Below are 144,179 nucleotides of genomic sequence, written 5' to 3' on the forward strand. Positions count from 1 at the left end.
GTACAGTAATTTTGTGAATGAGGCAAAGTTCCATGCTGTGGAAATTTCCATCTGTGGCATCATGTTGGCACTCAAAGTTTTTGGATTTTCTATCATTTCAGAGCAATTTCTATCATTTGGAACCTGCACACCACTGTGATACAGAGTTCAGCTCTCAACTCCCTCTTCCAGGTTAAAAAAAAAAGAGAGAGAGAGGAGAAGGATTAATTTTTGTGGTCAAGTGCCTCTTTATTTTTTTTTTTTTTTTTTTTTTTTTTTTTTTTGGTTTTTCGAGACAGGGTTTCTCTGTGTAGCTTTGTGCCTTTCCTGGAACTCACTTGGTAGTCCAGGCTGGCCTCGAACTCAGAGAGATCCGCCTGGCTCTGCCTCCCGAGTGCTGGGATTAAAGGCGTGCGCCACCACCGCCCAGCAAGTGCCTCTTTATAGTTGTTTGAGACAATATCTCAAGTAGTACAGGTCTTCCTCAAATTCCCATGTAACCAAATATGACCAAGCATGAGCTTAAATTGCTGATTTTCCAGCCTCTACCTCCCAATTGCTGGAAACACAACGTTCCCCTTCATAGTAGTCTTCTAATGGCCAGAGGAATTGGACTCTCTGGTCCTCCTGTTATTAACTTTCTCTTATGTTTTTGGCAACAGTCGATGTTGCCAAACTTTCCTTTTGGCTTCTTGAACGTGAGTGTTGAGTGTCTCATCCCCTAATCCTAATGATTCCCTCAGTGTCTCTCCACTCTATACATATTCTCAGGTTTCATTCTTTTATCTCCGTATTCCTAAATTGATGATAAATTACAAATCTTACCTCAGGCCAGTCTAGATATCTTCTTGTGTATTTATCAACAAACTGTGGAGATCTAAGTTACCCAAAGAAAGCAGTTTTTCCTTGCCTTGCCCTATCACAGCAAAGTTCTTGTCTTCCTTTTCTGTTCTTAGATTATAAACAGAAACCACAATCGATTCACTGGGTTGTTCATTTCCCACAGGCAGCTGATTTTTCTGATTGTTTTATTTATTTATTTATTTTTGCTTGTTTTTTTTTTTTTTTTTTTTTTTTTTTTTTTTGAAACATGGTCTCACTATGTAGCTCTGGCTGTCCTAGAACTCATTATGTACACCAGGCTGTCCTGGAACTCACAAAGACCTTCCTGCCTCTGGCTCCTAAGTGCTGGAATTAAAGACATGCACCACCACACCATGCCAAGAGCTAGCTAATTTTATCACAGCAACAGAAAACAAACTAGAACACCCTATGTGAGTTTCACCCCCTTAACTGGTTTTGAAGTCTGTTCCTCTTTTTTTTTTTTTTTTTTTTTTTTTTTTTTTTTTGGTTTTTTGAGACAGGGTTTCTCTATGTAGCTTTGCTCCTTTCCTGGAACTCACTTGGTAGCCCAGACTGGCCTCGAACTCACAGACATCCACCTGCCTCTGACTCCTGAGTGCTGGGATTAAAGGCGTGTGCCACCACCGCCCGGCTTCAAGTTTGTTCCTAAGGTCATCTTTGAAACGGATATGAAAGCAAGCCAAGGTCTATTGAACGGATCCACAAGAGAATGAATTGGGTAGACGGATAAACTGAAATAAATTACGACACAAAGCACTCCATGCTAGCAATGACGGCAACAGGTTTTCTATCTTCGGCTTTTCAAGGTGGTTTTCATAGTTTGACAATAGACATCACTTGTATGTATCTTCTTAGGCATGTTTTCCTAATTCCCTTTTCCCTGCTTTCCCATGAATCTTTTTTCTTTTTCCAGTGTATTCTCTCTTTTGCGCCCCGGGTCCGCGCTCCCAGCACTCTGGTCAGCTCCCTTATCGCTTGCGAGCACGCGCACGCACCCTGCGCCACCCCCGCAGAGCCCGAGTCACGAGGCTGGGGGGCGGGGCGCCGCCGGGAGGGCGGGGCCTCTGCCGCAGCTTCGCCGCGCGCGTGGGCGGAGCCGGCCGCAAGGGGCCTGCCTGCTATATCTGCGCCTGCGCCGCGCCGCTGCGGGGCCAGTCGGGACGGAGGAGACAAGATGGCGTTGCGAGCGATGCGGGGAATCGTGAACGGGGCCGCGCCCGAGCTGCCCGTGCCCACCAGTGGGCCGATGGCCGGAGCTCGGGAGCAGGCGCTGGCAGTGAGCCGGAACTACCTCTCCCAGCCTCGTCTCAGTGAGTACGGGAAAGGGAGCGTGTCTGCCTAGCGTGTTGTTGCTCACCTGTTCAGCCAGCGGGGAGGGAATGGGATTGATTCTCCCCCCGCCCCGTCGCGCAGTTCGCAAGCCGCCCCTCGAGCTTTGCGTGAGCATTTCCGTGACTTAGGTGGGCCGAGGGCGAGAGCACCGACTGGAACCTTCCCGTGGGCTAGTGGGCTCCTGGCGATCGCCCCACCCTCTCCTGGTTCCCTGGACTGGAGTATTCTTAGGCACTTGTCTGCCTCTGAAGGCCACTTCTTGTCACTCATCTGCCCCTGGCCTCATTTAAATGTCCTTGGGTCGAGAGAACGCCCACTCCGGTCCCCTCTGCCCCGAGGACCTCTGGACAGGTGGACTTAGCAGGAGGTGTAGTGTCATCGCTGACGTGGGCAGGCCCGCGGCTAGAGGGAGATGTGGCTTATTCTGCAGGGACCGCTTCACAGGAGGACACCTAGATACCTGTTAACCTTAGAGCTGAAAAGTACCCAAGTCGTGCAGTCCCACCCTCTCATTTTACAAGCGAGACGCCTAAGGTTCTGGAAAGGAGAGGCCATGCCAGGCTTCAGACATCTAATTTTTGGCAAAGGAGGAACCAAAAATCGAGGTTTCTTAATCCTTGCTTGATCTTATGTCGTTTCTTCGTTTACTGACCAGTTGACCAAATTCAGTTGACTGAAAGGTTCCTTGGCAAAGCCGAAAACCTTTCCCCTATATCTAGTTGTATGCATAAACTTAAGTGTAGATTATAAAAGACCTTAATAAACCATGTTTAAGTAGACAGATCAATCATTCCCAAAGAAATGGCTCTTGTTGGCTGAAGATTTCAGTTGTATAGCATTAAACCTCTGCACAGCTCCCTTAAAACCAGACAGAGAGCTTTGGAAAGAGACTTCTTAAAAAAGTGTTGTTTTCCAGGTAATAAGATTGTATTTGCACTGGTTAATTGCCAGCCTGGCTCTGTGGGTGGCTCATTGGTTAAAAAGAATTTCAGATGAAGGGTTAGCAAGGCCCCCTCCAGCCTGACTAATCCTGTCCTGAGCTGTCAGTAGGTCATGTGATAACACTGCAGTGTGGGGAAGGAAGAAAACACGCTGGAGACAGGATTGCTGAGATGTGCCTTTTAGGCTTTTTTTTTTTTTTTTTTTTTTTTTTAGAATAATGGTTAGAATTAGAGAATGCCTGCTAGGGGCTCATAGGAACATAAAGAAACATTGAAAACCCTGACAGATTTATACCTGAGAATTAGTATGCATGCTTTGATCTGGGCAGAACCCATAGACTTTGGTGTGGCTTTTAGAAAAAATGTTATAAGAGTACAGTAGCCGGGCGGTGGTGGCGCACGCCTTTAACCCCAGCACTTGGGAGGCAGAGGCAGGCGGATCTTTTTGAGTTCGAGGCCAACCTGGTCTACAAAGCGAGTTCCAGGAAAGGCGCAAAGCTACACAGAGAAACCCTGTCTCCAAAAACCAAAAAAAAAAAAAAGAGTACAGTGGTCTGTGTGCATGTAATAAATTATTCATTGTCAATTCAGAGAGCATAGAAAACTCCATGGCTACTTGGTAAGCCCTTCAGGGATATGAATAGTGTTTCTCCACCATCTACATGTGCTTGTCCAGAGGAGGATCCTGCTGACGAAGATGTTGTTGAAAGTGCTTAAGTTGTCCTCTCTGTACCCCCAAGCTCACAGTGTCTGACCTAGGAAGTGCTCTGTAAATTCTGTAACGTGCAGTTCTGTAACTTCTCCTAGGCATTTAGTGGGGAGATTTTTCATACGGATGGAGTTTGCCAGGAGTTGGAATACTGTACTTAAGCAAACAACTAACTGAATTTAAGTATCATCTTTTACTGTTCTTTGCCACATTTTTAGCCAGTTTTAAATGCTTCCATGTAAATTAATATTTCCATTTTTATTATTAAAGTTCCATAATACCATCTAAAGTGGTAAATAATTATTTACACTCTTTGAACGAAGGAATGGAGTAATACTGGCAGTTGCCCTGTGAAAATAGGATCCTGTTTTAAAATACTTTCAGGTTTATTGGACTGTTAAAAAGAAATGGAAAGTACAATATTCAGGCTTTAAATTAGTTAGTTATCTTGAACACATTATTTGACTTTCTGATATCACATGGTAAGAAAACTTTGCCTTTTAAATTTTCAGCAAGATCAAAAATATACACAGAGCTTTTAAAGCAAAATTTTCTGAGCTTGATTGGCTCCACTTTTCTTGACTCATGTGTCAGCTAACCTTAAGTTTCTTGTATCATAAAGCAGAGCCCCAGCAAAAAAACGCAAGTAAGGGACTCTGCTTGCTTTTCCAGACCTTCTCTTTCAGGTACCCATTGCTCAGGTTAGTTGTCTGCTTTTGCCCAATAGAAGGGATTGCTTCCGGAGTTTTTGTTTTGCTATTAAGGTGGTGCCTAAAGAGCCGGGACTTATTGTGCAATGGTTTTTACTTTAAATGTGTCACAATCCTTAAGGGTGTTCGAAGTGTTGAACAACCTCTTTCCCTGCAAGAGGAAGAGCCAGTCATCTGGCAGAATGCGTGTTCTTTAAGATCTTTGTAGTTCATGGAGTTTTGGTTTATTTTTATTGGTTGGTTGTTGAGCAAGTTGTTTTGTTTGTTTGAGAAAAGCGACTCTCTTTGTAGCCCTGGCTATCCTGGAGCTCACTGTGTAGACAATGCTGGCCTTGAACTCAGAGATCTGCCTGCCTCTTCCTTCTGAGTGCTGCTGGGATTAAAGTCATTCACCACTATGCCTAGCTTGTTTTACCCGTCCCTGGCAAGACTGGAAATCACTGTGCAGTATAGTAGCTGTCCTGCCCCAGCTTCCCAAGAAATCATGGTTTTTAAATGCTACTCCATAAAAGTTTTTGTGTAGTATAACCATGTGTCTGCTGTTGCTGTAAGGGGAATCATTTGTCAGTGGCTTTGCTGTGTGATGTTCTTGGGTGCCATAATCTGAACTCATACCGTTTCCAACTGCTAGTGGTTATCCTGATGAAGGATGGAATGTGTGGAGGACTAAAAGGTGGTACCTGCTGTTTTCCCTGCTCGGTTTTCTTTTTGAATGCTTCCATTGTCAACATGGAAAGGGCTGACCTTGTTATTTAAACTGTCTGCTTGCACCAATTTCTAGTACAATTGCTAGCAACTGTGTGATCTCCACATTTTAAGTTATATATACTGTTACCAGTTAGAAGAGTTTCAGGACCATAGAGTAGCAACTATGTAATTAAAGGAAAGCAGCACAAAACTTTTAGTAAGACAAACCACAGGTCCTCCATTTGGTAATGTTCTTCAGGGCTTTCGTGCCTGAAAGTTTGTAGTAAGATTATACTGGCTTTGCTTACCTTAAACAATAGTTTATAAAGATAAAATCAGATCATCTGAAAATGCTCAGTAAAAATGTGCCTCACTCTCCATGGTTTGGTAGTATTTTCACTTAGTTCAGGTTATGGGATCCATTAGCTTAGCCTTTCCCTATGTGTCTGTTTAAATTACACTAATGTGTCTCAGTCTCACCTGTACCACACGAGGTCTCCTGTGTTTTTCAGATTGCCCATGAAGGAAAACTGTACCTTCTCTGTCAGATATTCCATTCTTGGCTTGTAGAGCTTGTATCTGCTTGATTTATCAGTAACTGCAATGGGTTCAATAGCCACCCGAGACTGAGTTGAGGGCTACTATTCTCGAAGATCTGAGTGCTGGAGGAGGGTAGCTTTGCAGCTGTGACAAATGTAGACACCAGGGAAAGTGCCTGCACCACCCACTTGTAAACATCTTGCACTTTTCATAGCTGAAATTGTGGGTACTGTTGCTGCGTAGCTCATTGTTTGAGGCAGGGGCTTACTGGAAAATGCTGCCATGCCCAGCCTCAGTGTGTAGTTCTTCGAAATAGAAGGTGCTGCTCTACAAGAGCTTCGGTCTTAGGATTTAACTCAAGTGGCTAGAGACAGGCTTCATTCAGGTTCAGGTGCATGGGGTAGCTCCTTCTCTCTGAAAATGATGTTTTTCTCTTGTAAAGCCAGGAATAATGGAACTGTTGCTCTTAATTAGTAAATTTGTAGTGTTTGCTTATTGGCTTTTCAAAGGCCATATATTCATTGTTGCGAATTTAGAATTCTTTTTTTTTTTTTTTTTTTGAGACAGGGTTTCTCTGTGTAGCTTTGCACCTTTCCTGGATCTCGCTCTGTGGACCAGGTTGGCCTTGAACTCAAAAAGATCTGCCTGCCTCTGCCTCCCAAGTGCTGGGGTTAAAGGTGTGTGCCACCACCGCCCGGCCTAGAATTCTTTTTAAAATTTTTTTTCCTTTTTTTTTTTTCCCCTGTTTGCTGTTATGGGGATTGAACTCAGAACCTGTAAGCCTTGTCTTCTATAGTGGATGTCAACTCTGCTGTTGACAGGAAAAGCCATGACTAATTGACTAATGCTCCTTTCTCTTGGTCATGTGTTTTGCTTATGACTGGCAAAACTTCATAGTGTGTAATGAGTTTGAATTTTAACTATGAGATTCTGAGCCATAGTTGCCAGTACTAGAAATTCAAAGAAAGTACAGTCTTTTTTTTTTTTTTTAAGTAGAGAATTTTAAGAATTTGAGGGATTTTAATGAAGTGTTTTGAGCATTATCAATCCGCTTATCCCCTTCCCTGTGCCTTAAGGCTTAGGGAAGGTTTTAGAAAAGTATATTTTTTTAAAAATGGGTTTCAAGAAGTAATGTAGCTCACTTTCTGTTTCCACACAGCAGTTCTAGAAAGTCTTTGAGAAACAGTATTTGGAGTTTTTAAAATGAAAACAAGGAAGAAATTTTTGAAAGGTTGGAATTACATGTTTTTTAAAACAGTATTAGATAATCTTAAAGCAGTAAGAGTGTTTTCCTAAAACTGGCCCAAAATGCAGCAAATCTAACATTCTTATCCAGGATAGTAAAAGACAGTCTCCATTTGGGGGCCCCTATTGAGACTATTACAGTTCAGAAACATTCAAGCAAATATTTGCCATCTGTGTTTAAATGTCTCAGTATGGAGTAGGCTTGCCTGTTCTGACCCAGAGTCCATCAAGAAACTTGCTTCCTGGCCTTGGGCGTGAGGGAGTGGAAGCCCCTTGAGCAGACAGACTGGTTAGGAAATGGCTTCCTCATTCTTAGGAAGATGGTACTTGTTCCAGGAATCTTTGTCCAAGCTGATTAGAAGATCTCAAATCAGACAAGTAAAACATTCCTGATTAGTTAATAGTTTCACATGAATGATGTGTTTTCCTAAGAAATGTAGTTTTTAACTGTTCTGATTATGAAATTTAGCAAATTTTGAAGTTGTCTGTTAAAATTTCTATTTCCTAAGTATTTTGTGTCTCATCATCATGAACCTTGCCAGCAATAATAGATAACTCCTTTCTAAGATGAGTGAGGGGCTGGAGACATAGCTCAGAAGTTAGGAGCAGTTACTGCTTTTGCAGAGGACTTGGGTTCCATTCCCAGCACTCACATCAAGCACTTCTCAACCCCCTCGCACTCCACTTCCAGGAGATCAGTACACTCTGGTTTTAGCAGACACCTGCAAGCCTGTGGTATACGTAAAATTTAGACAGCCATGCATAATGCATGAAAAATATAAATAAACATTTAAAATATATGTTGGAACGAGTGAAAGTAGACTAGGTGTTTCTTTCTAGGCATACTTTGCGATGAATAGTACTGGTCTCTTTAACATGGAAGTAATATCTGACTCTTTTGCTCCTGTTTTTGCCTGGAACTTACCCTGTCCTAGCCTTCCTGGTTTATAGACAGGGAGCACTGTGCCCTGCTGACTTTTAAATATTTTTTATTGTATATCTGTCTAAATTTGTTTATGTTCATTTAGCTATTGTGCATGTATGTTTGTAAGTGTTTGGACGAGTGCGTGTGTGGAATAAGAGGACAACTTTGGGAGTCAGTTCTCTCCCCTCAGTGTGAGTCCTGGAGATTGAACTCACCTTGTCAGTCTTGAAGGCGTGGGCCATCTCGACAGTCTCCTCTGTCTCCCTTCCACCCCTGCTTGCATTGCTGTCTGCCTATGTATTTTGGGGGTGTGGGTGGGGGCTGGAGAGATAGCTCAGTGGTTAAGAGCACTGGTTGCTCTTCCAGAAGATTCACAGCACTTTATGGCAGCTCTCACTGACCTTAACTCCAGTTCCAAGAGATTCTAATGTCTTCTGACCTCCACAGGCACAGGACATACATGCATGTAGGCAAAACATCCATACACATGAAATAAAAATAAAGGTTAAAAGAAAAAATTTAAAGAATACGTTTCTTGGCTGGTTGGTCACTCATGCCTATAATCCCCAGCACCTGAGAAGCTGGGGCAGGACAGTTGCTTCAAGTTCAAGACTAGCCTGGGCTACAAAGTAAGACCATGTCTCAAAACCAAGTAAAGAGTACTTATCTTACTGGGTGAGGTAGTACACACCTTTAATCCCAACATTCAAGGAAGAGAGAGACAGATCTCTGTGAGTTCAAGACCAGCCAGAGCTACATTGTGAGACCCTGTTTAAAGAGCAACATTCCCCCTGCCCTGCATGAAAACTGAACGTTTAAAGGGAAGCAGCCTCCGTGCTTGCTTGATGTCTGGGTTCTGAGAACAGTGGCTTACTTGGAGTAAGATTCAATGTCTTTGAAGATGGATAGTGAAAAGTTGCACAGGAGCAGCCATATTTTAACATTCATTGAAAATTTGTGTAGCTTTTTGAGTATCCATGTTCTAGTGGGTAGATGAAGGGAAGGGTTGTTTTTGTTAAACCAGAGGGCCATGTTAGCTTGTGCTGTTTCACTAAACAAACTCTTTCTTTCCAGCCTACAAGACTGTCTCAGGAGTGAATGGTCCGCTAGTAATCTTAGATCATGTGAAGGTAAGGCCTTGTTCATCATGGTCTGACTGTTGTTGTACTTCAGATTTCACCACTGCTCTGTAAGTTTGTGTTACGAATTATAAACCATTCTTCGGTGTGACTGTATTTTCTGTAGGAAAAAAAGACCAAAAGTCAGAAGGCCGGGTTCCAGTATTAGGCTTAGTGTGGATTCCATTTCATGACCTCAAGTCCCTTGTCTTCAAAGTTGTGGGGGAGATCTTACTTTATATAGGTTTATAGGGGGAAAACAGAAATAATGAGTGTGTTTTATAACCTGAAGGATATTATACAGAGATGTGGCGTCTTATGTCCTTTGTCAAAGCCTGACATGTTATAGTCTATTTTAAAGTAGTATTTTCCCTCTGTACTAAAGGTTAAACTCTTGAGTAACTAAGTATACTTTATCTTTGAGAGCCTGACATGGACATGCAAGGAATGAGTATGTAAGAACAGATTATCTCAATAGTGCCCTAAAACCCTAAACAGAATAGTTTGTCCTCCGCTGGTCATAAGGACCTTTAGTTAACATGTTCTTCTATGTCTATTATGAACTTCCTGTTAATTTTAGGAAAGGAGTTGTGGAATCTCGTTTCTAATTGGTTACTCTGGACTAAGCTTTCTACCTGATTTTTACAATCAGAGTCATCAGAAAAAAAATACAAATAATATTACAAAAAAATGTTTTTAGGGGCTGGAGAGATGGCTCAGAGGTTAAGAGCCCTGGCTGCTCTTCCAGAGGTCCTGAGTTCAATTCCCAGCAACCACATGGTGGCTCACAAGCATCTGTAATGTGATCTGGCACCCTCTTCTGGCATGCAGACAGAACACTGTATATAATAAATAAATCTGTAAAAAAAAAAAAATGCTTTCTTTAAAAAAATGTTTTTAAAAGACAAGGAAAGTATCAGAGAAAGTAATTTAAATAGTGTGCTTTCTAGAGTTTCTGTTGGGGGCTGTTGGGGCAGGACTGGGAGAAGCACACAGTTAATCAGTTTGTTGACAGATGCTAATGATGATCACATAAGTTTTTAGCATGTCACCCTCTAGAAGCAGAAAAAAGATTGAGAAACATTTTTTTAAAGGGCAAAGTGTATATTCCTTTTAACTTTATCACTACAATAATATTTTCATTTATGAGAAAGGATTCTTGCAGAGTAATCTTGACAGTAAACCTAGCATACTTCCCTCTGGCCCAGAAGGAGGCCTTGAGTATCCTCTGTTACTCTCTGTCTACTCCTTTGATTCAGGGTCTTTTTTGGGGGGAGGGAGCTGAGAATCGAACCCAGGGCTTTGTGCTTGCTAGGCAAGCGCTCTACCACTGAGCTAAATCCCCAACCTGATTCAGGGTCTTTCCCAGAACTATTACTTGTGTTTTCTCAGTTGGACTGGAAGCCCTCAAGCCCCACACATCCTCCTGGCTCCAATCCCCTTTATCTACCACAAAGACAGCAGGCAATCAGCATCTTTAGGAGACCCTAGTAAATAGGTTCTCAACCTGTGGGTTGTGACCCTTTGGGGGGGTGTTGAATGACCCTTTCACAGGGGGTCACATATCAGATATTTATGTTGCAGTTCATAACAGTAGTGAAATTACAGTTATGAAGTAACAACGAAATAATTCTATGTTTGGGGGTCACCACACCTTGAGGAACTGTATTAAAGGGTCGCAGTATTAGGAAGGTTAAGAGCCACTACCCTAGTAACCTTCTTTTTTAAATTAGTGAAAGCTACTCTGTTTGCTCTTGGCTTCTGTCCTCAGTTCTTCAACACCAGGTGGACAAGTTCTCCCTCCCCAACAACTGAGGTCAGTTTTTCAGTAGACCTGAAATTCGGCTCATTTCTTACTCCACTGACTTTGTCGCATACATGCACTGTACCCCCTTCAGTCAAGCATTATGGATCTCTAGGTAGACACAGCTACTGTCTGACTTGGCTGTAAATCAGAGGGTCTCTGTTCATTTTCCATAATTTGCTGGAGTAGCTTATCTAAAGCAGACACACAGTTAATTTACCATTGCTGACTTATTGAAAAAGATAAACTAAAAAGTATAAATGAATAGCCAGATGAGTAAATATCTAGAATTCTAAGAAGTCCTGAGTACAGGGAGCGTCTGTACCGAGGAGCTGAGGGTAGTACATGTCTGCATGTGGCTACATTCCAAACAATAAAACTCCCAGCTCTCAGTCAGGACTTCTGTGGAACTATTGTTTGTTGATCGATTCTTGGCCAGTGTTGACTAAGTCAGTCTCCAGTCTCTCCTCTCCTTGAGGTCAGAGGATGGGATGTTTGAAACATCTAGCTCTCTAATTGGGTGCTTAGTTCACCCGGACAGTGGACACCCTCCATGATCTCTAGAGGTTTCCCAAAAGTCACCACATTAAGGTACAAGTGCGATTGAAAGGACTTGGTATGAATAACAAAAGACTTCCTTTCATCTTGATTGTTCCTGATACCTGGGAAATTACAAGGGTTTTAGGAGCTCTGGCCAAGAATTGAACTAAAAATGACCAGGAGAAAGATGAGATTGTTGTCACTGTGGCTGTCAATCCTTGTGTTTGACGTTAGCAAGCAGTGGGCAAAGAGCGGAGTGAAAAGGAAGGCAGAAATAGCAACCGTCGCTGTTCCCCGATGGGACTGCCCAAAGCTTAACGCATCAGTACTGTTTATTAGAGACAGCTTACAGAAACCATTGTAGTCTCTGTGCTACATGTAACTGGTGTATAGAGAAAAGCAGGAAGCTCACGGAGAGGCCTCCAAGGCACTGAATACGCAGAAATTCTGTTTGTTTTGTGTGATTCCACTTTACTTTGACTGGGTGAGTAGACTCAAATTTGTAAAAGAATTGTTCCTTACCAGCTAGGACACTCAGAGATGGGATGAGGATGCATGGGGAATTAGTGAAGGGATAAACCCATCCACATAACAAGGATATGGGAGCCAAACACCTCTGCACATGGATGATCTGATCTTTGGTTGTCTTGTCTTTCTTTTATGAGACAGACTCATACACCTCCCCCAAACCACGGAGTTTCTCTATGAGCCCTGGCTGTCCTATAACTCATTCTAAGACCAGGCTGTCCTTGAACTCAGAGATCTACCTGCCTGTGCCTCCTGACTGCTGGGATTAAAGGCATGGGCTACCACTGCCCAAGACATATGTAGCCCACTCTGACATGGAACTTGCAGTCCCCCTGTCTCAGCTTTCTGAGTGCTGGGATTTTATCTGTTCACACATGGTGAACTGGGCATTGTGAAGCCCTGGGAAACATTTTATGCTAGTCAAATGTTGTTAGAGTGAAACATTGCATGCTAGTCAAATGTTGTTAGAGTATTCATTTCCCAAATAAAAATGAAAAAATAATAGATAGATAGATAGATAGATAGGGAATTCAATCCAAATGGACTTAAGTGAAACATCAACCTATTAGAAGCCCATCAGAAGACAATATTGAAAACCCGTTTATGACTTCCAGGTCAAAGGTTTTCTTAATAAAAGATAAAACCATAACAATAATACTTTCATTCCATAACCTTACATACTTCGGTGAGATAGAAAATGTCATAAGCAAAATTAAAAGATAAGCAGCGTTGTTTATAAGAGGATTAACATCCACCTTCTATAAAACCACAAGTGAGTAAGAAAGATAAAGATCGACAGAAATAGAGGTGGAAGGACATTGGTTTTGTTTGCTCTGTTTAGGATTTGGGTTTTTGTACTAATAGGGGACTGTGATTTAATCTGGTACCTTTGCAAAATAATTGGGCAGAAAATGATACAATTTGCCACTGATATGTACACACGTTCACCGTTAGTATGTAGCTTGCTAACTTTTGTGAAGAGTTACATGCAAAAATGAGCATTTATTATATCATTATTGTAGTACAATATAGGACAGCTCTGTGTTTCATCAGGTGAACAGCTGAATTAAGTATGACATGGTCATTAGATGACTTTTTGATACAGGATCTCACTGTGTGCGTACCTTGGTTGGCCTACAACTATGTGACCAGGCCTGCCTCTGCCTCCAAGTGCTGGGATTAAAGGCGTGTGCTACCACGCCTAGCTTGGTCGTTAGGTTTCTAACTGTGTCAGTTGTGTAAACATTAATTTTCAAATGTTTGTTTTGTTTATTAACATTTTAACATCTCCAAAATCCAAAGGCCTTACAATCCCTAATGTACAGTAATTTGATTGAAGGGATTTTCCCCCCTCAAAGCACACTGAATGATACATCTCCCAATAAATTATGTTGGTAGAGTATGACTAATACCATGACAATGTATTATGTTAAACATGTCAATACGGTAAAGCAAGTTGCCCAATGATGCATCAAATACTTTACCAGTTAAGTATATAAAACAGCATCTTAGCTGGGTGTGGTAGCTCAGGAGCTTGTAATTCCAGCCCAAAGGAGGTATAGACAGGAGGCTTGGGAGCTTGAGGTCATCCTCAGTTTTATATATATATAGTGAATTCAGGGCCAGTTTGGGTTATATCCTATCTCAAAAATGAACAGTATAAGGCTGGATGGGAGTGTGGGGTAGGAGGGAATCTTTTAGGGATACACATTCTTATATAGAAGGATATATATTTGTTTAGAGATTGTGGGAGACTTTGCACATTATCTTAGTCTGATAGTAACATTACATACTAACATTTTATCTTTTTCCTGTCATGTGAGGCCTAAGTGGGTACATATAGCCCAAAAAATGAACATTACTTTGAGTGGCAGAGACAATGTTATTGGTAATCTTTCTGGAGTCTTAAAACCTTAAGAGAAAAAATAGTAAATGTAATTGCTGTGTTTTGCAGATAATACGCTCCTCTCTGTGCCTTGTACTAGTTTGCCACTCTGTGTGCCGGTGAACATAAGTTACAGGGACCCAGATTCCACTCCCTGTGTCTTTGTTGGAAGGCGGGGAAAGTGCACAGACAACAAGGCGAGGTAGAGATGCATAGAGTGTCTTGGGTCGCTTTTAGAATGCTGATTCTTAATGCTTCACTGTTCTCCTGCTTAGTTTCCCAGATATGCTGAGATTGTCCACTTGACATTACCGGATGGCACAAAAAGAAGTGGGCAAGTCCTAGAAGTTAGTGGCTCCAAAGCAGTGGTTCAGGTGAGCATCCCTCAGCACCATTGAGCCATTTCCTGATCAAAGCCACATTCACTGATGATTAGATGCTATCAAAATGATACCCAACTCATTTCTATTGAATTTTTTCCTTACAGTTTCCAGGTTTTAATGCTGTTTTATTACAGGGAAAGAGAGGTTTCTTAACATGTTCCCTAAAAAACAGTCTAGAGCAGGGGTAGGTAAAATTTCTAAAAGTAGCCAGATGTTAAGTTTTCTTTTGATTTTATAAGGTGACCAAAAGTCCTTAAATTTTCTTTCTTTTTCATTGTTCTTTCTTTCAATCATCATTTTTACACATACCTGACACCCTCAGCTTGTTTGTGATATTTGACCCTGCAAGCAAGAGCCTTGGTCTAGTAAGTGTCCCTGACCTAAATTTCTATGAACCTTCTGATTGGTATTTTTTTTTATAGGTATTTGAAGGGACATCAGGTATAGATGCCAAGAAAACATCCTGTGAGTTTACTGGGGATATTCTCCGAACACCAGTGTCAGAGGATATGCTCGGTAAGTGGACATCACTCTTCATTCTGCACACAGATCTGTTTCCTTTTCAACTTATTTATATAATATCTAGAAACATAAGATGCAGATTTGGAAGTCTGGGTCTACTCTGTTTTCTTTGTTGCTGTTGTATAGGTCGGGTATTCAACGGATCAGGAAAACCCATTGACCGAGGTCCTGTGGTGCTGGCTGAAGACTTCCTTGACATCATGGGTAGGGGCAGTAGATGGATTTCATTCAGTGTTGGGGAAAATAACTTCTGACTATTGGGAGCCTTGCCAGAGAGAAAATAATTGTTATGGTATCATTTAAAGTAAATCCTTTTTAAGTACAAAGGAATTCAGTGTATAGTTTTGATCTTTTAATTTTATTTCTACTTATGTCCATGAATAATATGCAGACATTCTAACATCATCCATCCCTTTTTGGAATACATCAGGTCAGCCAATCAACCCTCAGTGTCGGATCTACCCAGAGGAGATGATTCAGACGGGCATTTCTGCCATTGATGGCATGAACAGTATTGCTAGGGGACAGAAAATTCCCATCTTCTCTGCTGCTGGCTTGCCACACAACGAGGTGAGAGCTAGGGTACTTGCTGTGGCATGTCATGGGGGGAACCCCTAGAATCGGCTTACCTGGCATGTAGTTGGTATGGTCTGGTCACCCAATTCAGGCTGGTGTGTGCCCTTTCACTTCTACTTCTGGATCTTCATAAAAATTAACAATGAACTTTGTTGACTAAGTTTAGTAATTAAAGTATTCAAGAGTTAAGGATAAGTTACTTTGCTGCCAGAATATGATTTTAGTTTACACCTTGTTTCTTTTCATCCCCAACAGATTGCAGCTCAGATCTGTCGCCAGGCTGGTTTGGTAAAGAAGTCTAAAGATGTAGTGGACTATAGTGAAGAAAATTTTGCCATTGTGTTTGCTGCTATGGGGGTAAGTATGGCATTTTGTTTGGAAATAATATAAAATTAACTGTTATTAGAAAGAGGTCATAAACTACACATACACCTTGACTTTGTTCCTAGGTAGAGACAGTGCGTTTGGCAGTTTAACAAAACTAAGGAATCAAATTTAGTATGTGGCTGAAACTTAATAATACCCTGTGTGTCTAAAGGGCTTTACTCCAATTTACATTTTAAGAAGAAAATAAAAAAGGATGCTTGAATTTTTAAAAGATGGAACAATTTAGATTCATAGGTTAGCCTTCATCAGAAATAGATGTTGAGAATTTTCTTTCTCCCAGCACTGATGAAGTCATTAATATTTAGGTAAACATGGAAACAGCCCGGTTCTTCAAGTCTGACTTTGAAGAAAATGGCTCAATGGACAATGTCTGCCTCTTTTTGAACTTGGCTAATGACCCAACGTAAGTAAATCTGGTCACTTCTTTCCATTTGAGAAGACTGGGGATCAAAGGAGTTAAAGAGGTAAATGTCACAGTGAAAGCCTCGTCACTGATGGAACCCTGTATTTAGATTCCAGTCTGCGCCTTGTTTCGCTTTGCAAATGACGGAGTTAACATAGACACTGCCGCTCATAAAAGTGACCAGTGAAATTGACTGGATTGTTGTGCACGTTAAATGAGTTATTAGGACATAATAGATAATCAGTAAACAACTTTTTTACCTGGGAAATATGTCGCCTATTTCCTTCCCCCCTTTTCTCACCACCCTTCTCAACTCTGAGAAACAATAGCTCTAAGAAACAGCAAGCATTTGTAACATAAGTTAACCTTGTGTACTTACTCTTCCCTAAGTACACAGAGTAATTGCCTACAGAGGCATCTTCAAAGTAGTAGTTTTTCTCTCCTGCATTTATTAAGACTGTCAAAGGAGAAATTGCTGATGCGTCCAGAATTGTTTGGGTTCTGGCTTTTGAGTGACCTGGGACTTGTTCCCTTTCAGCATCGAAAGAATCATCACTCCCCGCCTGGCTCTGACCACTGCTGAATTTCTGGCTTACCAGTGTGAGAAGCATGTCCTGGTCATCCTAACAGATATGAGTTCTTACGCTGAAGCACTTCGAGAGGTAACTTTTCCTTCCTTCCTTAATTTTTTTTTTTCTCAGTCAAACAAAATAGCTCAGTTTGTAGGGTTATCGTGACCCTTTGTAAGTTTTTGTTTTTTCTTTAATCATGTTTTTGAGCTTGCTGCTGATTGGTTTGTAGATTGTCTTCATCAAAAAAGGCAATACAGCTCTTTTTTCTTTCTGTCAACTTGGAATTATTAGAGGATGTGATTAAAATCAATAGCCTGCTTACCACATTGTCACTGTCCCAACAGTCTAAGAAGTAAGAAAGCACCACAAGCTGGTAATGATGTTATACTCCCAGAAATTCCTGTCTACACTCTATGCTAAACCTTTCTGATTCCTAATTTTTAAAAATTTTGTGTCTTGAGTATATGTATTTGCTTGCGGAGGCCAAAAAAGGGCATCGGATCCCCTGGAAGTGGAGTTGTAGGTGGTTGTGAGCTTCCCCGTGTGGGTGCTGGGAACTGAACCCAGGACCTCAGCAAATGCTCTTAACCTGCTGAGCCATCTCTCCAGCCCCTCAGGTCTCTGTTTTTAATGATTATAATATTTTAATAAGTCGTCTGGCAACACTGTCTTTGGAACTTTTTTCTTCAGAAAACCAAATGTTTGTTTAATAACAGTTTAATATCTATCCACGCAGAAATTTTAGAGTATTTTAAGACAAGTTCCTGATATTTTAATAAGTTACTGTTTTGACTACATGAAAAGACTTCTGAGGAAACCTGCTCTCTAACATAGATTTTAAAATTCTCAAGATTATCACCACACCGTCACAGTGTTCACGTTGACTCTGTGAAGGGCTAGAGTCTTCCTTCATTGAAACAGATCAATACTTTGGTTAAGGACAACAAAAATGAGCTATAAGAAAAGGTTTTTTTTTTTTTTTTTTGGTTTTTCGAGACAGGGTTTCTCTGTGTAGCTTTGCGCCTTTCCTGGAACTCACTTGGTAGCCCAGGCTGGCCTCGAACTCACAGAGATCCGCCTGGCTCTGCCTCCCGAGTGCTGGGATTAAAGGCGTGCGCCACCACCGCCCGGCTATTTTTTTTTTTAAGATAAGCAGTTTACAAACCTAGATTTCCTTTACATTCGATTCAGTAACATCAAAATGTTCTGCCAGATTGCCATGGCAGCGTCATTGTGCCTAGATGACTGCTGGTCTGTAGATCACACTTGGAGTGACATTGCAAGAACCCTACATTAGTAATGCTCTCAGGTTCTTGTGATGGTGGAGTAATGCAGCTACCTGTATTCCCATTTGTGTGTCCCTTTAATTATTCTTACTTTGTGTAGCGGAGACGACTCCTGGCTCTTTGATCAAGGTCATATATAGCTCAGTGTGGCTTGCAAACTTAATATGTAGCTGAGATACTCACCTTGAATTTCGGATATTCCTGCCTCTCCAAAGTGTTGGGATTCTAAACATATGCCACTAAGCTGGGCTCTGGCTTTTTAATTTTGGGAAACTTATCTGAGACTCAATTCTGACTGTAAAGTTTGGGATACACTTTCTTGTTTGGCTGTTGTGAAGATTTGATTAATTAATGTGAATCGTGCAACAAGTGATTAGTTTTTGGTATGTATTCCTCGTTTTGACCTTTTCCAGTCTGTTTTACATAAAAATGGATTGTTACACAACATGACATAGTTAATGGATTAAAAATTTTGCTTAGATTCACTCTATTTGACTTACAGGATTATAGCTATGTTTTTTTTTTCTCTAGTACATTGTTGCAATAAACTTTTAGCAGAAAATCTAATTGTTTTGTTCTCTTATCCCATGTTTTTGTTTCTGAGACAGGCTCTCAGTGTGGTCCAGGCTGGCTTTGAACTAACAGACTTCCTGCCTTTGCCTCCCCAGTGCTGGGATTACGTGTGCACACCACCACACTCAGCTAAATTTCTTTCATAGAATTGATTTATGTACATAATATTTATTATTGTCACTCAGTATTTTTAAACATATAAGTGAAGTCTTATGAAAAGAACAGAATTTTTTCAGACTCCAAAGATTACAATCTATTCAGAATTGAGAAAAGTGTAGTCATTAGCAAACTGAAAATAGAGGAATTGATTATGTGGATAGCATCACCCTTCCAGACCAACTGAATTTCTGATTCATTTTAATTTTCCACATTTTTTATTTATAACCACTTAAATTAATATTTTGTTGGGAATATTCAAGGATACATTCTTTTTTTTTTAACTTTAACTTTTATTCTTCTCTCATACTTGACATCCTGAGTACAGTTTCCCCTCCCTCTACTCTTCCCAGTCCCTCCTCTCACCCAGATCAACTCTCATTTCCCTTTAAAAAAAAAAAAAAAAAGCAGGCTTCCCAGGGATATCCACCGACCATGGCCTAACAAGATGCAGTAAGACTGGGCACAAACACTCATATCAAGGCTGAATGAGACAACCCAGTAGGAGGAAAAGGGTCTCTAGAGCAGATGAAAGAGTCAGAGACACCCCCACTCCTCCTACTGTTGGGAGTCCCATAAGAACACCAACCTACACGACCATAAGGTATATGCAGAGGATCTAGCTCAGACCCATCCAAGTCCTTGTTTGTTGTCAAGCAGACATTCTAACCAGACTTTTTTTTTTTTACTCTGATGTGGCATGGTATTCTTCTCCTTCCTCGATTTGCTATCAGGTTTCAGCAGCTAGGGAAGAGGTTCCTGGTCGGCGAGGTTTCCCAGGCTACATGTACACCGATTTAGCCACGATCTATGAACGTGCTGGTCGAGTGGAAGGTAGAAATGGCTCTATTACCCAAATCCCTATTCTCACCATGCCCAATGATGGTAAGTTTGCATATTTGATTGTGCCAGACTTGGTCACTATAAGGGCTTTTGATTTATGAGAGAGCGAGTTAACAGTTATTTGTTTGTTTGTATGTGGGGGAGGGGAGGTGCTTTCCACAGTGTGCCAGTGGAGGTCAGAGGATAACTTGGCCAGAGTTAGTTTTCTCCTGCTATATAGGTCCTAAGGAACTCAGGTAATCAGACTTGATAGCAAGTGCCTTTACCCGTGAACCAGCTCAGTAGCCCCAGGGCTTTGATCCCATAGAAGTCACCCCTCTGTCTTTTTGAATTAAAATTCTTCTGAGAGCTTGACCTCTAAGGTTTACCTTAACTATATACTTATATCTAAACGACATTTTCATTTGAAGACTATTCCCAGTGATCCTTATTACTTTCTGTAGAAAAGCAATTTTCTTTGTAATTTGAATTTCACATTTTCATTTATGATGTTTTATTTTGATGGCTGCTGTTTTCAGAGCACTGTTTTAGTTATGAGGAATTTGTTTCTATTTAGTGTAAGCAGCTTGGATTTTCTCGTGAGCCAGTCATTTAAATAGTTAAACGTGCAATGAAGAGCGTAGATGTAAAGGCTACAGACTTTTGGGATGTTTGACTCCAGCTTGGGTAAGCAGTAGCTTGCTTTACTGTGGAAGCATACGGTACAGAAAGGCTGAGTGTGCTTGGAGTGGGGCTCTTCAGATTTCCTCTTCTGTCATGCTCCTTTGTCCATATTTCATTTTAAAAAGCACTTGTATAAGATCATTTGGAAAATACCTCACCATGGTGAGCACTGTTGTGATGGTTTGATCCTCATCACAATGTTGAGCACAGAGAAGTGGAGTGATTTGTTAGATTAAGGAAGTGGTAGTTCTACAGCCCATAGTCTGGATTCATAATCCACAGCAGCAATTCTGCTGTACTGCTTCCGACATGAACACACCTGTCCCAAAGGAGTGGACACAAGGGGCCGTCTTCCCTCAATGGGTTAAAGGCTTAGCACTTGTCATGGTCTTTGGGTGCTGCCTGAGCACCACTGCCATTGTGTGTCTTATATTTGCATAGAGTTTTGTGCTTAAGATGGGACTTCTATGTTTTAAGATGAAAGCACATAACTAGGAGCAAGTGAGCAAGTGTTTACTTCATAGTGTACAGCACGTGTTGGAACTATTGCAACTGACCAAATGAAATTGGCATTTAGGGGCTGGAGAGATGGCTCAGCGGTTAAGAGCATTAGCTGTTCTTCTAGAGGTCCTGAGTTCAATTCCCAGCACCCACATGGTGGCTCACAGCCATCCGTAATGAGATCTGGCATCCTCTTCTGGCCTTCAGGCATACATGCAGACAGAACATTGTGTACATTATCAATAAATAAATCTTTAAAAAAGAGAAGAAATTGCCGTTTAATATGGTAACTGCTAGATACGTTGTCCTGTATTTAAATTTGATTAAAATGAAATTTGAAATTAAGCCCTTTAGTTTCATTATCCACATTCAGGTACTCAGCAGCCATGTTTGGCAAATGCCTTTCCATCCTGCTTCCATATCTGTTGCTGTGATAAAGCACCATGATAAGCCGGACAATGATGACACATGCCTTTAATTCCAGCACTCAGGAGGCAGAGACAGGTAGATGTCTGTGAGTTCAAGGCCAACCCAGTCTACAAAGCAAGTTCCAGGACAGCCAAAGCTGTTGCACAGAGAAACCCTGTCTCAAAAAAAACCAAAAAAACAAAAAAACACTCTGATAAAAAGCACCTTAAAGGAGAAGGGCTATGTTTCAGCTTATAATTCCATTATTGTAGGAAAGTCAAGGCAGGAACTTCAAACAGCTAGTCACTCCACATCCATGGTTAAGAGCAGAGAGACATGAATGCTCAGTATCTCCACTGTTTCCATACAGTTAGGACACCCTGCCTAAAGAATGGTTCCATCCATGGTGGGGTATCTGTTTACATCAATTAATTTAATTAAGATAATTCCCTACAGTTATGCTCACAAACCAACCCAACCAAGACTCTCTTCCTAGGTGGCATTCAGTTGACAATTAAAGCTAACCATCACATTACTATATTAGACAGCACAAATACATCATCACAGAAATTCTTTGTAGCTCTTACAGAGGTGTGTAGGTAATACAGATTGGCTTCTTCTGAGATTGACCGTATGAAAAAGCCATGTGTTTAATTTAATACCTTACATCTTTCTCTGGCAGATATCACTCATCCCATCCCTGACTTGACTGGGTATATTACTGAGGGGCAGATCTATGTGGACAGACAGCTGCACAACAGACAGGTACCGACTTTGAACGGTGTGCTGTGGGGCTTAAAGCTACTCATCACTCTCCACTGACTTGATTTGCTCCTTGGGACTATTTTGCTTAGAAAGTATCAGCTTGTTGTTGTTAATGTGGCTGTAAAAGTGTCATTTCTGTAAGCTAGAATCTTGCAGCAGGCAAAATGCAGATTTAAGAATTATCATTTTTATTTATTGTGCATTTAAATGGTATCAGTTATCTCAAGAAGACTTTTTTCAGGGAATTCTGTGCTAAAAGTGGTATATGGTATAATCTGTCAATCTTATTAATAGAAAAGCATAATTTTTGCTGTCTAATCTTTATTTTGCTTATAAAATTTTTGAGTCCATGCAGAAGATTGTCTAGGCAGTTGAAACTGTAGATTTTCAAAACAATGTTGTGCTCTCTTTCTATTTCTCTTTCTTGGATCTGGTTCTTAAAAGAAATACTGTGTCCCAGATGTTTCTCAGCACCATTTCTTCCCTTGAAGATATCAGACCTCATCTAGGAAGCAGTGCTACAGATTTATGTGATGGGGGAACTGGTGACTTTCAGTGCCTCTGTGCACTAATGCTTGAAGTTTATTTTTTTTTTTTTTTTTTTTTTTCTCGAGACAGGGTTTCTCTGTGTAGCTTTGCGCCTTTCCTGGAACTCACTTGGTAGCCCAGGCTGGCCTCGAACTCACAGCGATCCGCCTGGCTCTGCCTCCCGAGTGCTGGGATTAAAGGCGTGCGCCACCACCGCCCGGCGTTGCTTGAAGTTTATTAACAGTGACTTTTTCTTCCTTTTCTCCCCCAGATTTACCCACCTATTAATGTGCTGCCCTCGCTGTCTCGGTTGATGAAGTCAGCTATTGGAGAAGGAATGACCAGAAAGGACCATGCTGACGTCTCTAACCAGCTGGTATGTGCTCCTCTGAGGACGAGGCTTGAGAGACTGCCGCTCTCCATGTATTCTTCTGCTGTCCTACCCATAACTTTTGCAGTGTTTGTTTTTTTTTTCCCATCCAAGTAGAATTTCAGTGTTGGCTTGATATGGAATAATACCTCACTGAAACAAAGCAGCCTTTTTTCATAAGAATAAATGATGCTAATCAAGATTAAAATACCAAGCTTGGGGGCTGGAGAGATGACCTTTTTTCATAAGAATAAATGATGCTAATCAAGATTAAAATACCAAGCTTGGCGGCTGGAGAGTTGACTCGGTGGTTAAGAGCATTTATTGTTCTTGCAAGAGAACCCACATGATGCTCACAACCATCTGTAACTCCAGGTCTAGGGGACGTGACATCTTCTGACCTCTGAGGATACCAGGCATGTATGTGGTTCTCATAAATGCATGCAAAACACTAATGCATATAAAATAAAATACTTGAAAAATAAAACTAACAACCTACCAGGTTTGGTCAGCTTGTGGTGTCATACCTGTAATCTCGGTATTCAGGAGGCTAAGGCAAAAGAATTACAAATTGGCAGTCAGTGTGGGCTTCATAGTGACACTACCTCAGAAAACAGTGATAGCAACAAGAAAATTATCAAGCTTGTGACTCATTTCTCATACTATACATGGTTTTTTAATTTACTTTATTGGATATTCTGTCCCTATTTGTTTATCTGCTTATTTATTTTTATGTGTGTTGGTATTTTACCTGCATGCATATCTATGCACTACATGCATGCAGTGCCCACGACCAGAAAAAGGTTTGGGATCGCCTGGACCTGGAGTTATAGAGACTGGTTAGCTGCTCTGTGGGTACTGGGAATCAAACCTGGATCCTGTAGAACAACCAGTGTTCTTAACTACTGGGCCATCTTTCCAGCCCACAGTTTTTTAAATTAAAAAGAGAAAAGCAAAAACAAAACAAAAAAAGCACTCAATGGGTAAAGGCACTTACCACCAAGTCGTACAGTTCAATCATTTCTGCATAAATACCATACATTTGTTACTTAACATATTAAACAACCAACAGACTACTGAAGCTCATAGTTGTATATATTCTATGAACTCCTTAATGTCTATAGATTGTACATCAAACATAAAAGAAGAATATCTGGCCCTGCAGTAGAAATGGCAGACCTGTGATACCACAGGCATTTGAATGAGACCTGCAGAAATTTCTCTTTGGTTCTTCTGTATTTTGTTCTCTCCCCACCGTAAATTCATTGGCACCTGAGGAAGTATATTTTTGCAGTGTGGGTAATGTCTGCATTGCATGTCTGAAGGCCTCTTTCTGGGGGAGCCTGTATAACAAGTACTTAACCACTTTCCTGGGAGCTGTCTGAGTTGTAGTCTTACGGGAAAAGAGCTGAAGCAGGACACCTGTGCATCCTGTGCTGTTGACACTGCCTCTCTCCTCTTCAGTATGCATGTTATGCTATCGGTAAGGATGTGCAAGCCATGAAAGCTGTGGTGGGAGAAGAAGCCCTGACCTCGGATGACCTTCTTTACTTGGAATTTCTGCAGAAATTTGAGAAAAACTTCATTACTCAGGGTAAGATGATTCCCTTTAAACACAACATCTCAGAATTGTTAAGCCCTCCTTGCAAATCTTGAGTACTTACATTATTCTCTGCATTTTCTCCCCTATTGAGACACTCCTCCAAGTCTTAACCTCTGACTTCCTCTGCCTTCTGAATATCCTCAGGGAAATCTCTAATTATATTTCACAAAGCCCAGCCATCGTTTTGCTGGGTGTTTGTTTGTTTTTCTTCCTAAGCATTGACTGTCACTATACTGTGGACTCTAATTTGCTGTAGATGATCCTCACCTTCTCTCAAGCTCCCACATCTCTACATGCTGTAAGCATGTCTTTTCATGTGTTGCTGTCTATCCCTAAGGACCCAGTAACCAGAATGAGACTTTTCCCCAGCTGACCACCTGCCTGCCAATACTCTGGGCTGTGTGCTATCAGTGTCTGCTGGGACATTTTTCCAGCTAACCTTTCTCAGTTGCTGGACAGCATTTTGGGTTTTTTTTTTTTGTTTCATTTTGTTTTTATTTTTGAGAATCTCATGCATGTGTGCAGTGAACTAAGATCATGCATATCTACCACCTCTATTCTCCCCCAACTCCCCCATACAACCTGTCCCACTTGTGTGTGTGGGTGGGTGGGTGTGTGTGTGTGATAACTCACTAGTCCAGTTGACTGGGCACCATTCTTAACCTTTCTTATTATTCTCTAGTGATCAGCTACTACTCATTCGTACTATTCTTCTTACTCTGTTATTTTTGTATTCTCACTACAATATTTTGTTCAGTGTTTTTCAAACTTTGATTTGCTTTTGAATCAGCCAAGCTTCTTAAAAGTGCTGATTCTGACCCAGTAGATATGGGTGGGGCTGGAGATTGTGGGTGTTCCTGGGTGACAGGGAAGCTACAGGTCTGTAACCAGATCTGAGGTTGAAGGCCCTCATCCGAAGCCTTGTGCCATCATCCTTGGCCATTGGTGCCAACTTTCCACCGCTCTGACAGCTCAGGGGAACTGTTACTAATTGTGTTGGTTGTCTCGCTTCTAAAAAGCCGCCAGTGGGTTTCCTTACTTGGCACATGTGGGTTAAGGCTAGAAATACTCCATCCTTTACTTCAGTGGTAGTTAAAATAAGTGTGCTACTTGAGATAACACCTCAAGTGATACACTTAGGATTTGTGCACTCTTTTACCTATATCGTACATTCATTATTTGTACTGAAATCACCTCACACAAGGGCACCATTGTTGGAGGGTTATGGGTGGAACCAGTGCATGCTAGGCAAGTGCTTCACCGCTGAGCTACACTGTTGGTCTTGTTGGAATTTAGTTTTTTGTCTCCCTCCCTTCCTTCCTTCCTTCCTTCCTTCCTTCCTTCCTTCCTTCCTCCCTCCCTCCCTCCCTCCCTCCCTCCCTCCCTCCCTCCCTTCCTTCCTTCCTTTCTCTTCCCTGCCTTCGCCCCAGGCACCTCTCTCTCTCTTTTTATGCAGAACCTAAAAAATATGGTGAAGTTCTCTAGAGAAAGAAACCCAGCCACTCTTAATCTTGTGGTTGAAGATTTTGGGGGGGGGGGGGGTAAGAGGATTTAATTCTACTATATTAAATAAATAAGTTGGTTGTAGTTTGAGCACTTAGTAGCCTCAAGGCTGGCTTGGGCCACTCAATGAGAGCCTGTTTCGCACTAAAGCTTTGAAAACCTGTAATATATTCGGCTCTGTGGCTTGAGGCTTTCTCAGCATGGCTGTAGATTCCTGCAAGCCAAGCTTTTTCTCCTGTGTCCTCGTCATCTTTTTGCTGACCTTTGAACAAAATGCTGGGTCTAATTGCATTGTTTAAGGATCTTACTTGTCTGTCTGTACACCTCAACCCCTTACACCAACATGCACACTGCCCGTGGGCCACTCGTCACCTCTGATCTTGGTGCCCTCATTTCTACATCTAGTCTCGAGTCCGAACCCATGTTTTCTTGTATTTTATGCCTGACCTGATTGCTGCTTTGTAGACAGAATACTGAGTAACACCGGTCAATTGGAAGTACTTTGCTATTAATTCAGTATCAATATTTTAGGTCCCTATGAAAACCGCACTGTCTATGAGACTTTGGACATTGGCTGGCAGTTGCTTCGAATCTTCCCCAAAGAAATGCTGAAGAGAATCCCTCAGAGCACCCTGAGCGAATTTTACCCTCGAGACTCTGCAAAACACTAGCTGCTGCTGCTTGTGTGGCGTGACCCTCTTGTGAAGTACTGGTTCTGTTTCCTGATTCCTTTTGCACTCCTCCATGCCCACCTGTGTGCGGGGGTTTACCTGTTACCCTGTAATTAAAAACAACAGCTAGGTAACTGTTGTGCCAGTGTTGCCACGTTTAAACTGCTAACAGATTGAGAGATCCCCGCTCAGAAAACCTCGCCTTCAGTGCTTTCTTTGAAGTAGCTGAAGGCTGGAGTGAAGTGTGTTTTCTGATTGTATGTATTTGTACATAGTGGAGAGCTAGTTGCTAATAATGTCTTGTTTGGGTCTCCCAAACCCTACCTCTCAACTCCCTTAAGAGTATCACTGTTTTGAAGTTAAAATGCTTCCGTCTCAAATTTCGGGGCAAGGTGGAGATGGGAAGAATTCTTCTTTCAGAAAAACCATGAGGCTCTTGGCTGTGTCTTCCCTCTGGAGTGCTGGTGTGCCTGTGGGTCTGTCCTCTGCTCTATGCAGATGGGCTTTACTGTCTGCTTGTGCTTTCTTAGGAAACGAGTTTCCTTCTGCCAGTGCTGTGAGTTGGGGATTCCCGTGTGGCTTCTTTCTCTTTAAGGCTCTCCAGAATCAGGCAGCATTGCACAGTTGGCATTCTCCTGGCAGTGGTGACGTGTCTTGTGCTGCTGATTCCCACTGGGCTACAGTCATAGAGAACTGAGACTTGGAAAAAGCTGGGGTACAGTTAAGAAAAACCTACATCTCATCCTGATGTGTTTATGGTGGTTTAGGTTTCCCGTTGCCTCCTAGATCCTGAGGCGGGGTGTGAAGATGGTGATGACTTGCCCTTGGGTTTGTTGGTTTTAAACTGTTCAATCCCCGAGCTTTCTGACCCAGCTCTGCCTTTTCCAGGTGACCTTGTGGCACATATGGTAGTGTTTCTTTCATCCCTGCTCCTGCCTGGCGAGCCCTTAGCTATATTCTGTTCGCCTCTGCCATGTCTGCTGTTGGGTCTCTGTGCTGTGTGTTCTCAGGTGCGGCGGTGACTTCCCCACTCTGTGCATTCCATCTTCCAGTTATTTTTCTCTGAGGGCATGGGGGGTGGCCAGCATGATTATATTTAATGTAGAAAATGTGACATCTCGTTATAAATGAAAATAAATGTTAAATTAAATGGAAGTTTCCTGAAATGACTCTGTCTTCTCATCAGAAGAGGAACTTCAGCAAGCAGGTGGGTTACTTGAGTCCTCGTGGTTGTGACCTTCATAACGAGTGTGGCCTGTGTTGGTGTGTAAGAAATGTGAGTCCTTCATATTCCTAAGGGCTTGAATTCAGAAGACATCTGTGTGTACAGCTGTAGAATCTTGTCCATGGCAGCACTCAGGCTGCCTTTATTAGCAAACCTTTATCAAGACAGACTGACTCGGGGCTGGAGAGATTGTTCAGCAGTCAAGAGCACTTGGCTGCTCTTCCAGAGGTCCTGAGTTCAATTCCCAGCAACCACATGGTGGCTCACAACCATCTGTAATGGATCTGATACCCTCTTCTGGTGTGTATGAAGACAGAACACTCATTTACATAAACTACATGAATAGATAAATCTTTTTTAAAAAAAACAGAATGACTGTTTGCAGCAGTTAGGGCTGACTGGTTAAGCACTCTTGCTGATTTGTTACTTTTTTCTTTTTTTTTTTTTTTTTTTTTTTTTTTTTTTTTTTAGTGAAAACATTTTCTAAGGGAGCCTTCTGTTAAAAGACAGATTTAAATGACAGGTATCTTCAAACAGCTGATTGCTGTTCAGTGGAGATTTCGTGTGAGTGAAAGGCCATTTGTATATTAATGCCATCAATACCTCACCAAGGTGCTGCTTCCCTGTGCAGGTGGGTAATAGGAAGTGTCAGGTCCACAGAGCAGTCTGCCTTTGAAGGCTTTGGTAGCCGGGTTGAGGGCGGGTGGACTCAGTTCAGTGAAACAGTGTTTTCGGTAAGAAGACACCAAGAACAGTCTGTAGATAGGTCTGGTAGATCAAGCCTGAAGTCCTGACAGGCAGGAGAATCAGGTATCCAAGGTCATCCTCAAATACATGAGTTCAAGATTAATGTACTGGGCTATATTGTCTCAAAGAAACAGGAAAAGAACAACTATGGCACCTCTTGAGAGAAAGTGTGTGTGTGTGTGTGTGTGTGTGTGTGTGTGTGTGTGTGTGTGTGTGTGTGTGTGTGTATGTGTGTGTGTGTGTGTGTAAGTAAGGAAACAGTTTTGTTTGCTGGCATTTTAAAACAAAACAAGTGCCATTCCATAACCAAAGTGATTTTATACTAAACCATTTTTCCAGTTGAGGGTTGAACACTGCCTCATGCTCAGGGGCCAGTGATGCCCCTCTTTCATGGCAGCAAGTACCTTCGTGACTCATGTTTGGGAACAATGAGAAATCTCTTCCAGTCAGTCACTCACCACAGCTCTGGATCCTCACCAGCACTTGTTTGCACACTCAGGGGCTACTAGGAATTGGTGAGTCCTCCCGATCAGTCAGCCATACTTCCTGTCTCGGGAAAGCAAACATCTGACCAGCTACCCCTAAGGCTGGAGGCCCAGATGAGAACAAGACTGGGCCTGGCTGGTCTCTAGGAGTCTGAGAGTTGCCAGTCTGGGTTGGAGCATGCATGACTCTGGGCTCAGTGAGTCACAATAAGTTACGTACATGTCACACCACTTTTCTCCAAAAGGATTTCATCTCTACATGACCAGAGCATTTTATAAATTGAGTAAATCTGTTGGGTTTCAAGTAGCGATGGCTTTGTTCCATATCAACAATTTTTTTTTCTTTGACACTCACTGTCACACAGGGTATGGCAGAGCAAGTGCTGGAGGCTAGTCCTTTAAACTTAATTCGGTGTCCTTCCCATAGTTCTGTGTCTCCCTCCAGCATGCCCTCCTTAAGTACCTGTGAGTTCCCAGCTCTCTAGAGCCTACGATATTTATTGCTGCCTGAAGTCCCAGAACTTCGTGTGAGTATGCGGCAAAGTCTCTGGTAGTCTAGAGTCCCCAGCATAGATGTCCACATCAGAGTTCTGCTTGTGAAGTGAAGTGAAGGGATTGGAGGTGTATAGACAGGAACCTCAAAATGCATATCTTTGCCTGCAGCTATATTCTCTTCCACAAAGCCGCACAGGCCAAACTGAGCTCTAGAGAGGCTGGGCACAGCTCTTGACTCTCCGTGGCTGGGCAGTCAGTGGCTCACGAACCAGATGGTGCCTCCTGTGGAACCCCATGTTGGCCCAACACTTTAAAGAATATGCTCTAATTAATTTTAAAAAAAAATTTTTTAACTTTTATAAGCCAAGCAGGATGGGAAGATGAGTCTGTGGGTATGTCTTAGGTGTAGGTTGTGCATAGGCCTGAATACCTGAGTTCAAGCCCCAGGACCACAGAGTGGCAGAAGAGACCAACTCTAAGAGTTTTCCTCTGACCACATGTGTTCTGTGGCACACTCCTGCCTGCAAACAGTCCTCATTTCCTAGGTAGAGGAGACTTTTACCTCTTCCATCAATGAGCAGTTTGAACCCAGATCTTTCCTTGCATAGGGATCTTGGTCCATTGTTCTATTTGTACATCTATTTATGCTTTCTTTGGAAGGTAAGTGGGATGCAGAGGCTCAGCCCCTCAGAATCGAATCCTTGCCCGTGTGGGCGGCCAGAAGGCGTACCAGTGCTGAACATGGCCTTGGGACCAAGCCAGTGAGGCCCGGACTCTGATCCAAGTTGAAATGACTGGAAACCTCACTCTGCTGTGAACTATGACATTCTGTTCCCTGCTTCTGTTGGGCTTTTCCCAGGACCTACTCCTCAGCACCACTCAGGCATAGCCCTAGCACTAGGCTAATTTCATTAATGGTTTACTCGTCAGAACTTGACAAGTGCAGGTAAGCACAAAGAATTCTACCTGTAACTCAGGAAACTGCATTTTATCTTATATGCCATTCAGTTTAGCAGCCGTGACTCTGCCCTCCATCATGTTGAACAGCATTCATTTTTGCAATTCCCTCCTCCCATAGACCATGTCTGTCAGATGATAGGAGTCATATACAAGAAGAGAGAAATTTCCCAATGTGGCACATGCCTTTAATCTCAGCACTTGAGAGGCAGGTGCAGGCAGATTTGTGGTTTCTAGGTCAGCCTGATCTACATAGCTACTTCTAGGAGAGCCAAAACGCGTACATACATTTAAGAGATCAGTATCCTGTGTAGTTCAGACAGTGGCATAATTAGGTAGCAGCTCATCTAACCAAAATGGATGTTATATAACAGTTCCTGTAACTAAGCATACAGGTCAATGCTAGAGATAATGCCCAGTTAGAATACATGATACCCTGGGTTCAAACCCAAAGCACCAGCAACAGAAAGGTTTTTTTGTTTTTTGTTTTTCAAGACAGGGTTTTTCTGTGTAGTTTTGGTGCCTGTCCTGGATCTTGCTCTACAGACCAAGCTGGCCTCGAACTCACAGAGATCCGCCTGCCTCTGCCTCCCGAGTGCTGGAATTAAAGGTGTGTGCCACCTTCGCCTGGCCAGAAAGTTTCTTTTGGTTTTAATTCCATAAATAATTGCAAGCTGAGCATAGTTCTGAACACCTGTTTTCCTAGCACACAGGAGGCTTTAGCAGGAATATCATAAATTTTAGGTCAGCCTGGGGTACATAGCAGAGCCCTGCAGAAGAGAAAAGGGAGTAGAAATATTTCCCTAGCAATATTACTGTGGTGCTGGCCATCGATCCAGTTTTAACTGCCACTGAGCCACTCCTCCAGGACCCTAGAATAACTTTAGAAACGGGTCCACTGCTCTGTCTCTCCTTTTGTTTGATTCCAGCCTCAGGAAGTTAAGCAAACATTTCTTCATTGTGTTCTCTGCACTTCCAGCCCTTGTCCCGCCGTAGGCACTTGACTGAAGTGACAGAATCCCATGGGAGGATGGGAAGATGAGAGAGGCAAGTCTAGTCAAGGGACTAGGTGTGAGGTGCAGTCCCCACTGCGAAGTTGAAGAGGTAGCTGACATACATAGGAAGACTTGCCCGCAGTGTCCCTTCAGGTCCCTTCATGAAAGTAAGGGGTTCAGGCTGGCCAGAATCCGGTCTCAACTGGCCAATGTCTGAGTTCAGTTAGAAGCAGCTCGTTCTTCAGCTCTGACTGCTGAAGGAGGTTGGACCCAGGATAGCATCTAGAGGACATGCTTGCAGGTGGGTTTTTAACTCCAATCCTGTAGCCCTGGGTCCTCACACCCTGTTTGGCTTCACTACAAACATTCATAATAGGTATGATGCCTGGGAAGCCCTTCCCAACATACTCACCCCTATCTGGGGTTGTCCCCATAGATTATTTAACTCTTTTTTGTTGTCTTGCTTTGGTAGCAATGACAAGATTCAATTGCTTTATTGAGGTATAATTGGCATGTAAGTTGTAATCATCTAGAATGTACAATATGGTACCTATGATGAAAGTATCATGAGCAAAGCTGAAAACAGTCATCGAACAGTTTCCAGTTTCCTTTTTTTAAACATAATTTCTTTATTGATTCTTGGGGAATTTCACATCATGCACCCCAATTACGCTCATCTCCCAGTGACCCCATATCTGCCCTTCACCCTTGCAGTATCCCCCCCCAAAAAAGAAATTAAAAACAATATTAACGCCAAACAAACAAAAAAACACCTCTTTACTCCTCTGTCTTTCCTGTCTCCCCAACACCCCTTCATTCATTTTGGCAGCTGCAGTGTGTCACCCAGTATACTCTTGTCCAATCAGCTTTACTTGCAAGTCTGGTTGAAGGCCTCTAGTTTCTTTGATCCGTCATCACTGGGTATCTCATGGCTGCCCCAAGTCATAGAGTTCCTACAGGTATGGTTCCACGGGACCAGTCCCTTCACCTGCTCAAGCAGGTCGTAGATGGGTGTAGATGTTAGGGCAGGTCAACCCAAGGCACTGGATGTGGGCCTGGGTAGTAGCTGAGTTGGTCAGTCCAGGCCATGGGGGCTGCCCCCTTCCGGTGAGGAGCAGAGCCAGCTCTCCTACACCCATGCCATCAGGGCCAGTTCTCCCATGCCCATGGTGAGGGGGTGGGGCCATCTCTCTCGAGTGTCTGCAATGGGCACCTCTCTTGCTGCAGTGTCCAGAGGGGCAGGGCCAACAAAGGGCAGGGCCGGCTAAGCATGCCCCCTCTGATTTCACCACAAATGGCTCCTATGGCCAGTGTTGTAACACGGGCCACAGACATAACACGGACTGCAGCTGCAGCAGGACCATGGGTCCAGACTTGGCCCTCTGCAGTAGCTTGGGCCTGGATGACACCATGGCTCCTGGTGGCAGCGCAGGCCACTCAGATCATCATGGTTCTGGTGGGGGATCAGCACTTGGGACACCAACAAGGCCCCAGGTTGCAGCCCAGATCCCAGGCTTCCATGTGGCCTTTGGTGGCAACACTGGCCTCCAACTTCAACGCAGAGCCCCTCCAGCTGCGGTAGGACCACAGACCCAGACATGGTCACCACTGCCCCAGGTGGCAGCACAGGCCACTTAGATTGGCATGGCCCCAGCAGCACCGTGGCCTGTGGACACCACCATGGCCCCAAGTGGCAGCCCAGACCTCAGACATCTACATGGTCTTCAATGGTAAGCAGAAGCCACGGACATTAGTACAGACCCTAGCTGCAGTAGAGCCACAGGATCATTTAACTCATAAGTGCTCAACACCTTGTGAAAATATACCATAGTTACCCATGCATTTTGCTAAGGGTTCTAAACTGTGAAATGCATGTTTTAAGCCATGAAGGGATTTAATAAAGGTGCAAGTTTGTGTACTCACAGGAGGACATGGAGTACAGAAGGTGCCCTAAACCACTGAAGGAGATGCAGGGGATGAACTCCACGTGCTGTACAATCTGCCGATTTAAACACCATGCAGTGGTCTTTGGCAGAGTCTTAGACTGATTTCTATATTCTCCATACAATGCTGTATCCACTAGAACTTGTAGCTAGAGTTTTCCTGCCTGGCCCACAGTCAGGACAAATCTCTCTCACCTGCCAGTCCCACAGCCATCAGACCCAACCAAGTAAACACAGAGACTTCATTGCTTACAAACTGTATGGCCGTGGCAGGCTTCTTGCTAACTGTTCTTACAGCTTAAATTAATCCATTTCTATAAATCTATACCTTGCCACGTGGCTCGTGGCTTACCGGCATCTTCACATGCTGTTTGTCATCATGGCGCTTGGCAGTGTCTCTGACTCAGCCTTCCACTTCCCAGCTTTATTCTCCTCCTTGTCCCGCCTATACTTCCTGCCTGGCCACTGGCCAATCAGTGATTTATTTATTGACCAATCAGAGCAACACATTTGCCATACAGAACATCCCACAGCACTCCCCCCCCCCTTTTTTTCCCTATTTCCCCACAACATTGCCTGTCCCAAGCAACTGCCACTGATATTCCTGTGTGGATTGCCTATTCTATCTATTCTGGAGTCATGGTATGTTGTTCTTTGTGTCTGCCTTATTTCACTAAGTTTCTTAATGTTAAACATGTTACACTTTGTTTATTTTTATTTCTGAATAATACCCATTACATAGATAGATTACATTGCATATATATCCAGTCATTGACTGGTGGGCATTTGGGTTGTTTACACCTTGGGGTCACCATGAATAAAGTTTGCATTGGTGTGCTTTTGTGTTGGTTTTTGTACATATATTTGCTTTGTGCATATATTATATCTCATGTAAAGAACAGAATCTATCTTCTCCCTTAAGGGTTAATCCAGAGTGGCAGGCCAGGGACCTGACTAGGAACCACCCTAGGAAAACAGGTTCCCCTGATATACTACTTTTCCTTGCCAGAATTCCCATCCCAGTACAGCCTCTAAGAGCCCCAAGAGTTCATTAGGGTCTGCCCACTTGCCTAAAGAAGAGCTATCCTTTTCTTACTTCTGCTTTTCCCTTCTAGATGCTGGCCAGAGCCTATGCATGCTTACACTCTAACCAATGCCCTGGGCTTCCTTACTCTTTCCAAAGCTCTCCTCCTGCCCTGCTCCCAGTGGCTGGCCTCCTCCAAGTTCTTTCTCCATTCTCCATGTCCAGGCAGCCACCTGCCTGCCCTGGGGTTTGCCTCAGACTTTTGAGTCCGTTCTTTTTCTTCAAGCTTTCACTTGTGTCTATTCTTAAATTCTTTTATTAATGACTCAGAGCCCCAAGAGCTGACACATTTCCCAGGTGTCATGTGGTGGTTCTGCTGGGACTCCCCAGTATTGCTGAGTCACAATGGAACTTTGTGTTTAATATTTTGAAGAACTACCAGACCACTTCCTAAAGGTCAGCTGGTGGTGTGGGGGGCTGGTTGGCTGTTGTTTTAATGCCAAAGAATCTGGTTTGTTTGGGAAACAACTTCTAGAACTCTTTCTGGGTTCTTAAAGATATAGTTAATGGCATTTAAAACAACAAAACAAAACAGACATTTATGACACTCCCCAAGTGCAGTTAAAAACTGAAGATACTAAATTTGCGTTCTGGCCTTTTACTTAATTGCACAGGAAACTGCAGTTCATAAGCATCCTAATAGTTTAATGACTACATTATACTATTATTATACTATACTGTAAATATACCATATTTTCTCTCATGTTAAACATTTAGCATTTTTTCAAATTTTCATTTATTCTATAATAAACTTGTTTATTGATAAATATTTTTATTCTGGAATATTTACTTAAGAGTTTTGAAAGTATAGTACAAAGAATATGAACACTAGGAAAACTTACTTATGTCTGTGAATTTCTTTTTTAAAATATATGACAGTTTGAAACTGGAAAGACGGCTCAGTGGATAAGAACACTGACTGCTCTTCCAGAGGACCCATGTTCAATTTCTAGCACCCACATGGTGACTTTCAACATCTATAATTTGAGTTCCAAAAGATCAGATGCCCGCTTCTGACCTCCTTGGGCACTGAGCATACACGTGGTCACAGACATGCATGCAGGGGTGGGGGGGGAAATAACAAAAACAAAAACACCCATTTTAAAAGTTCTTTGAAAATGCATGACAATTTATAGTTTTATCCCCAGGGTTCATTTCCTCTCAAAAGCACTGGTTTTTCTTCTTTAAAACTTGAAGTTGAGGAGCTGAAGAGATGGCTCAGAGGTTAAGAGCACGGGCTGCTCTTCCAGAGGTCCTGAGTTCAATTCCCAGCAACCACATGGTGGCTCACAACCATCTGTAATGAGATCTGGTGCCCTCTTCTGGCCTGCAGGCACACACGCAGGCAGAATACTGTATACATAATAAATAAATCTTAAAAAAAAAAAATTTGAAAGTTAAGAAAAAAAATTTTTTTTAAGCTAGATGTGGTAATCACAGCACTTGAGAGGTAGTGACAGGCTGATATCTTGAGTTGGAGACTAGCCTGGTCTACATAGCAAGTTGTAGGACCATCAAGGGCTACACAGAGAAACCCTGTTTTGAAAAACCAAAAAAAGAAAAAAGAAAAGAAAACTTCAATTTCAAGGGAAAATGTATTAAAAGTGTAGCAGCATGTATAGAAAATGCTTATGTTGCTAAGACTGTGAGTGTGACAGTGTGATGACAGTTATGATGTAGATTTTCACAATGTGAATCCTTGTGTCAGACATCGCACACTGGACATCTTTGGCATTTCAAAAGTCCCCACTGTGTACCTGCACCCCCATCCCCACCTACATGTGAAAAACCATTCTGCTTCCTCTGCTGAAAATCCAGTCCCTGACATCAAAAGCCATACAGGCCAGGCGGTGGTGGCGCACACCTTTAATCCCAGCACTCGGGAGGCAGAGCCAGGCGGATCTCTGTGAGTTCGAGGCCAGCCTGGGCTACCAAGTGAGTTCCAGGAGAGGCGCAAAGCTACACAGAGAAACCCTGTCTCAAAAAAACAAAAAACAAAAAAAAAAAAAAAAAAAAAAAAAAAGCCATACAGAAAAATTACCAAAACCCAGAAAAACCAACTTTCTAACTCAGTGTGCAAAGATGCTTCCTATTGGGCCTGGGGAGATGCTCAGTGGGGAAAGGACTTGCCTGGCAACCTGAGTTCCATCCACGGGACTCACATGAAGGAGAGAGCCAACTCCCCAACATCTCTGACCACCACGTGTGCTGTGGTACCCACACTCACAGAAATAACTTTTTAAAGTCTTAAATCGCAGTGAACCGTGGCACTGCTGGCTCCCTGAGTTTTCAATTACTTGTGCTTCTGGAAGCCTGAGGCACGTGCTTTGCAAAGGCAGGTGTGCTTATTCCGGTGTCCCCAGTTAGGTTGGAGAAAGCAGGAACCCCCATGATTTTTTAAATCCCAGGATTTAAGGTCAGGTCTGAGGTCAGTACACCATCCTTGGGTCCAGTATCTCTTCTCTGGAAACCAATGAGGCATCTCTTAGCATCTTGCTCCTATCCCTAGTGCATTATCAGACCTGACTGGAGAGGATGCCATGCCGAAATGCTCTACAGCAACAACATTAACCCAAGGTAAGATCATCACTGAATTCAAGGCTCCTACTCCTGACTTTGTGTAGGTGGTGAGTGCCCTCTCCACACTCCCCATCTCAGCCTAGATAGAAGGACATTCTTCTCAACTCTGGAAAAGCAATCTCAGAACAGACCTGAGATATTCCCTCAGCTCTCCTTCCTGGACCTAATTCTCTGCTCTTCCCTTTATGTGGATCCTAAAGTACACAGAATAAGTGACTTTACCACTAATTTAAGTGAATTGGGCTCTTTGGGTAGGCACTTTGTTCTCTGATGTGAACAAGGTTTTTGCCTTATTCATTGGATAATTCATTTATTCATTGCCTTTGGAAGATTCTGGGAGCAGATTGCTGTTCTCAACACTATCCCCAAATTTCACCTCAACCCAGGACGTATTTCTGCTTTTCAAGGCCACCCTGAGGTAGGGCAGAGTGAGCGTCACTGTCCTCTGCCTGAGACTCAGGGAGGTTGAATAACTGACCCAGGTTTAGTGGCAAATTAACTCCAATGTCCTCCTGCCCTTTCGTGTCCCTGCTGTGTGTACAAGCTCTCAGATTGTGACAGCCTAGTGCAGAAAGTCATAGGCTTTGAGAACAGAAGATTCCAGGTGGGGTCTGGTTTCAGTCTTAATGGGAATTTAGACACATTATTGCCTTTGATTCTGCTTAAGTAAGTCAGCACAGTGCCCACTCTATAGGTATAACTACAGAATCCCAGCCAGCAGGGCGTCTGCTCCACTTTCTTACCTGCCACGACAAATGCTTAATCTCAGCCTCCATTACTGTGTAGTCATAGACCTTCGATTTCACTCAGACTTTTATAATTTCATTTGCCTTTTTCTTCATAGTGATGAAATGGATTCTTAGCTATTGAGAAGTCAATCCCCCACTTTGGGATCTTGCTTCCTTCCCCTGGAGCAGAGTCTAAGCAAGCATTAGGCCCACATTGTCAGGTCTAAGGCAGATGAAATCTATTTAGAAGGTATAATCTAAACACCAAGTCAAACAAGACTTCGTTTCTCAGAAGAACCTGTGCTCCTGGGCGCTCCACGGCCTGCTTCATTGTGTCTCGTGGCCGATGAAAGTTTCTGTTTTGTTAATGTTGGGGTGGAAGCCAGATGATAATAACTTGATTATTGTCCCCACCGACCATGGTTTTTTAGGATGTGAAGGTTATGACCAGGACATTAAGGCTTGTCAAAGACATGTCAGTAACTATGGATGTACCTCAGGGGGTAGCTCATCTCAGGCCTTCCAGAATTGTATTCTTCAACAAAACTGGGGGAGAAGGGCTCAAGGCCGAATTTCATGAAAGCAGGATACAGCGGCAAAGCATCACGCGTTTGTGCGGCCTTCTTCTCAACCACCACTGCTCCCATCCAGATCAGAAGAGAGCGGCAGAGCTGTGGGGGTCCTCATGGCCCCAGGGAGGTCCAGTGCGCCCACGGAAGAGCCCTTCCTTTCTCCTGCAGGATGTTCACTGCGGTTCAGATCTTGAGGGCATAGGGTGGTGACTAGGGAGCTCCTGCAGCCCCGGGAGAAAACAGGGTCCTGTGGTTCCTGGGAGACCCGGAGCAGCACAAGGAGCAGCTCCAAGCCTCAGAAAGCCTTCCTTTGCAGGCTCCATCGCACTGTCTCCTCTGAGAAAGGGTCCCCTTTCCAAGGAAAAGCCATAGCACAGAAGCCCTGGCATCACATCCAGCGATCAGCTGGGCTTGTTCAAGAGAGGAGCCATTCTCCTAAGCTCTGCTGGCGTGTTCAGACCCCAAGGTCCAGTCACTACTACTTAAAAGTTTGCACAGGTAATGTCTAGACAGTTCATCACCACATTGGTCCTGAACTTGGAAATACTCTCAACAATGGGAGAGGGAGTCGGGATTGATTTCTAATTCCTAGATAGGTGACAGACATGTCATAGCATCCCAGCAAGTACGACTTGGTTCATGGAGTTTAGAAAGGGCTGGTTTTGCCTGTCCCGAGACATGCTTCTCTACCGCTTTCCTGGTCTTGTCATTACTTGGTGCCTGCTCTGCTCTGTTGTTGGCCTGGCCCTGAACAGGGAGAGGAGGCCCTGTAGGAGTTATACCACTGTTATGGTCACAGCCTGAAGCCCTTGAAAGTTTGAAGTATGTCTTAATCAGTGAAATGTTTAGGGGACACTTAGTCTAGCTGTATGTACTGATGAATGGGGGTATGCGTGTCATCATTTTTAAATATTTTGAAATATTCATAAATTCTTATAATATGTTGTTATCAAACTGGACCCCAATTCCCTTCTCTCCAGTACTTCCTCTGCCTTTCACACTTTTCCCTCCCAATTTAAAGTGAGTTCACTTAGTGCATAGATGTGGGACCATGGGTAGTCTTTCAAGCCAACAATCCCTGAAGAAAACTGACTCTCCCTTCCCCCAGAAGTCATTAATTGCCAATAGTTTCTCAGGGGTGTCAGTATTTTTAATTCCGTTATAAGAGTAAAATTTTTTTCCCAACTGTAACACTTGCTGCATTTCCACTTTTCACCACAAGGTGTCAATAGACCATGCAGAAGAGCAGTTGAATTCTCTTGGCAGCAGAGAGTACCTCTGCTATTCCTCCAGGAGTCCCTGAGTGAAATTCTCCTACAATTTCCTTTCTCTACCACCCCCGCTCTTTCCACCTGTCTGTCTTTGTAGTCTCAACTGTTTCACACCAAAAATCTCACCAAGGCTTCCTCCCCTAGGGTAGGAGAGCAGTGGCTGGAATCTGTACTTACTATGAGCCTGACCGTGATCTAAAGGTTGACTGAAGCCACTGGGTTTAATTATCAAGGCAACTGTGGGTGCAGCCATGAGTTATCATGACGAGGAAGCTGCATAAGGAGAGTTAGATTGCAATAGTAGTCCCACTATCGGGGTTTTTCCTGCATGCCCCAGAGGTGAAGCCTTAGCTACCTTCCCTTCCATGTCTTTAAAGAATCCCATAAAAATGCCTTTTATCCTCTCCAGCCCATGACTCGAACCAATGGCTGGCCTTGCATCTTTCCGCAAGTGCAGACAAGCAAATGGGAAGCATGGCTATTCCTGAAAGAGTACATTCCAATCGACCAAAGGATGCCTGAACCTAGGATGTCAGCCCTTGGGGGAAGCCTGTCCTTTTAATGGCTCTCATTGGCCTATCCCAGGGGCTGGCTTTCCTACTCTTGGACTTTGACTATAAGCACTTTGGTACTGTGCCCATCAAGTGAACAACTCAGCAGGCACTGAGGAGACTTCCTGTGAGTAGTGTACAGTGTGGATACACTGGACAAGGGAGGTGCTAGCTCTGAGTGGGAGAGAGATGGTGTCAGATTTCATTATGCTACCCAGAGAGGTGCACAATTTAAAGCTCAAAGTGTGTGTGTGTGTGTGTGTGTGTGTGTGTGTGTGTGTGTGTGTGTGCATGTGTGTTCATGTATGTGATACTGGACATTGAACTGAAGGCCTTGCGAATGCTGGAGAATAGAGCTCTACCACTGAACTACATCCCGGCTCTTTCCTCTTTGTATCATTTTATTCTGAGACAGGGTCTTGTTAAATCGTCCAGGCTGCCATGAACTTGCTGCTCAGGCAGCCCTTGAACTTGATCCTCCTGCCTCCGCCTTCCAAGTAGGTGGCGCAGGTCTATGATGGCAGACCCAGTTCTGTTTAACACTTTTGAACCATGGGTGATCTTAGTGGAGTGACATCACAAATAACTACTGTACAGCTGGATGCTTTTTTTCTCAGTGACAGCCTAACTGGTTGCCAGGGGGGTAGTGCTGCCTTCCCAGAGGTCTGTGCATGCCAGTGGGGCATGTTCACTATTACTGTCTATTTTTTACTTTTATAAACTTTGTTATTTAAAAAAATTGTAATTAAATAAAAATATCATACACCAAAATTAACTAGACCAAAGTCTGTACAACTCAGTGAACACTTAGTATAGGCATTTGGAACAGAAGCTGTTGAACTGCACACTAAATCTTACACTTTCAATATTGAATATATTTTATGTACTTTTCTATAACCAAACCAAAAAATAAAAAATAAGCCCATAGCAGAATTAGAACTAGAAAGTTCTTTCACAACCGTGCCCATCAGCTACATTCAATCATTCTTCCTCCCTTGCATTTAGGAATGTATATTAGGAATAGATATGTCTTATTCTCATTCTCTTTTCTTCATGTTATTCTGTACCTACATGCATATTTGTTCGCATCTGTAAATATATTATGGATTCCACATATGAAAATGTATGACCTCACTTAATATTATACAATCTAAGTCCATTTGTTTTTACTTGGAGCTGAGTAGTGTTCCATTTCACATGTATCTCAAATTTTCAATATCCAATTATTTTTGAAATAACTATTCAGTATACCTAGGCATTGGGGAAATGCCTAATTAAAATTACTCTGAGATCCCACCTTACCCCAGTCACAGTGGATATCATCACCAAATATGACAACAAATGGTGGTGGGGGGGGGGGTGTTGTGAAGAGGAAAGGAACTGTCACTCATTGTTGGTGGGAGTGCAAATAAATATAACCACTGTGGAAAACCGTTGGGAGATTTCTCAAAAAATTAAAAATACAACTACCATATGGTACAATTTCACTTCCAGGTATATACCCAGAGAACTGCATACCCTACCACGGTGATATTTGTGCTCCCATGTTTATTGCTTCTCTACACCATGGCAAGAAAATGGATCCATATATATATATATATATGTGGATACATATATGGATATATATATATATATATATATATATATATATATATATACACTAAGTGTTTTCTTAGGGCAAACCATTCAGCAGACAAATACTCCCATTTTATAGATGGGAAAATGGATAACTGGATCCAACCCTCAGAGCACCATATGCCCACTTGCAGTCTTCTCTGCTCTGTCGGATTCCCAAGCCCTGGTATTTGGAGCAGACCCCTCCAGTCTGGGAAGCTGGCTTGGGCGTCTCGTTTAAAAAGATGATAATAATAATAGTAATAATAATAATAAATAATGATGATGATAATAATACCTCTGCGGTTTGAGGTGGGACTGAAGAGGTGGGCAAGAACAGCCAGCTGGGACCGCGATGACGTAGTGAGCCAAGCCGACACTTCCTCATCACCAAGTCACTCTCAGATCGAATCCCATCTGCCCCCCACCCCCAACCCTTTCTGCGACCTGCCCAGATGCCCTAGGGCTCTTGTCAGAAGGCTACAATTAAACAAAGGGCCACGCCCCCTCCCGAAGCGCAGGCAACGCAGCGAGGACCGCCCTGTCGACAGCAGGTTTCTGAGCAGATGCAGAAATGGGCCCGCAGCTGCCGCTGAGCACACCAGCGCGCTGTTTTCTAATTCTCTCTCCCTGCTAAGTGCTGATTACCCGGCTCTGCCTGCTCGCCCCCCCCCCCCAACCCCTCCCCCGCCCCGATCCTTCCAACCACCTGACTTTAGCCAGTGGGGCACTCAGAGAACAGAGCAGCTGGCAGGGCGCACTTCCGGCAAAGGCCTAGCGGGGCAGCAGATGCGAAGCACTGATTATTCCGGGGGGCGGGCTGCGCCAGAGACCTGCATTTGCACTTCAAAGGGGTCTGGCCCCAGTGCCCCGCTCTGGGGACCCAGCCTTGTTCTGGGGAAAATCAAGTTGCTTTGAGTGAGTTACCCACCCCCTTCCTAACAGGGGGCGGGTTTAAACAACCCCTAGAAGTTAATGCCCACTCGCTAGACATCCCCAGGGACCCTCCCGTGTGTCTAGCAGCTCTCCGCTTCAGAGTATGTTTCCATCTGGACACTCACAGGGCCACAGCAGACCTAGCTCTGTTTACACTGGCTGTCTTTTTTTTCTTTGTAAAAGCAGTCTCACTATGCAGCCCAGGCTTTCCTTGCACTCTTAGAGATCCTTCTGCGCCCACCTGTCAAGCGCTAGAATTAAAAGGCCAGTACCACCAGGCTGCCTCTATCTCGATCCTTTCAATATCCCTTGTTAGGGTTTGGATTCTCTGTGTGTCCCTACAAGATCCTAGTCCCTAAGCACCTCAGAGTGTGGCCTTATTTGCCAATATGGTCATTGTAGATGTGATTGGTTAAGATAAGTAGACCATAGCCATGTGAAGCCAGGAGTTTGGAGAGTTGTAGTCACAAGGCGAAGACACCTGGGGTTCTGAAAGTGAGGAAGGATGCCCTCACCCCCATGCCCCAGCAGCTTTGTGAGGGTGTCTTGGATTCCTGGCCCCTACAATCTTGAGAGAACAAACTTCAGGTAGGGCAGCCAAGTTTGTAGTATATCTGGTGGCCTGGGGAAAAAATAGATCCCTGGAAAGTAAAGAAGTTCTTGGCTTATTTCATTGAAGAGGAAACTGAGGCTGGAACTGCCTGGTCTCCTTGTCATCAGAGAGAGAGAGAGAGAGAGAGAGGTAAGGACTGTGTTCACATACCACCTATCTAGGCAGTTTCTAGTCCTCGCTATAAAATGACTCAACCAGGGAGCTGTCTTTTGTTAGTTGGAATGACCAGCCCTGACTGTCCCTCCTCTACCCATTCTGCATCCTCTCCATCCGTGACACACACACACACACACACACACACACACACACACACACACACACACACTGAAGCTTACAGCAATTAAGGTTGACCGGGGCCCTGAAGTCATGTAATGAAATGGAAGGCGCTGGGCTCTAGCCAGCTCCCCTCCTCCCCTCTGCTCCTGTCGGAGGGCGCAGTAAGCCAGGGTTATAATTATATGTGTTTGTGTCTTAGCCAGACAGCTAATTCTGAGGATAGGATCCTGGAGCTCATCCTCCTGCCTCACCTCAGCAAATACCAATTTAATTTGGGAGCCTTTTGCATTGTAGAGTGTTTGGAAATTCAAAAGAAATCAGCACAAAAGGAATTAGATTCTTACAGCCCGCAGACAGGAAAGCTGTGTTCTTCCTTGTGTCTGAGTCGACAGGAGGCACCTATCCCACAGGAACAGGGCCTGCTGCCGCTTTCGTCTCCACCTCAGCAACACACCACCCCCCCCCCCCCCCCCCCCCCCCCCCCCCCCCCGCCTTTAGAAGCTTCTGTGACATAGTTTCCCCATATCCCTGTGCCTCAGCTGGGAGGATCTGATCATGTATGTTCTGTGACACAGCAAGAGTAGCCAGGCTCAAAACCCAAGGGTAAGTGTCCCCAGCTCCACTCCAGGCCCTCAGCTCTTCCTACTTCCGAAGACGCCCCCTTTTCACAAATGCTGGGATTCTCCTTGCAGGGACCGAACCCAAATTTTGGATAAGTCCTGACCTGACCCTCTCTCTGTCAGCTAGCTGGCAACATGGCTGGTGATGTTACCAGAGTGTTTAGGGTCCTGAGCCCCGGCAGCCCCGCTAAATAAGGCTGGGTCTCTCATCCCAACACACCAAGTTAAAGACAAGTAACAATACTGAAGAGTAGAAAAAGGAAGTTTATTCAATGTTGTCACACTGGGAAGAGCAAAGGGGTCAATGACCTCCAAATCTGCCTTTTAGTTTCTTACTGTGAGGTTTAGATTTAAATAAAATGTAAGAGGTATGCATAATTAAGGAAGCTTGGTCAGGGCGACCAAGTCCTCCGTCAGCAGCCTGAGGAGTTCCTTTTTAGAGACTCCCCCACTTAGACAAGGCTGGATCTTGGCTTTGCTGGAGAAAAAAATGTCACGATGAACCAGTGTGAAGCTGATTTCAAGTTTCTCGAGTACATTTTTAACAGAGATTGGAAGCATGGGGGTTTATAGACAGAGAGGTGCTGGGGGAAAGAGTAAGATCAACAGAGGCGTGGGTGTGGGTTTCTCAAGGAAGAGGCCCACTGCAAGGGTCCCAGTGATGGCAGTACATAGGAGTTTGGAAGCTTTTGGAATGTCATGTTCAATGGGTCCCGAAGTGACCCCGCCTCCCCTTAGCTCTGTTTTTCGTGATTGAGATCACATATAGGGCGGCTCTCAGGATGTCTGGAATTGGACTATAATCTGACATAATAAAACTGAGAGCCGCTGGGGCTGCACAAGGGAGTTTGAACACGTCCTTTTCAGTAAAGGGGTTTCTGGTGCAGTCTAGAAATCTGCCGCTCTACAGAAGGGAAGAGAGCAGGGCCTTCGGCAAAGGTTGACTATGTTTGAATTCTTGTTTCTCAACTGGCAGGAGGCGTCAACTAGACTCTGGGTTCCTTTCCTGTCCCACGTCCCCGTAATTTTCCCTGTCTTCCTGTTCGGCTCGCCATCTGTATTAGTTTGCTCTCTATTGCTGTGATAAACACCACAAGTAAAACCAACTTGGGGAAGAGTTTATTTAAGCTTTGAATGAAAAAAAAAGAAAGAAAGAAAGAGGAAAAGAAAGGAACAGGAAAGGACATGACTGCTCCCAGGTATGGTGGAGGAGAAGGTTTATTATAAATATGTGGGAGATGATAGTAACCGGCGCTGGTTACCGCGTGGAAAGGTCACGGTCACGACAGAACTCAGTGGTAATTTTAGGGCTTTATTAGAAGGGAAAGGCGGGGTGTGGTGTGGGCGTGGGGGGTGGGCAGCCAGGCCTGGTGGGGGAAGGAAGGGGGAGCAGAGCAGAGAGAGAACACAGAGAGAGCGTGTGGGGGTCCGTGTCCAGCTTTTTAAGGCACAGATTGCGTAACCACGTAGTAGCCAGCGCCCGCTGATGACATAAGGCATAAGACACAAGACCTCCAGCTGTGCATGTACAGGATCCTAACAGGAGAGCCTAGCCAGAGGCAGGGACAAGGACATCTGGGACAAGTCCAGACTGCGCTGGGGGGAGGGGAAGGGAGAGGGAAGAGAGGGAAACTGGGTGCAGCAGCCGGGAGGCCCAAAATATAAAGAGAGTGGGCAGCCAAAATGGTTGGGTTATATATGGAAGAGCAGTCCAGCCCACCGGGCTGAAGAAGTTTAGGGTAAGGGGTGGGGTATGCCAGCTGTACCCCGTAACAGGTAGAGACTGAGGGGTGCAGGGAGAACCTGCTGGCCAGGCCTGCTTTGATATGTTAAATAAGCACCTCAGCCATTTGTCCCAGGGTTGAAACCTACGAAGCTTGTCCTTCCAGCTCATAATTCACCCCTCAGGGAAACTAGGGCAGGAACTCAAGGCAGGCACAGAAGCAGGAACCACGGGGAAAGCTGCTTACCAGCTCACTGGCTCATATTTGACTAGCTTTCTTACACAGCCAGGCCTACCTAGTAAATCAGTGTGGATGTGTATATGTGTATAGGTGTGGATGTGTGTAGGTGTAGACGAATTTCTAAATGGTCTTATTAAATAAAAAACACAGAGTCAAATATAGGGGTGAAAGCCTTAGAGAGATCAGGGAAATAGGAATAGCCACCAGCCAACCTTACCTCACCAGCTCTGCAGCTTCCAAAAACGTACCACTTCCTGTCTACCCACACCTTTATATGCCTTGCTTTTCTGCTCTCTCATTGGCTCTTAGCCCAGCTACCTCACTTCCTTGTTACTGTCTGTCTGTACTGACCTCCAGGTCTCTATGGTTGGTACTGGGATTAAAGGCGACACTTGGCTCTGTTCCCTAGCGTGGCTTTGAACACACAGAGACCCTGCCTGCTAAGTGATTGGATTAAGGGCATGTGCTGCCTGACTTTGTTTATTAAACATTAAAATGGCAGGCCTTTTCTCCCTGATCTCTAGGCAAGCTTTATTTATCAAAGCACAAATAAAATATCACCACATTTCAGCACAAATAAAATATCATCATATATAGGTGTGGATGTATGCATGCATGTGGCATGTGAGCATACATGTGTGTAAGTGTGGATGTATATATGCATGTAGGTATATGTGTGTGTAGATATGGATGTGCATATTGTGCCTGTAGGTATACATGTATATAGATGTGGATGTTGTCTTAGTGAGGGTTTATGTTGCTGTGAAGAGACACCATGACCACGGCAACTTTTATAAAAGAAAACATTTAATTGAGAGGGCTCAATTACAGTTCCAGAAGTTCAGTCCATTATCGTCATGATAGGTAGCATGGTGGCATGAAGGTAGATGAGGTGCTGGAGTAGCTGAGGCAGGCAACAGGAGGTCAACTGAGATACTCAGCAGTATCCTGAGCATAGGAAACCCAAAGCCTGCCCCTAGAGTGAGTGACATACTTCCTCCAACAAAGTCACTCAGCCTATTAGTGCCACTCCCTGTGAGATTATGGGGATCAATTACATTCAAACCACTTATGTGAGTGTAGATATAAGAGTCTGGAGGGTGTTTCCACATAGGAAACATACCTCATTTCTCATGACTTTCATTTCACCCCACCTTCAAGAGGGCTCCACCATGTCTGCTCAAGAAGCTGACCTAGGATGCACTCAGCACAGCCACGAGGATCCCTGCACACTTTCCACACACATCAAAATATGCATGCACTACCTCCTCTTCTACTTCGGTTTTCAACATTAAGACAGCTAGAAGGAACCCTATTGACTTTCATCACATGTGTGCGTATGTGGACATGGGGTATCTGTGGGCAAGGAGTGATTTGAAAACAGGGTTTTCTTTTCCTTGTGTGGCTGGACCCTTGGCAATTTGTAATAAGGAAAATCCCTGCCTGGCTATGACACATCAAAACTGTCCTGTGGGACTGTGCCCAAGACTCCCATTTCCTTGGTGACCAGATGGCAGGGAGCAGAGGCAGGGCTTTGGACTGGGGACCTGACTTGGTTTTCTCTATAGTTTGTGTCTCTCTGTGATGCCAGCTCCCATTCAGAGCTGGCCAGTTGGCATGGATGTGGCCCCTTCTGCTTGCTAAGTTGGTCTTTGGGGCCCAGCCAGGTGGACACCGGAGCCAACATTTCCCTGGAAAGCATTTAACTCCACAGGGTAGGGCTGGGACCTGTCTGACGGTGCCGTTGAAGTTGCCGGTGGCTGAGGTGCTCCATCCACAATGGGCCGGGCCTTCACTGTCCACAGAGTGGAGGCTTGGAGAGACATCCTTGGGGTTCCTCTATGTGGTAGTTTGTTCCTCCAGGGTGGTGGAGTTGAAAGTCCAGCAGGGCAGGTTAAGACCCTAGCTCCAGTGTGGTGTTTCTCAGAACATGGTGGCCCAGGAGTACTTCAGGCCACTCTGCTGAGTATGGGGGATGGGGAGGAAAACTAAGTGACTTTGAACACCATTGGACATTGCCTTTACATTCTTCCCTCCTTCACTGTGCACAGACTCAATTCTATTGGCCAGCAAGGGAGCAGGCCTGGCACTGTGGCTCAACCACAGGACTGGATCAGCAAGGTCAGCTGACCTCTCTTTACATAGAAAATGGACAGAGGGCCCAAAAGCAAGTGAGAGAGAGGCTTGGGCAATCCCCCAGCCTCAGCCAGACAGCATTCATCATCTCTTTTGGTGAATGTCGACAGTGGTCCCCAGACACACACACACCCCTGCTGAGCTGGAGAGTTCCACTTGGACTGGGAACTCCTGGCTGTGTCTTGCACTTGATGTGGCCCTGTAGCCCAAGAGGGTACTATCACAGCAACAAGTGATGCAGGCATATTGTCCTGTTAGTTTTAGATGAGGAATTTGATTTGCCTCACCTGCCACAGATTACAAATTCTGTCATGAGCTCCTTAGCTCTCAATTAGCTGCAACCGAGGCAATTGGAGCACATGCGTGTGTGTGTGTGTGTGTGTGTGTGTGTGTGTGTGTGTGTGTGTGTGTGTGTGTGAATGCATGTGGGTATGCTCAGGCTGGTACTATGTGATAGAGCTAAAACACCAGAGCAGAAAGGGAAGCTGTGCTCAGGGTGGTGGTGAGTGAGGGTTCGGACTGTCTCCCTTTTGGTACTCTGAGTCACGGGCTGCTCCTGTGAGGTAGGTCACTAACTCGCACCTCCCACCCCAGCAAATTCCTCTTTGTTCCTTTTTTTCTCCCTCCTATACCCACCCTCTCGCCCAGAGCCTTGTCCCCAACAAACCAGTGTTCTAGAATTGAGAGCAGAGGAGAAAAGGACTGCAGGATGCTGGAACTCAGAACAGCTGTTCCCACAGGGCAGAGTCTCGGCAGCCCAGGGAGCATCGGGGTAGCAGGGCTTCAGCAGTGATGGGATGCCAACAAACACCAGTGGTTGTACGAACACTTAGAGGTGGTGCTGTTAACAATAATAGTGATACTTTAGAGAACATTTATCACATTTAATTGTCCAACCACCCTCTAAGAGTCACAGAGAGGTTAAGTAACTCACATCACACTGCTCAGCACCAGGGGAGTCTAGAGGTGAGTGTAGCCAACCCAGACTCTGCAGTTAATCACTGCATCATGGGTTGGGGTTCAGAGAAGAGTCTAGGATTTGAAGGGCAGACTAGGGTCTTTCAGATGATGATTAAGAGAAATCCTTCAGGAAACCTTCTGAATCCAATGGTTGTTTTCTATGACATATGTTAGATTCCCCAAAATAGGAAGACATTAGAAACTGCGAAAGGGCTGAACTTCTGAGATAGGTGGGAGCCACTGAAAGGTTTGAAGAGAAAAGGCGGGATGGGAGGAGCTTTAGAGGCATACACCTCTTAACAGCAGTGGGTTAATGGGTTAGAATAGTGGCAGAGAATGAGTGAAGGTGACCTGGATTACAGTTAACCAGCCTCTTTGACCTTGAAACCAGCCAGACATCTGAACCTTGTTTTTGTTTCTCTACTAAAGAGGGGGCTGTATTTCCAAGAGTCTAGGATATCTGGAATGTTCTTTGACTCCTTGATAGCCTCAGATTGGCCAATCGATGCAGGGACGAGAGGGATGAGCTTTAAGGAATGGGCCTACAGGACCCGGGGTCTGACTGGATCGGGAAGATGAGAGAGTGGGGAGTTAACTGCACTTGCTTCCAAAGTGCAAGGCAAGGCTTGTAGAACAGAGCTGTGCAAGAGTATGGACCGTACAACAGGCTGAACAAACACCTTCCTAGTGTGACTAATGCCTCCCCAGCCAACAATAGCAACAATATGTATGGATAAATTCCTTTAAGCCCAACATTTCATTGTCAAATTACCCAATGAAGGCGGGGGTAAATCTCAGTGGTAGATTGTGTATGCAAGGACCTGGGATTCTTCCCCAGCACTTAAATCATTTTTTTTTTTTAAATTTACTTAACCTAGAAATACTCAAAGAAGCTGTGTTGACTTCAACATCACCGAAAAGATCATACCTCTTAACAAGACTTCTGCTTTCAGGCATGGAAGAACACGTGATGCTTGAAGCTTTCCAAAGGCTATCAGGTGCTTGAGCTTGCTTCAGATGGAAGGCAGGTGAGGTTATAGGTTACCCAGGTGGGGACTGGGATGGGATGGCAGCACAGGACACAGCCGTCAGAGGAGAGCCGCAGGTCCCCTCACTAGGCAGATGTCTCAAGAGAAAGGATTTGAGGAGACATCCAAGCTGAGATTTGCCTTTTTTCTGTACCAATGGCCTTCCACATCCCTTCAGACACATCGCTGTCTACATAGCCAGCATGTACCACCTGGCTTAGGACCCTGCTGTAAAACCTGTTTGCTTGGAGAATGCAAACTCTCTTAGAAGAAAGGATTCTTGTGTTGTTTGATTTTTTTGAGACAAGGCTCACCGTGCAGACCTAGCTGGCCTTGAACTCCACTTGCCTCTGTGTAGCATGAATCTTAGAGAGTCTTATAAATAAAATCAAACCCGAGGCCAGTTATTGGGGTGAACACTGGATGGTCAGAGAGACAGAACAAGCCACAGCTATCTCACCTTGCCAATTCCTCAGCTCGTCCTGTTCCCTCAGACTGGAAGCCTCTGAGTCCTCATCCAAAATGAATCTCAGCTGAACTGTGTTGCTCCCAAGCCTGAATGCTTAACCAGGCCAAATGCTTAACCAGCCAAATGCTTCCAGTTTCTGGTCCTCACGCCTTATAAACCTTTCTGCTTTCTACCACCACTCCCTGGGATTAAAGGCTGCTTTCTGGGATTAAAGGCGTGAGTCACCATGCCTGGCTGTTTCCAATGCGGCCTTGAACTCACAGAGACCCAGAGGGATTTCTGTCTCTGGAATGCTAGGATTAAAGGCGTGTGCTAACATTTTCTAGCCTAAGTATCTTGTGGCTTTTCTGTCCTCTGACCCCAGATAAGTTTATCAAGGTACACAATATTTTGGGGAACACAATACCACCACACCTCTGCTTCCCGAGTGCTGGGAGTGGTGGCACATGCCCCCCCTTGATCTGAGCACTCAGGAAGCAGAGGCAGGCAACACCTGGGCTGGGGAGAAACCTGGGACACAGAATGACCTTCTAGAATTGATGGACTGAGCGCGTGCAGCTGAAAGATGCTCAGGTAGGCTCACGGACTGGTCAGCCTCCCTCCTCACACATGGTGTGGCCAGAGTTTAGGACATTTGGATAACAACATCTGCTGCAACCGTGTGCTGGCTGTGCATGCTGGGCAAAGCCCAGGTCTGCGCTGCAGTCGTCAGAAGAGCGCTCTCTCTCTCTCTCTCTCTCTGTCTCTCTCTCTCTCTGTCTCTCTCTCTCTCTCTCTCACACACACACACACACACACACACTTTCCCCCTCTCTCCTCTCTCCTGAGCTCTCTTGTTTGGATCAGCATGGGATGAGGAGGTAGTGTCGGGGAGACATCCTCGTTCCCTGCTTTGCTGCCTCTCTTCAGTGGGGTAGCTTTTGTGTATAAAAGTAAATAAGTCTTGGGGCTGGAGAGATGGCTCAGAGGTTAAGAGCACCGACCGCTCTTCCAGAGGTCCTGAGTTCAATTCCCAGCACCCACATGGTGGCTCATAACCATCTGTAATGAGATCTGGTGCCCTCTTCTGTATACATAATAAATTAATAAATCTTTTTAAAAAAAAAGTAAATAAGTCTTAAAACCTTTTTTGTCATGGTTCTGGAGGTCATGGTGCTGGCAGGGTCTCTAAACAAATCTCTGCCGCACGTGGCTTTGGCTGGGTCCTGGGTGGTCCTAGCTGGGATGCTGGGATTAGCGACCTTCTTGCTCCAGCAGAACAAGGGGCAGCCCAGGGCTCCCAAGAATGTTAAAGTGGAAGCTGCCAAGACTTCCAAGCTTATGCTAAAGTTGGCAGCATGGCTCTCCTGCTTAATTCCCCTGGGCCTGCCCCCAGTGAAGGGGAGGGGCCAGTCATCCAGAGTGTCATGTTTGGGTTGGGCTATTATGAAGAGCACACTCCTAGCCGAGTCTAGGAAGAGGACCTGGCCACCATCCCTGACATCCGTCTCTAAGGACTTTCCCTTTCCCGAGGCATTGTTTTATGTCCATGGGCCTTTAATTCTTTATGCTTCCCTTCTGCCCTCTCTCACCATAGCAGCTATCTTTTGGATCTGAACCCTAGCATCTGAACCCAAAACAGAGAATGCCCATCAAGGCGAGCCAGGTAGGGTAGTTAGTCCCAGGCAGGCAGGACAGATGGTAGCAGTGGTGACAGCATTTCCACCTCGGGGTCTGGAGGAGTGGCAATAATAGTTCCTCTAGTCCCCTTGCCAAAAGGCCATATGCAATGGGACAAATATTGGCTGTGAGGCGGGCAGCTGGTGGAGGGAGGAGGTGAGAGGCCGGGGTTGGGAAGGGGTATGCTTCTGAAGTCACTGGCCCCTGGTCCCCTCCCTCCTTCCTCTGGGTCAGCCCCAAACACGTCACAAGTAAGGTCACCAGGCTAGTGAAGGCAGGGTTCCCCAGGTCACAGAGCTGCCTTCCCCAAGGCCTCTGCGTGAGGACCACCCCAACTAGCACAAAGGGACATTGCCTTTCTGGCTCCAAAGGGAGAGGTCACCAGGAGTCACCTGCCACGTCACAGCAGAGGAGCAGGGGTTAGCTTGAAGAGACAAAAGTGACTGTGAAGACATGAGAAATGGCATTCTTTATTCATAAATAAAAACATAAAATTACCAGAAATAGTTTACAAAGCCAACAAAGAACTTCAAAAATAAAACAAAACGAAGCTGTCAAGAGCAAAGCAAACCAGAAACAAGGGAGAGAAAAATAACTATGTACACAGTCTTCAGAACGCCAGTCCCTCGGAAGCCAGCCTCTGTCACGGGGCTCCAGAGTGGTCCACAGGGAAAGCAGGTGCCGCTGAGGGGTGCTGGGGTCTGTGTGTGGCATCTGAGGAGAGCTCAGGTCCTAGGGAAATCTCTGGTACCAGCCTGGCTTTACCTTGGACATCTCTCTCACCAAAGACACAGCCAGGCTGGAGCCAGGGCCAAGAGGACCGACCAGCAAGTGTCTCTCAGAGAGAGGCCAAGTCCCCCATATGGTCCCCCGCTGAAGCTGAAGTGTACCTAGGGAGAATAGAAATGAGCAAGGAGGTGCCCCATGGGAGTCTGGGCATTACAAGACCTGAGGCAGGCCCTTTCTGTGAGGCGATGCTGGCTGGTATTCTTCATTCGGAGAGCAGCAGCATTCCCAGGCCAGGCACCTCTGGGGAACAGCATGGATCTGAGAGACAAACCATGGCTGGCTACTTGTCTGCCCTGAGCCCACACACCCCAGTCCCCACTCAATGACTTTTCCATCTAAGTCTTCCAACATGGGCATGGACCACAGATAGCGAGAATGCTTTAGGACAGAGAAGGAAAGAAAGCCCCCAGGAAGGCAGGGTTACTGAGTTACAGCACAGTAGTATCTTGGAGGTACCTTGGGGTCTAGCCATTTTGGGTGGGTATCTGCCACCTTGACTGTTGGACAGGTCCCAGGCAAAGGTCTCAAAGATGACCTGGGGCAGGGCCACTGGGCAGTGACGTGGACAGAACTCCCTGTGAGTAGAAGGCACCCAGCACAGAGACAGAGTACAAGCTTTGTGCCTGTGTGCCTGCCCCAGGCATGACACGCGCTTCTTCCTGGACAAGGACTCCATGGCACAGCACTGAGCTTCTGACTGTTCTTTCAGAAGGTGGAGTCCCCCGGTTTAGGGAGGGGCAGCTAACTAACCCTCATCTTGTTCTCCCTCTGTTGGACCGTCTCAGTGGGAAGGAGGACTCAAACAAGGCACAGACTGGTAGAGAACGAAGGATTGAGGGCCATGAACTTTTTATCTGGGCTGTGAACTGTGCCCAGTGGAGAGTATGACCCTGCAAGTGGGGGATGTCATCTTTGGCCTGTAGATTCCAGGTTTAAATCGAGCATGTGACTACGGGAAATGGTAGACCAGAGAACAGTGTGACATTGGAAGTCAGCTGGAGAGGCCAAGCCTAACCCCAGGATCAGACAGCAGTGCCATCTACAGGGGAGGCAGGCGCCTAGCCTGCAGACACTAGGCAGGGAAGAAAGCCCACGGAAAGACAAGGTCAGCGGGCTGGGGTCCACCCAGAGACTCTAGGGGCCAGCCTGAGGGAGGTAGAGCTAGGCTTGGTTCCTGGACTGCCAAGCACCCAGACCCTCCCTTCCATCTTCTATTCCCTGGGTCCCGCCCACCAGGCAAGCACATGGCTCAGGAATCCAACAAGGGCTGGGTGTCCTACCGACAACAGCTGTGGTAAGGGCCAAAAATAGAATATGGAGCAGCCTGGCTGCCTGCTTAATCTGGCTTGCTTTGGAAAATACAGAATGGGAGGGGGAGGGAAGAGAAGAAGATAATTCCTTGAACTAAGCAACTGTACTTCCCTCTGCCTCTAGCACTGGATATCTTCAAAGGATAAGTCTAGGCTCCCGCAGGTTGGCATGCTGCTCTCTAGACTGAATCCTTACAGCATGGGGCTCCACATGGAGGGAGGAGAGTGAGTGGCATGGGCTATTCACAAGACTCTGTGTATGTACTCTGCATCCCTCCCGCCTCGACTCCAACCCCCTTGGCACTCTGGTGACCCTTCCTAATCTATGAAGATTCAGAACACAGCACTGAAGATGCTGTAGGGAAGAGATGCTGCTGACTTGGGCTACAGGCCAGGGAGGCTAATGCCCAGCTCCCACACACACTATCGAAGTGAATGGGCTATTCTGGATCCAAGCAAGAGCCTGATGTTGGGGGGGAGGGGGTGCGGGGGGGGGGAAGGCGGGAGTGGGGGGAGGCAGGCAGATTCCATATTGGCTGCTGGTCAACTGAACCATTCAGGAAGTCCCTGCTTTGGCCTCGGCTGATGAAATAGGAGGCTCCCGTGGAACAGTCGGAAAGCTGTGCCTCATGCCATTTCCTTGTACCCTACCTGGGCCCCCAACGTCTATGGCTTTGAAGAGTGTCCACTGAGGTCAAAGGGGCTGTGCAGCTCATTTTAGACTCTGGATCCCACTGTCTGCCATGTTCTCTCCCTTCACCTCTCACTCTGACCTCTGTGAGGTCTGTGGAGGTTCTGGAATGTGGGACTGTCCATCCATCCCCTCGTCCCATGGCTTGCTGGCTAAACCGTGTGGCAACCCAGGCCCTCCACCTCCGCAGTCAGAGAAGAAAGGGCCGTAGTGAAGAGTGTCCAAGGCTTCTGGTTATGCATGGCTTCTTTCTATCTCAAGGCATCCCAATATGCCTAGGGGGTGACAGGGGTTTGAGGATGACAGGGAAGATGTGTCTGTCCTTGGGTAGCCATTTGGCCTGTATGGCAGTTGCCCCCTTCCCTGACGGAGTGCTTTTCTCACTACTTTGAATGAGACCAAAGTTGAAGGAAGCATCAACCAGTACATGAAGCTCCCAGAACACATCTCGAGGAGAGTTTGGGGTTCAGAGATCAAGGTCCAATAAGCAGCAGGGTTAGTTAGACTAGAAAAGGCAAGAGGGGAGGAAAGGCTATGTGGTGACCCCTACCCGCCACTGGGGACTCCTGAGTCTGGGCCCCAGAGTTGACTTCTCTCAGGGGGGCTCAAAATGCCTCTTTGAACATACTCAGCCCTCCCTGCCTTCTGGGGTCCAGTCCCCATCCCTCCATCCCCTAGGCAGCCCCTCAGATCTCAGTGGCTATGATGTCCTCGTAGGGGATGTCGGCTCCCTCCAGTTCAATTTCAAAGGCTTCCCCTGCACCATCCCCGCGGGCCAGCTGCTGCAGGGCCTTCTCTAGACGCTGGTTGCGCTGGTACATGGCCAAGTAGCTCTGCTGCAGCTGCTTTTGGTACTGAATCACTTTCTCCTTCTCTTCCTTCCACACCAACCGCTCATGCTGGAAGCCGGAGGACATCTGGTCATGGCCTTGCCTCTCCTCCTTCAGCTCAGCCCGAAGCCGCTCCAGCTCCCGCTGCAGAGCAGGGATATCCTCTGAGAAAGTAGGCCCAAGCCCCAGAGGCCCCAGGGAGGCAGCATCTCGGTGCAGGGCAGCCTGGGCCCGCAGCTCCAGCAGCTCCTGCTCCAGCAGGTTCACCTTCTCTCGCAGTAGTTCTGCCTCCTTCTTCTTACGCTGCAGTTCATTCTCACAGACCTCCAGCTCCAGCCCCTTGGTGCGCAGGGCACTCTCCAAGTCCTGGGTCTTCAGCTCCATGCCCTCCAGCTTGCCCCGGGTGTCCTTCAGCTGTGCCTTGAGACTGAGGATCTCGCTGGCCTTGGTGTTCACCTCTATCTGGGACTCTTTGAGCTGTTGCTTCAGAAGAGAGATCTCACCTGACTTCTGGCATACCTGCCAAGGGTGGGGTGAGAAAAGAATGAGACATGGTGCCACAAGGGATTGGCATCCTAACCAAGATGACATTTCCACTTCCTAAAGGGTTGAGGCTGCTCCTGACAGAGTGAACTCCTTGAACACAGTTCTCGTGCATGTACATGATCTATTTTTCTTGCCTGCATTTCCAAGTGCCTGCCTCATCTCCAGTTCAGGCTCCACATCCCAGTCTGTGCTCAAACCCAAGGCTATATGCAACTCAATAATCAACAGCTTACTCTGCATTCTGCTCCCAGCTCTATCACCTACCTTCAGCAATGGGGATATTGGCTTCAGGATGCAAATACACAGACCTCACACCTGTATGTACCCACCCCTGTATGTACCCACCCCTGCACTCACCTCTGGGGTAAGACTATTTCACCTTGTCCTGCTGCACCCCAAAGGCTAGCCATCCAGTGTGGGATCACAAGCAGTGTCCACTACCCATCTGCCACACGATGAGCGGTGGTCTTCCTCCCTTCCTCGCTTCCCCAACCACCTCACCCATTGGCCATCAAAACTGGGTCAAAAGCATTATTTAGGGTCATGATATGGTTTGAAGTCATGGTCCACACCAGCCTATACATATCAAGAATGTCTCAGGCCAGGCGGTGGTGGCGCACGCCTTTAATCCCAGCACTTGGGAGGCAGAGGCAGGCGGATCTTTGTGAGTTCGAGGCCAGCCTGGTTTATAGAGCAAGATCCATGAAAGGCGCAAAGCTACACAGAGAAATCCTGTCTCGAAAAACCAAAAAAAAAAAAAGTTCATGCCTCATATGCATGAAGCTCTGGGTTTGATTCCCATCATGAACCTTCCCCCACCAAAAAAGGAAGCCTGGTGACCAAAGCCAGCTAGACTAGTAAAATGAGGACCAGGGCTTGGCATTACAGAAGGGACTGTTGGAACAAAACTAGAGGCCACCACCCCCGTATTTCCCCTTTTCCTCTCCCAGTAAAGCTTTGCTCCCAATGAAACACTGACCAATGTAACACTTAGCCTCACCACCAGGCACAGCTAGAGCCCAGAATTTCTTGACAAGGCCAAGTCCTGACTTTGAACGTCTCACAAAGCCCACGTGTTAAAAGCCTGGTTTCCAATGTGGTAACACTGAGAGGTAGAGGAACCTCTTAGCAGTAAGGCCTAGTGGAAGATGTTTAGGTCACTGACCCTTGAAGGGGACTGTGGGATGCTAATCTCTTCTTTGCTTCCCCAGGCTGTGAGGTGACAGATACATGGCCCCATGCTGCTGTGGGATGTTCTGTATGCTCTGAATGTGTTCCTCTGATTGGTTAATAAAGTGCTGATTGGCCAGTAGCCAGGCAGGGAGTATAGGCAGGACAAAAAGAGAGGAGAAGTCTGGGAAGCGGAAAACTGAGAGAGGAGACGCTGCCAGCTGCTGCCATGAGAAACAGATGTTAAGATACCGGTAAGCCACGAGCCGCATGGCAACTTATAGATTAATAGAAATGGGTTAATTTAAGATATAAGAACTGGATAGCAAGAAGCCTGCCATGGCCATACAGTTTAAAAGTAATATAAGCGTCTGAGTGATTATTTTATAAGTGGGCTGCGGAACTGCGGGGGCTTGGCGGGACCCAGAGAGAAACTCTCCAGCTACAACATGCCCCAATCATGATAGACTGCTTCATCACAGTCTGTTTGCCAATTGGTCATGAAGTGAAGCCTCCAATACTACAAACCTTTCCTCTTTGTAAATGGCACGTCTTGTGCATTTTGTTATGAAGACAAAAAACAAAAAACAAACAAACAAAAAAAAACCACAACTGAATAACATACCAAGCCTAGAGTCTGATGGAGGGAGTTAGGACAATCACTTTAAAGCACGGGCTTCGAATCCTGGTTGGATCCCTTCTGCACCAGGTGAAGCTGGCACACATTAGCATGGAGGCAACAAGCAATTAAAAGTGTGAACTCTGTGGCAGGTTGAGGTGAAACGGCTCACGGGGTAAATGCGTTTGTCTCCAACTCTGATGAGCTAGGTTCTGTTCCTGGGACCCACACGGTAAAAAGAACCAACTCCGGGAAGTTGACCTCTGACCTCCACATTTGGGCTGTAGCATGTACATGCCCACCCCCTAAATAAATAAATAATAAAAATGAGCACTTCCAGCCCACATTCTTATAGTTAAATCCTAGCACTGATCTTTCATATGTATCAGACATTAACCAAGTCATTTAGACAGCTATTATTTGCTGTCGGAACTAACCTGTGGGTCAATTTCCTTAATTATAAACTGAAAAACTATAACATATCTACTTCATAATGTGGTTATAAGGATTAGATAGAAGAACATGGCACTTCCTAAATTCCCTGTAAATTAAATGGGTTTATAACAATATTCCTGTCACTATTTATTACTTATTTTTTTATTGTTTTGCTAAGTATCCTGACTAGCCAAGGTAGGAACAAGATCATTGCAATATCCAACTTGGTTCCAGACTGGACCATAAGGATGGACGACAAGGGCCAACACTCACTACTTCTCTCTGAGAGGCACAAAAGGTCCCTTTCTTCACCCTTCTTGCAACTGTGGGAAGCTCCAGGCAGTTAGGGCTATGCTGCTGATGGTGCACCACCCCATCCAGGCCTGATGCTAATCCATCCAAATAGATCGACTGCTCTCCTTCCTTGCATAGAATTTTCTGGACTGGACAACAGCACTGATGTGCGCACACCCTGCCTGCCTGTCTGGCCCATGAGGACTGCTCGGGAAGAAAAGTTACTTTCCAACCAGCAGGATTCATGAGGGGACCCTGACTGCTCTCCAGCCAGGCCAGGCTCATGTGACTGATTCCAAAACGACTGAAGTGCTGAAGAAATAGATCAGTGATGGAGTGTTTTCCTAGCAAACTTGAGGCCATAGGTTTAATCTCCAGCACAAAAAAATAAAAAATAAAAACCACACAAAAAACAAAACAAAACCAAACCAAAAACAAGAAAACAAAACCAAACCTGTCCCCAAAGTGTGACTGTGTATCTGTTTGTCCTTTTTCTTCTTCCCCTGTGTTTAAATCCCAGCTGATCAAGTAGAATATGAACTTACACCTCAGCAAGGAGAGGCAATTCCATCACTGATTACCTACACTCGAGGCAGTGGTTAGGGCCCCTTCCCCCAAAGCACCAAATAGACCCATTCCTTCTCTAGGGTCCTCAGACCCAACAAACGCAGGCATACGTCTGTGCATCTTTCTAGTCTCCCATAAGTGAGGTCAGCCCTCAGGCAGCCCGGCTGAGCCCCCCTTGTCTGGATTTTGGCTTTCCCACCAAAGACTAGGTTAGTGAATTCAATGACTGGGGGCCGTGAGGATGATGATGGGAAGAACAGGAGACACAGAACTGACTCAGATCATCCCCCGTGCTAGTTCACTCAGGAGTCCCTTCCTTAGTCATGCATTAAGCTGTCTCTAGCAGCAGACGCCCGAGCACTCGGTGTTGACACTGCTTTGCCAGCACAGATGAGGTAGCTGCCAGCCGAGCCTGGGCAGGACTAGTGGAGCCTTACCTCCCATTGGGTCTCCTCCAGCGCGGGGCCGAAGTTGGTCTTCTCCCGCTCGTAGGACCGCAGCTTGGTCTCCAGCAGGTCCTGCTCCTTCATTAGGCTCTCGAGCTCCTGCCGCAGCTGCCGCTTCTCCTGCTGCAGCTGCAGCACCTGCAGCTGGAGCACCTGCTGTGTGCGCTGGCTCTTCTGCGAGGCTGGCTTCAGCTTGCTCTTCGGTTCCAGGCACTCCAGCTCGTCCCGGGTTCGCCTTGGCCGCTCCTCAAAGGTCTGACCAGAGACGAACTCCTTCTCATCGAAACTGCGCTGTAGCCTCTGCAGCGCGCTTTCCCTCTGCAGCAGCTTCTGCTCCAGCTCCTGGACGGTGCACTCATCCGGGGAGAGCGGGGAACGCACACATGACGAGCCCTTGTCTCCCTTGCCTGGGTGAGCCAGCTTGCTGCCCCCATCAGAGAACGACAGAGCCTTTAGGCTCATCATGTTACTGTCCTGAAGGATGATGCCTTGCGTGATGTTGTGGGCTGAACCCCCAAAACGGCTGGTAGGCCCCACGGGGGTGACCAGAGGATCCAGCTGGTAGCTGCTGGTGGTGCTATGTGTGGGCAGGCTGGACATGGAGTTCCGGCCCGAGTCAGACAGTGCCCCTGAGCACTGGCCTGGCTTCAGCTCCTGTTCCTTGGGCTTGTCCGGAGGCATGGGGTGAAGCTGGTGGCTGGCACTCTCAGGTGAAGAGTGGAGGATGGCTCCTGACCGTGGCAGCACAGGCTTGAAGGCAGTGGGCCTCACTGCCCCCTTGTCTGAGCTCTGGGGAAACAAAGGACCACACAGGCTTGAATGTCCCTTCCAGACTCATCCCACCTTTCCTCACTGTGGGCACACATATGCCACCCTCATGAGCCTGCCTGAGCTCGGAGCCCAAGTGACACCCTTCTTGGTTGGGAGCCACCCCAAACCTTGTCATTCGCTCTGGACCGCTGTGTATGGAATGCTTTTCTTGTGTACTTGTATGTGTCTGTGTACATCCATGCCACAGCATACACGTGGAAGTCAGAAGACAGCTTACCGGAAGGAGTCAGTTCTCTCCTTCCACCATGTGGAAGTCAGGCTGTCAGGTTGGTGGCAAGCCCTCAACTGCTGAGCTATCCCACCCACCTCAGCACACCATGATTAAGAAACCCTCTGAGGGAGCTGGAGGCAGTGGTTCAGAGCACTGGCTGCTCTTTCAGAGGACCTAGATTCTATTCCCCACACTCACATGGTGGCTCACAACTGTTTTGGAACTCCAGTTCCAGGGGATCCGATACACTCTCCCGGCCTCTGTGGGTACCAGGCATGCACGTGGTACACATACATACATGTAGCCAAAGACTCATATGCATAAAAAAATAAAATAAAAATAAAGAAATCTTACAAAAATAATAAGAAAACACTCTAAGGCCAGGCATGATGGCATATGCCTTTAGTTATTTAACTAGGGAGGCAGAGGCAGGCAGATCTCTGTGAGTTCCAGGCCATCCTGGTCTGTATAGTGAATTCTGAGCAGCCAAGTCTACATAGTAAGACCCTGTCTCTCTCTCTCTCTCTCTCTCTCTCTCTCTCTCTCTCTCTCTCTCTCTCTCTCTCTCTCTCTCTCTCTCACACACACACACACACACACACACACACACACACACACACACAAAACCTCTGTACCTAAGAACGTCTTCAATGATGGCCTAGGCACTGTGCTAATAGCAATCGCTGCCACCTGGTCCCAGCCCTCTATAGAGAGGCTGGATGGGGACTGAGATGTGGTCCAGTTAGGACAACCGGCTGCATCCGCTCAGTACCTCCTTCCCCTCTGCCTCTTCCACTGAGCCTAGCACAAGACTGTACATCACTACTTCCAGTCCAGGTTGTAGGTTTTCTGAAACTTGCAGTATCTCTCAAAGGAGGACTCTGCCCTTCACAAGGCCTTTGTTTGGAAAGCTCTGTGCAAACACGGGCATCTTTCTTAATCTAGGTTGGGAATTACTGGCCCTAAAAATCTCATATCTGAAGTGCTCCAGAATCTGCAAGGCTTTGAGTTCAAACAAAGATGCCAAGAGTGGGGAGAAAAAAACACAGGCTAGGAGATTTTTGTTTTGTGCATAAATCATTTAAAACATTATATAATCATCCTCCACTTTTGTGTGTCAGGTATATATGAAACATAAATGAATATTGTTCTTAGATGTCTCATTATGTCTGTACAAATATTTCATAGTCTGAAAGAAGACAGCCCTGAACCCCTGGAACTCCTGTTCCCAAGCATTTCAGGTAAGGGGTATTTAACCTGTGTTTTCAAGCCGTTGACTCTGCCACAGAGAGGCCATGGGGACTAAATAGGGAACGTGTTTCCAATGTGCACAAGTGAGCTTCTGAGAGCCTGAACTGTTGCAGGGGCTAGATTTCTAAATACCCAGGGCTCTTGTGGGCATCCTTGCTCATTGGACAAGAGCAAAATCCCAGGGCCCTTCTCCAGCCAAGAGGACCAGAAACCAAACCACAGGTAGGGCAGGGTGAGAATGCTCACCTCCTAGAGGACTCTAGAGAGCGTCTTCCTCCTCCTGTCAACTCTTCCAGGGGGTAAGAGGCCCTCTTCTTCCCTAGCCTGTGAACTGGCTGACATTTGGCCTACTTGAACCATCCAGGTCATGTCAGAGCAGAGTCCAGAAAGGCTAGGATTTCCCTCTGCCTCTGCTGCAGGGCAAACCTAAAATTTCCGGTTTAGGGGATAGACTTTTGATTTCTGCAGTGAGGCCAAATACTTCTGCTCTCACCACTGCTGCTCTGGCCTCTTGAAGGCCTAAATGCTTGGATCAAGGTTCCCATCCCTACTACTTCTCACCCTGTTCCAGCGCCCCCAGACACCTTCGTCAAAGAACCTCACTTACCATTTCCAGCTGATTGGAGAAGGGCATGAGCTTAGGTGGGGTGGCTGGGTCAAAATCTATCCCAGCCTGTCCCCCCATGTCCCCACTGGACAGGGCTGTGTAGTCTGGGCGGTGGGAGCCTCGGGCCTTCTGGCTGACCTTGATGTAGAAGAAGTCTTCGCTTTTCCCCATTTTGGAACTGGACTTGCCGCGTCCTGAGTCCTGGGAGAAGCCAAATCTCAGCAGCCCATCCGAGTAGCGGTTGAGCTTCTTGAGGTGGGAGGATTTGCGCAACTTGTACTGTGAGGCGCGGCAATGCTTGCTGTGGAAGCTGTGGCCTGAGATGAGGCTGCTGACACTGCCCATGGTGACACGTGGCCAAGGGCCTGCAGGGTAGACCAGGGGCCTGGAGACACTGTAGCAGCAAAATGTAGTCCTGGCGCAGCCAGGGGACTGTAGTCAGAGCAAAACCCTCTCAGAGCCTGGGAGAGCCATGGACCTAGAAAGAGACACAGAGAGAGGTCATAGACCTAGACACAGCACCGCTGTGATGATGTCAGGCGTGTTATTCCTACCATTGAAAGCTGGAAGGTAGAGAAATGTGTCAGTCAGATGCTAGCTCTGCCTCTTCTATCTATGAGTGTTTCCATCATTCTGATGATATGAACAGGCCAGAGTTAGGTGTCATCCTATGTGTTGGCCATCCAGTGGAAGCTGAAACACTGCACAGGATCATGGAACCCACATGCCACTACCCATGGATCACCATATGGATAGATAGCCCACACCTAATCTACAGGACCCGTTTCAACTACTATGCTAAGGAGAAGTCAGGATGTTTATGGGGAGGGGCACAGAGTTCTGTATGCCCAGGGAGTACTGAGGTTTAGATGCATCCATCTCCAATGACATATGCTCATGGTATTGGGGAATGTGATTTGAACTCACTAGTTTTAGATGAGATAGTGATGTAGGGGCCTCATGATGGCATTAGTGGCTCTGTAAGAGGAAGTAAATCCAGGTGTGGTAGCGCATACCTATAATCCCAGCACTTAGAGAGTAGAGGCAGAAAGATGGAAAATTCAAGGCTAGCCTGGGCTGCATGTTAAATTAAGGACAGAAAAAGCCTAGTCTACACCATAGTCAGAACCCATCTTTTTAGAAAAGGAGAAGGGGGAACAGGGAGGAAGAGGAAGAGGAGGAGCAAGAAAGAGACATACTTGGACACTTGCTCTATCTGGAAATGTGCTGTCCTGTACAATCCTTTGCCCCGGGGAGTGGGGGTATGAAGAGCACTTCTTCACAGCAAGAAGGTCTTGACCAGATGTGAATGCCCTACCCTTCTTGAACTTCTTAGGCTTTGAACTGGGAGCTGAACATGCCTATATTCTTCATAAATTATCCTGGTTATGGCCTGCTGTCATAGCAACAGTGATGTTGTCAGAGTTCCTTACAAGAGATCTCAAAAACCTGAGAAGCAGGCCATGGGAATCTGGGGAGGACAAAGCTTCAAGAAGCTACAAGCACAAAAAGGCCTGAGAACTTGAGGCCGAGGGTGCTCCTTGGGGCCAGCTGGGACACCATCCTGACAGGAAAGCCACTAGGCTGGCAAGGCAAACTGGAGAAGCAGCAGCAGCAGCAGCAGGCAGAGAACCTGCAGATAGGTCCACGGAGCAGGAAGCTGGGCAACGGCAAGGATTTTAGCTCGACTGAGACAGGGAGGAGTGGAAGGAAGGGGCAACTTCATTTCCTGTGCTGCGGAAGGCCGCTGGGGCAGCTGGGTAAAGGGGCTGCCGAGGGGCTCAGCTGTTCCAGTGACTGATTCAGGTGCGCCGGAGTAACTGGGACCTGCTTTACGTGTCCTTTCAAGGCTGGTCTGACAGGGTTTGCAGGCGGACTTGGTAAAGTGAGCGAGAGAAAGAGAAGTCAAGAAGGGCTCTGTGGGGCCTGGGAGGACAGAGGTTGGAGGACGCAGTTCGTTGGTAATGCCCTGGCAACAGAGAAGACATTCTAGAAAGACGCTGAAACAAAGGACCTCAAAGAATTAAAAGTTTCCCTAGGAATCTTGAGGGGCGGGATCTGAAGCCCTCCTGACAAGCCAGAGCGGGTGTTGCCTCTCGGGAGATTTCACACAGTTCTGACAACTTATGGGAGCACCCTGCAGGAGCGACTGAGTCCGTGATGGAGAGGACCAACCCTTTACCAGGACTGCTTAGTTATGTGTACCCCCAGCCCTCAAGTCAAACCTCAAATCAGTTACTCTGGAGATGGACTTGAACAGGAGTTCCCTTACCCTTCATCTATTCCTCCTCCCCACACGTCCACATTAAATACATCTCCCTTCTCTGATTGTTCACTAATGCTTGTCTCTTTCATTGGTATACTGGGGATGGATGGCAGAGCCTAGCTCAGTGGGGCTGCCAAAGCCCAGGCTCTTGTTTAAAATTCTATTAACAACATGGAAGTTACCAAGCACGCACAAGGACCTAGATTCTATCCCTAGCATGCACGTGAGTGTACACACACATACATACATACACACACACACACACACACACACACACACACACACGAAAGAAGAAATAGAAATAGAGAGAAAAAGCAAATTAATAATTTAAAGAATTACTTTTTTAAATTAATGATTTTTATGAGGCAGCCAGAAGCAAGGGTTTGTCACTAATTGAAACAAGAAAGATCACAAGCTGAGCAACTGTAGGTGAGTTGAGCTGAAGGACAGGGGTTTGGTTTGAGACTGTAGGTTTGTGAAAACTGATGGGCACCTGGGCTTGATGGAGTAGGCTGTAGGCAGTGAGGGAGGCACCGGAGCTGCAGATTTACAGCAAAGGTGTGAGTGTGCAGAGACAGCTGATAAAGGAGCTGCAGCTGCAGAAAGACAAGTCTGGGGATGGAGGGGTTCAGGGAGCAAGCTCAGGAGGGAGGGAGGACCATGAGAGCAGAGGCTGTCCACACACAGGAGGACCTTCCTGCATTCTGCACACTGTGTTACTCAAGACTAGGTCCTGTCTTCTATTGTGTGGATTCTTGGGATCAACCCTGAGCCCTCAGGCTTGGTGGCAAGTGCCTTTACCCAGTGAGCCATCTTGCTGTTCCTATTTTACCTCTTGGGCAGATGGCTCCTTCTTTCTTGCACAGCACGTATACATTGGTGAGGATTATACATGCCATGTTGTAAGGCCAGACCGCTGGCTTTGGCTAAGAAAATTTTCAATATGAAAACCAACTTTTATTGTTTTGGGGGTCTTCCAATGTAGCTCTGGCTGGGTTGATACTAGATAGCCCAGACTGCCCTCAAGCTCAAGTCAATCCTGCTGCCTTACTCTCCCAAGTGCTAAGATTACAGATGAACCATCAAGACTGGCTGAAATGTCCTCACTTAAATAGGAACTGTAGGAAGATGAAGCATGCTTACGGGGTGCAGTGTGATGCTTGGCACAGGGCGTGTGCCCCTACAGATATGTCTAGGATAAACAGAAGCCTATGACAGCATGGTGCCTTCAAAAGCCAGTGACAGATGAAGTGTAACTGCATATGGGGTGTGTGTGTATTAAGTTTGAATGCTAATGGCTTCCCACCAGCGGATGTATTTGAATACTTGGGTCCCAGCTGGTGGAACTGTTTTGGGAAGTTGTGGAACCTTTTGGACTGGGATCTGACAGGCAGACAGAGGGCCACATGAGTAAAGCAAGAGGGACATAGCCAGTTCTTGTTTCATCCAGAGTTCTGTTTCCTGATCCATCAAGATGTGAGCAGCAGGGCTGCAGAGATGGCTTGCCATGCAAGTGGGAGGCTAGAATTCAGATTCCCAGAACCCATAAGTATAGCAATTCCAGTGCTTAGGAGGATGCTCAGAGCAAGCTGGTCAGAGTCAACAAGCCCAAGGTTCAAGTTAGAGACCTGGTTTCAATGGAGAGAGGTAGATACCGAGCTTGGATGAAGAAGGATGCTTGACACCAACTTCTGGCCTCCATGGACATATGGATACATGTGCACCTCCATACATGTGTGCCCATATACATGTGAACACACATACACACACATGAAAAAAAAAAAACCACAAAATATAAAACATGAACCTGGCCACCATGCTCTCTCTGCCTGATAGGCTGTACGACCCTCTCAAACTCTGAGGTGAAATCAGCCTTCCTCCCCTCCTGCAAGTTGCTTCTGTCAGGTATTCCAGTGCAGCAACAAGGAAGGCGAGTGATAAACACACTAAATAAATCTGTTTATGGCTGTTGTGCCTGCCATCTCCTCTCCCCTGGCTCTTGCATCAAAGGTGACATGGCCAATGCCTTTCTCCAGCACAAACACTGTGTGTCTATGGTGTAAACCCTTCCAGGCTTTCCATCATGCTCACAGTAAAACTTAAGGCTCCTTTCCACATCCCAAATCCTTTACTGACACCCACAGTCACAGCCACACTGCTTCTCTCTGTGCAGCGAACACAGAGGCTTTGCCCACTTTGGGCATGCTCATCTGCTCTTGGCTGCCTAGCCTCCATATACGTGACGCTCGCCCTTTGTTCTCAACTCACCTCCTTGTATCCTAAACAAGTACAGCTCCTTCACTGCTTTCCACAACCAACCCACTTATTTTCCACCTAATAATTCCTTTAGCCTATAACACTCTTATTTTGAAATGTATTTTAGTGCACACATCTCCACCATATTTGAATTCTGTGGCAACAAATACTTTGTCATCTGTGGCAACCGGAACAAAACTGAGGAAGATTAATCAGCAGCTCAGAGAGCTACTGTAATGCCTCAGACAGTCAGCTCACCCCTGAGCAATGGGGTCCTTGAACTTAGATCTGCACTATCTATCACCATCTGTTAGATAAGCATAGATCTATGCTATCACATGCTGTTGAGGATGTAGACTTAGAGATGTTTAGCCCCTATCCCAATGACCAATGTGAGTCCCTAAGGTTGGGAGAGAACCTAGAGGAGAAAACAAGGACCAGAGCCTCCAGCCACACCTTCACTTCCTTTAAATACAAATACCAGGAGGGTTCCGCGCACCCTGAGTGGCCTGGGCGACTCTGACTTGCTGTGCACAAATTTCACGCTGGGTGCTCAGAATTGAGAGAAAACAAAGAACATTAGGAGGAAAGGGAGGTGTGGACAAAGGACAGACGCCTCTGGTCCCAAGGAGAGTAGTCCTGTCCCTTAGTCTATATACCCTCAGGTCTTAACTTTCGGGGAGCTGTCAAGTTCAAGCTTTCTCTGAGATCCACTTGAAACCAAGCTGATTACTCCTTAAGTGTCTAGACTTGTTCTACCGTCAACTTAGAGAGCATTCCAGCAAACTTGGTTGTGATCCAGCCTTATTCTCACCCACCCCCATCAGACTGGATGCCTCTCTCCTCTGAAAGGACAGGGTGAAAGGGCTCCTTCCAGTGCCTGGGAAACAAGATTTCATTGGCCAAGGGGAAAAGCAGGAACCACATAGATCTTAAGAGATTTGGGAAGAGGAAAAGAAGAGGAAAGAAGCCACTCTGAGTGTGGTAGGGTAGCCTAGCCTGCACGAGCTCTTAGGAACTTCACAGATGCGTCTGAGTTAGTAGCAGACATCATGTCTGAGGAGCTCCAAAGAGGACAGGAACCCAAAACAGCCTCCATTTCTCAGAATCCCGACCGGGGGAATACAGGACCTCCCTATCCCTGCTCCCCAGCAGCACCGACATTCACCCCTCCTCCAGTCCCAGTCTGGACTGAACTTCACTACACCAGTACAGGAAATGGGCGAGATAACCAAAGCCCGCAATTTTGACCCTTAGGTGGGAACGGGGAGGGGTGTCTCTGTCACTCTTTCTCCATTCCTGTTCTGCACTCTCCTCTTCAAAGGAAACCAGGGCTAAAGCAGATGTGACACATTCTTGTTTATCCCCTCCAGAAAGTGGAAGGAGAAGCATGTAGTTGAAAGGTGTTTGTCTGAATTCCAAACCAATGGTGTTCCTTCCCATGGAGTAAAGAAGTTGGCCCTCACCCACAACATACACAGGCTTCAGGCCGAGGAGAGTAGTTCTGGGCATCCATGCATACGTATCCTGTTGTTCTTGCCCACACAGCAGAGCAGGCCAAGCTCAGGATGAGCAGCCTCTAGCTGCTCACCTGGTTCTCTCGCTCCCACAGCCCTCCTTTCATCTGGAAGCCCTTCTTCTACAGGGAGGGGTCTGGGCTGCAGGAGGTGAGGCAGGTAGGAAGGCAGGACAAACTGGCTTCTGGTTTGGCACTCACAGCCATGCCATGGACCCCTTGCTGTTTCCAGGAACAGTTGTCAGAGATGCTGTTCCTGTGAGAAGTGCCCAGTGCTGCAGTCCCCATCCAGGGCGTCACACAGACCCCACATATGGGTCCAAACTTGGAAGCAGGTAGAGACCACAGTACAAGGCTGAATGCTCCTTTAAGTCTTCCCTGGGCTCACTTTCCAATCACAACATGAAGATGAATTTGATTCAGTTTTGTGTTTTTAGACTTCTTAAGAATTTAATAAGAATTACTGTCCCCTCGTCAGAAAAATGCATTCTATAAGCTCTTGGCTAAGACTTCTGAGGACTCCTTGGCCACTAGCGCCTGACCCTTGATTGACCTAGTTTAAAAACATGAATACATGCTCTAACATGAACTCTGGGGAGAAAGTTTGGCCTTGGCGTATGGACTTGACTTTGTTGCTTCCCTCTGGGGACTGGAAAGATGGGAAATGGGAGCAAGGACAGGGGGACAAAGCAAAGAAAATGAGTGGCATGACCTCAGTCCCCTCGACACTTCAGGCCCAGCTGCCCTAGTTCCCAAGATGTGGGCATGTTTGAGACTGACTTCCAAAGGAATGTCTAGGCCAGGCACGGTGGTGTACTACTTAGGAGACTGAGGCAAGAGAATAATTAATTAGGGACCAGCCTGGGCTACATAGCAAGGCCCTGTCTCAGGAAAATAAAAAGGAGATAGGATCACCAGGTGTTTAGACTGGGAGGCCCCCTAGTGAAGGTCACAGTATTCAGGGTACTGTGTCTGAACTTGGCTGGTCTGGTGCCTGGCAATCCATGATGCCACCTTCATCCTTGTGTTTCATTCTTATTTTAATAAAGGTTTTTTTTTTTGGTTTTTCGAGACAGGGTTTCTCTGTGTAGCTTTGCGCCTTTCCTGGGACTCACTTAGTAGCCCAGGCTGGCCTCGAACTCACAGAGATCCGCCTGGCTCTGCCTCCCGAGTGCTGGGATTAAAGGCGTGCGCCACCACTGCCCGGCTTAATAAAGGGTTTTAAAAGTTGAAATACTCACAAAACTAACCCAAGGGCTGGAGAGGCTAAGAGCTCATTCTGCTCTTGTCGAGGGCCTGATTCAGTTCCCAGAACCCACACAGTGGCTCACAGCAGTCTGTAACTACAGTTCTGGGGGATCCAATACCTTCTTCTGACTCCCTAAAAGCACCAGGGTGCACAAACAGCACGTACACACACACACACACACACACACACACACACACACACACACACACACACACACACGCACGAGCACGCATGCAAAACACAAAGGAAATTAATTCACAGGAATAAATCTTACAATTAAAAAAAAAAACAACTCAAGCACTCCACGAAGTATGGACAATTGTTAAAATGCTGACATGTTGGTTTCAGAAATAAAACATGGCAGAGTTGAACTCCTCTCCCACATTTTCCCCAACCCCTTACTCCAGGCTCTCCCCCCAAGGGAAGCCAGTCCCATGAATTTGACAGGAACATATTTGGATCATAAAACATTTTAACATATTCTATACTGATGCTATATGGTTCTTATACAAATGTTATGCTGCTTAGCTTCATTCAGGTCACAGTGAGGCATAGGGCTAGCATCACCTATTGCCTCCGTGCATCTGTGGGGAGCTGGTTCTTCACACTGCGAATGCTCTCTGCTCAGACCTAGCCATTGTGTTGCAAAACCTCTCCTATATATGACAACTTTGGCACACACATGAGAGTTTTTCTAAATTTGTTCTATTGAGGTCTTGAAAGCTGTCTAGGTTTTCAAGGCCCCCAGTCTTTTAGCTGAATCCCTCCAGGACAACTGACACCTGAGCCCCTTATTAGCCAAGAAGGAAAGCAGAAAGATGAGACACAAAGCCCCCAAATCACACTTCGCCCAGTCACAAGAAGGCAAGGGCAGGGTCAATCACTTTATGGCAGGGCAAATCTGTGGCTGGATTTTTCTTAAGAGATGTTGTCACTGTGGAGGGGATGGGAGGAGCCCCGAGGGTAAAGAAGCTTCAGTCAGAAGAATCTCAGCAAACCTGCAGCAGCCAGATGGGACAAATAGCATGTCCATGAGACCTTCCATAATATGGGAGCCAGAGAGACCTTGGACATCCTATGTGTAAATCTTCATGATGTATGAGCCAAGTGGGAAGGGACTATACCAGATTATATACTTCAAGTTTCAGGTCTACAGCACACTTTTTTGATACTAATGGGACAAGGCCAGCTGGGTACCATTTATAGATGGGACCAGTCAGAAATAGCACCAACTACTCTTTATGGGTGATACATAAATAAGTGCGTGTGGTGTGTGTGTGTGTGTGTGTGTGTGTGTGTGTGTGTGTGTGTGTGTGCCAATTAGAATACAAAGTGTATGAGAGCATATATAAGCATGTGACTATGAGTATATGCACAAATGTGAACACATGTATGTGTGACTGTGTGTATGATTGTGGACATTACTATGTGTGACTGTGTGTATGAGTGCATGTGCATGCATTTGTGCCAGTGCAAACATGAGTTAGAGCGGGCATGATTGTATGAATATGTGAGCTACTGTGTATATATGTGAACATATGAGTTTGAGAATGAAAGCGTGATTGTGGAATCTTGTGTGTATTTCATTAGGAGAGTGTGTATGTGGGAGGGGGAATCTGTCTGATCATTTTTTTTGTGAGACCTGTCTCCAGGTATGGTTGGCAGCTTCTGGGTGGGGTAAAAGCTCTGCCCCGTCCTACCCATCCCTCTAAGAAAAAAGTTCTAATTTTGGTTCTGGAACCACATCCTTATTTTTCCTATATTCAGCTCTCTCTTCGGGACTCATTCATAAACACAGTCCCTTGGGGCAGAGCATGGGCAAGCATGGTGGAAAACACAGTTCTCCTGAAGGACTAGAATCTACTCAATGCCATTTCCTCTATAAAGGAAGATGAAACCCCCTCCTGGCCTGTCTCCTGTGCATCTTCCTGCTGTAAGCAGATGTCTGAGTCAGCCGATCACCCCAGAGAGAAGTGGATTTACCCTCTACCACCCCCAAAGTAGTCCTGTTCAAAGTCAAGACAAAGAAATGTAAGCCTGGGTTTCAGTTTCCAAGGATCCGAGAGAGATGCCAGGTACAGACCCAAGTAGGAGTTTAAACAGCAACACAGATTTAGCTGAAAGGCCAAGACACTTGAGGTTGCCAAGTTGCTCAGAGTCCGGGCCCCTCTGGCCCTAGTATAGAAATGCTCTTCCGTGATTTTGTGTAGGAGGTGAATGCTCAGACTGCAGTTGTCTGCCCCGTCTGTCTGGCCAGGCCACTGTTTCCAGTCTGTGCTTTAACCCTTCACTTCAGAGTCCAGTGTGAAGGACGGCTGTTCTCTGTGAGGAGCCACACAATGGATAGATGCCAGGCTGGAAGTTAGGGAACCTGAACTGATTCGGGTTCTGCCTTATTCCACCTCTGGGCCCCTCATTTCACCTTCTGGACTTGGCTCACTGTTGTTCCTGGCACAACAGTACACAGGAAGAAACCATTCAGTTCCATTCATCAGGCTCCCCCATCACCACACTCCTTATCCATTCTCAACAAAGGACCACAGACAGACGGACCTACTCCCATCTGGTAGAAGAATCACTATCAATCAGGATCTCCATTTCCTTGAGTGTCGGATAACTGCAGCTGATGGCAACTTCAGCCATCACCATCGAAGGATATTATAAAGATACCAAAATTAAGGAAAAAACAACACTGTGATGGCTAAAACTGTGAACTTGATAGGCTCTAGGAGAAAGACCCAGGTACACGTGTATCAGAGAGTTCTAGCCTGGGTTATGTGGGTGTTACAATTTCATAGGCAAGGGTACATGAGAAGGAGAAAGTAAGTACCAGTGTTGTCCTTCTCTCCTGCCTGTCTGTAGATGCAATGTGACAGCTGTCTCATGCTGCAGCTGCCATGATTTCCCCTACACACACACACACACACACACACACACACACACACACACACACACACACACACATTCTCCCCACACATCCCCGTCACACACAGCCCAGGGAGAGCAGTAAGTGCCGCCTTCTCCCTCTTCCCCATCTGGATATGCAACCCAGTCGCCCCTACCCCAGAAGTAACTAGAAAGAAGTGCCTCATGATGCCTCATTGAACCCTCCAACTGGGAGCCAAATAAGCCCTTTCTTCCTGAAGTTTCTTTTGTCAAGGTACTTTGCCACAACAATGGGAATGGAAACTGATAGCAGCCAACCAGACCTTCTGAAATTAGGAGGGAGTGTGGAAAGATGTAAGGACTCCACCCTCGTATGTCTTCAATTCGAGATAGTGAGTCCTGGCACTGGGGAAATGGCTCAGTGGATAAGGCATTTACTGTGTAAGTGTTAGGACCAGAGTCTGGAGCTCTAGAAGCTGCATAAAAGCAAGCAGCCACCTGTAAACCCAGCATGAACTCAGGAATCAGCTCCAGCTTCACTGAGAAACCCTTTGTCAATAAATAGACATCAATAGAGAAAGACACCCGGTATCACCCTTTGACTTCTACAAGCATACCCACACACATACTCATGTATCAGTACACACACATGTGCAGGCCCTTCAGAAAGGGTCTCCCTATATTCCCCCCTTGCTACTAGGGAAGAGTTCACAGCATCTTCTAGGGAGAAATGCTTCTGCCTCCAGGAGGAAGGCTACTCAATCTCACAGACCCATGAAACTAGTCTGAGGCATCTGTCAGCTGTACCAGATTGATGGATCAGCCTCTAGGCACCTCTCCAAAAGAGATCTCTCAAGGGCTAAGGGGCATGTGCCCAGGGCTAATTGAGTACCCTTTGATGACACCCGCCCCCAAAGCAAGCAAGGCACTTTGCTCTGCCTGATTCAGCTTTTCCTGTCCAGAATTCCTTCCAGTGTTTCAACTCCTTGTCCTTGACCCTGCTCTCTTTTGCTTGGGGGTGGGGTGAGGTAGGGGTGCGGTGCGGAGCAAGGCTAGGGAAGGGGTGAGCTCACTTTGCAAACTTCAGATGCCTGGAGGGCTCCATGTGCAGAGCTCAACACATACTTTCTGAGTGAATAGATGAATGAAAAAAGAGGCAAGAGCGGAGGAGGAAGGGGTGGGGAGCGTGGGCGATGAGAGGCAAGGCTGAGGGTGCTGAAGTGCTAATGGGGAGCAGGCTGTTGGTGGGTTGAGAGCAAGGGCCCACACAGCTCTCAATTAAGTGAACTTGGATGCAGAGACAAGGCAGAAAGGGAAAGGGTAATCACCGGCAGGCTGAGTCATTCCGTCGCACAATCAGAAGCAATTCTGCTTCTCACTGCTCTGGAGGAACCAAAAGCCACTCTGCCTGGCAGCCTTTTGTGTGCAGGTCGGCAGCATTCAGCCACCAGCTGAGCCTCCCTCCCTACCGGTGGGTAGTTTGTGCCTCAGCAGCGGCTGATTGACACCTCTCCTCAGGAATATGATTGCAGTTCCAACCTCCCCCATTTCAAACACAAAGCCCCAGTTACATGCAAAGCTCAGGTAAATTCACCCCACTGCTCTGGTGTAGCTGCTCCTACAAAAGCAAGCGGAAGGCATTCTCTCTCCCATACACGGCTCTCTTGGTGCTCTGGGTGCCAATGCCTGGCAGGCTGGGCAGTACTGGCATGGGACAGACAGTTGGACAGATGGACGAAAGAATGGAGATTCTGATCTTAGAGAACAGAATGTGTGAGAACAACAAGGAGGATTGGACAGCTGGTTAGGTACTTTGCCATCTCATGTGGACAGACAGATTTTGAGGCAAAGTTCAGGTTGGAAAGGATCTGACAAACCAGTGGTAAAACAACCGTGGATTTGGGGAAGGGGTAAGTAGACATACTGTTAGCACCGTGACATTCCTGGCTCTGGGCACTTGAGCTGGCATTTGGCCAGCATTTGGCCAATCAGATATCCCCAAGTCTTCATCCTAGGCTGGATACATCTCAAGCTCCTTGAATCCGGAGGGCTAATGACTCTGAGGAGTGCTTCTGTGGTTCTCTTTGACATTCTGATTTTTCCAGTCACTGTTTCCGGGTCTACCTGGAGATCCTCTCTGCTGACTCATCCATGCCTTTTCATCCAAAAAGCCAGAGGCAAGGATCTCCTTCCTAATGGCATCCCTAGAATACAGAGGTTGTTGGGGTCCCTTCTGTGACATCACAGAGGCAACTCCTCCCCAACACGGGCCTGAGGCCCATCTGGCAGACAGGGCTAAGAGGCCTTGGGAGTTGGCAGGCACAGTAAGAACTTGGCCCCAGGTTGCAGATGAAATGACAGATGGAGAAATATTTAAATGAATAAATAATAAGAAAAGACAGTGTCTCATGTAGCTCAGACTGGCCCTAAACTTCTAGCCTTAACCTTACTATACAGTGGAGGATGACCTTCAGTGTCTGATCCTCCTGCTTCTAAATCCCATGTGCTGGGATTATAGGTACATCACACCTCCTTTATGTGGTGCTAGGAATTGAACTCGGGACTTCCAGCCTTCTTGACAAGCACTCGACTAGCTGAGCTATTACCACCAGCTCTGGGAGAACTTCTAAGCACAGAAAAGCTTCAGTGTTCCACACTGAGAAGCCACGGCAGGGTCCGTGACTGTCGGAGGCCATCAGTAAGGCAGAAGCGTAGTCCAGCACCACAAGCCTGCTTCCTGCTTGTGTCTGTCGTTAACTTCAGAATAAAGGGTTGGGTAGGAATGGTGTTCCATGCAGAAAGGTACCATTTTACAAAATATGCAGATCAGACTCAAAAATGAGATCAGGTGCCTAGGCTGCAGCCCAGCAACCTGAGACTTCCCATCATGTCATCGTCCGTCATCAACCCTGGGAAAGGCCAGGTAGAAATTTGTAACTTGTAACAAGAGATGAAACAGGAAAAGGTAGAAATCCCTTGGCCACTTACAAGCTCCTGGGTGGGGTGGGGGTGGGGGGCTCTGCCTTAAGCAGGGAGGGAGGGAAACTCCAGTGGTGGGAATGGTGGGCAAGTGTGGGAGAAGAAGGGGGCAATGAAGTGAGCAGCTAATGAAAGCTGCCTTGAAAGGCTGTTTCTCCATGTTCTGCCACTCCCTCACCCCTACCCTATAGGTACCCTCCTTCTTCATACCTACTGTGTGTGTGTGTGTGTGTGTGTGTGTGTGTGTGTGTGTGTGTGTGTGTGGTGTCTCGGTATGTGCAGGAGTGTTGGGGGTATGTGGTGAGCGGGTATGATATTTGTGTGGTGTGTTTGTCATGTGTGTTTGTTTGTGTCCTGTTGTGCCGGGTGGGAGTGGGTGGGTGTTCTGGAGTGGGGTACACAGGAGGGATATAACTGGTGGATTATAAAATGTAGGAAGCACTGCTAAGCCCTGGCGGAGAGCGCAGCTCAGACTCCCAGTCCTGGTGCTTGGTAGGTTTTGTCTGCTCCCTTGAGGCAGACGCCGTTACGTAGCGGGTGAACCTGAGTGTGTTATAGTGCGTGCTCCATAGCGTGGGCCATTCCCGGTGTGTTTCTACCTGACTTGAGTTAAAACCTTCTTTCAGTACCGTTTGATATGTCTGTCCAGGGAATGAGATTTCGGTCACCTCTGTCCTGCCTTCTCCCCTCACCCTTCTCCTAGGACTCAGCCTTTGCCGGAACCAGAGCCTCATATTCAACAAATGGCCTGCGACCCCTCGGAGCATATGGTCCTAGAGTCTGCTCTACAGTACCCAATGGGAAAGTGAAAGCACAAACTTCTTCCGAAGCCCAGGACATCAGCAGGTTGCCACCTCAGTCTCTGATGTTTTCCCCCTTGGTACCCGTGAACCTTCCTGCGGGGTTAACAGCTGGCAGAGCCAGAGGCACATGAAGACACCCTGAAAAAGCTTGTGGAGATCAGGGAAATGGGAGTTACCAGAGCTACACCCCAGGACCTCTTTGCACTTTCCACCCCAGTGATGCGGCCCCAACATGCCATCACGGCTTCTCAGTAACTTTCCGGGTCCTCATCTTTCTGCTGGAATGACCTTCTCTGACCCACTGAGGCTGCTCAGGCAGGTGCAGGGAATGTGGAGAAGTGCCTTTCCCTCACCACTGCCTTGCTTGGCTGTGTCTGAAGAAAGCAATGCCCGTCCTGTGTGAAATCAAATCCCAGATCACAAGTCTCCATTGCCTGGGGCTGGTAAGGGTGGACCGACTGGTGTACAGAGGTCACTGTAAGGCTGCTCAGAGCTGAGGCTGCTGATGCCCACTGACACTGGAGACCCATTCGTTGCTCAGGTATTTTCTTTGCACCTCTATCGTTTTACTGGTCCCAGCTTGACCAGCTCCTTGGGAGTAGGCATCTTGTCTTATTTTCCTCAGGAAATTAGATAAGTGTGTGAATTTGAGTTGGATGTCTCTTTAACTATATTTCATCTGAGTAATTAGCTCCACCAGGACAACAGACAAACGCTGGGATGCATAGTCACCTTACCGTGTAGGTCATGGGTAAGCCATGTGTCTTCCAATAAGGGCCAAACATGGGCGAAGACGTCAGAGGAAGTTCAGCATCACCATTTTTGTAATAGACCGGGATTGTGTGTCACAGACTGGCCTTGAGCTTTCTACCTAGCTGAGAATGACCCTGAATTTTGGATACTCCTGTTCCTACCTCCCGAGTGCTGGAATTATAGAATTATGTACCACTATGCCTGGGTTACGCAATACTGGATATCAGATCCAAGGCTTCACGCATGCGAAGCAAGCCCTCTCCTACCTGAGCTGCATCCTAAGCCCCAGATGTCTAACATCCTGTCCGCTACAAGAACCAGGAGGCAACCAGGAAGCTGGGTACCACAGCTAACACATCACTTGCTCATGTGCTCTCTTGAATGGTCCTTATGTCACCTGTTCCTACAACAACCCTGGGCAGGCATTACTCACAGTATTAGAGACAGGGTTTCTGGAGGCCACAGCTTAAGCTGATTCTAGAACTTGGGATTTCTGGCTCACGGGCCACAGCTCACTCTTCCTGAACACGGCCTTCTCATGGGGCAGCCAAGACAAGAACGGGGCTGGCCCTGGCACGATGTACCTGGTAGGGCAGGCACTACTGACCTCCACCTTCTAGAACCTGTATCATAGCAACTTTCAAAGGGAGACAGATGTGTCCTGGGAGGAATGAACTGCCAGGAACACTGCATTGTCATAGCATTGCAGGTATTTATCAAACACCTAATGTGTGGTCACTACAGGGTCCTGTCACTATAGCAGTGAGCAGGACAGAGTCCTCCTTTACAGACAAACAAAGTTACATGAGAAAATGGCAGGATTGTTTGGCTTCAAGACCATTTCCTCCCAGCTCATTTCCTCTCCCATTATCCAAGCTATAGTCACTATGCTGGCTGCCTTAGGTCCATAGTAAAAGGAGTCACTGGCACTACTGGAATGGCACCGGACATCTGGGGTCATTTATGACAATGTTTTAAAAAACTCTTCACTGTTGACAAATTTTTTGACCACTGTCCCTCACATTCAATTATATATCCTCCTAGAGTATTGCAATCCACAGTCTTAACCCCATGTCCCTGCCGGGCGGTGGTGGTGCTCACCTTTAATCCCAGCACTCGGGAGACAGAGGCAGGTGGATCTCTGGAGTTCGAGGCCAGCCTGGTCTAGAGAGCGAGTTCCAGGACAGGCTCCAAAGCTACACAGAGAAACCCTGTCTCAAAAAAAAAAAAAAAGGACCCGAGTCCTGCCGCGTCACCGTCTTCCCTCTTTCTTCCCACTCTATTCCCTGTGAATTCTCTGCAAAGCCTTCTTTTTCTTCCACAGTCATCTCAGACTTCTCTGTTTCCTGTGCCTAAGCCCTGGGGTTGTTCAGACAGCACTTCCACAGGGAAGATGACTATGTGTTTGACAAGCACACCCCTTCTTCTGCTCCTTTTTTCTCTTATAATTTGAGATAAGACTTTGGTGTGTAGCTTCAACTAGCCTTGCACCCCTAATCCTCCAGTCTCAGCCTCCTGCATACTGGGATGATAAGGCATACACTGTCATATCGAGCTCCCTCTGTTCCTCCTTATAAGAGCATCCATCCATCACAGCCCGGTGAAGCTTCTCTTTCCTCCTGTCTCCTCTGGCAGACTGCAATACTGTATTCCCAACCTCTATCTAGCACAGTTCCTGGCTCAGGCCTTAGTATTAGTGTTTAGAAATAGGATTCCATGAGCCAGGATTTCTCTGTATAACAGCCCTGGGTGTCCTGGAACTTGCTTTGTAAAAACAGGCTGGCCTTGAACTCACAGAGATCCACCTGCTTCTGCCTCCTGTGTACTGGGATTAAAGATATGCACCACCACACCTGGTTTATAGTATTTTCGTAGAAATAAATAAATAAAGAGAGAAAGAGAAAGAAAGAAAGAAAGAAAGAAAGAAAGGAAGGAAGGAAGGAAGGAAGGAAGGAAGGAAAGAAGGAAGGAAGGAAGGAAGGAAGGAGGCCCAATATGGTGGTGTACACCTTTGATCCCAGCACTCAGGATCTCTGAGTTTGAGGCCAGCCTGATCTACATACTGAATTCTAAGACAGCCAGGGGTATCTAGAAAGTCTGTCCCAAAACAAAACAAAACTCCAGATGTTTTCATCGTTTACCCCCATCCTAAGGGAGGCCTTGGAATGTATTCAGCGGCCCTAGCATGGCTGGGACAAACCCGGCCTCAGTATGCACTAGGTAAGTTTGCTAGTTCCTTTTGTGTTGCTGTGACCAATAGTTGACAAAACTCCTTAGAAGGAAGACAAATTTATTTTGCCTCTCAGTTTTAGTGGGTTCAACTCATCACGACAGGGAAGACATTTATGCCAGGAAGTGGAGAAAGGGTAATGCCAGTATTTTGCTGGCTTTCCCCCCACACTCACCTCAGAGGGTGGTGCTATTCACATTCAAGGTGTGTCCTCTTCCATCAGGAAATCTCCCCACAGACACACGAAAAGGTGTGCCTTGCCATCTCCTGGGTGATGTTCCCATGAGGCTGACAATGAGGCTGGCTGTCACAGGAGGCAGTACCGACACATGGACCTTGGTAGTACTCTAGCCTATACCTCTGGTCAGGCTGAGACTGTGGAAGGCATCTAGCCTTGTGTTAGCCCTTCCTGCTGTGGATTCCCTGACTGACGTAACCTTTAAGGGTGTAGGTGCAGTCATGGGTCTGTGTGAATGCCAAGCTGTGTTTCAGGAAAAGGATCTCGGATGTGCTGAGCACGCTGCTGCCCTAATTAGCCTAGGGCCTTGGAATTCCTGGAGCATAAGACTTCAGTCCCAAAGAATGACAAATTCACACTATCACTGGGACTAGAGGGTAGGCCTACACAAGTGGAAAGCTGGGATTTGCAGAAGACAAAATTAGTCAACAAAGATCTGCTGATTTTACCCTTGGCCTCTCATCAAGTAGCCTGCTGGGGTAAGGTAATTAACAAATAGAAAGATCCAGTAGCTGCATGTATATTTCAGTAGAGCTGCCTCTCACGACATGATCTTGAGCTTGTTTGGAAGCAAGAAAGCATATTGTATGGAGAAGATGGGTGATTCGCTAAACTGGGGGCAGGAAGAATTAGTAGAAGATGAAAGGATAGCACCACCCTTCCGCCTCCTGCAGAAGCCTCCCTGCAGACATCCAAGGGTGGGGCAGAGGCATGGAAGAGAACCTGAGTAGGTGGGGGAAGTCTAAGAAGGTGTGGGAGGGGAGGGAGTGAAAGGAAGACTGAAGAGAGGGGCTGTGGAGAGGAGCAGGAAAAGGTAGAAGATGGAAAGAGCCTGGTGGGTGCAGACGACTAGCAGGAGAGGGAGGGGCTGGTCTGGGACTCAGAAGAGGCAGGTGATTGCGATGAAGTGACTCCAGGGCACCAGAGCTAGGCATGGAAGTGGGATGGTGCAAGGCCAAAGTAGAGGTGTGAACTGAATGCGAGACAGCGTTGTAGGACTACGGCTGCTGGATATTGAAGTGGGATGGGGCAAGACCAAAGTAGAGGTGTGAACTGAATGCGAGACAGCGTTGTAGGACTACGGCTGCTGGATATTGAAGTGGGAGTTCTTCTGTGCGTACGTCACAGTGCTGGGTGAGCTGTGACCGGAGCAAGAAGTCAGGGCTTCGTAACAAGGAGGTGTGGTGTTGAGACTATTGTAGATGGGTGAAAGTAATCCTGGAAACTGTAGAAAAGAAGGCAGCGTCCAGGGACTGGAGCATATATATTCTAAAGGTAACAAAAGTCTATGTAGGCAGTGCATATACAGGCAGATATAGCCACCTTCCTAGTTGCCACTACTACCAAAGAACAAGAGAAGAGATGCATAAGGCTTTCCAGCTATCAAGAAATTATACAGCCAGGAGTGCTGGTGCATGCTTGTAGTACTCAGAAGGCTGAGGCAGGAGCATTATGAGTTCAAAGTCAGTCTGAGATACAGCAAGAGCCTGTTTAAAAAAACAACAAAAACTTTTGAAAAATAATAAATAAATAAATAAATAAATAAATAAATAAATAAACCACATCAAGTGTACTACTCTGAATGACTCAAAGTCTACAGAAAGACTTGCACACTCATGTTTATTGCTGTGGTATTCACAATAGCCAAGACATGGAACCAGACTATATGTCTACCAGATAACTGAATAAAGAAAATGTGGTATACATATGCAATGGAATTTTACTCAGCTGTAAAAAAGAATGAAATGACATTTAAAGGAAAGTGGATGGAACTGGAAATCATCACGGTAAGTGAAAAACAAGCATGTCTTCTCTTCTATGTGGAATCTAGATTTAAATATAATGACATAACATATATGATACTAAAAGGTATATATATATGCATGACCTTAAAGTAGAAGGGGATTATTTGGGGAGAATGGGAGGGGATGGGGAGGGACAGTAAGGGAGAAGGTGGAAGATATGAACAGGTGCTACGATATATATATATATATATATATATATATATATATATATATATGAAAATGTCACAGAAAAAATCATTGTCTTGTATACTAACTAAAAAATAATTAATTTTAAAAGTTTTTAAAGTCAGGATCTCACTATGCAGTTCTGACTGGCCTGGAACTCACTATGTAGGCCACTCTAGTCCTGCACTCACAGAGATCTGCCTGACCCTGGTTTCTGAGTGCTGGGATTAAAGTCAAGTGTCATGACATTGGGGCCTAATTTAAAAAAAAAATGTAAAGAAGCTTTAAAAAGAAATGATAATCAACATTTTGTTTTGTTTGTTTTTGTTTTTTTGAGATGGGGGGGCTCACTTTTTGGGCCTGGCTGGCGTAGAATTCACTGTGTAGACCAGGCTAATCTTGAACTCATAAAGATTCACCTGCCTCTGCCCCTGAGTGCTGTCACCACACCTGGTACTACTGATGTTTTTTAAAACTGGCAACATGAAGCAACTAGACACACACACACACACACACACACACACACACACACACACACACACACACACACACCAGGCTGGAGAACAAACCCAGGTTTTTGTGTGAAGCAACAAAATTAAAGCTGACAAGTGAGAATCCCTTCATGGTGGAAAAGCAAAACAAACAAAGAAATAATGTCATCTTAGGCCAGATTTGTGTTGTTTGACTCATTAAAAGGTGCAAAGGCTTAATTATTAAAGATGTCTCCACTGCTGGATGTCAGAACTGAGTATAAGAATAAGAGGCAGGTATTTATCTTTAATGGGACAAACCATGGAAAATATGATCTAAGAACTGGACCTTTCCCTGCGAATCTAAAACCCCGGTCACCCCAGGGTGCAATCTGTCCTCAAAGCACCCTCTTCTGTTTCTACCCCCAAACCCCCCCCCCACACACACACACACAGAGCCAGAGTCTGAAACAGAGTTTGTCAGCGTCCTGGCACCATCCCAGGGTGCTGTCCATGCCTACTGCCAACTCCGGCTTGATGCAATCTGGAAATTCTGGTATTGGAGGAGAGCCGGTCGAAGACAATGTAAGCAGAAAGGCTAGCCGACTGTAAGTACCGGCGACTGCCGCACTCACCACTACACCACTGAGCATAGCGCCGCCTGGCACACAGTTGGGGCTCAGCAAATGCTTGTTGAGTAAATGGATGACACTTTGCAGCAGCTAGATGTTACGTTTGTAGAACACTGGCCCAATCCCTTCCAGCTGGGAACTCTGGCAAGTTCTCTGAAACCACTGCCTTAATTTCCCTTTCGGACATCAGTATTCACTCATGACCCTCCACAATCTAAGTTATGCTCTGGGTCTGAAACGCATGCTGTCCCATGCCGAGAAGTTTGAACACTTGATCCTTAACTAATGGTACTGCTTTTGAAGGCTATGGAGCCTTTGGGATGTGAGGCCTGGCTCATGATGTTAACCACTACAAGTGGACCTTTGGGGGTCCTGATGTTTAATACTGATAGGCAGGATCTAGAATCACCTAGGAGACCAACGTCTGGGCACATCCGTGGAGGGTATTTCCAGATATTTTTCAGCTGAAAAGATCTATCATGAATATAGGTGGTACAGTTATGTGGCCTGGAATCCTGCAATGCATAAACAGGTGAAAGCTAGCTGAGCACCTGTGTCGATTGCTCTCTGAGTCCTAACTGAGGATATAAGGTTCCCAGCTGCCCCAAACCTCTACCACCGTGGCAGACTGTACCCTTGAACTGTGAGGCAAAATGAACCTCTGTTTCCTTCCTAAAGGAGTGGTTTATTGCATCTGTCAGGTATTTTATTGTCCAGCAAAAAGAGTCACTAATCCATGGGTTAGCCCAGCCTCCAGTTCTGGTCTGATACTCTACCTAACCCGCCTCAAGCTGCCGGCACTGTGTATGGAACCATTGTAGCTTCCCTGCCCTCCTAGCCATGATGGACTGTTCCCTCTGAAACAGGAGTCAAAGAAACTTTCCTTTAAGGCGATCTGTCAGGAGTGCGGAACACATCTTAGCACCTGATTCTTTCCAGTTCTGCTCAGTCCTTCACCTACTATCAATTCCTCCCTATGCCCTCCTGAGAACACTCAGCACATACCACCTCATGGCCTTGCTAAGGCTGTTGGCTCACCAAGAACCTCTTCCACAACTTACCCTCTGGGTTGACATCTCTATTCCACTGAAAACCTAGTCTTCCCAGTCCACATCAAACATCCCCCCTCTAGGAAACCTTCCTACATTTACCTTGTCACTTTGTCTGACCTTTCTCATTAAAACAGTTATTTCTAAAATGACTTGTTCTTTTATTTGTGTGTCACCCTTTACAAGGATCCTTTGGGATCCTTTTAGGCTAACCCTGGTTTAGTCATCTTCATATACCCAGCTAAACTGTCCATGCAGAGGTGGGGGTGGGGACGTGGAGGGAGGAGAGGTGTCAGAGAGGTTCAGAGGGGTTGGTAGAGGAAATGTTAGTGGGTTGCTGTTAAAACTGTGGCTTCAGAAACTGAGCGTTCTTTTTCTGACTCAGATACTACTGAGAAGCAGAAGTACCACGAAGATAGGAAGGAGATAAAAGAGCCCTTACACCGGTCTCCTGGGGTAAAAAGACTGGTTCCCTTAGGTACTGTCCCACTCAACTAACCCCGAGTTCCAGCAGAGAAGACATGGTCACACTTTCCTCCTGTTTTCAGTCCTTTCTTTGGAAGTACTAGCAGCCCCTGATCTCAGAGCAGTCCCATAATAAGGGTATGTGCTTCTTCCGGCTTCCATCTGCCCAGTCATCTTGCTAATTGGAGGGACTCTGGTTCCCCCAGGCAGTCTGGTTCTGTCAGGCAGAAAAGTCCTCTCTGGTTTTCTGGATGTAGTCAGTGTTCCTGCTGGCCCCTCCTTGGGTGTTCACTTGTCATTCAGGCCTCATGAAAGGCTCCCTTCCAACTGCCCATTCACTGTAGTTCATTGTCCCTGCCCATTCATTCCCATTCATGGGGATAATTCCTCCAGCAGCCACATGCACAGGGGCGTGTGCACGTGTGTTGAGACCCCATGTCCCTATTAACACTGAGGCCACTTGAAATAAAAGGCAGTGTCGCCTGAATGCAGAACGGGCTCCCCCCTCTAATGGATGGAGTCTGTTGTACTCAAGTTATTTCAAGAAATACCAGGAAAATGCACGGCTGCTGAGAGCTGAGGAGGAGGAGGAGGGGCAGGGCAATCCTGGCAGCACCTTCCTAAAGCACTGTCAGGGACTGGAGTCCAGATACTGCAGCAGGGTCCCATCCTGCCTGAACCAGCTCATTCTGGAGACGCGCACTCCACCACGCACGCATGGCCCCCTCACACTTCCTGGACACATCTTCCACTTCCTACATTAAATCCCGTTTCATTCAACCAGCAGCTCTGCTCTTTTTGTTTTGTTTGTTTTATTTGTGGGGTGGTGCTGGGACTCAGGACCTCGTGAATGCCAGACAAATGCTCTCCACTGAGCTAGGTCCCCAGCTCTTCACAACACTTTTAAGATGATGATTGATAGATGATGGGAAGCAAAGTAAAACTAAGACCGTGAAATAGGAAATAAGAGAAACATAGCCAAAGGACCGTGTTATTGATCATCTACTACTTGACCACTGAAGGATGTGCCTGCTGGCCACCCCCAGGTGCCCAGAACCAGCCTTGATTCTCCCTGACATTAAGGTTTGACCATCTCTGCAGAGTGTTTAAGTCAGGGTCAGTTTTAATCCAACCCTTCACTGAGGGTTCTTCCCTGGTTGACACTGGGACCCACAGGCCCAGAAGCCAATTGGCTTCTTAGCAATACCCTGCCAGTGCTGCCAAAGCCACTTTGTGGACTCAAGAGATTTCAAATGTTGGGCATCTGGCCTGAGCTGCTGTGACCGTCCTGTTTGCCCAGAGCCAGGCTTCCTTTGCATGTGCACAGGGCATGTTGAGTCTGGAGGTTGCACTTCCTTAAGAACTGGAACCAATGGGAGCCTTTCAAGTCAGCACTGGTTTCTTCCAAAACAAAACCAATGGAAACTACTATCATCCCTGGACTTCTGCTGGGACTGGTCCAGGAATCCACTCAAATTTCAAAATTTGTAAATACTCAAATCTCTTCTCTTTCCTCTTCCTCTCTCTTCCTCCTTTTCCTCTTTAAGACAAGAATTCTACCACTCAACTACATCCCAGACTTTGGTTTTTTGAGAACTTGAACTCACAATCCTCCTCCCTCAGCCTCTCAAGTGTTTTGATTACAGAATTATTCCACCACCTCTGGCATTAAGTCCATGATAGAATGTGGTATATTTGTATAGAACCTATCGCAATGTCTCCTGTGTTTTAAATCATGTCTGCATTAATTGCAACACCCACCAAAATGTAAATGCTATATGAATAGTTGTTATAGTGTATTGCTCAAGAAATCATAATTTTTTTTAAGTCTGTTCATGCTCAGTACAGACACAACTGTTTTTCCCTATATATTTTTGATCCAAGGTATTGGCTAAATCCACAGATATAGAACCTGCAGATAGGGAGGGACCTGAGGGAATCTGAAGGGTTCAACCTCTTTCTTTCTTTGTGTGTGTGTGTGTGTGTGTGTGTGTGTGTGTGTGTGTGTGTGTGTGTGTGTGTATACATGTGAATGAGTGCACATGAGGGGCAAAGGTCAACCTAGGGTATAGTTCCTCAGGTGTTGTACTTTTTTTCCCCAGACCATCTCACCAATTAGGCTAGGCTAGGTGGTCAATGAGCCTCGGGCATCCATTTGTCTCTACCTCCCAGTGCTGGGATTATAAGCTCATACCACCATGACGGACCTTTTGTCACATCTCTCTAGTACCTCAAACTCTCTTTCTTGATTTTTTTTTTTTTTTTTTTTTTTTTTTTTTTTTTTTTTTTTTTGGTTTTTCGAGACAGGGTTTCTCTGTGTAGCTTTGCGCCTTTCCTGGAACTCACTTGGTAGTCCAGGCTGGCCTCGAACTCACAGAGATCCGCCTGGCTCTGCCTCCCGAGTGCTGGGATTAAAGGCGTGCGCCACCACCGCCCGGCTCTTGATTTTTTTAAAATGTTATTATTGTCAGTATGTGATGTGTGGGTGTGGGAGTACACAAGCCATAGCATAAGTGTAGAAGTCCAAGGACAACTTTCTGGAGTCAGTTTTCTCCTTCCACTTTTCTATGGGTTGTAGGGATCAAACTCAAGGCATTAGCCTTCATGGAAGTGTTTTTACCCACCAAACCATCTCACTGGCCTTCAACCTGTCTTTCTTTTTTTTTTTTTTTTTTTTTGGTTTTTCGAGACAGGGTTTCTCTGTGTAGCTTTGCGCCTTTCCTGGATCTCGCTTTGGAGACCAGGCTGGCCTCGAACTCACAGAGATCCGCCTGGCTCTGCCTCCCGAGTGCTGGGATTAAAGGCGTGCGCCACCACCGCCCGGCTTCAACCTGTCTTTCTTGATGGTGGAACAGCAATGATAATGGACCTGACATCAGTCGACCAGACTCGTTCCGCAACACTAGTCACTAGGTAGGTACACGGCCTTGACTGAGGCTGTTCTCTCTAGGAATCCCTTTGTCATCTGCTCTCAGGCAGGCTGACAACAGCTCCCTAAAGTGCACTGGGTAGATCTATAGAGCTCAGTGACCCAACCCACTCTGAGGAGGAAGGAAGGGCTATGCATGCGCACTCACCCACCGTCAAGTACAGTCTCCCACTGAGGGTGCAAGGCCATGCCAGAGCCATTTGAAAGGGAGTTGACAGATAAAAGGGGCTGAGCTGACAGTCTGAGCACAGACCAAGGCCAAGGCCAGCCATCTCAGAAAGGCAGAGCTCAGGGGCCCTTGTAAAGATTTATGAGAGCATATGTGACAGGCACTTGGACCTACAGCTGCTGAGAGAGAGTCCAGCAGAGCATCTGAAGGGGAAAGAATTTGTTGTTTTGGTCTTAATCATAAGATTAGCTGAGAAAAAGTTTAAAAAATAAAAACAAAAACAACATACTTTTTGCTTTTCTGTCTGTCTGTCTGTCTGTCTCTCTCTCTCTCTCTCTCTCTGAGAATTAAAAATTAAGAACTCCAAAGGTGGGGTTGGGGATTTAGCTCAGTGGTAGAGCGCTTGCCTAGCAAGCACAAGGCCCTGGGTTCGGTCCTCAGCTCTGACAAAAAAAAAAAAAAGAACTCCAAAGGTATGTTCTGCAGACATGTGTGTATGGTATACACTGACTGATCTGTGGACTGGATTCCAGGCACCTAGCCACATTCTCCTCTGTGTGTGTCACATCTGCCTCTCATCCCCTACTTCAGGACCCCTACAATCTTCTGCTCAGTGAATAGTGACATCCTAGAGGATGGCCTGCCTGCTCCCCTGCCTCCAACTTCCTATGCAAAGGTCATTCCAAGCATGGGTTTCAACACTCCATCACTATCACTTGATAACCTCCATGGCTCATTTCTTTAAGACCCAAGCTACTACCTTATAGTCTCAGAAAACCTCTCCATGAAATCATGAATCAATAAGCTGTGATTATTTTGAAATAGGGTTTCAATAGGCCTGGCTAGCCTTCAACTATCCATCCTTTTTCCTCCATCTTCTGACTCAGCAGTGGGTCACAGGTATGAGCTAGGAGCTTTAAAAGTGATGTGTGGAAATTATCATTCACTTCCTTCGTGAGATCTTGTTGGCCAAGCCTCTCAATGCTCTGAGTCCCTTTCTTTATCTCTGAAAATGATTTACAGTTTTTACCCGGTGACCCTATAGGCACACAGTGAGCATCAATGACACAGTAAATGTCAATGGGCTTTCTACACTGTGAAGGGCAGAACTAGTAACCCAGTTCATTTGTGTCTCTAGTACCTCCCTCAACGTCCATTTAAGATAATCTGCACATTTTTTCCCTTCATGGGGATTCTTCATGTACTGGTCAGGTAACTCTTGTCCCCACAATCTCATCCATCTCCCCACACCACACCCTCAGTCATCACCACCACATCCATATCAATCAAGACTAAAGCTGGAGGGTGTAGGTTTCTAGACATAATCAAGACAGTGCCAAGCTGCGCATAGTGGCACATTTCTGTGATCCAGCAATTTAGTAGAAGCAAGAGAATCATGAGTTCAAAGCTATCTTCAGCTGCAGAGTGAACTTAGGTCAGCATGGGAGACATGAGACCCTGTCTCAAAAAGACACAAAAAAAAGGCACAAAAAAAGAAAATGTGATACTTACATAGACTGACCAACAAGAAAGAATAGACTCAGAAACAGAACTCCACACAGGACACCTGAGTTATGACAGAGGGGACACTCAGAGCAGTGGGAAAATAACTTCTGAGTTACCTGGTATCCATTTGAAAAAATACTCTATCATCTATCTATATTCATTATTGTTATTATTTGTAGCCAGATGTTTCTCCAGTCCTGCCCAATCCCGTGGTCCAGAAGAATCTCTCCCACCTGCATTCCCGCAGCCGCTTATAAAATGCTTACTCAGAGGCTTATATTAATTACAAACTGTATGGCCTATGGCTCAGGCTTCTTGCTAGCTAGCTCTTACAACTTCACTCAGTCCATTTCTATTCATCTATGTCTTGTCACATGGCTTCGTGGTTTACGGTACTTTCACATCTTCCAGCATCTCCCCTACTCTCTTTTCTGCTTCCATCTCTTCAGTTCAAATGTCCCACCTAACCTTATTCTGCCTCGCCATTGGCCGAACAGATTTATTTATCAACCAATCAGAGCAACACATATTCACAGCATACAGAAAGACATCCCACAGCAATTATTGGTTTGGGTGTTTGTGAGACAGGGTCTCAGGTAGCAGAGGCTGGCCTCAAACTTGCTGTGCACTTAAGATGACCTTGAAATCCTGATTTGAACTCCTGACCTTGAACTCTGCCTTCCAAGTGTTGGGATTACAAGTGGTTATGAAACTCATTAAAAAACAAAACAAAACCAAACAAAAGTTGGGGTCTCATTTAGGTCAGGCTGGTCTCACAGTTACTCTGTAGCCAAGTGTGACTTGAACTTCTGATCCTCTTGCTCCTGACTCCCAGGCTCTGAGCTTACAGATATGTTCTAGGACACCTGGTGGTGGTACTGGGGATCAAAGCCAGGCCTTTGTGCATTGTAGGCAATCATGATACCAACTATATCCTTAGCCATGGAGTCATGAAGACATTCATCATGACTACTACTTAGCACTCCATATATACATACAACCCCGGGAAGATTATAGACAGGAATACAGAATGCAAAACACTAAAGTTTCTAGAAAAAAAAAATAGAGGCTATTTTCTTGATTTTTGCAAATACCTCACAGGCAGGGCATAAAATGTATTGATAAGTAAGAGTTTTTCTTTGTCAAGGAGTTCCATTAAGAGCAAAAAGACAAAGCCCTGAGTGGAGGAAAAACATTTACAATACATATATCTGGTAAGGAGCTTGTCAGAACACAGACACACAAAACTGAACTCAAATTCTCAGTAAAGAGCCAGAAGGCAAGTTCACAATGAGTGAAAAATTTAGACAAGTGATTTGTTTAAAATAAGAGGACATACAACGGCTAAGAAAGATGTTCACTATGATTAGTTATCTGGAAAATATAAGCCAAGGCCATAAGTAATGGCCTCTAGATAACAACTAGAATGGGAAAAAGAAAAAGCCTGATAATACCAAGTGTTGCCAAGGATGAAGAGGGTGTGAAACTCAACCACTGTTGACAACAGTATAGATGTTCTTGGCTACCCTTGGACATGCTGGCAGAATGTCTATTCAAGCTGAGCATATGACCCAATGTTCCATTCTTATATACACTAGGAGAGGTGGTCACATGCTCTCTAAGAGTCCTAGCAGCACGGTGTTAGGAGTCCCCAAGTGGAAAAATCTGGAAACTTAAACATCTGTTATTAGTGGATGGGTGCATTCGTAAAACAGAGAGTAAGGGGAATAAGAGAGTGGCTCCTCTCTTGTATATAGTGTCCTATATACAACAGCATCAGCCACCTACAAAGGAGTACATGGTGTGATTCTGCTGGTAAGAGAGAGATAAAAGTCACCGTTCCATAGTTCTGGAGAGATGACTTAGCATTTAAGAGCACTAGCTGTTCTTCCAGAAGTTCTGAGTTTAATTCCCAGGAACCACATGGCAGCTTACAACCATCAGTAACTGTAGTCTCAAGGGATCCAACGCCCTCTTCTGGTGTACACGCAAAACAAACAAACAAATAAATAATTTTTAAATAGGTCATCATGCTAGCAACTGGAAAACAAGACCGGTTTCTGTTCTTGTTTAATTTTAAAATTCTTGTTTCTTTTTTTTCATTTTGAGACAGGATCTCTTGTAGAACCAGGCTAGCCCCAAACTCACTGGTAGCTGACAAGGACATTAAACTCCTTGCTCCTCCTGCCTCTACCTTCTGAGTGCTGGGATTAGTATCCCACCATACTCAGCTAAAGCCCCCATGTCTTGATAGGACATTGACAGGAGAACTTGTCGTTCATGACTTGCACACTTCAATGCATTTTTTATTTAAAAATTTACTCATGATAATCTTGCAAAGAAAGACGCTCCAATGGATAAAGAAATGTGTCCAGTGTTACATGGGGATGAGAAGCACAGCTAGGACTCTGTGCTCCTACACACCATCTCCTGCCTTTATATTTGATTCCTTTCACATTTCTAGCTCAGTTCCTCATTAGGCTTAGAGCTACCAAAGTTGGGCACTTATTTTTGTAGTCAGTATAGCGTATGTTCAGTGAAGAATGGAGTCAGAGACAAAATCCCATACTCACTCACTTGGACCTCCCCTTCCTCATGTACCCTCTTTCTGCTCTGGCTCTAATAGACCTCCTAAACTTACCCTGGCTCTTTTTTACCTCTCTGTACTGCTGCCGATATACTCTTGCCCAGCTCTTGACTCCTCCTCATTGCTTGGCCAAATCAGTGCCATCTATGGGGTAAGCAGACTTATACCCAGAAGAGAAAGTAGAAAAGAATAAATGAAGGGTTTGAACAAATGTCTGTTATGATGGCTCCTTCTTCCTGCTTAGGCTATCATCCCATCCTTCAGGCATAGCCATCAACTATGTGCTAATATAAGCTGGATGTGTGTTGGGCACAACTCCATGTGGTGTCAGCTCAGACACCAACTCCCATCTCTCTGGCCCCCAGGACTCTGCTGTCTCCCTGCCTAGCAAGCTTCTTCCCCAAAAGAGGGTTTAAGAAGCGGCTGTCTGGTCTGGCAGCTCAGCAGGACAGGAAGCAGGACTGTCCTTCTGTCTCCTCCTCCCCCACACAGCTGGGATGCCTTCCATCACTGCCTCCCAAAGAACCAAGACCTGGATGTCGATAAGAGCCTTCTCTGAAAAGGTTGCCAGCAAACCTCCCCTCCCCCAGCTCAGCAATCCAGTGCTGATCTCCGCCCCCACCCTTAGGCTATGCCCCACCTGAAGCATCAAACTAGGGGATAGGTTTTCCTGTTAGCTGCCTTGGTCTTCTTATGCATTTTTGGTACTGGACAAAGCATGATGTATGCAAAGTGGAAATCCCATCCCATCTCAAAGAGACAGTTTTCACCCTGTCTGACAGCAGTAGGTGACTCATTACTCTGAGTTTTATGTCTGGCCAATGCCTCAAATGCAAGCTGTGGTTAACATAACTCAGTGACAGTCCAACAAACAATGGCATCAGGCTTGGGCTGTTCATTTGTACCCTGATCCTTACCCCTTACCAGTAGGTTTCCCTGTCCCTGCAGACCCTACCCTAACTCTTTCCCAGGCCTTGCCCTCTTTTCCTTCCTAAGTGCCCTCCCCTCCACTCATCCTGGTCTCTTGTAACCCTGTAAGTCTTCTCCTCTTAGCCTTGGACCTTGCTGTTACTTCTCTGGGTTTCTGTTTCCTATCTATAACCTGGAGCTAAATGTTCTACCCTGCTGGGTAGAGGGCTTGGGCAGCATTGAGGGAAATCTCATTTGTGAAGGCACCAGGGTATACTTATAAAAGCTTGATTCCTGGTTGTTGGTTTTGTTTGTTTGTTTGTTTTGTTTTGTTTTTTTTCCTTTCTTTCTTTTTATTTTTCCTTAACATATGGGACTTGGTGACTCAAGACATTAGTGGGATTAGTGAGGCTCAAATTCTTCATATGTTTTTCTCCAGATTCACAGGTTCACAGTGCCCTGGGCTCTATTTCCTGTCTTTTCATGATCAAAAGAATTTGAGAACATTTTCATTTGGATCCTTTAGAAATGACTAAAATAAAGATAGTATCAGAAGTACATTAGTATAAAAGATTAAGAGGCATTGTTTTGGAAGAATGCTTGGAGAGTGCTCAGCAATCACTGATCTAGCCAATAGATTATAAACTCCCGGAGGACAGGCTGCCTGTCAGGTTCACTATGGCATCTTCAGGGCTAGCTTACAAGGAACTGCCAGAAGCCCCTTCAGGAGAAGGGAGAGAGTAGTCTCCACACTGTGCTACAGAGCCTGGACCCAGAGGGGATCAGTTGAAACCATCTCCTAGTTACCTCTGCTTGCTTTACCTTGAATCTCAGGCAGGTAACAACAACCCAGCCAGGATGTGGATAAGGTCGGACTCATCCATCTTTGCCAGAGGCACTTCTGTTGCATCCCACCCTAGCATCTTCAGGATGTATAGCACTAGCTTCCTCTTCCCTGCCTTCATGCTACAAACCTAATGGAAGTTTAGATAGGAGTACTCGCAAGGTATCCTTTTCTCCTGGATCTCGGGGTGGGAGGGAGGAAAACAGAAGGTATGCAAGGTCCCTTCTCCCCTCTATGGCATGGGCCAAGAAGAGTGAGGAGTTGGTTTACAGAGGTGGGTAACAGGGAGGGGGTCAATGGAGATTTGTTTGGAGGATTGAGCCTAGGGCATCGTGCATGCTAGGTAAGTGCCCTATCACTAGGCTACATCCCCAGCCGGGGTGTGGAGTGGAGGAAGGGGAGGGTGGGGTGGAAGCCAGAGGACAAAGTCAGATTATCTCCATATTGGGATTAGACAAGGACTGGCCTTTTATGTGTACACCACATATCTGAACTCGGGTTGGATCTCAATCTAATGCTTGCATCACAAGTACTTTTCCTGTTTTGCTTTTTTTTTTTTTTTTAATGTTGAGATAGGGTTTCCCTAAACTGGCTTAGGCTGGCCTTGAACTTACTCTGCAGCCCAGGCACGCCTTAGTTTTCCAAGAAGCTGGGATGCCAGACCTGCACTGCCAGGCTGGGCTCAGGATGTTGGGTCATACACTGGGTTTGGTATGCATGGCCAGAGAAACCTGGAATCAGACCCTTGAGACGCCAGACACCTCCAGAAGGTCCCTTACTGTCACTCAGGGTTGAAATGGATTTACCTGTCAAGTCTCAGATTGAGAAAGCCCCTCTCAGCAAGAAGGCCAAGCAGGCAGGTGGCTGCTCAAAAGAGGGTTCCCTTACTCTATCCTCAGACTGCCTAGTCCAGCTGCCTGAGAAGCACAGGTCTGGGCAAGGCCAGAGACCAGCACTGCAATTAAACCAGCCCCACAATTGCGAGTTCCCAGGAGAGCCTTGCCCGCCTCCGGGTCCCTCGTCCTGGAGCTTGCAGTGACTGGCGAAAAGCAGGAAAGGGAAAGGACAGTGGCTTGCTGCCATCTCTTCATGTTTCCTGTGCTGGGGTACATGTTCCCGGAGCCTTTCTGGGTAGAGACAGCTTAATCAGAGACCTCAAGGTAGTACCATGGTTTTGACTTCTGGCAGGCGTCCCAAAAGGAGAGCAAGGTACAATTCCAGGCTGCCTTGTGCTTCATTAACACGTTTCCTATCTCCCTTCAGCTTGGGAATCTCTGAAGCAAGGTCAAGTGGGAGTTTAATTGTCATCTCTGGGACTGTACAGAGGGCAGTCTTTGAACTCTGCCCACAGGTGGGTGGTTCCCACTCCTGAATAGTTTATAATTTAAGCGGGAGGGATGAGACAGCCTGGAGGGAAATGCCTGGGCTTCCTAGGGGTTCTGAGTCAATTAAGAGCTGTGGTCCTCACACCTAGAATCGAAAGTTCGACAAACCAGCCTGTACAGCCTCTCTCATCTAGACTTCCCAGCAGCTAAGAAAGTCCAGCCAGCGTGGGTAGAGACACGGAAGATGCTAACACATTAGGGAAATGATTGCTGTACTCCGACAGTGCAGCTTCTCACATCAGACCCTCAGATTGGATGCTTTAACAGCTGTGTACCTCCGAGGGAGTCACCTCAACACACAGCTGCATCTTCAACAGGGAAAAGTTTCCTCCACTGTGTGTGTGGAGGGGGTTAGAAGGGGTGGGCGAGGAGGAGAAGGAAGGCAATACAAAGTCCTCCTGGATGGTGCATTAAACTCCAGCCTACACATTTCCTGTGGGAGCATTTGGATGTTTCCTTGGTAGGAAAATGTGTCCCCAATAGAAGCAGCTTCTCCTAGGCCTACTCAGTCTGCCCCCGCCCAATTTTGTCTAAAGCTATTTAGGCAGAACAAGCTTCTCATCTTCCCATGCAGGATTCAACCCCATCATGCTTTGCATCCTCTTGGAGAAACTCAGCCAGACCTGGGCCATCCCGAATCTAAAGAACTACCATAAGGTGAACACACAGAGAAGTTCTTTTATATTCGTTTTCCTTCCTGTCCTTAGGTGCCAACATAATCCTGGAATCAATCAGCTGGGAAAGCCATTGGCTTTGAAGCAGGAGGCTGGAGGAGAAGAAAAATGAGGGAAGTGAAGCCCTTTCCAGACAATTGTCAGGTGGGACATAGTTCTTCCTACCCTGGGTCTATACATATCCTGATTGAGATGGAGTACCTGGCCTTTGGTGGGGTGCAAGGAAGCCCAACTGGTTTGCATGGTCCTCAACCCAATCTCCCTACCCACTGCCTCTCCTGGGCATTTTGCACTAGCCATTCTAAGCAAGAAATTTATTTTTTTTCTTTTAAATTTTATTTTATGTGCATTGGTGTGAAGGTGTCAGATACCCTGGAACTGGAGTTACAGACAGTTGTGAGCTGCCCTGTGGGTGCTGGGAATTGAACCCGGGTCCTCTGGAAGAACAGCCAGTGCTTTTAATCACTGAGCCATCTCTCCAGTCCCAAGAAATTAATTTTCAGTGCTGGCTTCAAGACAATAATGCCAGCTCATTATCCAGCATCCTTTCTCGGGTAGTCTGAATTTAAATTTAGTCAAATGGGCGAGTGAGATGGAGATGGGGGGGAGGGTTGGGGGGATGGGGGACAAAGTTGGAAATTTCTCCTTGCCAGAGTTTTTAGTTGTTACTCAAACAGGTCATCAGGTTAATTCCTGTCGCCAGAGTCAACTGATAAAATGTTAATGCACCCTAACCTGTCCCTCATTGACCCTCTCTCACACACAGGGAACTCGGCTTCAGGCCTTTTGCTTCCTTTGAAACTAACGGGGAGGACACTGACAAATTGGGCTACCGTCATGTTTGACATGAATTTGCTTACACTGGCTCATGGGATTCCCACAGCAGTTCTAAGTAAGACATAATACATTTCGCAAATACAAAACTGAGGCGCAGAGAGGCCGTGGCACTTGTCCCCAGGCACGCGGACAGACACTAGGCAGCAGAGCCAGGCTCTGAAACCTGGTGTCTTGGCTCCATCGCTGTTGCTGTGATAAAATACACCGATACAAATGAATTGAGGGGAGAAAGACTTATTTCCCTTCCAGTCCCAGTCCATCATTTGGAGGGAAGACAAGGCAGGAGCCCGAACCAGCCATTCATGTTCACGATCAAGAGCAGAGAGAAAAGGAACACATTCAAGCCTACTCTTCCAACCTCTTTGCCCTCTCATCTCAAATTCAGGACCCAAAGCCGGGGAATGGTGCCATCCACTTTTATTTTTTTATTAAAAAAAAATGTTTAATTCCCCACCCCCCGCCCCCACTTTTTCCTCCCTCCAAGCTTTTTCCTCCCTCCAATCCCTCCCATGTCCCCCCTCACTCCTTCTCACATTGATGGCCTCTTTTTCTTTGATTATTTTTACACATATATCATTTTATATATATATATATATATATATATTACATTATTATTATATATGTATCTAGTCTGAGTCTTCCCACGTCCATTAACGTAATTAAGACAATCCCTCACAGGCATGCCCCACAGGCCAGCCTGATCTAGACAATCCTTCATTGAGACTCCAGGTAAATACCGATTGTGTTAAGTTTGACAATTAAAACTAAATATTTCAATTGGTTTGCTGGTTGTTTGCCTGATTCCAAGCTCTATTTCATCAATGTCAACCTCCCTGCCCGATCCACAGGTTGGTACATATGTCTTTAGGGGTCTTCTACTCTCCTGCTAGGCAGCAGGTTGCTGCCTGAGTGAGGGGAACTCTCCCTGGAGACAGACAGCATGGCATGGTTGGAGGTGACCCCTGGAGTGCCACGTTAGGAGTTCAGGCACAGTTATATGCATTCTTCAGCTGGTGGGGTGGTGGGGTGCTTCAAGGTATATGTCTACATTCCAGAGACCCAGAATCTCTGTTATTCTATGATTTTAAAATGAAATTAAATGGAAACGAACTGGGCTCTGGGGGTTCAAACCGAGACTTCTCAGAGCTGAGTACAGTAAAAGCAACGTGGGGAAGAACTGTTGTGGCTTGATGAGGGACAAGGAGCCGGTGCTACAGATAGAGTGCTATTGAGGAATTCTTCTACCAGTGAAGCCCGGCAGGCTTTTTAGTTCTCTGAACAATTTGGAACCTTAGCCTTGAACCCTTAATGTAGGTCCTGTGTAAAATCACTCCAGGAGACTTCTAAGTCCACAGAGGTCTGGAGGTGCTATTGGAGGGCTCAGGGAGGCTGTAGATACAGCTCTCCTACTCTGATAGATGAGAAAATGAAGGCTCAGGAAAAGTCATGGGTGCTGCCCACACCTGCCCACCAGCCACTGTGGTTGTTGAGACTTTGAGCAGGGGCAGCTGCAAGTCTGGCCAGGGGAGAAGCCCAAGGCAGCTGGAAACTCTTTCCAGGGCCTCCTTCAGTAACCAGCTCCCTTTACTGTGCAGGTGGAGGGGGTGGGGGTGGGGTGCTCCTCTAGGCTTCTCTTGTTTTCCCCCACCTGCCTGTGTGCGGTTTGTCTGCCGGCGCCACAGAGGCGTTAGGGCTGGGGGAATTTGATCAGTGAAGAGGGGGTGTTGTCTCAAGATGTGAGCCCAGTACAATCCTCCCTCCTCCTCCCCTCAGACGGCTGGGATGCCCTTCCACCTCCCACCAGGGGCTCTGGGGCTAAACATCTGAAGGCCGCAATAATGAGACAGCTGCCCTGCATATTCAACTTCTCTTCTGGAACACTGCTCCCCAGGACCCTGCTGCTCAGGGGCTGGGTGAACCTAGCTCAGGATGGGGTCAAGTGGAAGGTCAGGTGCAGCCCTGGGGCTCCTTGTCTCCTTCCCTTGACAGTTTTTAGTGCTCCTTAGCTGTGTTGGGGGCTCCTGTTCTCAGTATTTCTCTGTTATCTTGCTCAAGCAAAGAGCAAGAAGAAAGGATCCTGGGTCCAGGAGGACACTAACTCTCAAGCCCACTTGGGTTAGTGTGTTTCTCTCCCTGGATGACCAGACGCCATCAGCAACACAGGGTAACTACTACTCTCCAGTGCTCTGTCCTGCCTACTGCAGCCACAGATGCTCTGGTCTTCAGCTTCTGCTATCCCCAATACAATGCCAGGCATGTGTCCTGGAGGAAGCCCGCTGTGCCTTGGGGGACATATTAGGGTTTCTACTTCTCTACACTGTCTGATCTTTATGTAATTCCTTTCCTCCCTGAAGCTTTCTCACTGAAATGGTAGCCAAACTCTTCAGGACTCCTCACCATTACTTTCCTCTTCCTGTGTGCCTTGGATAGCACAGGAAAACCCAAAGGGCCACCAGAAACCTGGCTACCCACAGTCTGTCATTAGGTTTAATCTAGCCTGTGCTCAGGACACTGGACACATGGTCCTCATACTCTTTCAAAGGGTTTACAATCTCAGCTGGGAGGAAAGACAGCTGAAAAGCTAAATCTTAGCACCTGAGGACAAATGCTCACTGGGAGCAGCAAGATCGTACTATAGAATTCAAGGAACAGAGTTATGAGGGTGGGAGTCTCGTCTGGTGGCTCCTTTCCTTCCTCCATCTAGACCAGCAGGAACAGCCCCTCAGATGTGTCATCTCCCTGACATGTGGCACAGCTCCACCACCCAATGTCATTGGGGTGTCCAGGACAAGGTGCTGGCAAACCCCAAGTCTCCCTGCCCCCTTTCACTGCCTCTTACCTCCTTCCCTCTCTCCCCTCTCCATGCATGTCTATACTCAATTCTCTCTTTACAGCAGGAATCTAATGTTCGGCTGCTTTACACCCACTCTGAATGCTGCCAGCGAATAATGACTAAGGTGGTGGGTGGAAGTACAGCAAGTTGAGACCAATTTAGCAGTCCAGGGTGCCAGGAGGAGGGTGATTTAGCATCAAATGGCTTTGCAACAGCAAAGAGGGTGAAGCTGCCCCCGAAGCCAGCAGGTCACTGAGCCAAGTACCGAGCCCTGCCCTGAGCGCCTGGGGCAGGGGTTGCACCAGCCACCTGGAAGTCGGCTGGATGAGATGCACACAGGTTTCAGAGCACAGAACAAAAGCCACTCCCTTCCCTGATCTCAGTTCGACTTGAGGGACCCCTTGTATGTCCCTCAAGCTGGGGGTTTCCACCAGACTGGACCCTCCCCTGGGAGGAACTGCAGCTAGGAAGCGACCCCAAACTGCTCTAGGGGTGATAGAAATTGAGGTCCTGTGGAGTTAGGGAGTGGGCTGACTGAGCACCCCTCAGGTCATGCCATAGAGAGGCAACTCAGGAAGACAAGGTGTGGGCCATCGGGTTTGAAGATCCTGAGAGTCACTGAAGGTTTGTGTCACGTGATGAGATTGTGCATGTGTGCATGGGTATCACAGGAAAGCATAGTTCAGAAGGAGAGACAATGTCAGGGAATGAATAAATTGGAGGGAGGGAGGGAGGGAAAGGGGAGAGGGAGGGAGAGGGGGGAGAGAGGGAGAGAGAGAGAGAGAGAGAGAGAGAGAGAGAGAGAGAGAGAGAGAGAGGAGAGAGAGAGAGGAGAGAGAGAATATGTGCTCTGGCAGCTGCCCTGAGGGCAGTCATCTCCTCCACAGTGGCACAGCAAGGCTATTGGTGTCTGCAGAGGGCCACCTTTGTTCCAGGTAGTGGACACAACCCACGGCACATCTGCTTAGGTGACAATTCAGCCTGTCACTTAGTGAGAAGAATCAGACTTCTACTGTATTGATTAGGACGATCCCATCTCTGTGCCGCCGTCTCCTCCCATGCTCCCACTGGTCTTTTTCTTCCTCTGACACTCCACCCTCACCTGGGGGAAGCTTCCATGGGTGATGAACCCGGAGCCTGGCTTCCACACAGTGTGTTGACTCTCAGCAAAGAGGTTGTGGCCGTGTTTTATTCCGGAACTTACCTGCTATGTACAAGGTGCAATAGGGGAAAGATGAATCTGGCCATTCCAGTTACATATCATTAATTCAACTTCTTTGGAGGAAGCATTGACTCTAATTTCAATGTGGACTGTATCAACAAATGTCATGAATTAACTAATTTTAAAGAGAAATCTAACATATTAAAGTCATTCTTTAAAGCAAACCCCAAATAGATAGCCCATCCCTAGCTACTTCCTGGCTTGATTTATGCTTAACAGACATATGGCACTAGGGGTTAAGAGAAGCACAGTAAAACTCAAGAAAAATTTGAGGCCTTTATCATCCTCAATTTACAATCATTATTAGAGCAGCTGAGCTCTTGCAATGAAGAAATTTAACTATATTTGTTTGTTTGTTTGTTTGTTTGTTTGTTTACTGGGGGCATACATGCTATGATTCAAAGGTTACCTTGTAGGAGTCAGTTCTCTCCTTCCACCCTGTAGGACCCAGATAGTCAGGCTAGGTGACAAGTACCTTTACCCACTGAACTATCCTGCTGGCCCAAATTTTAAAGGTATTTCTTTCTTTGTTTATCAGGCCTTTGCCAACAACTTAGGGAGCATACATCTATTTAATTAATAAAACCAGGGGCTGAGAGACCAGCTCCGAACTAAGGTACATTCTTAGCACATGCAAGGCCCTGGGTTCTACATCCAGCACTATTCCCTCCCCTCAAAAGGAGAAAAAAAATAAAAATAAATGACTCCTAATAGCCTCATAATTATGCTGCAACTAGAACTCAAGTCAGTTGGGTTTAGGGCTCAATACTCAGTTGAAAATCCTGGGTGAATTCCTTGACTTTTTCCTCATCTGCCAAATGGGAGAAGGAACAGCATAGGGCAGTTGGGAGGTTTTCAATGATAATAACAGGAAGTCCTCTTTTAAAGTGTAGCTTCTATACCAAAAAAGAACTACAAAATAATTCTTTGGGGAAGTCTGGATCCATTCAAAAGCAAACCTGGACCTGTGTTGGCACAGGACTCTAATCCTAGCACTTGAGAGGCTGGCCCTGGAAGCTCAGGGCTTCAAGGTTAGCTTTGGCACCATAGACAGTTCAAGGCTAACTTGGGGCGGGGGGGGGGGGGGGGCGATTACATAAGATTCTGTCCCATAAAATCTAAAGAAGAAGAGGAAGAGGAGGAAGAGGAAGAAGAGGAAGAAGAAGAAGAAGAAGAAGAAGAAGAAGAAGAAGAAGAAGAAGAAGAAGAAGAAGAAGAAGAAGAAGAAGGTCTTGACATAAATCACTTTCCAGGCAGTTGTATACTTCTTGGTTGGCAAGCCCTCCTAAACTCCCCATCATTGCTCTGGAACTATCTAAGGGGGTGGCTGTCAGGACCTAGAGGAAGTAGCAGCCGACAAAGATGACTCTGCTAAAGTGCCTGGGAGGCCAGCCCAGCCAGGCTTGAGTTGAGGTCTCTTGCCCACTCCCCTAAACCTTAGAGGAGTAACTGTGGGGGGCCAAGCCACAAAATGAATGGAGACGTTCCCCACCACTTTTCCTTCGCCCCTCTCAGGAGGGAGGCAGCAGCCTCCCCCGGAGGTTCTTTCAAGCTCTCAGCTGCAACGTGGACTGCTGACCTTGCCTGTATTGCTCTACCTCCTCTCTACATCCCGCTTAGGTTCATCTTCCAGGCTGAGCTCCCGACCACCTTCTCTCTGGCAACCCTGGTTCACGTCCATCTTGAGACAGCTGTTGTGTTAAAGATGGTGTGATCCCATTTTCAGTGTGATTGTCACTAACTCACAAATGCTAGGTTCTCCTTCTAATTATCATCACCAAGAGGGGCCTCCAAGCATCAGTTCACCTTTTCAAAAGTATCATCCATTTTTCTAGCATCTCACATAGACAAGCCATTTAACAAATAGCGGAATGAGGGCTGAGAGCATAGCTCAGTTAGTAGAGCGTGCATGAAGACCCGGGTTTAGCCGGGTAGTGGTGGCGCACGCCTTAAATCCCAGCACTCGGGAGGCAGAGCCAAGCGGATCTTTGTGAGTTCGAGCCCGGCCTGGTCTACAGAGTGAGATCCAGGACAGGAACCAAAACTACACAGAGAAACCCTCTTTCGGGGGGGAAAAAAAAAAAAAAAAAAAAAAAAAAAGACCCGGGTTTGATCCCTAGCACTGAATTCAGGTGTAGTGGCACATGCCTATAATCTAATTACTATTTAAAGGAAGAGAAATTCCAAGTCATTCTTTGAAATTCAAAGTCATTCTTCAGACCAGCTCAGGCTACATGAGACCCTGTCTCAAAACAGTTCTTGAATAGATAATAATGGAATGCAAGTTTTCAGGCTTGAGTAATGATCTTCCAAAGAAAGATTAATATGGTCATGGGCCCTTGAGAGCATATGTAGCCATCACAATATGAGACATAATGAGCAACAATGCTAAGAGCATGTGAAGCTAGTCTTGGCCTTGGATAAAGCATGGCCAAATTACCTCCCTAAACACCATAGCAGTTCACATCCCTCAGAAGCCTCAGAGTGTCCCAACTGCAGCAGCAGCAAGATCCATTCAAAGGCAGACTCACACAGCTAAGGGGTAAATGGCTGAGGAGCCCCCAGGCAGTTGGAAACTTTAAAAAAAAAAAAAAAAAAAAAAAAAAAAAACCTTATCATTGTTTGGCAACTATATGCCCTGAAGCTCTGAATGCACAAACTCCAGACCCCAGGTCTAAATCAGGCCTAGCACCTTCTCCTATCAAATCTGCTTGTGTGAGTTGACAGAGTAGGTAAAGTGAAGGTTTTCTTGGTTCTAAAAACTGTTAGGACCAGGGCCTGGGATGAAATAAGCTTATCTAGGCAGAACCTTATAATACAGCAAGGGAAGTGAGAGGCCGTATTAGTGAAGTGTGCCCATGAAGAAACCTACCACTGGAACCAGAGTTCCCTACCAGGCCTCTTTCCTAACACTCTGCTAAACAAGCACTTACTAAGAGCCTAGTCCAAGCAGTCAGACACTACACCCTGAGCTGGAATTCACTGTATGTATGGTCTCTGCCTCAGAAACTAGTTCTTGGGAAGCTGTGGTAACAGCCCCAAACAGTAGTAATTATCTCAGAAGGTATGGGATCTGGACCTAAGGAAAAGATAGGTGGGGGACTATCCTACAGTGGCAGATTCCTGCGGTTAAAACAGTGTTGTGAGAGCTGATGGCACTCAGTAGACGGTGTTAAACTTGGTTACCATATTGTTCATGCATGAGTTGACTTTAAGTTGCTTAAAATAGGTGGTCATTACCTTATTGACTGGATTTTTTTGTTTGTTATTGTTTTGTACGTTTGAGCTTGTCTTAGGTAGCCCAGGCTGATCCTGAACTTCCTATGCGGTCAAGACTGGCCTTGAATTTCTGATCCTCCTGGGCAAGGTATGATTACAATCTTGCACCATCATAGGAAGTTGTGTGTAGTGCTAAGGCTCACACCCAGAGCCCCTGCATGCTAAGTAAGCACTCTTTGAGCTAAACTGTAACTCCAGCCTGTGGTAGTCATTCCTAAGCTTCACTGAAGGTCTCAGAGCCTTGCATTTTGTGGCATCCAATGAAAATTTGTGAAATGAATGTTAAACAAGTGCAAAGGCATAAAAATAAGTTTTCAGGATTAGAAGGCCATTTTTATCTCGTTACAGCCCCATCTCCTTCTTCACCCATACATGCAGGCATCTGGCTTCTTAACACTGCATGGCAATTGTGCACACTCACACTCAGAGGACTGGCACACCCAGCCCACTCCACCCAGCACACTTCTTCTGCCTCAGCTCCTGCCGACCGTCAGAGGTAGACAGACAGACAAGGATATCTCCTCCTTCAGTCATGAAAGTGCACAAGAATGAATTGTTAAAGCCGGTTTGCCTTGCAAAGTGCACCGAGACTGCTAGGAATATTAAAATATTAAAAATAAGATATTGAGCAAAAGAAATGTCTGATCCTTCAACTTGCATAGAGACTCCCTAGAAAGATGCTCTTCTTTCTTTTTTCCAGACTTTTCTTCTCACCTCTAGCAGGTGAGTGCTTGCTTTTTTGGACCTCATTAGCCTTGGGACCTGGGGGAACACCCTTTCCTTCTGGTGCCTCAGTTTCTTCACTGGCAGACACAGAGTAAATCATATCTCATGCTAACCTGGTAGTTATGCTGTGAGGATAAAGGAGATAACAAATGAGATAATGTCTATGATGCACAGAAAATAGTCAGAAGAAAGGGCTGGATAAATACAAGGTGTGGACCATGCCTGATTAGGGTGTATTCTCTGCCCACAGACTCCTGCCCACACTCTGCGCTGTGCCAACCTTGAACGCTCTTACCCCTATAAAATCTACCTCTAATACCCATGTGCCTACACCTTTCAAATACCTCCATTTTCTCTCTGCCTTCCTGCAGAAAATTGTTTTTGAACTTGAAGGAAGCTCAGGTTACAACCCTCAAATGCCCCTACCAGCAGCCAGGGTCTGCGAGCTGGAAGAATTGCAATGCAGGCAGCTTATCTCTCTGTGGATGGGCTCTGAGACTCTAGTAGATTGTGCTTCTGGCAAAGAGAGGGGTCCCTTTGTTGGAAAAGCCCCTGTGAGGGCTGCCCAGAACCTAGTGCTACCTTATTAGCTGAACAGCAACTCAAGGACCATGCATGAAAGCTGAGGGCAGAAGGCATAGGTGCTTGGATTCCTAAACATCCCTTGTGCGTGGGAAATTGAGGACTGAAGCCAACAGGTCCTCAGCGCTTTCCCAGGCCTGACAACCCAAGGGCTAGCAGAATACTCACGTGCCCCAGGGTTTAATCTCTTCCACTTGGAGCAGGAAAGGAAACATCACCTGGCCCTTGGTTGCCTGTTGCTACTCAGTTAAGCTAGGGCAGAATGAGCTGCCTAGGCAGAGGGGATCAGACCGCCTGTGGTGAGTGAGGAAAAGGAATGAATGAAGCGTGTGTGTCGCTCCGTCCAAGCTTATACACTGTTATTCCTTCCAGAGAGACACAACGCACCTCCCAAGTTCCACCGTCAAGGTAAAGTTCGCAAGCCAACCAGTCCTCAACCGCTGGATCCTCTTTCTGGGGCCTCAGTCCCTGTGATCTCACTTCTTCACCTCTCAATTCTTCACCTCCACCTTCATGTCATCTAACAGGTTTCCAAGATCAAATTCAGGTTTGGGAGGAAACACCCCCCAAGCCCCCACCCCCGTCTAACAGAGACAAAGACAGAATGATTGACTGACACACCTCATTTACTCCCGGCTGGGGCCAGATCAGCAACACACGCAGTGACAGGGGAGAAGACCCCCCCGCCCCGCCCGCCCGACGGTTACATGTAGAAACAAAGACACCTAGACAGACGCAGGCACAGACAGACAAAGACCGACAGACCAGCGGACGCACTCCCGAAGTGGCATGCTGCGGGGAGCGCAGCTTTCCCTGCGTCCGGGCGGCGGGCACGGCTACAGACACTCTGCGGGGGAGGAACAGGACCCGGGGAACCCGCACCTTACCTGTCTGTCCTCCTGCGCCTCGGGGCTGGCTGCAAATGGCTGCAGATTTTGATTTTTCGGTGTATTTTATGTCGGGTCCCTGTCTCTTTTTCTGTAGAGCTGCTGGACCCAGCGCTCAAGTCCCGCTCCCGGGAGCAGCAGAAGGGCAGAGAAACTTTCGGACTGGAACCCCGTAGTAGCCGCCCCGCGCCCGCCAGCTTGCTCGGGCGCGCTGGCCTCTGTGCCGGGTCCCCAGCCGAGGGCGGGGAGGGGCGGGGCACGGGCGGGGAGGGGCGGGGCACGGGCGGGGCGGGACCAGCGTCGAAGCCACTCATTGGCCCGTGCTGCCGGCGCCCCGTCTTGCTCTCTCCCCGGCCTTTGTTCCTGGCTGACAGCTGGGGTTGCTCCGACCTCCTGGCTCCTCTGCGCCCACAGCCCGCGCGGGTCCCGCTTCGCAGTTCCTCCTGTCTCGTTTCATCACACCCCACTCGGGGGCTCCCGTCTGCTCCGCCTTTCTCTCGCTTTCTCGTGTTTTCCCCATCTTGCACGATCTCCTCGGTTCCCGCTTTCACTACCTGCATTCTGTTCGCCTTCGGATTTCCTTTACCCATTTTCTGCATGCCTCCCTTCTCTGCTACCGCTCCCTCTTACCACTGATTTCGCCAGTACTTCAGCCCCAGCCCCTGCAAAAGGTTGGATTTCTTGGTTCAAGGACCAAACTAGCGGCCTAGAGGGGTTACGAGGGTATTGCTTCACCCGGCTCCGCTTACAGACTGGAGCCCAGAACAGCTGCGCTCTACTCCTCAAAAATTTCAATTCAAATTTTGCCACTTCGGACGCCGGGCCTGGTGGTGCGAGCCGGTAATCACAGAGGCTTGAGAGGCTGAAACAGGAGGATTGTAAATTCAAGGCCTGCTTGGGGGACACAAAACGAGTTCAGTGCCAGCCTAAGCACCGAAGTGTGATCTTGTCTCAAAATATAAAGTGGAAATGTGAAGAGGGGCGGCCTGGAGAAGCAGTTCAGTGGTAGAGGTTGAGGCCTTAGTTTCGATCCCCAGTACAGAAAAACAGCAACCATTCACCCACTTTTTCACCTCCTGTCTGAGGGCACACTGAGGGTAAAATTGTGAAAAATAGGCCAGCCTGAAGGCGGAGGCGCTGCCTGGAAAGTATCAGTCCAGGCCTGAAAGGGGCTGGCTAAGGGGAGGGGAAAAAAAGGGATCACTAATAGAATGGGGGAAGCAGAATGCCTCTGGCACTCTGCTGCTGCCTCTGCTGCCTCCTGATCTTGACCCTGGATTAATTTTAGGTTTTATTTAATTCTTTAATTCTAGGCTTCCTGAACACAGCCATGGGGGGAAATAGACAAACAACCTGTAATCTCAGCACTTGGGAGACTGAGACAGAGGAGAGCTACCAGTTTCATTCCAGACTGCCTCTCCATCTGAGACGGATTTCTCCTGCTCCTCTGTAACTGTACCTTTTAAAGTTCCAGACCTAGAGCTCCATCCTTCCTCACACCTCTGCAACCACCACAGGCGGACTGGTGCCTCTGTTGGCTCTATGTCCCACTCACTAACCCGGCATAAACTTGTCTGCCCAGAGGTGACTGTGTCTCAGGAATCCTGCGGAAGAGAAAGATACAGGAACAACCATCTGGCACTTGAAGATAACAGTAGACCCTAAAGGTAGACTAAAGGGTCAGTGGGTTCCAGACCTCGGTCAAACTCAATTGTCCTGGAATGTGACATTCCAGAGAACTGGGCAAAAGAGCCTATAAGCTTCCTGGTTCTGACCCTACCATGGTCTACTTGTTTGCTTTTACACAAGTCACATTCTCGGCTAGACCTCAGTTTCCTCTTCTGAAAAGTGGGTGGCTTGGATGACACTTTTTTTTTTCCTTTTTTGAGATATATTTTCCCTAAGTAGTCCAAGCTGGCCTTGAGCTCAAGATTTTTCCTTCGGAGAGCTAGGATTACAAGTGACTCATCACCAGGACTGACTGAGACACTCTTACTGCAGCACTGGCATCTCTGTCAGAGACACTGTGGGTAGAGGGCTGAGCGTGCCGTACCATCTTACTGTGACCCAGTTGGGCAGAAGGCGGGCAGTGCTTGGGTATGCTCTTGGAACTGGATGTATCCCGGGGCAACAGAAACATCCCCAGGAAGGCATGCTTCAGAGACAGGGAGGTGTGTTGAGAGTGGAGGAGAGGAAACCTGTGATGGATTGTACAATGCATGTATGTGTGTAACATGCCTGCACACTTACAAGCCTAAAGAACCTTCAGCAAGACAAAAACAACAATAAGTTCCTTATTCCAAGGGAATGGCACTGCAGTGGCTAGACGTGCCCACCCTCTTACCCCAGTGGAATTCTCCTAGTCGATCCTCCTCTTCCTCATCCATCTATGGCAGCATCCATCACACTGTCCTGTACCTGATTCAGATCTAGAAAGGTGGCTCCCAAAACCTGTTGCTATGTTTGGCCCTGGTAGTCCATGTCAGTAGACAAAGGCTCAAGAGGATGGGGAAGGGAGCTTCTGAGTTCTAAGCCAACCTGGTATATAAAGTTAGTGGTTACAAAAGACCTCACTTGGCCGGGCAGTGGTGGTGCAAGCCTTTAATCCTAGCACTCGGGAAGCAGAGCCAGGCGGATCTCTGTGAGTTCGAGGCCAGCCTGGGCTACAGAGTGAGATCCAGGACAGGCACCAAAACTACACAGAGAAACCCTGTCTTGAAAAAACAAAACAAAACAAACAAACAAACAAACAAAAAACCCACCTCACCTATCTGTCTTCTAAGATAGAGGGTCCATGTTCTGATTTGGTATCTCACTCTTCATCTCTGCAACCCATGGTTGACCACATAGGACCAGGACCTGGATCAGTTAAACCAGTAGTTTGTCTCATCTATAAGTATCCTGTTCTAAGGCTGCATCCTTTTCACTTGACATCAAATCTTTAAAATCCAACCTATGTAAAAAGCAAGCACATACACAAAACCCTTAAATGAATACTCTCAGGGGTAGAGTATAATGTACAGAACAGTATCTCAAAGGAATGGTTGGATCAGGTTCAGAAGACCCACATTCTAGGCCGATTGCTTCAAACTTAGTCTTGCCATAACCTTTTTGAAACTCCATTTTCCATCAGCAAAATGGGTCTAATAACACTTATACTATCTTTCTGTCAATGCAGACACTGTAAAGAATGAATAAAATCAAAGGTGGTATGAATATAAAATGTCACATGGTCACTTAATATTATGTTAAGTCTAAATAAACTCCAAGGCCTTGAGTTGCAAGATAAGAAAGACTGGCTACATTTAAATGAGTCTGGAACTCTCCAAAAGTAGAAGAGAGGATATGATAAGGTTACCGAGACAAGATCTAAGGGATCCACAGGCTGCTTTCACCCTGTCTCCCAGCTACCTCAAGAAGGGATAAGAAGGGCTGGTTTTCATGCATATCAAGCCACCTTCTAGCTTTAGAGTAGTGTGCTTGACATCCTCTGGCGTAGAAAAGACTTTCATGAGTAGTCCTTGCTGTTTGATTTACAACTGGAATGTGTGTTTTCTATTTTTATTTATGATTATTGGTATTGAGATAAGGTCTCATGTGGCCCATGCTGACTTTGAACTAATAACTGCCAAAGAAGGTTGCCTTGAACTTCTTACCCTCCTGTGCCCACCTCCCAAGCTTTGGGACTACAAGAATGAGGGTGATCATTCCCCAGTAAGCCTTTTCATGTAAGTACAAGATTAAGACAGACTACAGAGAAATGAGAAGGCCGGGGTGCATTTCTCCATCCTTCTTTCCAGTAGAATATAGCACCATTATTTGTAATTTAACATCCTAGCCCAGAAAGGTCCTGGCATGTCACCTGTTATAAAGTGTATCTCTGCAGTGGTTTTTGACAAGTTTGCTCGAAGCTATAAATCAATGGGGATGTTTCCATTTGCACGTAGCTAAAAAGGCCAACACAGCCTGGCTTAAACAGAAGGAAAACATATCGGGAACTAATAAGCACAAAACTCAATGTCTAGCTTGGGTGATACCTTCACAGTGGTGGTGGGAGCGCCAGCCTTTCCCTCCTCCTTTCTGCTCTATGGTTATCAGACCTTTGCCCTCAGCATGGTCGCTTCATGGTGACAGTTTGACATTATCTATCAGTCTAGTTGTCACCCTCAAGACCTGTGCTGGGCGGAGAGATGAAAGATCTTTGTTCTAGCATCTCTTATAATCAGTAAAACCATTTCTGACACCCAACAAATTCAGCCACATCCTCTAGTAGTGAGTGGAGGACTCAAGAAGTGGACAGCCATGTAGCAAAGTACCCTCCCTGGCTGGCCATAATATGCCTTTTCTGTCTATCTGACCCTTCACATCCAGTGTAAGGTCCATCCCATGCCTGTGTTCTCTCTTCATCCACACAGCCTCTCCAGAACAGAGAACCTCCTCAAGCTCTCCAAGCTAGAGCCCCCCAGAATGAGTCTTCCAGGATCACCAGTAGTCCAACACAAGAAAGCCTGAACTGCTAACAGTGCTCTCAAACCAAGTATCTAGTTCCCTAGAGCATGTGACTTTTTTTGGGGGAGGGGAGATGGTTCGAGACAAGGTTTTTATGTGTAGCTTTGGAACCTGTCCTGGAACTCACACTGTAAGCCAGGCTGGCCTCAAACTCACAGAGATCCGCCTGGCTCTGCCTCCCGAGTACTGGGATTAAAGGCGTGCGCCACCACTACCTTGCCTTTTTGTTGTTGTTTTGTTTTGTCTGTTTTTTGAGACAGGGTTTGTGGTGGTTTGAAGGAGAAATGCCCCCCCATAGTTTCAGGCATTTGAACACTTGGTCCTCAGAGTTGGTATACTGCTTGGAGAGGTTATAGGAAGGTGCAGCCTTGATGGAAGAAGTATGTCACTGGGAGGCTTTGAGAATATAAACCCTCACCCCACTTCCAGTTCACACTCTCCTTCGTGCCTGCTGTTAAAGATGTGGTGGTCTCAGCTTCCTGCTCCTGCTCCTGTCCCCACATCTGCCACTTTTCAACCATAAGGAAAAAAGTACAGTTGCTTAACATTATGTCAATAAACTCTTCCATTTGGTCTTGATGTTTTATCACAGGAACAGAAAAAAAGTAAAAAAAAAAAAAATAATAATACAGGGCTTCATTCTGTAGCCCAGGAATTCACAGACTAGGCCTTCAAACCCACTAAAATCCTCCTGTCTCAACCTTCTAAGTGCTGAGATTATAGGCATACACTACCATGAGCCATTGTATACTTGGTAGACTTCCTTTCCTACTGGATTTTAAGTGTTCAACTCAATGCTCCCCACATGACAGGCATTCCACAAACACGTAATGAAGAGACCACTTCCCCAGTGACACTCAGCCTGCTCCTGTGCACATGGTTGGTGGCTAATGGGCTAATTGGCTTTGAGCTCATTTCTCCCCAGGGCTCAGGAATGGCATGCAGACAAAGAAGTTGGCATGACCCTTGTCAGTTCTGGGGGAGGCCTTCTTCAAATAGTCCCTGTCATGTTCACATTTGCTCAGCGCCCTAAACTCATTTAAACAAATAGAGCATGTGAGACCATGACTTCTGAGAAATCACTTAGTTCCCCTATGGGGAATGTTAGCACATTCATTTCCTCCTCCCAGAGGGGAGTTAAAGAAAACAACAGAGGGTTCTGAGACCCAGTGGGTTGCAATTTAATTTACTCATTTTCTTAGTCCCGTCTGCCACGCTGCCAAAGGTGTCCCAGACTCAGAGGCTAAGATTCTCTAAGGGTTGTGGACTTTGGGGGAGGGAAGAGGCTGTCTTGGTCTTGGGAATCCTGCTCGCCTGCCTTTCTGACAGAGCTGTCACAGTCCCTAGGCTCTGAGCTAGTGTCTCATTTCTTCCCTGATACCCCCAGAGTGAACGTAAACAGCAAATTTCCTATCTGCTTATAGTCCAGATCTGACTCTAGTCCCCAGGAAATGGACTCTGTGTGATCACCTGGATATTAGGGAGGGACAGAAGGGCCAGGGGAGGATACAATGGATAGTTGGATAAGGAACCTCTGAGGCTGCTTGCAGCATTTTTCCCCAGCAAAAATGAGTTAGAACAGGGCAGCTGTGCCTCATATCCAGAAGAGGCTTTAGCTAAGTTAACTGATTTTGTCTCCAAGGATTTTTTGCCTTCTATCTTTCTGTCTTCAACAGATAAAAACTTTGATGATAGCACCAGTTTTCTTTGTGTGTACGTGGCGTGTGCATGTCGGTGTTCGTGCAAATGTGTGCACAAGTGTGTGGAGGTAGATGTATATGCGCATGTGCTCATATGTGCAGAGGCCAGGACTTGACATGAAGTATCTTCCTCTATCATTCTTCACATTTTATTTGATCTTATTTTAGAGACAGGACCTTACTGTGTAGCTCATGCTGGCCTTAAACTCACAGCCATCTGTCCGCCTCTGCCCATCTGCATGCATTTGGGTGATTAAAGGTGTGCACCACCACAACCAGGCCTTTATTTTTTGAGACAGGGTCTCTCATTGTACCCAGAGCTGCCCAATTTGGCAAGACTGGCTGGCTAGCAGGCTCCTAGGATCTTTTTGTCTCTACTCCCCAGTGCTGGGGTTACAAAGGACACCACCATGCTTAGCCCTTTACATAGGTACTGGGGGTCTGGACTCAGGTCACCCTGCTTGTGTAGCAAGCATTTTACCCAAACTTCATTTTCCTTAAGGTTCCCTAGTAAGAGGACAGATAGAGCTTTTCAGACCTTCGGTTTCTACATCCTTGGGACCAACCAATTGCGGTTAAAAATACTGTGACTATTCTGAACATATATAGACTTTGATTTTCTTGTCATTATCCACTAATTGTATTGGTTATTACAAGTAATCTGGTGATAATTTAAAGTCTACAGAAGGATTGCCAAAGTTATATACACAAACATAATGCTGTTTCATGTGAGGGACTTGTGCATCTGTGGGTTTTGGCATCTTCGATAGGATCTACCTCATATATCATACCTACCTCTGTATCTACCTCATAATGTTGCCATGGAGATTAGGTGAGTTGATAGGGTGCTTGCCCAGCATGTTTGAATTTGGGGTTCAATTGTTAGAAGTGAATAAACTAAGTATAGTGACTGAGTCTGGAACCCCACCACTAGGGAGGTAGAGGCAGGAGGATCAGAAGTTTGAGGTCATCCTTGGCTATATTTGTAGTCTGAGGCCAGACCTATCGTGCTCAATGGGTAGAAAACCCTTTTCTTCTGGTACTTTTTGCTTTTGTTGTCGCTAAAATTTATTTACTGATCTTTTTGGAGACAAGAGTCTTGCTATATAGGCCAGCTAGCATCAAAATTGCAATCCTCCTGCCTCAGCTCTGAGTGCTCCTACACTCCACTTGGAACATAACAGTGGTTGGCTCTGTCACCCCTGTTCTCCTCCGAGGTGTCTTTCCACCTTCTCTCTCTTCTCTTTGAAATGGCCTGTTCCGGCATGATGTAATGAAGAAACATTGTGGTTCTGTAGTCCTGGAGATGCAATAGAGGTTTGTATTCGACAGGCATGTAGCTTGGCCTAGTCTCTTGCCTCTCAGAGAAAAATATAATTCCGCGGGCTTCAACACCTGAAAAACCTGAGACTGCAAACAACATCTAATAGACTTCTCAGAGGTGTGACTGCTGTAGAACAGAGCCCTTCCCACTGAGGCCGGTGCGATGCAGAGCTTAGCATTGCCTGCCTCCTTCCGGCTGAGCCCACCTTCCTTACTGAGCCTATGAACTTTATCAGAGGAGATAGTTCAATGACTGTGGCCAGAGTAAACTTCCTGGCTTTCAGAGTGGTCAAAGAAGCTACTAGGGACGACCACAGGACTTGTCTTGTCATTGAAACCCCCCCGGGGGTGGGGGGTAGGTTCAGAGCTGATCAGACTGCCAAGTGCAAGGGCCCTTGCTTGGAAGGGAGAGGAGCGGGCGCAAAGCAGGGAACCAATCCAGAATGGCAGCTTGAAAGGAAGTAGCTGGCTGCCTGTTCTGGAACCTCTTCGAGAGTGTTTAGCGTGTTCTCTCTCATTAATCCTATTTAAAGCCCTGCTGCTGAGAGGGAGCGTGCAGAGTCCTGTTTCAACTTGAGTGGTGAGGTTCCCTTAGCGGCCTCTGCTACAAGGCCGGGCTCGGGGGTGGGGGAGGGGCCAGGAGCCTTGAGGGCCACTGCTGCCAGTGACACCCAGGAGAGAGGCTCAGGCTTCCTCTCCCTTCAGGCCTGCTGTCGACTGGCCGGGCGACTGGCCCTGCTGTTTGCTGGGGGGAGAAGGCGCTCGCTGAGAAGCCTGGCAGGCTGTCGGTGCTGCTAATGAAGGGGTGCTGGAGAGAGGTGACTGATGCTCCACTGAAGTGCAGAAGAGAGGCGGGGGACAAAGCAGGGGACTCTTGTGCAAGAGCTTGCCCGGGAAAGTCCCTCTCCCTCTGGGCATGAGGAGAGCTCTAGCAAAATGGAAAAGCTAAAAACAAAGCTTTCTTCCTTGAGGGTTCTCATGGAAGAGTCTCATCTGGGGAAAGGGGACCTTCCCTGCCTCAAACCGCAGCTGTGGGGATCAGCCTGCTATTAATAATGCAGGGCCAGCCATTTCCAGAGAAAGAACAGCAGGCCACGTTGACCTCTGTGTTATTATTTCTGAGAACCCAAAAAGGCATTCCCTGTTCTAACTATCTCCCTGTAATTGACAGTCAATGCTTGATTTCCTCTACAGGCAAGTCAGAACCTACAGGCAGTGCAGAGGGTGAGCAGCTTTGACTGCTAGGTGTGTGGCTGCATCTGATGCAATGGCAGGGGATTGTCTGGAGAGAGGAGAGAGTGCCCTCCGCCATTTATATACCTCATTGGATGGTCACCAGGACTAAATGAAGTGACCCAGAGTGCCTGGAATGCACATGGCCGATGGATCTTATTTATTCAATGCAGACCTTTAATCCCAAACACCCTAGAGGCAGAGGCAGGCAGACCTCTTTGGGTTCAGCTAGTTTGGTCTACACAGCGAGGTCCAGGCCAGCCAGGGCTACACTGAGAAAAAAAACAAAATCTCCAAGGACCTAGTTTCCCTTGGACTAGTCTCCTTTTGTTGTTTTGAAACAGGGTCTCACTATGTAGCCCTGGCTGGTCTTGAACTTCTGTTGCATCTATCTGAGTCTCTTCAGTCCTGGGATTGCAGGACTGTGCTGCCACAATGGGCTTCCTGAAACGTTTTTAAGTTAGCATAGATTAATTATACATGATGATGGGTTCCATGAATATGATGTATTTTACCATAGGCACTGCAATTATCCTCTCTTGTTCCCTCCCACACCGGGTCCCCTGCATGTTTCCAGCTTTCTATTTTATTTTATTTTATTTTTGTGACCCATTGCACTTCATTAGAGTTTATTACAAGATTCAGGGGTTGGGGAGAGGGGACTGGAGAGATGGCTCAGTGGTTAAGAGCACTGGCTGCTCTTCCAGAGGACCTGGGTTCAATTCCCAGTACGCCCATGGCAGCTCACAAATGTTTGTAACTCCAGTTCTAGAGGATCTGACACCTACACATAGAGTATGTACAGGCAAAAACACCGGTGCACACAAATAAAGAAATCTTAAAAAAAAAAGAAAGAAAAGAAAGAAAGAAAAGATCCTGGGTGAGGGATTATTTGCAAGAATATGGGACTTGTTGTAGAATATTATTTTAAGTTGTGTTACATTTGTTTATGCTGTGGAATATTTGCTTTAATGATGCAAAACTGTGTTGCATTCTTTTATGCTGCATTTGTTTAACTCTGTGAAGCTGAGTTACTGTGCCTGTCTAAAACACCTGATGGTCTAATAAAGAGCTGAATGGCCAATAGCGAGGCAGGAGAAAGGATAGGCGGGGCTGGTAGTCTGAGAGAATAAATAGAAGGAGAAATCTGGGAGAAGAAGAAGAAGGAGCAAGAAAAGGAGAAGGGTATTAGGGGCCAGCCACCCAGCTACACAGCCAGCCACAGAGTAAGAGTGAAAGAAAGTAAGATATACAAAAGTAAGAAAGGGAAAAAGCTCAGAGGCAAAGGAAGAAGGGATAATTTAAAATTCAGAAAAGCTGGCAAGAAATAAGCCAAGCTAAGGCTGGGCATTCATGAGTAAGAATAAACCTCCGTATGTGATTTTTTTGGAAGCTGGGTGGCGGGCTCCCCAAAGAGCAAAGAGCCAAAAGGGTGAAAACAAAAAACAACAGGGAGTTTTACCAGAGAATTCTGAATATGTGTCTTCAAAGATGCTCCTGTAGAGAGAGGTCTTAGAAAACCCTTCTTCCCAGCAATTCTAGCCGGCAGTTGAGAGGAAGCTCCTGTGCCATGATCAGACAAAACACCCTGGCAAAAGCAGAATCTTCTAGTGTTGTCTGATGACTCAAGAGCAAGAGTGATATGCCAATAGGAAATGAAACTTGGAAACTCAGGACAAACACTAGCCAAGTGCCCTTTGGAAAGGTACTTGCTTTTTCTGTATCTTGATTTTTCCTCTCAATAAAATGGGGATAATTAAATACATCTCTTGCTCACATTTGACCTGCATGGGTGTGACGGGAGATTGAATGAACCTAAGGGCTGCAAATGGAAGGTAGTTTAGTCTCTTGGGACTCTCAGGCTGTCCTTGATAAATGCCTGTTTGGCGGCACTCTTGTTATCTTGACGCACAGCCAACTTCAGTATGATTTGCATTAAACTCCCACAATGCCAGGCACCATTCTCATTGCCTTGAAAGCAGTTGGGGAAAATATGCTATTTTAAGACTTAAAACTGAAAAAGAAAAAAAAAAAAGCAATGTGCGTGAAGGGATAATTTAACTGGTTGTACTGAGGAGGAAAGGAGAGACATTATGTATTAACTTCTGGTCAACCGGTACTTCACATTATGAAGCAAGGGGAACTGACTTGACAAAAACAAGTTAACAGCCTTATTATCCCTGAGCAAGGAAGAATAGAGACACAAACTATCTCTAAGGTGTCTCTGGGGTTTGAGACTGTTTCAGACTGACAATAACGGCATGGCCATTAGGAGATGGATCCTTCCAGATTTCCTTCCTCAGAGCACTTTACAGGGCGTTTTGCACTTTCAAAATTCAGACAGTCTCTCTTTGGAGTCCCACACCCCTCCTTCCCACTCCCATCACCAGCCCCTTAGAGATGAGGAAACAGAGGAAAGAAATTTCACCAAATTGGTGAGAATAAGGCAGAAATCATGTGTCACACCGCCATGCCCTCCCCTCCCATACTTCCCATTTTTGACACTCAAACTGAAACACACAGCGTCCTAGAAATCGATGTAGCGACATGTCATCCTGACCAATGTTTCACCAATGCAAGAATTCTCACCCCATCAGACACAGCAGGTAGTCATCCAACTTGTCTGGAAGATTTACATTAACAAATAACTCACTGCTCTCTGAGACAAACTACTCTACTTTCATCATATCTAAATCCTGGGGAGTTCAGACAAATGAAAATAAAGATCTCGCAGGGTCTGAGAGTCTAAGGTTGTAATACCAGGTACCTGGGAGGCTAAGGTAACAGGATTGCTAGTTCAAGGTCTGCCTGGGTAACTTAGCGAGATTCTATTTCCAAATGTATAAAAAGGGACAAGGTTGTAGCTCTTCAGTAGGGTGCCTGCCTAGCATGTCTGAGACAAAGGGAGGTATGGAAGGAGGGAGGGAAGGAGAGAGAGAGAGAGAGAGAGAGAGAGAGAGAGAGAGAGAGAGAGAGAGAGAGAGAGAGAGAGAGAAAGGAGGAGACTAAAGGGGGAGATATCTTGAAATGTGTTTCTGTAATGTATATTCAGTCATTTATTAGTAAAGAGGCAGCAGAGCTTAGAAATGATGTAATTGGTGGTTCCATCCCTAAAGGATGGGCTTACCAAGAACTGGTGGGTGAGCTCAAGGCTTTGCCAAGTGTTTGGTTTTCTGTTTTCTGTTCACTTGCACAACCCTGACAAACCTTTTGGTAGATATCCCAGAGCCCCATTTCAGTCTCCTTGAGGTTTCTCTTTCTCAGATCCCCATCCCTACTTTACAGTGTCATCACTGTATGGTGTGGTTCCTCCACTTCTACACCCACTGCTCAGTGGTGTGCTAGGTGCTCCAAGCAGAGTGGTGAACAAGGTGAAGGTTTTTGTCCATGTCTTCATGGGGCCCCCACAATCAAGCCAGTCAGATATGCAGATGCCAGACAAATAAAATAAGGTGTGGTGGACACAATGATCCAAGGGAAATGGTGACTTAAATGAGCTACCGTAGAAGATTCATGGTTATCCAGAAATGGTATTAGAGAAGGCACTGAATCTGTGTTCTTGCCACTAGGCACCCTTCACGCTTGGGTCCTAGATCATGCCAGGTTTTCACATTTATTTGTGAGTTTGTTTGTTTTGAGACAGGGTTCCATCTTGAGATTCTGGCTGACTTAGAATTCACTATGTAGGTCAGGTTGGCCTACAGCTTGCATTGATCCTCCTGCCTCTACTTCCAAAGGGTTGGGATTCCAGGCATGTCCCCCATATCCTGCCTTCATGCTGAGTTATTAAGATCTATGGGGTAGTTACTTTTTGTATTGCTGTGATAAAATGCCTGACTAAGGTTGTTGTAGGAAGGAAATAATTGATTTTGGCTCATGGTTTTAGGAGCTACACTCTATCAAGGTGGTGAAGTCATTGTGTCTGAATGTCACAGCATCCTTGATATAAGTTCAGTAGACCAGAAAATAGAGAGAAGACCAGAAGCAAGGTGATAGAGAGCAGGCTCTAAACCCCCTTCCCCCACAATTCAGGGATGTAATTCCAATAGGCCCCACCTCCCCAAGGCTTCAAAACCACACAAAACAATGTTACCAGATGGAGCTCAAGTGTTCAAACCCGGGAACCTGGCTTCTGGTACCCTGAGGTCAGCTAAATTATTTGATATACAGTCAGACCTGCTTCATGTTTTTGAGTGGAAATGAAGCAATTCAGAACTTGATCAGATTCTATTTTACCCTTTTTGGCTTTAGCCCAAAATTCTGGGCTCTGACAATCTCTTCCTGAGTCTCTTTGTTTTGCTTTATTATTTCCTTTTTTGTTTGTTTGTTTTCATTTCTGTAACAAAGGTATATTTCTAAGAGCTAGGAACACAGTGGGGTTATCCCAGTTCCTAGTAGTTTATTCATAAGGACAAGAAAACTTCATTGTGGGATCTCAGAGAAGGAACTGTTATTTGTAAACGAGGAGGTGACCAGAGCAGCTGCAAAATGGAAAATGACCCTGGGGACTCATCTGCTACTGAGATCTTCCCCTCTTCTCTTTCATTTTCCTGCTTCCTTCTTCTGCCTGAGTCTCTCTCTCTCTCTCTCTCTCTCTCTCTCTCTCTCTCTCTCTCTCTCTCTCTCTCTCCCTCCCTCCCTCCCTCCCTCCCTCCCTCCCTTCCCCCCTCCGCCCCGCCCCCCACAGTTCCTTCCTAGTGCCTTTTCTTTGTGTTTTTGTACTTCTGCAGTGTGCTGTCAGCTGCATTTGCTCATTTTAAAAGCACAGAAGAAACGATTAAAGTCAGTCACCGCTGCCCAGAACCTTGCACCTGCACAGCCCTAGCTGTTTAGATTAGACACTGCCCCTGATCTAATCAGCTACGGATGAGACCGTGATCTCGTGTTAAAAGAAGCATAGTCACCAAATGCCTGAGGAACTCTCATAGGATGGGTGTGAATGGGCAGACTCTGAAAGCGCCTGACTCCACAACTAGCTCTTTGCTTATGCTGGGCACTAATTCCCTGAACCACTTGTATTATGTTTCCTGGGCTTCATCCCTTTATGTCTCCATTTTGGACCTGGCATCTCACCTTTCTCTTCCTTTGGGTGCTGGAAGCAAGAATCACAGTCCCTGACACTCGTCACTTGAGCCGGTGGAGATTTACTGCCTTTAATCTCATTGATGCATGTTGTAACAGGAACGCCCTGTGCACCAACAAAGACACTCTCCAAACTTGCAGTGGAACTGGCAGTCATTCATTTGCCTGCCATGTACCCTCTCTCCTTGTCTCTCAATCTATCCTTTGATGGCCAACCAAGAAGGGATACTCAGACGGTTGTCCTCTGAGAGGGTGGAGGTGTACGCATCGATGATCCCTGTGGTCAGACATTCAGACTGGTACTGCCTTTCATATTCTGAGCTTAGCTAGAGTCATTACAATAAGCTTTGAGATCAGGAGGGCAGATTAGGAACTCTAAGTATGAAATTAAAACACAGTATTAGCCCTTATCCACAGGGGGTGTGTTCCAAGATGCCCAGTGGATGACTGAAGCTATAAATAGGTATATTGTATAATTTCTATAATGTTTTCCTATAAACATATACCTATGATAAAGTTTAATTTATACACAGAAAGAGATTGACAAGAATGATTAAATAGAGTAATTATTATAATAAAGTTGTGTTACTTTAGTCTCCCCATGCCCCTAAGGCAGGGTATCATATGGCTATGAGAAAGGGTCTCACATGGCCTAGGCTGGCTTTGAACTCAACATGGAACCTTGAACTTTTAATCTTCCTGCCTCCATTCCCCAAGTACTGGGATTATAGGATTGTGTACACCACCAAGCCTGATTTTATAATGTACTAGGGATTGGACCCAGGGCAAGCACCCAGAGCAAGCACTCTATCAACTGAACTACATTCCCAGTCCCAGTGTTTTCTCATATTTCACTCTTTTTCTTGTGAGAAGTTGAAATCGCGTAATGCCTCTCTTATGTAACGGGAGTACAGACGTTATAACACAGTGTTGAGGTTGATACACAGAGCTGCTGAAGCACAACTACTGTGATATCCCAGCAGTCTATCTGATAACCAAGAAGGCTGTCTAATAACTAGCAGGAAGGTAGCACATATATCACGGATATGCTTATATACGATACACAAGAGATGTTTCATGTTCTGCTCAAGCTGGAATGAGAGGACGTGAAATTTCATCTTGGTTCTCAGAGTACAACTTGAAAATTATGAATTATTTATTTCTGGAATTTTTCATTTAATTTAATTTTGGGCTATAGTTGGCTGTGGGTAATGAAAATTACTGAAAACAAAAATCGGTAAGGGGCCGGGCGGTGGTGGCGCACGCCTTTAATCCCAGCACCCGGGAGGCAGAGGCAGGCGGATCTCTGTGAGTTCGAGGCCAGCCTGGGCTACAGAGTGAGTTCCAGGAAAGGCGCAAAGCTACACAGAGAAACCCTGTCTTCGAAAACCAAAAAAAAAAAAAAAAAAAAAAAAAAATCGGTAAGGGAGGAACTACTGTCTTGTACAAGGATAGAAATGGCTGGCAGAGGGCCAGCAAAATGGTGTAATGGGTAAAAAGTGCTCCTTGGGACCCACGTGGTGGAAGGAGAGAACTGACTCCTACAAGTTGTCTTCTGACCTCCACTTGTGTGATATAGCACATGCAAACACACAACAAGTAAATACACGTAACAAACGTTATTTTGAAAAGAAAAGGCTATATGACCAATGTTTTATGTCTATCCAGAGATTTTCTTTTAAAAATATATTTATTTATGATTATTTTGAATTTTTTAAGATAAGGTTTCATGGAATCCAAACTGGCTTTGAACTCACTATGGAGCTGAGGTTGTCGTTGAACTCTTGACCTTCCTGTCTCTGTCTTTCAAGGGCTGAGATGATTGACCTGTGCCACTCAGACCAGCTATTCAGTGATTTTCAAAGTAATGGAAAATTTTCACAAATGCAAAGTCTCAGGCAGGAGCCTCAAACTGGGGACCTGTCAATCTGTGTTTTAGCAAGTATTCTATGTGGTCTTGATGTATATTCAGTTGGGCAATTGCTACTTCTCAATCTGAGAAATCCTTTGAAAAAAATCACTAACCATAATAAAGGGCAACATAGATGTGCATTCTAGATATTTATAACAGCAATGACACAATTTTGTGTATCAATATATATATTTAAAAATATCATGTATGTATATGTATTTACATAATGATATGTGTATTAGGGTTCTCGAGAGTAAAGGACTTAAAGAATAAATCTCTCTATATATGTATATATAGAGAGTGAAAGGAGATTTATTAGAATGACTTACAGGTTGTGGCCCAGATAATCCAATCCAGGCTGCTGCTACCTAATTGGCACTGTACTGTATCTTCAAAAGGCCATTCCATCTTTTTACGTGGCCAGAGGCTTCATGGGTAACATGGTAGGTGATCATGGGCCCACTGTCAACACTTTGGTGGATATGAAATGAGTTTATTGGTCAGAAGTAATGCTGTGTAGAATGCCATGGAGGTGGATAAGGCATTCTGTAAATCCACTGATGGTGCTTTTGGCAGAAGCATTACATGAAGGAAAGACAAATCCATAATCAGAATATGTATCTATTCCAGTAAGGACAAAGTGTTATTCTTTCTGTGGAGGAATGATGCATATCTGCTATTCAGTGTCGGTCTCTGCTGTTGGCAGAGCTAGCATCCAGCAGCAGTTGTAGCCAGGTCAGCCTTGGTGAGCAGAAGTCTGTGTTTTCAAGACCATGCATGGTTTTCTTTGTCATCATGGCCACTTTGTTCATGGCCCCATGACAGGAATAGCTGGGCAAAGAGACTTACTGTCCACAAAATGGGTCATCCTATCTACTTGATTATTGAATTCCTCCTCAGCTGAAGTCACCTTTTGATGAACATTTACATAGGACACAAGTATATTCACATCCTCCCATTTGGAGAGATCTATCCACATGCTTCCTAAGATGTCTTTCTCATGAATTTTCCAGTTATGCTCTTCCCAGTCCCTGACCATGCAGCTGAGCTGAGGGGACCTGCAAAGTGTCCAGGCGGGAAAGCAAACTGTGAAGAGGTGAGAATGAAAACTCAGTTCTGATTGACTTCATCAACCTGGATCAGACTTGGAGAGTATGATGCCAGGTAGTTTATTTCCAACAAATTCAAACACAGTATAACTTGGAAAAAAGGTTTTCTGGTGTAATATAATCCCTGTGTACAAGAAAATATAATTACATTGGAACTCATCTCGGGGCACATGTCATTTCTTCCAGGAAGCTGGGTTGTAGAGATAGGCTGCCTGTGATAGCTTAAGGGCATAAGGAAGGGTCTGGGCTTGACTCATACAGATAGTGTAGAGGTCACTTGAGCTAATAGCCACCTCGGATACTGGTTGTGGGGATTTGGGAGAGCCTCTGGCTACACAGATAGTTTAAGAGTCATTTAGACTATTAGGTATCTCTGGTCCTGGTTGTGGGAGCTTGGGGATCCCCTGGCTGTAAGGGTCATTTAGATTACTAGCCATCTCTGGTCCTGGTTGTATGAGCTTGATATGGCCTGGTCCAACAGATAACACAGATGCTAGGCTGCCAATTGCTTCCAGTTTCCAGCTTTCTGGGTGGAAGAGCAGGTTTCTTTTACATCTTTCCCTTTGGAGAGACAATCCTGTGTGCTTGCCATTCCTGGTTTCTCTGGAAGTCTGTAGGTGCAAGGTCCTTCGTGCTGTACTCCCAACAACCAATCCACTGCCTACAGCTCATGAATCAGTGACCAATATCACATCTGGCCACTTCTTCTAAACAAAATGTATGACCATTTGTGCTGCCCAAAGTTCTGCCCACTATGAAGGTTTTCCTTCATCAGGGTCTTTCAGGGTTGTCCCCCAAAGGGATTGTAATGTCGCAGCTGTCCACTTCTGGGTGGTGCCTGCATAACACGCAGAGCCATCTGTAAACCAGGCCCTAGTCTTCTCTTCCTCAGTCAGCTGATCATAGGACACACTTTATAGGCTATAGGTGCAAGCTTTGCAGCAGATGACATTGTAACAGGAGTAGAAAACATAGGCATCTGAGCAACTCCTTATGTAACCTGCTCCGGCCCAATCACATATACACCACTTCCATTTGATAATAGACTGCTGCTGTGCATGTCCTATTTTAAGATTTGGTGGGTAAGATAACACCCAGCTTGTGATGGGCAGCTCAGGTTGCATGGTAACTTGGCCCACTGTCAAATGTTCAGCTTCCACTGAGGCCAAATAGCAGGACAAGAGCTGTCTTTCAAAGGGAGAATAGTTATATGTAGATGATGGTAGAGGGAATAGTTGTATGTAGATTTGGAATAGAGGTCTTATTCCAAAATCCCACAGGTCTCTTCTGTTAGTCATCTACAGGGGCCTGCCAAGGGCTTCAAACAGTATTCCTGTCTGCCACTGATACTTCAATTACTATTGGGTCTGCTGGATCATATGGTTCAAGTGGTAGAACAGTCTGCATAGGAGATTGGACCTGTTGAAGAACTTCTCCTGTTCAAGACACCAAACAAAGCTAGCATCTTTCTGACTCACTTAGTATATGGGCCAGAGTAACACATCCAAGTGAGGATGTTTGGTCTCCAGAATACAAATAGGCCCACTGAAAGTTGTGCTTCTTTCTTAGCAGTGGGAGGGGTCAGGTGCAATAACTTATCCTTCACCTTATAAAGGCTATCTCTGCATGCCACATACCACTGAACTCCTAAGAATTTCATTGAGATACAAGGCCCTTGAATTTTTGTTGGATTTATTTCCCATCCCCTAATGCCCATGTGTGTTACCAATGAGTCCTACTCAGTTGGTTCAATGAGCAAAATGTCAATATAGTACACCAATGTGGTATTTTCTGAGACAGACAATCAAGATCCCTTCTAACTATGATAGTGCTGAGGAGTTAATATATCCTTGAGGTAAAACTGTAAAGGTATACTGCTGGCCTTGCCAATGGAAAGAAAATTGCTTGTGATAGTCCTTATGGACAGGTACCTAGAAAAGGGCATTTGCTAGATCAGTAACTGCATACCATATCCTAGGCAATGTGCTAATCTGCTCAAGTAAGGACACCACATCTGGTACAGAGCTGCAACTGGAGTTACTACTTGATTGAGTTTTTGATAGTCAACTGTCATTCTCCATAATCCATCTGTCCTCTGACACTGGCCAGATAGGAGAGCCAAAGGGAGACATGATAGGAACCTCCATCCCTGCATCTTCCAAGTCCTTGAAAGTGGTACTACTGCAGTTTCTCCAGGGATGTGAAACTCTTTTTTTTTTTTTTTTTTTTTTTGGTCTTTTGAGACAGGGTTTCTCTGTGTAGCTTTGCGCCTTCCCTGGAACTCACTTGGTAGTCCAGGCTGGCCTCAAACTCACAGAGATCCGCCTGCCTCTGCCTCCCGAGTGCTGGGATTAAAGGCGTGCGCCACCATCTCCTGGCGTGAAACTCTTTTTGATTCATCATTTTCTTTGGTAGAAGCAACTCTCAAGACTTCCATTTAGCTTTTCAAACCATAATAACACTCACTCCACAAGTCAGTGAACAAATGTGAGAATTCTTCAAACTTATAAATATATCCATCCCAGTTATAGATTCTGGAACTGGAGAAATAACCACAGAAGAAGTTTGGGCACCCACTGGACCATTCTTGTGGTCTCCCAGAATCAGCATTGATTCAGAACTAGTATCCAATAGACTCCAGAAAGTCCGATTGCCTCCTTTCTCCCTGTGATGGTTTGAAAGAAAATGGCCCTCAAAAGGAATGGCACTATTTGGAGGGGTGGCCTTGTTGAAGTAGGTGTTGCCTTGTTGGAGGAAGTGTGTCACCATTGCGGTGGGCTTTGAGGTCTCTTTTGCTCATGCTTTGGTCAATGTGACACTAAGACCATTTCCTGTTGCCTGTAAGATATAGGACTCTCAGCTACTTCTCCATCACCATGTCTGCCTGTATGCAGCCATGTCCCATAATGATGACAATGGACTGAGCCTCTGAACTGAAAGCCACCCCAATTAAATGTTTTTCCTTTTCAGAGTTGCTGTCATCATGACATCTCCTCACAGCAATGGAAACCCTAAGAAACCCCCAGTGTACTGTTACCTTGTGAAAAAGGCTCGAGGTCTCTTTGGAGGACTGTGGAAAGGCTAACATTAAAACTTTTAGATATTTTTTTTTTTTTTTTTTTTTTTTTTTTTGGTTTTTCGAGACAGGGTTTCTCTGTGTAGCTTTGCGCCTTTCCTGGTACTCGCTTTGGAGACCAGGCTGGCCTCGAACTCACAGAGATCCGCCTGCCTCTGCCTCCCGAGTGCTGGGATTAAAGGCTGTGCGCCACCACCGCCCGGCAACTTTTAGATATTTTATCAAGGTCTTTCCTCAGAGGAACTTAGCCACCTCTTCATTCAAGGGATTCTGGGTCTGCAAACTGACTCAAGTCTGGAAATTGATTCACAGGCTGAGATTCCCCTTTGTCATGATTCAATGTAATCTTTCTTTCATTTGTTTGAGAATTTTTCCACTTATACACATCAAACAAAAATTCAGTAGGCTTCTTCTCTAGTTTGTGCCTGGAGACACCATGATTGATTAGTCAGTACCAAAGGCCCATCTGAGTCATTCTACCATAACATCACTTGACCTGTGCTGACCATTATGGGTCAGGCCATTATGGACATTGCTTTGTCTATGCTTTCCATTACAATAATGGGAAGGTACTTCAGGGCTGCCACCTGGCCCCTGCTACCTCAGGGCCCACTTAAACCCATTGCATTTATCCATCTAACCGAGCATCAGCATCTCCACCTCTCAGGACGGCACAAAGAAAAGGTTGACAACAAAGCTCTTCAAACGTGCTAGTGCCCTCTCACCATTTTGCATCTTATAGGAGGATTACTGAAGGGCAGTTTTCTGGGCCTTCCCACTGTGAAGGATTAAAACTGTAAAACACAGTGTACCCATTCTAGCATTCCAGTTTCCCTGAGCCTCAAAATCCCTTCATCAACTTAAGTCAAGGGATATCAGGCATCAACAACTCCCTTTTAGTAGGCCATCTTTTGACAAGTGTTTCAGCCAACCATTCAAACAAACTTTTGAAACCTTTTAAAACTATGTGAGCTTCCATGTTAAACCTAGAATCTGCACTCTGAGGGCCCATATCAATAACTTCAGCCTGTTCCAGTTTTACATTCCTTCCACCATTATCCCACACCCTTAAAATCCATTCTTACACATATTCCCCAGACTTCTGCTTGAATGAATTAGCAAATTCATTAAGGTCTTTGGTAGTGTAGTGCACCTCCTCATGGACTACACTCTCTACCATCCCTCTAAGAGCCTGGTTTGCCTGGAGTTCGGTTATAGATCTAGAGACAACCTTTAGTTGGCCTTGAGGGACATCAGTATTGTCTTGCTTGGCATTTCCTTCAGAGAAACTCACTGCTGGTTTATCAGACAATGAAGGATTATGGAAAAGGCAATATTTCGGGGGGAATGCGGTGTGAGAACATCTTTTGATGCAGGTGGAGAGACTACTTCCTCAGGTGAGATAAACCCTTAAGAATCTGAGGGGTCAAAGTTCTCAGCTTCACATCCTCATCCCAAGTTACAGGATCCCACTCTTTATCAATGAATTCCCTTAATGTTAACAGCCAATACCCTTCAGCCAGCATTATAATGAGAGCTTCAGTTTGACTTCCTGAAATTCGAGCTCTGTGACTGATGGAGAGAGATTCTCTTCCAGGGCAAACGCAAACATTTAGACTGCTTATTTGCATCTGGAACCAGTCATTTTTATCACAAAGTTAACTGTTTTCCTTTCCTCTATTCTGAGATGCTGGAAGTTGGTTAATTTTTATCACAGAGCACATTCTTTTCCTTTGTCAATTTATCCACAAATGCTAGGAGAAACTGATCAGCATAGTAATTTTCCATATTTTTCCACAAATTGTCAAAAGTTCTATATACAGAGTACCAAATCTGTTGCCCCTCACAACTGGTGAATCAGGATAACAAAATGCATTTGTCTCCTTAAGTTTGTAAAATAGTTCAGACCATGCGCTTTTCAGTACTCTCTGAGCTCTTAGGTAATTAACTCTTCAGTAACTGGAGAGGCTTTGGTAGCTATGGTTGTTGGCAAATTGGAAAGCCTATTCCAGATGCGTAAAAGATTCATCCATATACTTCTGTTCCTCTAGAGTCTAGGGTCTAGGATCCAGAACCAAAATCTATATTAGTCGAGGTTCTCTAGAGTAACAGAACTTATAGAATGAATCTCTCTATATATGCAGAAGGGGTATTTATTAGAATGACTTATAGGCTATGGTCCAGCTGATCAAACAATGGCTGTGCACAAACAGAAGGTTCTAGAATCCAGTAGTTGTTCAGTCCACAAGGCTGGATGTCTTAGTTGGTCTTCAGTATACACCAGAATCCCAAAGAAGTAGGCTCTACTGCCAATGAAGGAATGGACTTCCTAGTAAGGCAAGAGCAAGCAGACAGAGTGAAGTTTCCTTCTTCCATGTCCTTTTTAGGCTTCCAGCAGAGGGCATGGCCCAGATTATAGGTGTGCCTTCCCACCTCAAAACATCTGGACTAAAGGTGTATGTCTTCCCTCCTCAAGATCTGGATAGAAATGGATCTTCCCATTTCAAATTGAGCAAAAATTCCTCTCCATTTTTAGTTTTAGTTAGTTCCAGATAAAGTCAAGTTGACAACCAAAGAAAATCAGTTTTATGTTAATATAAATTTCCTAAATGGGTGTATCTACATAAGCACTTGAATAAGCCTTGGGAACTACCATGGAGTTTGAATATAGTGGATTTGTTGTTGTTGTTGTTTTGTAGGTTTAAGCAGTGCCTTTTGTTTCATTTGCTTTCAGAACCAATTGATCAATAACACAAAGAAACAATGAGAGAGCACCAAAAATAAAAAATTGTAAATCAAAGCACTATATATATATATATATATATATATATATATATATATTTTTTTTTTTTTTTCTTTCCGAGACAGGGTTTCTCTGTGTGGTTTTGGTGCCTGTCCTGGATCTTGCCCTTTGGACCAGGCTGGCCTCGAACTGACAGAGATCTGCCCGGCTCTGCCTCCCGAGTGCTGGGATTAAAGGCATGCGCCACCACTGCCCGGCAGCACTATCTTTTTTAACATGATTTTTTATTGATTCTTTGGCAGTTTCACATCATGCACTCCAATCCCACCCATTTTTCAGTCCTTCCATATCCATTCTTCACCTTGTCATGTCCTCATCAAAGGAAAACTTAAAAAGAAATAATAAAAATAAGAGATAATAAAAATAAAATATACAAATAAGAATATTAAAACAACAAAAACAAAACAAGAAACCACAAACAAAAAGCAAACAAACAAACAAAAAAACCCACTTTGCTCCTCCATCTTTCCCAACTCTCCATTGCCTCTTCGTTTGTCTTAGTGCATTGGGAACTGCAATGTGTGGTGCAGTAGAACCTTCTGTCCAAACAGCTTTACTTGCAAATGTTCATTGTGTAGTGTGTTGTTGGTCAGGTTTAAGGCCTCTGGCTTCTGGTATACCGTCAATACTGGACCCTCACCCAAACTCTTCTCCGGTATCCTGTTGTCGCCCCGAGTGATGGAGATCCTGTGGCTATGGTTCCACAGGACCAGTCCCTTCACATGCTCTAGAAGGTCATAGATGGGGTAGATGTTGGTTAGGGTGAGCCAACTGAAAGCCCTGGATGTGGGTCTGGATGGTAGATGAGTTGGTCAGTCTAGACCTCTGGGACCATCCTCCTTAGGTAAGGGTCAGAGCCAGTTTTCCCATGCCCATGGTGATGGGTGGGACCAACTAACCCAGGGATGGGTCATTTCTCTGGTAGCGGGGAGCAACTCTTCCTGGGCCTGTGAGAGGCAGGGCCAGCTCATCATGGCCCTCTTGCTTCAACACGTGGTTCAACACATGGCTGGGATAACACGTGCAACGAACACCATCACAGACCCCAACTGCAGCAGGACCAGTAACCCAGACATGGCCATTAGCAGCAGCTTGGGTCCAGATGTCACCATGGCCCCAGGTGGCAGTGCAGGCCTCCCAGATTGGCATGGGCCCAGCAGCAGTGTGGTCCCCAGACTCCAACATGGCACCAGGTGGTAGCCCAGACCCTGGGAAGTCGCATGGCCCTCTACGGTAACAGGAGGCACAGACATCAGCACAGATCCTGGCTGCAGCAGGGCCATGGACCCAGACATAGCCTCTGGCCACAGCTAGGGCCCAGACATTACTATGGCCCTGGGTGGCAGTGCAGACCACCTCAATCTGTATGGCCCTGGAGGCAGCATGACCCTTGGGCACCAACGTGGCCTCCGGAAAGCAGCATCTATATTATTCACAAACAGAATTCTGCTTAAGTCAATGGGTAAGAGCAACCCCACCTGTGAGGAAATAAAGAGGTGTTGAGGGAGCCAAACTTCACTTGGAGAGAAGAGTCAAGAACAAGCCCACAGCATTCCTCCATTAACAACCCCGAGATGCTTGATCTTTGTAGGGAGGGCCGGTGGAGGATTTGGACCTGAGCTCTGTTTCCAGCAACTGTAGTGAGCAGCTCAGCTCACAACCACATGCATTTTTAGCTCCAGGGGATTCAACACTCTCTTTTGGTTTCCTTGGGCACCTGCACATCACATGGGAAAACTCATATAATTTTTAAAAGTTTTTTAAAGAAATCCCCATAATAAAATTCTCTTGCTTTGGTTAAAGTTCAAGGAAATGACAATCAGAAACTCACGCTCTTCAATTTTTTTCTTCTTCCCAGACTTAGGCAAGAGTCTGATGAGCAGGTGCAGTGAGGAATTTCAGTGTTTCATTGAAGGTGAGCCTCATCCATGAACTGGGCTTCTGCTCTATGGAGTAAACAGTTCTGGGCCAGAGAGAAAGCTGTCACAGCCTTTAGTCATAGAGAAATTGTTTTTCTTTTTATTTCTTTTTCTCTTGACCCCAGTATCCCCTCTCTCCACTCCTACCAGTTCCCCCCCCCCCCCGTGCCCCCTCCCCCTCCATCCCCAGATCCACTCCTCCTCTGTTTCCCTTCAGAAAAGAGCAGACCTCCCAGGGCTATCAACCAAACAAGGCAATAAGATGCAATAAGAAAAGATGCAATAAGACTAGGCACAAACCCTCATATCAAGGCCGGGCAAGGCAACCCTGTAAGTGGGAAAGGGTGCCAAGAACAGGCGAGTAAGAGATACCCAATACCCCCACTCCCACTGTTAGTCTTAGAAAAACCCATTATGTATTTCTGGCTTCTTTATAAAAAAAATTAGGTGTCCATAGGTGTGTGGATTTATGTCTGGGTCTTTGAATCAACTCTATTGATCAACCTGTCTGTTTTTATGTCAATACCATGGAGTTTTTATTACTATAGCTCTGTCGTACAGCTTGAAATCAGGTATAGTGATACCTCTGGAAGTTCTTTTATTGTAAGGAGTGTTACGGCTATTTTGAGTTTTTGTTTTTCCATATGAAACTGAGTATTGCTTTTGGTAGGATGGCCATTTTTTACTGTTAATCCTGCCAATCCAAGAGCATGGGAAATCTTTCTGATATCTTCAATTTCTTTCTTAAAGACTTGGAGTTTTTGTCATACAAGTCTTTTACTTGCTTGGTTAGAGTTACCCCAGGATATTTTATATTATTTGAGGCTATTGTGAAAGATGTTGTTCCCCTCATTTCTTTCTCAGTCCATTTGTCATTTGTGTATAGGAGGGCTACTGTTTTTTTTTTTTTTTTTCAGTTAATCTTGTATCTAGCTACTTCACTGAAGGTGTTTATCAGCTGTTCCCTTGTAGAAATTTTGAGTGACCTATGTAGACTGTCCTATCATCTGCAAATAAAGATACTTTGACATCTTCCTTTCCAATCTGTATCTCTTTGATCCATTTCAGCTTTCTTATTGCTCTAAATAGACCTTCAGGTACTGCATTGAATAGATATGGAGAGATTGGACAGTCTTGACTTATTGCTCTAAATAGACCTTCAGGTACTACATTGAATAGATATGGAGAGATTGGACAGTCTTGACTTGTTCCTGGTTTTAGTGGAACTTGTTTGAGTTTTTCTTCATTTAATTTGATTTTGGCTATAGGCTTGCTATAGATTGCCTTTAGTATGTTTAGGTATGTCCCTTTTATCCCTAATCTCTCTAAGACTTCCTCTCATGAAGGAGTATTGAATTTAGTCAAAGGCTTTTAGGCATCTAGTTAGATGATCATGTGGGGCTTTTTTCTTTTGCTTTGTTTATGAGGTTACACTGACTTTTTGTTGATTTTTTATTGATTACACTGATTTTTGTTTGTTGAACCATCCCTGCATCTCTAAGATGAAGCCTACTTGATCATGGTGGATGATCTTTTTGATAAGTTCCTAGATTCAGTTTACAAGTATTTTGTTGAGTATTTTTGCTTCTGTGTTCATAAGGGAAATTAGTCTGTAATTTTCTCTGTTGAATCTTTGTATGGTTTGGGTATCAGATTTATTGTGGCCTCATAAAATGAATATGGCAATGTTCTTTCTGTTTCTACTTTGTGGAATAATTTCAAATTATTGGTGTAAACTCTTCTTTGAAAATCTGGTAGAATGCTGCACTCAAACCATCTGGCCCTGGGCTTCTTTTGGTTGGGAAAATTTTAATAACTGCTTCTATTTCCTTAGAGCTTATCAGTCTATTTACATGGTTTATTTGGTCTTGATTTAACTTTGGTAAGCAGTATCTATCCAGAAAATTATCCATTTCTTTTAGATTTTCCAATTTTGTGGAGCACAGGTTTTTAAAGTATGACCTAATGATTCTTTTTTTTTGGGGGGGTGGTGGTTCGAGACAGGGTTTCTCTGTGTGGTTTTGGTGCTTGTCCTGGATCTCGCCCTTTGGACCAGGCTGGCCTCGAACTCACAGAGATCCGCCTGGCTCTGCCTCCCGAGTGCTGGGATTAAAGGAGTCCCATAAGTTTGTGTATGTTTTATATTCGTTTTCATTGAATACTAGGAAGTCTTTAATTTCTTTATTTATTTCTGTCTTGACCCAGCAGTCATTCAGTAGAGAGTTGTTCAGTTTCCATGAGTTTGTAGGCTTTCTGTGTCTTTTGCTGTTGAAATCAGCTTTAATTTGTTTTAATTTGTGGTGGTCTGATAGAATGCAGGGCATTATTTCAATTTTCTTGTATTTGTCGAGACTTGAATTGTGACTGAGTATGTGGTCAATTTTTGAGAAAGTTATGTGGGGTGCTAAGAAGGTACAGTCTTTCCTGTTTGGGTGAAACATTCTGTAGATATCTTTTAGGTCCATTTGGTTTATAACTTCTGTTAGCTCCAATATTTCTCTGTTTAGTTTTTTGTCTGGATGACCTGTCCATTGGTGTGAGTGGGATATTGAAGTCTCCCACTATCAATGTGTGAAGGTCGATGTGTTGTTTAAGCTTTAGTGATATATCTTTTACAAAATGTGCATGCCCTTGAGTTCAGGGCATAGATGTTAAGAATTGACACATCGTTTTGGTGGATTTTTCCTTTGATGAATATGAAATGTCCTTACCCATCTCTTTTGATTAATTTTGATTGGAAGTCTACTTTGTTAGATATTAGAACAGCTATACCACCCATACTTCATGGGTCCATTTGCTTGGAAAATCTTTCTACAACCCTTTACTCTGAGGTAATGTCTATCCTTGATGTTGGTGTGTGTTTCTTGTATGCAGAAGAAGGATGGATTCTGTTTTCACATCCATTCTGTTAGTCTGTGTCTTCTTATTGGGGAATTGAGTCCATTGATACTGAGAGATATCAATGACCAATAATTGTTAATTACTGTTATTTTGTTATTGTTGTTGGTTGTGGTGGTGGTGGTAGTGGTGGTGGTGGTGGTGGTGGTGGTGGTGTGTGTGTGTGTGTGTGTGTGCATGCATGTGCACGCCTCACTTCTTTTGGTTTTGCTGATGTGAAAGTATTTATTTCCTGTGTTTTCTTGGGTACAGTTAACCTCCTTGGGTTGGAGTTTTCCTTCTAGTAACTTCTGTAAGGCTGAATTTGAAGATAGGTATTGTTTAAATTTGACTTTATCATGGAATATCTTGTTTTCTTTATTTATGATGAGTGAACATTTTGCTGGGTATAGTAGTCTGAGCTGGCTCTGTGGTCTCTTAAAGTTTGCAGCACATCTGTCCAGGCCTTTCTGGCTTTTAGAGTCTCCATTGAGAAGCCAGGTGTAATTCTAATAGGTCTGCTTTTATGTTACTTGCTCTCTTTTCCTTGAAGCTTTTAATATTCTTTCTTTGTTTTATATCTTTAGTCTTTTGAATATCATGTGGCAAGGGAAATTTCTTTTCTGCTCCAATCTATTTGGTCTTCTATATGCCTCTCTCTCTCTCTCTCTCTCTCTCTCTCTCTCTCTCTCTCTCTCTTTCTGTGCGTGTGTGCGTGTGTGTGTGTGTGTGTGTGTGTGTGTGTGTGTGTGTGTGTGTGTGTGAGAGAGAGAGAGAGAGAGAGAGAGAGAGAGAGAGAGAGAGAGAGAGAGAGAGAGAGAGAGAGAGAGACAGGGTTTCTTTGTGTAGCTCTGACTGTCCTGGACTGACTCTGTAGATCTGTCTGGTCTTGAACTCACAGAAATCCACCTGCCTCTGTCTCCCAAGTGCTGGGATTAAAGGCATGTGCCACCATCTCCTGGCTTTGTATCTTTATAGGCATCTCCTTCTTTAGGTTAGGAAAATTTTCTTACATGATTTTGTTGAAAATATCTTCTGAACTTGGCCATGGTGGCACATGCCTTTAATCTCAGCACTAGGGAGGCAGAGGCAGGCAGATATCTGAGTTCGAGGCCAGCCTGGTCTATGCAGAGAGTTCCGGGATAGCCAGAGCTACACAGAGAAACCCTGTATCAAAAACAACAATAAAAAAACAAAAAGAAGAGAGAGAGAGAGAGAGAGAGAGAGAGAGAGAGAGAGAGAGAGAGAGAGAGAGAGAGAAGAGAAGAGAAGAGAAGAGAAGAGAAGAGAAGAGAAGAGAAGAGAAGGGAAGGGAAGGGAAGGGAAGAGAAGAGAAAATAAAATAAAATAAAATATGGGCCTTGGAGCTGGGATTCTTCTCCTTCTATTCCTATTATTCTTAGGTTTTGTCTTTTCATAATGTCCCAGATTTCGTGGATGCTTTGTGTCAGGGATATGTTTTAGATTTAACATTTTCTTTCACCAATGTATCTATTTCTTCTATCGAATCTTCTACACTTGAGATTCTCTCTTCTATCTCTTGTATTCTGTTGGTGATGTATAAAATCATCTGAGTCAACCTCTCTGAGCCTTTTATCTCTCATTAATAGTGAGTAGCTAGAGATCATTACATCTCCGGGGGAAGGAGGATGGATGCTGGTGGTGAGACAATGTAACTAAGGCATTTGCCAGCTGAGTAGTCTTCAGATGGGAGTATCAGTTCTTATTCTTCCTCCGACTGGGAAGAAAACCCAGTCAGTCTAGGTAGTAGGGTATGGGGGTACCTTGACGTGCTGAGTTTCCAGTTTCTTGTCTTTTCTTCAAGGCATGATCTTTGGGTGGGTTTTTAACCCTTCCTTCCTTCTTTAAGGAATCCATTTGTAGCATGAATCTTAACAGGTCTTATTAATAGAATCAAACCTGAGGCCAGTTATTGGGGTGAATGCTGGAAGATCAGAGAAGCAGAACAAGCCACAGCTTCCTCACCTTGACAGTTCCTCAGCTGATCCTGTTTCCTCAGACTGGAAGCTTCTGTGTCCTTATCCCAATGGCTCTCAGCTGAACTGCTGCTCGAAAGCCTGAATGCTTAACCAGCCAAAAGCTTCTAGTTTCTGGTCTTCACACCTTATGTATCTTTCTGCTTTCTGCCATCACTCCCTGGGATTAAAGGTTCACTTCTTGGGATTAAAGGCATATGTCACCATGCCTGGCTGTTTCCAATGCGGCCTTGAACTCACAGAGATCCAGAGGGATTTCTGTCTCTGGAATGCTAGGATTAAAGGTGTGAGTGCCACCATTTTCTAGCCTCTGTATCTAGTGACTGTTCTGTTCTCTGACCCCAGATAAGTTTATTAGGGTGCACAATATTTTGGGGAACACAATACCACCACATCCATTCCTCTGGGTGCTGTGTCAGGGAAAGTCGGCTCCCTCTCCATTGCACAAGCATGCACTGCACCAACTGGAGTCTCCTGAGACTGACCCTTGGGGGTAGGTTTGTTCCTAGGCTGAAGTCATCTGATTGGTAACAGAAATGGCTGCACAACTACAGTTTCAATTCTTCCGCCCTACTTCTTTCTGAGAATTAACGTTTGGATAGGACACCCATATATTCCACACAAATAATTCAAATCTGGAAAACGTTAGTCCATTCTAGGGTCATTTTAAAATTCATTAAAATGCCACCATAGCAGCTTACATCTATCATCCCAGTACTTGCATGGCTGAGGCAGGAGAGTAGCCATTAATTTGAAACTAGAATAGGCTACATAGTGAACTTCAGACCAGCCTGGGCTCCAGAGTGACACCTTATCTCCAAAATCCTAAAAAAACAAAAAACAAAACAAAACAACAACAACAACACCACACACACACACACACACACACACACACACACACACACACACACACACAAAAAAAAAAAACTACTGAAAAAACTAAACCAAAAACTTCCTTAATACATGCCTGGAAGCTCTTTGGTCATAATTACTTTCTGGTAATCTCCATCCCTGTCCCACACACTCATACAGATGAAGGAAACCCAGCAGCTTTATTTAAGGACACCAGGGCATAAGATCCTCTGCAAGTGCCTGAGAGCTGGTCAAGAGCAGTTAGCGCTTCCTCTGATTGCGCTCAGCACACACAGGGCTTGGGCAGCGCTTGGCCAGTGTTTCTGGACTGGGGAGTCAACATGGGATTCCTTCCTTCCTGTGCCTTCCCTCAGAGCCCAGCTGAGTACAGAAGGAAAGGGAAATGAAATAAACAACTCTGACTCCACAGCCCACCAGGGTCACTGCATTCACAGAGCTGCTTCTGAGTCACAGTTGACCCTTTGGTGTCATTGGCCCAGGCACAGGCTCTGGAAGTATAAATAAAGACAGGCGAGGGCAGAGGACTAGTCTCTGGGTAACATTCTGTCCAAACTCACAGCTTCATTTTTAAAAACATCTATTTACTTCGTGTACACACACACACACACACACACACACACACACACACACACACACACACACTCCCATACAAAAGTCAGAGGACAACTTGGGGCTCAGTTCTCTCCGCCGTGTGGGCCCCGGGATCGATCTCAGACCATCAGGCTTGGCAGCAAGCACCTTTGCCCGCTGAGCCATCTCTCCTGCCCAAACCCAGGGCTTCCAGCAGCAGACCTCCAGTCAGTGGGCACTTCATAGACCTAGTCTGGCATGTGAGCTCGCCTTCAGTGTCACACTGAATCCTTATAAAGTCCCTTCCAGGGAGGGGTTTTTGACAAGCTAAAGCAGCCCTTAGTGAGTCTCCTAAATGGTCCTTCTGCGCACTTTCAGGCAGTCTTTCTGCTGCAGCGGGAGGCATGTGTTTCTCTAGCCAAATAAAGGGACTGGGGAAAAGGCAGCAAATGTCACCCCATTCATTGTCTGAGGCATGCAACTCAAAGCTGGGGTTTCAGTTTTTGCCCACAGGCATTTGGTGGAACAAGGCATCAAGAGCTCAGTTTAAACCCTCCCTGCCCACCTTGTGGTTCTTCTGAGAACCAGAATCAAGGAATTTTTTTTTTTGTTGTTGTTCCCAATTCATTCCCTTTTCAACCCACTGAGCTGTTTCCTCCTCCTTACATCAGCTCTACAAACCCTGTGGGTCCAGGAGATGGAATGCTAGCTGGTCTCGATGCTGGGTAGGGAGGAGCCGGTCAGGAAGCTCAAAGTTTAAAATCAACTCATTGTGGTGCAGCTTTCTGGGCGGGACCGTCACAAAGGAATACAGATTAAACCGTCTCTATTAACAGTGAACTCTATTCCTAAGACTTGGCAAATGGCTCAGAAATGTAGTGTTTTGTTGATCTGGTTCCTGCCAGTTTTCTATAGTGAATAATCCCACACAGTAAATGACTCTTCTGGTCCATACCTATGTAATACTCTATAACGAAGTAAAATGACATGTACGTTTGTGTTCGCACCTCAGGATGCGCGTTCATTGGTGGCTAGGCTTTCATGATTATTCTCCTTTCTTTTGTATTGATCTCAGCTTTGTAACTAGACCACGACCTTCTTCAGTGCTGGAACTTGTCCTGTGGAACATGGTGATTTTATTTACCTACTGAAATTGTGTCCCAGTGAAAGTGTTATTCGGTGTCCCTTAGCCTTCTTGCTGAGGTTTGAATGTAAATATCTCTATAGGTTTAGGTGTTTGAAGACGTTGCCCCCAGCTGGTAGCTCTATTGGAGAAAGCTGTAGAACCTTCAGGAAGCAGAGAAGGACTGGAGAAAATGAGTCCCTGAGTGGTGGTGGCGATCGTGGGGCTTGAGGTTTTGTATATAGTCTGTGCCCGCTTTCTGTTCCTCCCTCTCTGCTTCTTTACTGTAGAGTCAACGTTACCAGATGATTCTGCCACCATGCCTTCTCTGCCATGATGGACTGTACCCTCACACTGTCAGCTGAAATCAGTCTTTCCTTCCTTAAGTTGCTTCTGTATGGGTGTTTCATCACAGCAATGAGAAAAGTAACTAATACACTTGCCTACCCCAGAGACCTTAACAAAAACAACAGCTCACCACGCATGGCCACCTTAAAATAAGCCATAAAATAAGCACAGTATGGTGGGTGCATAACTGTGATTCCAGTGCTCCGAAAGTACAGACTGGAGGATCATGGGTTCAAGGCCACACCGGGCTGTGTATTAAAACCTCGTCTAAAACACAAGACAGAGCAAACACAGACTTTCAATAAAGCATTAGAAGAAAAAAAGGAGATCATTCTGGCTGGGTCAGCCAGGTGCTTTTCATCAGAAATTTAGGGTTCCACCCTAAATGTATGGTGAATTAGTTTTAAAAAACAAAATTCCAAGAGCTTCTGCAGCAACAGCCTTCAGGTCTGTCCTCACCCCTCTTGTTCAGACTGTGAGAGGCTTCACAGCCCTGCCACTACTTCCCTGTTAATATTTTTTACCTGTGTGGTGCTAGGGATTGGACTAAGGCCTTAGATATGGTAGACAACCACTCTACCACTGAGCTACATCAACAGCCCTAAATTTTTATTTTTAAAAACAATTTGCTTTTATTATGTGTATATGTGTTTACAATCATCCGTGGGGTCCTGAAGGTGCCAGAGCTCCTGAAGCTGGAGGTTCAGGTGGTTGTGAGCTGCCCCATGTGGGTGCTGAGAACTAAAGTTCTCTGCAAGAGTAGCATACTCTTAACTACTGAGCCATCTCTCCAGTCCTGAAATCTTTTGTAATAATTGCACATCGTCCAGGGATACAGTGTGATATTTTGACACATGTTTACAACAGGAATTGATCAAATCAATGATTAGTATCCTCATCTCTTCATCATGAGGGTATGGGGTAAGAGTAAGGGACATGGACCCTTGATGGTCAGCCTGATGCACTGAGCCAGACTGACCACACACAGACCTATTCTCTGTGATAGCTAAAACTAGTTTTATTGCCATCATCCTCTGAGACCCTTACAGAGAAGGGAATTAAAAGGATTTGTCTCCAACAGTTTGCATTAACTGGAAATGAGAAGTCAGGGAGAAGGACTTGGATTAAGCAGAACAAAAGAATGACAACAATAAAGGTCCATTAAACTTTGCACTTTATCATTTTATCCCCCTCCACCTAACGAGGCTCAATTTGGCTTCCTCTATTTGCTTTTGACTATTTGGAATAAAGTTGCCTGTCAGATCTCCTGTCTCTCTCTTGTGTGTTCTGGGACACAGGTGTGTGCCACCATTTCAGGATTCTTGGAAAATCTTCAAAAATAAATATTTTAAAGATAATTCTGAGGATATTTTAGCTAAGAAAAAGTCTCCAGCTGGAAGGGAATGGCAACAAAAGTAGGTCTGAATTGTCTCCCTCCCATTTTGTCCTCCTCTTCCTCCTCCTCCACCTTCCTGTCATATAAAATGTCCCAAAGAACATATTTCATGTTATCTTTGATTACTTTTTATTTTTAGAAAGCAATTCCGTACATTTTATCTACTTCTTCCTCTGGGGGAAAAAAGGAAGAAAGCAGAAGTTATGGTGCTTGTAGGCGTCAGTGAGATCTGAAGGACCTATAAAAGCATTTTCAATTCCAACACATGGCAAGCTTATTGTTCGGCTCTATGTTAGTTTTCTTAGTTAGAGTTTCTATTGCTGTGAAGAGACACTATGACCACAGCAACTCCTACAAATGAAAATATTTAATTGGGGCTGGCTTACAGTTTCAGGGGTTTAGTCCATTATCATCACGGTGAGAAGCATGGCAATATGCAGGAAGACATGGTGCTGGAAAGGGGTTGAGAGTTCTACGTCTTGATCTGCAGGCACCAGGAAGTGAACTGTGTCCCGCACTGGGTGAAGCTTGAGCATATGGGACCTCAAAGCCTGCCCCAATAGTGACACACTTCCTCTAACAAGGTCATACCTACTCCATCAAGGCCACACCTCCTAATAATGCCACTCCCTATAGGCCAAGCATTCAAGCACATGAGTATATGAGGCTATACCTGTTCAAGCTACTACATTCTACTCCCTGGACCCCATAGACTTGGAGTCATACCATCGTGTAGAAATACATTCAGTCCAAATTTGAAGTCCCCATAGTGTATAACAGTCTCTGTTTAAAAGTTCTGAGACTCATACAGTCTCTTAATTGTAATCCCCTGTAAAAATCAAAATAAAAAAACAGATCACACACTTCCAGTGCATAATGGCACAGATTATATATTACCACTCCAAAACATAGGGAAGGAAGGATAATGAGGAAATACTGGATCAAAGCAAGACCAAAAACCAGCTGGGCAAACTCCAAACTCTTCATCTCCATGTCTGATGTTAAAACACTCATCATATCTCCAACTCCTTTCAACTTTGTTGACTGCAACACACTTCTTTCATTTGGGTTGGTTCCACTCCCTTTTGGCAGCTTTCCTCAGCAGGTACCCCATGACTCTGGCATCTCTCACATCTTGGGGTCTCCAAAGCAATCCAGGCTTAAACATCACAGCTTCACACAATGGCCCCTCTAGGCTTCCATTCAGGGACACCCTTGACACGTGTGGCCTCAGCAGCTTTCCTTAGTCATAGAGGAAGATTCTACAACCCCTTTCTTCTATCTTTGACTCTAAAGTCAGAACCACATGGCCAAAGCTGCAAAGTTCTGCTGCTTACTGGGGCTAGAACATGGACCCCCATTTAATTACATCTTCACCAGCTTTCTGTTTTAGATGGTTTCCTTCACTGCCTAAGCTTAACTGTTCTGAAACAGTTGGCCTCAAAGTCAGAGATCTGCCAGCCACTGCCTCTGGAGTTCTGGGATTAAAGGTGTGCACCACCACACTCAACTCTAAGCTTTTCTTTAATTTCTTTTCACAAGTTGGTAATTTAGCTGGGTGGGATCTTGCCCTGAGGTCAACATGCACTTTATTCCCTTTCCTAGTCTGTTTTTCTTCTATAACACAGGTTTTAGCTCCATTATACTTCCTGGTGCTTCTTTTCTCCTCAAATTTTACACTTTGCCTTTTTCCTTGCCTACCTTGCTCCTTTTCATTATAAGTCTTCATTAGTGTTAACACTAATAACCACACAACAGAGCCTATACTAGACTGTTTTGAGATTTCCTCTGCCAACAGAATTAATACAAATCTCTTCACTTTAACCTCAAGTAGACTCTTTGGACAAAGGCAAACAAACAACTACATTCTTCACTAAAATATAAGAACAATTTCTAGGCAACATACTAAAATTCTTCTTCTCTGAAACATCTTGAGCGAGACCCAGACCCACACAATTCTAATCCCCCTCAGCACCACTGTCTTCCATGTTCCTACTGGGATGGCCCATTAAGCCCCACTTATAGTGTGCAATTGCTTTTCTGATCCATAGTTCCAAAGTCCAAATTCCTCCAAACAAAATCATGATCAGACCTATCACAATACCCCAGTCCCTGGTACCAACGTCTGTCTTAGGATTTCTATTGCTGTGAATAGACACCATGACCATGGCAAATATTATAAAGGAAAACATTTAATTGGGGCTGGCTTACAGTTTCAGAGATTTAGTCTATTATCACCATGGCAGGAAGCATGGCAGCAAGCAGGCAGACATAGTGCTGGAGAAGGAACTGAGAGTTCTACATTTTGATCCACAGGCAATAGGAAGTAAACTGTGTCCCATACTGGGCATAGCTTGAGCATATGAGACATCAAATCCCACCCCCAACAGTGATCTTGTTGGTCTTCCTCCAACAAGGCCATACCTCCTAAGAGTGCCACTCCCTATAGGCCAAGTATTCAATTACATGAGTCTATGTATGGGGCCATACTTATTCAAACTACCACATTAGTTTAAGCATTTATTGTACTTTTGCTATTCTTGGACTTAAAGTGTTAAGAATTTGTGAGTGGTGGTGGCACAAGTCTTTAATCCCAGCACTTGGGAGGCAGAGGTAGGTGGATCTCTGTGAGTTTGAGGCCAACCTGGTCTACAGAACGAGTTTCAGGACTCTCTCTCTAAATTATAGAATGAATATATATATACATATATATATTCTATAATTTCTGTGACTCTAGAGAACTCTGACTGTCCATCTTGGATTTTTTTAAAGTCAAGGTTTCTCTCTTTTACCCAGAACTCACCAATTTGGCTAGGCTAGTTGTCCACCAAGTACCAGACATCCACTTGTCCCTGCCTCTTCAATCATGCAATTACAAGCTCTTGCCACCACTGGTTTTGATGGGATTGGAAGAATGAACTCAGGTTCTAATGCTTGTACAGAAAATGTTTTACTGACTAGCCTATCTCCCTGGCTCCAGGAATCTCATTTTTATTAAAATGTAATTGACATTTACAAAAAAAATTGAATGATCATATGTAATAAGCTAGTCATAGTAGTAGAATGTCAGGTGGTTTCTATCTTTGTAATTTTTCTGGTTGGGCAATGTGTTCCAGGAATCAAACTCAGGTTATCAGACTTGCTAGCAAGCAGCTTTCCCCACAGAGCCACCAGAGTCCCTGGCCCAGACTATAGAATTTAATGGCATAATTCCCATGGATTGTTTCCTTGATAGTATTGTGTTACGTACACAAGATTGTACAAGATGCTTGTACAGGAAAAAGTATTTTCCAACACGACCAGCTGTTGGCAGATCGGCAGTCTGGAGGACATGTACTACATTCAGAATGTGGTACAGAATACATTAAGCAAAGGAGTCAAAGCCAATGTTAGAAACGGTAATGCCTGAGATACCAGTGAGACTAAATATGACCGGAGATGCTTCCTGATAGCCTTGGAGCCCCGTTTTGAAGGATTTAAGAATTTGGAAGTATGGACAACTATAGCAACAATGCCAAAGGCACAGATGTGGCAGTATGTTGCTGATGCAGTGGTGAGATGAACTTTTATTATTTGGACTATTAAGAAAAATAAGGGGAGCTGGGCAGTAGTGGCACACACCTTTAATCTCTGCACTCAGAAAGCAGAGGCAGGCGGATCTCTGTGAGTATGAGGCCAGCCTGGTCTACAAAGTAAGTTTCAGGACAGCCAAAGCTAAGGTGACCTTAAGAGAAACCCTGTCTTGTAAAACAAATAACAAACAACAACAACAACAAAAACAAAAAAAAAGAGGGGTGGAATTCGGTTTAGGCATATAAAGACACTGAAGGTTGATGCACATTTACCTGTCACATCTGTAGCTAATTATGAACTTGAATCTGAACAGGTTTTCAAGCAAATATGGAAGTCTTTTCCTTCCGAGATGAATGGAAGGCCACAGTCCCTGCAGGGAGGCTTAGCTCATTCCTGGCACTTGTCTTGCTGACTCATCCTCTCTGCAGGTCCTGTTGTGTTCAAGGGCTCTCAATGTTAAGAGCCGTCAGTCTCCCATCTGCTCTTTCTGTCTGTCAGGCGCTGCCCAGCTGAGGCCCCCCTGGCCCTGTGCACCTGCTTTACAGGCTCTGATATTTGCTTTTAGGAAAAGACCTTGGCTGTGACTTTGTGACTTGAGGC

At 45.6% G+C, this 144,179-nt stretch overlaps 2 protein-coding genes across 2 annotated transcripts; one reads left to right on the forward strand and one right to left on the reverse strand.

Moving 5' to 3' along the window:
* The first annotated feature begins 1,975 nt into the window (after positions 1 to 1,975).
* Positions 1,976 to 27,675, forward strand: Atp6v1b2 (ATPase H+ transporting V1 subunit B2). Its single transcript, XM_052752427.1, has 14 exons — positions 1,976 to 2,153; positions 9,007 to 9,062; positions 14,083 to 14,181; positions 14,613 to 14,706; positions 14,839 to 14,916; positions 15,143 to 15,282; positions 15,544 to 15,645; positions 15,981 to 16,078; positions 16,617 to 16,740; positions 19,400 to 19,550; positions 21,763 to 21,845; positions 22,645 to 22,749; positions 24,208 to 24,337; positions 26,381 to 27,675. Exons 1-14 carry the CDS (start codon positions 2,018 to 2,020, stop codon positions 26,518 to 26,520), a joined length of 1,536 nt encoding a protein of 511 aa, XP_052608387.1. The 5' UTR covers positions 1,976 to 2,017; the 3' UTR covers positions 26,521 to 27,675.
* A 25,203-nt stretch (positions 27,676 to 52,878) lies between these two features.
* On the reverse strand, positions 52,879 to 106,399 carry Lzts1 (leucine zipper tumor suppressor 1). The gene is made up of 4 exons (XM_052752428.1): positions 106,157 to 106,399; positions 63,026 to 63,503; positions 60,117 to 60,914; positions 52,879 to 56,567 (listed from the first exon to the last, which is right to left on the reverse strand). Exons 2-4 carry the CDS (start codon positions 63,368 to 63,370, stop codon positions 55,905 to 55,907), a joined length of 1,806 nt encoding a protein of 601 aa, XP_052608388.1. The 5' UTR covers positions 63,371 to 63,503; positions 106,157 to 106,399; the 3' UTR covers positions 52,879 to 55,904.
* Positions 106,400 to 144,179: the final 37,780 nt, after the last annotated feature.

Source organism: Peromyscus californicus, unplaced genomic scaffold, assembly GCF_007827085.1.
Source record: "Peromyscus californicus insignis strain IS unplaced genomic scaffold, ASM782708v3 Scaffold_23__1_contigs__length_62951481, whole genome shotgun sequence".
Taxonomy (NCBI): Eukaryota; Metazoa; Chordata; class Mammalia; order Rodentia; family Cricetidae; genus Peromyscus; species Peromyscus californicus.

Coding starts and splice junctions, on each gene's coding strand:
- Atp6v1b2 (XM_052752427.1), top strand. CDS start 2,018: ATGGCGTTGCGAGCGATGCGGGGAATCGTGAACGGGGCCGCGCCCGAG. Junction 14,707..14,838: donor AGTGTCAGAGGATATGCTCG/GTAAGTGGACAT, acceptor GCTGTTGTATAG/GTCGGGTATTCAACGGATCA. Junction 14,917..15,142: donor AGACTTCCTTGACATCATGG/GTAGGGGCAGTA, acceptor GGAATACATCAG/GTCAGCCAATCAACCCTCAG.
- Lzts1 (XM_052752428.1), bottom strand. CDS start 63,370: ATGGGCAGTGTCAGCAGCCTCATCTCAGGCCACAGCTTCCACAGCAAG. Junction 60,915..63,025: donor TCTCCAATCAGCTGGAAATG/GTAAGTGAGGTT, acceptor TTGTTTCCCCAG/AGCTCAGACAAGGGGGCAGT. Junction 56,568..60,116: donor TGGAGGAGACCCAATGGGAG/GTAAGGCTCCAC, acceptor CACCCTTGGCAG/GTATGCCAGAAGTCAGGTGA.